Consider the following 113,339-nt stretch of genomic DNA (forward strand, 5'->3'; position numbering starts at 1 on the left):
CCCCCCCCCACCCCCCAAACTGCTTGCTCTCTTGTGACAAAGAAAAGAAAAACAGTTTGGAAAAAACAATGGCTATATAGTGAAGAGGTCTGACAATATGCAGCATTGCCATCTAAGGCTTTCCCCTTTGCCCCTCCACTTCTGACCCCAGCCATAGAGGAAGGTATATTTTCACTGTCTCTTCTCTTGCATTTGGGTATCGATTTTCTAATTACTCAAGACTTCACCACAGCTTCCTTTTAAAGATCTTTTCATTTACAATAAGACCTCTTTATAAGCTTTTTGACCCCCAAGTAGAGTGAAGACAGATTAAATACAATTTTATCTTAAATTTTAAAGTTTACTCATTGCTCTATTAAAATGTTAGCGTAATATACTTACAGTATTAAAAGGAATATTATAACTAATTTGATCTAGACAGTTTAGAGGTTTAAATATAAAATTATAGGAAAGTTATGCTTTAGTATTTTACCAAAAGTTACAATTAAAAAAATCTTATTGAATTGGAGAGTGTTGGAACTGAAAGAGACCTATCCTTATCAAAAGATAAGGCCTTTGAGTAAGAGAATTTACACAAAGCAGTCTTGCTGTTTGAATGTGTGATCTCTCAGGTCAGTGATTTCAGCTTTTAGGTTACTAAAAGGAGTAAAGGGCCCACCTGGGTTTTGAACTTTTGCAAACTAAGGGAAGGTACTGGTTGCTTAGTAGTGGTAATGATAGTCATCTCAATTTTGAAAAAAACTCTTTCAATATATTTTTGAAAAACTTTAATAACATAGCATGTAAAGCATTTTGTAAACCTTAAAGGGCTACATAAATGTTATTTATAATAAATAGCTATCAGAGGAAATGGGTTCAGAACCTGCCTCCGATACCCACCTGTGAGATCTTGGACAAGTCACATAATTTCTAGAGGTTCCTGTTTCTTGTATATAAAATGTGGGGGGTTGGACTAGTTGATTTTTGAGGTCTGTCTCTCCCAGCTTCAGATTTATTTGTCATCCTATATGATCCAGTGGTCTCAGAAGCTGATGCCTCTAGGTCACAGAGCTGAAAAGAAGCTAACCTGGTCTCTTTGTACTCCAGAAAGACATCCCTCTGGTGAGGTGTTAGTACTTCCCAGTAATTCATGAAATTCTCTGCCCTGTCTCCCACCCCCACCTGACTCATTGTATTGTACACATGGCTTTTATATGTTCTGTTGTGTTTCAGGAGGATGATAGAGAGTCACTGGTCACCATTATACCCAATGCCAGCCTCAGAAGATAAAGCTGCATTTAGGACAGTGGCCACACAGGCAGAATCTTCTGTTTAGATATAATGTCAGGGTTTTGTTTTGTTTTTGAAGGTTTAGGCCTTAAAGAATGATTACATGCAACATCCACATAAATACACGAGGTCTGGCTCTAGGATGGTAAACCAGGAAGCACCTGTTCTAAAATTCATCCTGATTTAACGCCAGTGTCCTTGTCTTTCTTTTATAGAACAGTCCGGGTATGGCTGAAGAGAGACAATGGACAGTATTGGCCAAGCATCTACCATACGATGCCTTGTAAGTATTTTTAATTCCCTTGTTCCTACGAATAAGTCACAGCCATTTTCCTCTGCATTTCTCTTGGACAGGGAGGAGTGGGTAATGGGAGTAGTTATCATATAACAGTACAATACTGGATAGTTTGAGGCTCTGAAATGCTCAGTATGTAAAACACCCAAATCATCATTTTGAGTTTGACTACCCATTCAGAGCTTCTGAATGAAGTAAATGGAAGAATGGCTGTGAAGTGCACAGTCTCTGATTACAGCAGGCCTCCCCACCTTATCTCCTTGTTTAACTTCATATAAATTGCTTCCCTCTACTATTCAGAAACTTGTCCCTCCATTACACTTATGACAGAAAATCTTCCTTAAATTATTGTTACACCAATCAACCAAAGCCAAGACACGTAACATTTAGCATTTGTTTCTATAAAAGATTTTGTCAGGACTGAAAAGTGACAATTTTAGAGCCTGTCTCATTCCCTGAAAATAGAAATTTACCTAGGAAATATTTTCTTGCTGTGGAAAATTGCTCTGTCTTCCATATACCTCTTAGAGTAGCACCTAGGTTGGCACAGTGGATAAGGCACTGGACCTGGAGTCAAGAAAATCTGAATTCAAATGTGGCCCAGGACATTTGTTAACTTTGTGACCTCTGGGCAAGTGACTTGACCTCTGTTTGCCTCGATTTCCTAATCTGTAAAATGGGGAGAATAACAGCATCTATCTCCCAGGGTTGTCATAAGGACCAAATGAGATGTTAATTGTAAAGTACACGGGAAAGGAGAAAGTGGTTTTCATACAACTCAATAACCAAAGTGAGTGAATGATTCCTTACACGATAGGTACACTTGTTCTTCATTATATATGTAGCCCTTAAGTATTTGCAAAGGGTATCTCTCTGATCCTCACAACATCCCTCTGAAATGGGGGTCTGGGATTTCCTTTTACAGATGGGAGAACTGAGTCTTAGAGATGTTAAAAGAACCCAGATTCACACAGATGAGAAATGGTAGCATCATGTTCCGCTTTCTGATTCCTAGTCACCTTTCCACCATATTACCACATTACAACTGCTTTCTCTATGTACACATGCATACTCGTGTGTGTGTGTGTGTGTGTGTGTGTGAGTGTGTGTGTGTTTACGTGCATGTGTAGGGAACTTATTTGGGAAGACAGCATTGGTGTAAAGGAAAAATCCCTGAACCAAAAAGTGTAAAAAAAAAACCATGTGATCAAGACCTTTTTGATTTCGGCAAGCTTTAATATTTTCTGTCTCTGTCTCTGTCTCTGTCACACACACACACACACACACACACACACACACACACACACACACACCCTCTCCTCCATGTCTAAGATGATCATTTTAACCCCTTTATTGTTCAGTATTTGGCATTGAAAATCCAGATCTTTGTACTTCACTCAGAAATTGGACCATTCTAGGCAGGGTTAGCATGGCTTAAATTGAGAGAGTGGGAGACATCTTACTATCATAGAAAGGAAACAGATTATGTTTCCTGCCAGCTAGTCATCCAGAAACCATCCTCTGACTGTCAGAAATGGGGAGAAGTTGGTTATTTTATGACTCTGCTATAATGTACTCTGCAACCCCTCAACATAAAAAATATTTTAAGCATAATCATTAAATAATATTTATTGACCTTTTGGGGTGCTTCCTCCCTGTCATCATAGGGTATAAATAGTATAAAAAGGTAACGGACATGGACATATACATACACATATGTGAAGAGTAAGTTTGTAGTGAGGTGATATTCTTAAATACAAAAGAAATCAAGAAAGCTATTTTCCATACATATTTACAAACTAGCTTATTTTGTATATTTTTTTGTCCTTAAAATTTCTTCTTTTTAATTTTGTGTTTATCATGACTCAGGTAGGAGAAAAGGTTGTTGTATAGGATTTGAAAAATTGAAAGAGAGTTGGGAAGAGGAATGAGAGGCAGAGAAGGAAAAGGCAGTGATGCATGAGTTTCTGGGATTTGGGAACACAGTTGCAGAGGAAGGGATTCATAAATCAGAGTGAGCTAAGGTGATAGGGAGAGGGATAGAGAAGGGGGAAAAAAAGAGAGAGGGAGGGATGGGAGAGGGAGAAAGAAGGGGGGAGAGGGAAAGAGGGAGTGAGGGATGGGAGACAGAGAAAGAGTGGGAGAATAGACAAACGGTGGTTAGAAGGCAGTCTTTCCTTGAAGTCCTCATTCTGCATCTCTGGGTTGTCATCTCTTGGGTCTTAATCACGTTCCCGCCATCTTCCTTGTGGTCTTAAGCTGACAATGATTCCAGTGTTAAAGAATCTTGGTGTCAGGAAAAATACTAGATTTCTAGTCTTCCTGACTGTGATGTCTTTCCCCAACTCTGATTTTAAGGAAAGTTTAGTGTTATTCCAACTATCTGTAAAGGCAGAGTGGCAAAATGAATGGAGAATTGGCTTCAGAGTCTGGCAGACCTGAATTCAAGTCCTGCTTCTGGTGTATACTGGTGGTGTGACCCCAGGGCAAGTCACTTAACTTCTCATAAACAAAGGCAATACATTAGAGAATAATTGCAGATCCCTTACTAGGAGGTCCATAGATCTGTGATTGTGAACTCTTTGAGGACAAAGATTAGCTTTTGCTTCTTTTTGTATTTCCAGAGCTTAGTACATAGTAAGTGCTTAATGTTCATTGTCTTACTGTTTATTAACTGACTGAAAGGAAACAAGCATTTATTAAGCACTGACTATGTGCCAGTGCATTGCAAATATTTCCCCATTTGATCCTCACAACAACACTGCAGAGTTGGTGGTATTATTATCATCCCGATTTTACATTTGAGGAAACTGAGGCAGACAGAGGTTAAGTGACTTGCCCAGGGTCACAGACCTAGCAAATATCTGAGGGTGGATTTGAATTCAAGTCTTTCTGGCACCATACCCCTGAACCCACTGCCCCACGTAGCTAGCTCTTCCCTAGGATTCTGCCCATTCCAAGAAAAGAACAAAATGAGAGATGATTTAGTGTCCTGTTTAATTCATTCTCAATCTGGAGAGTGTGTATAGAGCTGAGAACTTCCCAAAGGTACATAGCCAGCCTTCATTTGGGTTGCTAATATAATCATTAGTTTCAGTCCTTCTAACCAAATCTTTCCACAACCTCGTTTGCATCAGGCCACTGAGCCAAAAATATATGGAAAGAATAGTTTACAAGGGGGACTGATACTGTGTTTGCAGTTTAGGCAAACAAGGTGATCCATCCCAAACACCTGTGGAGAAATGTGTTATTCCATCTGGCAGGGAGGACCCAGAAAGCCTCCCCTAATACTTTGGCAGTGAGGAAAAGCCCTCACTGACCTCAAACACCTGCTACCAGGATCAGGCTCAAGCTTGGAATTTCACCCTTCCTTTTCTTTGTCAAACTCTATGTATAGCAGTCAGTAAGAGGCTTAAGAAGCATCACGTAAATCAATGGGGTTGGAATAGTTAGAGAACCATAGGGCCTGTTTAGTTCTTGGTCTTTCTTGTGGAACTTGATTGTGGAATTTGAGGTTTTATCCCATGTGCTTAATGTATATGCTACAAAGCAGTAGACCTGACAAGGCAAGACAAAGAAATTGTCCAAAACAGGCACAAATGAGGCCTCTGGTTCTATTTTAAACACACTCACACATACACTGTTTTTTTCCCCCTTTCCTAATTGCTTTTCAAAGAAGAAGGGGAAGGTAGAGGTGAGGCTTAATCGTGGGACATCACTGATATAATGTCATTTATTAAGAAATCCACTTTCTGTTAAGATTAGAAGATTTGGCCGATAGAGCCCTTGGTTCTGGGAATTCAGAAACTGAAAATTGTTGATTTTCACTTTGGCTACTGACTTGGTGGACAAGTAATTTAACTTCTTTGCCTTGGCTCCTAAAGTGTAAAATGGCTGTTTTACCTGGTCTGAATTTTGTGAAAATATTATAGGAATACCACTTCATCAAACTTTAGGGCTCAGTACCCTTAATGTATTACTTAAGTAGTGTGAAGCACTTAATTTCTAAATGATGTTATTGCTGACATTGGCACAGAGAAATAATTGGTTGCATTTGTTTCATATGGGGCTTGGGGCAGTTACCCTTTCAGAGTGGGCATATCACCCTATAACCCACTACTATAACTGAGCATGTTGAAAATTAGATCAATTCCTTGTGGCAGCATGCTAATAACAGCACCTGCCTCCCAAGGTTATTGTGAGGATAAATACTATTTATAAAGGTCTTAGCATAGTGCCTGGCACATAGTAGGGGCTATTATGTAAATGCTAGCTGTTGCTGTTAATAATAATTATTATCAATAATAATAATGGTAAAAGCTGTTTCTTACTAACTCTAAGGTTCTTAGCTGAACCAAATGGTCAGTCATCGCCCATAGAACAGCATGCCCTGCATAGCACTGTTTCTCGATACTCTCTGTGGCATCAGGGACAATCTGGTACATTACTGTGTGGCACAACTCCAGCTTTTGCCCTTGTCTCAACAATGTAGTGTATTTTCAGGGGACTGGCACTTGGGTCCTTGGCCAACATCACCATGATTCTTGGTCTGTATTGCTTTTCTCAGCCACCATCTCTTTTTGCTGGTTGTCTGCAGACGACTGAGGTAAGGAAGGTTAGTTCAGTAAAGCGATATTCATGTACACTGATGGTAAGCTGTCTGGTGGAAATCCCAGACTTTCAGCTATCAAGCTCTTTGCTTGTAATCTAGCTCTTGGTTTGTTAGATAGAGCTTTTACTCCTTTATGTCTCACCATGATTTTGCTGTTAATGAAGCCTTCAGAACAGAGCATCTGCTTCCACATTAGTCTGCCTGGATGGTTGTGGGTGCTGAATTTTTAGTTATTTAGTGCTGCTACCCATCTCTGGCAACTGTGCACTAACTAGGCGCTGGTCAGAAAATGTCAGCTGATTGTTGTCAATAAAAACTTGAAACTTTACCCCATATAAGGTCTTTGAACTTCTCAGTAGCCACCCACTTCAAAGGCAAGAAGTGCTTGTATATGTAGGGGTTGCCAGTCTTGCTGTCATTCAAACCTCTTGATCAGTGCCTCTGGTTTCTGGTGACTGTCACTCTCTTGGTTGAAGACTGTTCCTATGTCTTTTTTTTTTTTTTTGGCTTTTTGGAGGGGGAAAGGCAGGGCGATTAGGGTTAAGTGACTTGTCCAAGGTCACATGACTAGTAAGTGTTAATTGTCTGAGGCCAAATTTGAATTCAGGTCCTCCTGACTCCAGGGTCAGTGCTCTATTCACTGCGCCACCTAGCCGCGCCCCCCCCCCCCCCCATATTTTCTAAAATGGCATCCATAAACCTGACAGAAGGCTTTCTTATGTTTGTATTGGCCAACAGCAAGTGTGAGGCAATCGACCAAGTCTGTAAATGTTTGTTCTCATCTGTCTGTCTCTCTGTTGGTCTATCTCCTTGAGGCTTGGTGGGGTCTAAGACAACTTTGAATTTATTGCCCTATTGTTTTTGTGTCTCTTTTGTCACATGCACTCAATCAAGTAAGGTCATTTAGTTACCTAGCAGCATAGTTTCTCATAGATTTTTGATAATAACCAACAAATCCTACAAAAAAGTTATATTATAGGGCTGAAAGCTATGTATATAAATGCGTATTGCTTTGTCGTGACCACTCTGTCTCCCACAGTGTGATGAAACTGCCTATCAAAAGGAGCAGCCTTCTTAGAGTGAGTGCTCCCACTCTAATGTGAGAACGTGGCTTTTAAATAATTTACAAGGAAGTCATGGGTGTTTGGAGTTTTTTGCATTGCTTTTAAGAGCATCTTTACATAACTGTGAGGTGTCGCTCCCCAAACTGAAGAATGGAGACCTGCACGTCATTTGGGATTATTCATTTTGTTAAAATTTTATTTGAATCTTATTTTAAGTGGGTCCTTGGCTATTAGCAGTGTAAGACATTATTACTCCATAGAGTTTCTCCTTTATTTAATACAGGTGTTGTTTATTGTGCTATCCTGTGTAAGAACTGGCTAGTCTTCCTTCTATTATCCATGATGGACAGTTTTTGAATTTAGCAGTGTCATAACTGATCATAATTGCAGCTGCAAATGAGTGAAAGGACACATACAAGGAAGTAAGAGAAAGGATGGAGAATTCCTGAATAAATGCCTTTCCCAAAATAACTGTGAAATTGCTGCCAAATCAGACGAATTTGCTTCTTAATACACTATTCACTTATATATTCTTTTTTTCATCATCTAAGCATACTGTGAAACTCCTTAGTTAGATGTTTGTCTATTGTGATTTACATTTAAAATAATTTACAACTCCCTGCTGACAGAGAGTCTGAATTGAAACAAAAGAAGATTCTGAATTTCAGAAAACTGCATGATATATTGAATGTAGATGAAAGATTTTTTATTACTTCCTGGCAATTGAAATGCTAAACGTAGGCATGTTTAATAAAGTAAATAGGGGGCTCTGTGCTTCCAGCCTGTGCTCCTGTGACAAGCCATTGTGAGTGAAATAAATGTCTGGGAGTTAAGTGCTTGCTCCAGGGAGGTTATTACCCTTTACAGGATACAATCAGGGACCTGGGATCACAGCACCCTACCACTTAACTTCACCAGGATGAACCTTTTAAACCTAAGGTATTTTTGGCCTCTGAAATACTGATGTTTATTTAAGTTTTTAAATTCCAACCAAAACATTTCACAAGGAAGATCAGTTCTTCCTGCCAAATATGGCTTTTAGTGTTGTAAAGCCACTGAATGTGATTGAAACCAACTGTTCCTCAGCATATCAGACTTCTGTTTATCTATGTGTGCAGTTCAAAGGGTCAGCAAAAGACAAAATAAATTAGTCCTAAAATGAAAGAAATTTCCATGTAAGTAATATAAATTAGGATTTTCCCCCCTCAACTCTCAAGTCAAATCAAGGTGTTTTGAAAACATACTGTCAGGTATTTTTAGTTGAGTGTGGGAAGTTTTACTAGGTCAGAGGAGAGTCCCTTGAAGCAACTATTGGGAAAACAGTTGTTTGAAAAGTGCCTTTAAAATAGAACCCAAGTACAAGCAGCTAGTCCCCCTCTGATCTGTTTAATTATTGACTTTCTGTTGGATCTGTTCTGCCTTCCAGTTCATCATTGTCCCTGCCTTACATCCCCTCAGATTTTTCCCTTCTAAATTACATGTTCATTAGGGTAATTACATTGCAGTGAGTTCTCCTTATTTCAACCTTCATTAAACTTTAGGGCTCAATACCAGTACTCAGTTGCAAAGACTCCATTGGAGTTGTGGGATCACTTAATTTTATGCAATGTGTTAAATTTTCAAAAATGAAACTTTGACAACCCAACGGCACCCAGAGTCCCACTGCTGTGGAGGCCTGTGCTGTTCCCCATTCCCCATAGCCTTGTTCAAATTCCTATTCCTTCTTTTATACTTTTCATTATCTTGCTCCCCTGAACCTCTGCCAAATTCAATTCTGCTACTCTCATCACTCTGAGAAAGGCAGTGAGATAACAAATCTGTATTCAGCTAACACAGAAAATAAATTCCTGTTCTGTTAACCCCTATCTCCTCAAGGGTTTGGGAAGTTTTAAAATATGTTGGCCAAAGAGCCCAGGTGAAGTTAGAGAGAAGTGTAAACCCCAAGGTTTTAAGGTAAGCATCACCCTGCAGTCACTGGGCTGATAGGCTCAGCACCGTGCACACTGTACAGGTGAACACACTATCCCAGTACAGTTAACAGTATGGGGGATAGTTCTCTAGATTTTCTTGTCACATTCTTTTCATTGAAGATGGAGTACATAGTTAGAATTGGATATTTGGGAAGCCAGCAGAAATCCAGCTGAGGGCAATCACATTCCAATTTCATATATCCCATCCAGGTACTGTGTCCATACTCTGTTGGAAGCCAGTTTTATGATGGCAAGAGTCGTGATTACTTTCCTCTTCTACATTTTAGACTTTCAGTGTGGATAATTACTTAATATATTAGAAACTGTCACCTCCACCAGCCTCTTCGGCAGAGTTCTTAATTACTCATGAAATGCGGTGTTTTAAACTTTTTGTTGTTGCAGTTACAGGTAGTTCTAGTGAGCTTACCTAGCTCAATCTCCAGTGAGATTTTCTAGTTAAAAGATCTGCCTTGGGGTGGCTAGGTGGTGCAGTGAATACAGAGCAGGCCCGGATTCTGGAGGACCTGAGTTCAAATCCAACCTCAGATACTTAACACTTATTAGCCATGTGACCTTGGGCAAGTCACTTAACCCCAACTGCCCTGCCTTCCCCCCTCCAGAAAGTTAAAAAAAAAAAAAAAGGATCCGCCTTGCTACCTTATCTTCATCATCCCTGCCGCTTCATCCCACCTTCCTTCCCAGAATACTTTTGCCCCCTCGACATTTGATGTGCCTAGATTTTGACTTCCTGGTGCAGGTCTCTTGTGGCTGCCCATGCTCTCGATTATTTCCCAGAGATAACTATTGTTACTCATTTCCGAGGTATCAGTGCCAGGAGTAGCTCTGTCAGTCATAGAAATCTGTAAATTTCTAGACAGTAAATAACGTTAACAAATACTGGTAGCTCCGCCTCATCTGTTTAATTTTTTTTCCTTCAGTGACTGCAGGTGTTTTAGGTAGTGAAAACAAAAAGCCTACTGTTCCCTCGCTATTCACCTTCTAATCACTCAGTCATTCAACTAGCGTTTATGAAGCACCTACAGTTTACTAGGCAGGCACTGTGCTCAGTGCTAGGGGTACCAAGAAAGGCTAAAGACAGTTCTTGCCCACAGTCCAATGAGGGAGACAACGTGCAAACGACTATGTACAAATAAGATGTCTATAGAAGATAAACTGGAAATACTCAACAGAGGGAAGGCACTAGCATGAACGGTTCTTATAGAAGGATTTCAATCAGGATTTGAAGGAAGCCAGGAAACAAGAGGTAAAGGGGGAGTATATTCCGAGCATGGGGGATAGCCAGAGAAAATGTAGTGTCTTGTTCATAGAACATCAAGGAAGCCAATATCACTGAAAGAGTGAGTGGAGAGAGGAGTAAGGTATAAGAAGACTGCAAAGGTAGGAAGGAGCCGGATCATCGAGAGCTTTAAAAGTCCAACAGAGGATTTTATCCTAGAAGTATGATAGGGAGCCACTGGGCTTTACACGATAGAGGGGTGACAGAATCAGCCCTGTGCCTTTAGGAAGGTCACTTTGGTGACTGAGTGGAGATGGACTTGAGGGAGAGATGTGAGCCAGAGAGACCAAAAGCAGCAGGCTGTTGTACTAGTCCAGCTGTGGGGTGATGAGGCCCACAGGAGGAGAGGAGGCCTTGGCCAGAGATTGGATATGGGGGTGGGGCAGGGGGAGGGAGGAGGCCAGTTGCTGAGCCTGAGTGACTGGGAGGATAGCAAATGAACCTGATTGCCATGTTGCCAGTATCAGATTATAACCCACCTGATGTGTTTCTGACAGTGCTAAAACAAGTGTTGGGGCCACTAAAAGTGACCTAGTGTGGAGGGCAGAGGGATTGGGAGCCAAAGGATCCTTGCTCTGCCCTTTTACTTATGTGATATTTGAGTGAATCACTCTCCGAGCCTATTTCTTCACCTGTAAAATAAGAGGGTTAGACAGGATGACCTTCAAGATTTCCTTCAACTCTAAATCTGATTCTCTGACTTGTCTGCTAGGAATGTTTGCCCCAATGGCTCGCCCAAAGCATCTGAAATTCCTATCATTTGGGTCAATCCTGTGAATCATGGCATCCTCCCTTTAAAGGTTTCTGTTCAAATGTAAACATACTACCTAGGAAGAGTAACCCTTCAAGTCATTTGCTCTCACCTATGACATTTTTAGTTAGCTTCTACTTTAGAAAATCAGGGAGCTGGTTTTTGAATTGCTGAGAGATTGAAATAGTGCAATTTTGATGGAGTAAGGAGAAGTGACTCAAAGTAAGGAATATTCAGGTTCAAATCATGCCGCCAGTGAATATTTACTGTTGTCCTGGGCAAATCACTTGACCTCTCAGTTCTCTAGGCAGCTGTAGAGACGTGCCAGGCTGCACTGATAAAGGGAATTGCCTTGTCTGAGTGTTCCATCTACCAGTGAAATCATAGGTCCACTTCCTGTGTCTCTCCTTAAGAAGGCAGAGTAATATGGACTTAGCAGATAGAATACTGGCCTTGGAGTTGGCAAGATGTGGATTCAAATAATGCTTCTTCCTCTCCGTGTGAAGAGTTCCAAGTTATTTGATTTCTTTAGTCTTTGGGCCCCACTCTCAAGTTTACCTACTGGGTTAGAGCTGGCTGTCAAATGAGGCTTCTGTTTTTCAGGCACTGCTACCTAAGTTTGATGGGGTGGGGTTGGTTGCTTAACAAGATCAGATGTGGTTGGGGGTCCACATTTGAGGCCCCTAGTCAGCCAGAGAGCAGCATAAGGTCACCTGGCAAAGGGAAGAGAATAATAGGGTTTACAATGTGCTGGGCGCTATGTTAATACTTTTACAAATATTATCTCATTTGATCCTCACAACAACCTTGGGAGGTAAGTGCTGCTATTATCACCATTTTATAGTGAAGGAGACAGAGGTTAAATGAATTGTTCAAGGCCATACTACTAGTTAGCATCTGAGGCCGGATTTGAACTGAGGTCTTCCTGACTCCAGTGTGCCACCTTGCTACCTCAGTAGTAGAAGGAGCAGAAGACATAAGGCAGTACCAAAGATAAATGTTGTCATCTTAGCAATTTTCTTAGGGTAAATGAGGAAAGTCAGACTTTCCTGGGCCTGACTGGTACTAGAGTAGGTTTTCTGTAGTCAATGTGCCCATGTCAAAGGCCCTGGGTCCTAAAGCAACCCTAAGTCCTCACCTTCCTAAAGTATGGAACAGACATAAACCATAATTTAAAATGATTCTCCCAGAATGAGCCAGCCTTCAAATCCAAAGGTCCACCTTGGAATGATTTCCCTTGAGCACCATGGAGTAGCTGCTAAAAAGCTCTGAGACTTCTTTTGTCTGGACTCCCAATTCTCAGGTGATTGGGGATCTCCTAGAGCTATTTTAGAACTGTGGACCGGGAGACCCCTTCCTCAGTGTTGTTGTAGAGACTTGTACCCAAGGACAGGAGGCACTCAGTGGTCATCATTGTTCTTTGGACACCTGTGTGCTAAGAGTTGGAGAGCAAGAAGGTAGGAAGAAGAATTGTACCTCCCTGAGGGCCAACCACATTTCTATCTCCAGGACTCTTTCTTCACATTGACTGTTACCATTTCCTAGAAAAGTTTAACCAGTACAAAACCACTGCCAACAGGAGGCTGAAACAGCTTGAAACCACCTCAGCCAGGAAGTGCTTTATGTTCAACATCTCTTGCCAAGCAGAGATGTTCAGAGATTGGAACCTCATAGGGCTGGGCCAGAGTGTGGCTAGATGCTGTTCAGCATGGGGGAAGATTTCCTTGCACTGGCCTTGTAGCTGTGAGGAGAGACTTAGAAGAGCAAACTCTATCTTCTAGAGTGTTAATGGGGCTTGGAGAGTTTGTGATACACGTGGTGGAATTGCAAAATTACAATTGTGAATTTATGTTGAAATTATGTCAATGAGAATGTGTTGAAATTGCTTCAGCATAATTTATAAGACAAAGATTCTTTTGTCTAGACTCCCCCTCCTCTAAGGTGATTCAGGGATCTCCCAGAGCTATTTTAGGGTGCAGACCTGTGGACCAAGAGACCCCTTCTTCAGTGTTGTTATAGAGACTTGTACCCAGGGACAGGAGGCGCTCGGTGGCTGGCATTGTCCTTTGGACATCATTGAAATGTTATTCCAACTTTGCAGCTTATTGCCTCTGGTCATCCAGTTAAAATTAACTGCTTCATAAGAAGATGCTTGACTGTGCTAGTGGCATCAGCTAGTTCACATTTTATACAAATAATTAGTTTTTTAAAATGTATTTAGTTTCAAGGGCGGCCAGGTAGCACAGCAAGTAAGAGCACTGTCTCCAGTGTCAGGATGACCTGGGGATCAAATCCTGGGCTCAGACACTTAGCACCCACCCAGAAACACCTGGCCATGTAACATTGAGCAAGTTACTTAACCCCAATTGCTTAGGGGTGGCCAGGTGTCTCAGCGAGTAACAGCACCAGCTCCAGTGTCGGGATGACCTGAGGATCAAATCCGGGCTCAGATACTCAGCACCACACTCAGAAATAACTGGCCATGTAACCTTGAGCAAGTTACTTAACATCGATTGCTTAAAAAAAAATGTATTTAGTTTCTGTATTTCTGTAGGCTTTAACATATTCAATAACCAGATGATAAAAAACTGAAAAAAAAAGAGAAATGATTAAAAGATCTTATTTCTTGAGTGACTATGCCTTTGAAAAGAATTACTATGTTGTTGTAGTACTATGTGCTTATGAAGTCACTCTTTCAGAACTGGGAAGTACTTTGTAGATTGAAAATGAAAACCTTAGGGGCTCAGGGGAGAGGCTCCCGGCTCTGGAGCCAGGAGACCTTAGTTCAGACCAAGAGCCTTAGACTCTTACCAGCTATATGACTCTGGGCAAGTCACTTAACTCCAGTTGCTTCCAAAAAAAAAAAAAGAAAAAGAAAACCTGCTTTGATTTGTTGAAAATGCAGTAAGGCTAAGGATCAGGTTTGGATTTCAGTCTGGACTTCCTCAAAATTTTACTCTCAGAGTTTATGTAAATCATTGGTGAAACGGAGTAAAAGTATTATTTGATATTGCTGCTGCTGCTACCTTATCTCCTGGGGTGTTGAGGAATTTTCTCTAAATTACATGGTTCTTAGAAGATGTTTGGAATATTAGAATTGCAGTACCCTGAGATGCAGATCTAAGTACGTAGGTAGGTAGTTACATTACATACACATGTGTGTGTTTGTATCAGGAATGGTTTAGTTATATAGCAAACAGTAGCTAAGTTACCCACATTTTATCAGCAAGAATAATTAGATTCAGACTTAACCAGGTGGCAAATCTCTCATGGACCCAGGTATACACCCTTTTTGCTAATCCTCAGTTCAGAGTAGTTTGTCTGAAGATTCTCTAAGCTATGCAGGATCACTTTTTCCCCCTAAGGCATCAGGCCTTGACTCTCTGTTCCAATGTTTTTCTGAAACTTTTTATTCAGCAAGCTACCCTGAATTCTGCTTTCAGCTCTTCAACTCCAAGCTGTAAAAATCTGGATTTTTTTGCTGTTAACATGACAGTATAGGAACATCTCTCTGTCTCTCCTTTTTTGTTTTGTTTTCTTCCATTTCAGATATGATAGATTGTATTTGTGTCAGCCTGGGTCCTGGTAGAAGGGAGTGTAATGAGGGTTAAAAAGATGGTTATAATTCTGTTGAGCAGAATTTAACAAGAGGAGGAAGAGGGCAGGGTTTATTTACTGTGTTGATAGAAAGCAGAGAGAAAGAGCCATGTTCTAGTTTCCCAGATCCCTTGGAACTTCCCCAGGTTGAGAACCATTGGCTTTAAGGGTTCACTGAAAGGCTAAAGGAATGGAACTAGGAATATCTGATGGTGCTGATTTTATTTTGTTGTGACTGGGGACTTGAATGAATTATACTTCAGGAAAATGTCGATTTTTTTTCTTTTCTTTTTTTTTTTTAAATCCCCTTGTAGGGTTAGTTAGTTAGTTAGGCACCCAAGAATCCATAAAAAATCATAGATTTGTTAACATCATCAACATGTTCATTTTTTTCAGCTCCATGTTCATGCATGTCTTTTAATCCGGAAACAAGAAGACTGTCGATAGGTCTAGACAATGGTACAATCTCAGTAAGTACATATAAATAAGATTTCTAGTTGCACTACTTCCCTTCCTGTGAAGTATATATTATATATATATTTATTGTGATGGGAATTATTTATTAGGGTTTTTTTTCCTTCAAATTAACAGATTAATTTTCCTACTTACGAAAGTGGAAATTGCAGTGTAGCAAATTGTAGTTCAGAAGGGTATTATGTGTGTAGGCTGAGTTGTAATCAGTCTTTCTTTAAATGCTGGCTAGGTTTCAACTTGACTTACTCACCATGTACATGCTAGTTAGGATTAGGGGCATTATTAGGCAAATGAGTGAACTGCATGAATCTGTATATTAGTTAGAGCAAGCTGTGAGCCTAGCAGCTTTGATCAGATTGTTAATCATGGTGTCATAAGCTTCTCCCCACCAGCAATTGCATGTAAGGCAAATTTCTCCCTTAGATCTGCATGTCTGATCTTGACTTTGATACTCTGGGTTCTCCCCCTTTCCCTCCTTCTTTCTGCTCCTCTTTGCCTCTCAACTCCCTAAGGCATGTGAATAGACAACTGTTTGCATAGAAATCACAGAAACTTGGTCTGTCAGCTCAGTCCAGGAGGAATATTTGGCTTGTTGTTTATAGGTTTTGTGGAAACTTTTAAAAATTGCTTATCTTATGCATCTGTGAAAGTGTGCCACGTAGCTAAACTCCAGCCTAGCTATGTTAAAGATATGTAGTTAATATAAATACGTAATAAAAATATTTGATTCGGTAGTCAGAACAACACAAAATTGCAAGACACTTTAGAAAATTGGGAATACTCCCTTGATTTTGTTGATGCACTAGGATATATCTTAATAATCAACAGATATTTGAAGTTATATAGGATGGGTTCTTTGGGTGTTATAAAGACCATCAGGCTGTCTTCAAGAAGCTTATATAACTAAGACATTTTCAAAGCTCAACTATTGATGACACAAATCCTTGTCTGTTTCAAGTCTCTACAGGACAATTTTTTCCCCCAAAGACAGGGACAGTAATTGGATTCTTGAACAGAAAAGCTTACTAAAAAGGAAACATAAAAAAGGAGTGAATTCAACATGAGGCTGTGTATGTAGTCTTTAAAACATTTTCATAGTGATTACTGTCAAAGAAAGGACTGTGTATATGAACATATAGATGGATTCTTTCTACCATCCAGGCCAATATAGAAGGATGTGGATTGTGATGAAATACACCTTGAAAGCAAGGAAAGTCAGCAGAATTGTTAGTGGGGAGACATTCTTAGCCATTAGGTAAAAATGAAGAAAACATACTAGAGTACTTTTTTAAAAAAGTGGTGCTTAATGTGTTGCTGTAAGCAGATTGCTCTTACTATACATAACAAGACCTCAATCAATTGGTTTTGATCTTTTAATCAGTCTTTAAGACAAGTAGGTCACTCAACAACTGGAAGCCCTCAGCCTGACTAATCAATCAACAGTATTTATTAAGCTCCTACTGTATGCCAGGTCCATTGCTAAGTACTTAGAGATACTGAGACAAAAATAAAACTATTCCTACCCTCAACCTGCTTACCTTCTATCATGGGAGAAAACTTGCACCTATATAAGTATGTACAAAACAAATAATGAGAGAGGGGAGATGAAAAGCTGTGTATTGTGAACAGTCAGAAAGGCTGGTTTGGCTAGACCAGGGGTGGGGAACCTGCAGTCTTGAGGCCACATGTGGCCCTCTAGGTCCTTAAGTACAGCCCTTTGACCAATTCCAGACTTCACTGAACATATCCCCTTAATAAAAGGATTTGTTCTGTACAACTTGGACTTAGTCAAAATGCACCCAAGGATCTAGAAGGGCCACATGTGACCTTGAGACCACAGGTTCCCCATCCCCAGGCTAGACCCAAAAGTAATGAAGAAGAGTAGTATGTAAAAAGACTCAAGAGATAGATTGCATCCTTCCTTGTAGTCTGTCAGCATTTTCTGTAATGCAGTGGAAATAGGAGTAAGGTTCCAGGTCTGCTCCCATTCACTTCAAGGAAATGGAGACTAGCCCTTCTGAAGAAGGTCTGGGACACCTTTGGCTTCTTTAGCAAAATTTCACCTAAAAATATCTTATTTGTGTTGTTGAAGAATTTATATCGCCACACCTTTTCTCAACTATGCAAATATAATATGAATTAAAAAACACGAGGGGACTGGCCCATTGTCTTAAGTTTCATATTTTGTTCAGTAATTTCATATTTACTGTTCAATCATTATTAGGCATCTACAGTGTCAGGTTCTAAGGGGCATATATAGTACTTACAAGAAAACGTCTACTCTCTGGGAGTTTAACTTTCTAAGAGATCTGCACATATTAGGGAGATGTAGAAGAGGAGAGCTTCTTTTTAAAGGGAATTTAAATTTAAGTTTAAACTCTGTTCCATAAATATGGTACATAGGTATTAGAGGTAAATAATCACGCTCCTTATTTCATTTAAAACAACGAAATTAGAACAATTCTTCCCTCTAAACAAAGGAAGGGCTTACATGACGTCAATTTCAATTCACTATTTTTTTTTTTTACTCTTTGAACAGCTGTGTGTGTTTGAATAGATCTAGAGAACCTCAGTAGTTAGTGTTTCTAATTTGCCCATATCTGCGACACTTTTTAAGTTTTCAGGCTCTGTTAAGGGTAAGCTTAAAATCATTCTGGGGCTTATTATAAACTTCCAGGATTGTCCATTTTTGTGACCTGCATTCTTGGCCTTTTCACTGCTAATGAGAACCTCTGCCAGATCCTCAAAGTAGAAAAAAGACAGGAATTAAAAGCCAACACTATTATTTATCATCTCTGGTGAAGGGTTTGATAAGAGGAGTTGAGCCATTTTAAATAAGGATTACTGTATATGTGTATTTAATTCATTTGTGTTAATATTCTTGTCTGCAAATTACTAGAAAGTTATTTGTTATAAGAGTATGTTTAGATCTGCGAAAATTTACTAATAGATCTTTGTCCTTCCTCAAAAACCTTTTCCAGAATTGGGTAACTTTTCTAAGGGAGGCAAGTTTTTCCAGCAACTTCTCCTGTGTTTAGCTGATTTCACATTTAGCAATCTTTTCAGAATCTTTTGCTACTGAAAGCTAATGATTCCAATAGTTCATTTTCAGGTCAGAGTAGTTTCTGTTTGTAGTATGTATTTTAGACAACCTAATGATTAACATATTATTGAGTGACCACTCTGTGCAGGGTACTATCCAGGGTTTCTTGGGGCATTTAAAAAAGAAGGTTGCTGCTTCTCTAGGTTAACTATTTATTTAGTCTATGCAACTGTAACTTTTCACATGTTTTTGCTTTGTATCCCAGTTAGGCTTCAAGTTATATCATAGTCATTAAACTGTTTTCATGGTATTCACTGTCAGAGAAATTGGTTTTCACTCTCTGTGAGTTTTATGTACTAATTGAGGAGACAAGGCAGGAACATATATAAAGTTAGAGAGTAGTAAACACTGACATCAAATGCGTGAGATGTCACGTAACAGCACACAATTAAATGTCTAATGAGTAGTGGTAATAATAATGACAGCCCATATTTATCCAAGACTTTTTGATTTTCCAAGCACCTTCCTTGCATATAATAATCTGGTGAGCTAGGTAAATTAGTGGATATTTATCTGCACTGTATGGATGAGGTTTCTTCATTCTTTGTTAGTGCCATGTCCTCTCCTGGAACCTCCATTTTGTGAAGGAGGAACAGGCCAGCTTGCCTTCATTGCTTTTGAGGTCCTTGGCTGATTTTCCAGACTTCAGAATCATCCTCCCTTCCATGTACTTTCGTCCACCCCCATACCCTCTCTATCGCTTAGTTTCCCCCTTTTGTGTTATCTTCACCCATTAAAATGTGAGCTCCTTGAGGACAGACATCTTTTAAAACTGCATTTATATCCTCAGTGCTTAGCATAGTGTTTGTCACGTAGTAATATAATAAATTTTAATAAATGCTTGTTTCCCTCCTTCCTAATGGACTTTTAGACTTTTATCCTGGGAGCAATGAGGAGCTACTAAAAATTTAAAGAAGGGAAGTGACATTAAACCAGTGCTTTATGGTGATTAATTGGCAGCTAATGAGTAAAATGAACTGGAAAGAGGAGGGACAAAAAGAAAGGAGAATAATTTGAAGCTGTTGTAATCTGACTGTAGCCTGACAAGGGCCAGAATTTGTGATGGGAAGGGGAATATAGAACTAGATATAGATTAGATATACTTGCAAGAAATACTAGAATGAAAGATTCTTCCAAACTTGGTGGGATAGGCAGCAATAAAGAAATAATAAAAAATAGATTTTTAGTCTGAATGATTAGGAGATTAATTAATTATTATTAATTAATGATTAGTAAATTTATTAATTTACCATTAATAAAAAAACCAGCCTCTTTGAGGGTAGAAAATTATGGATTTTGTTTTAGATGTATTGAGTATAAAGGAACAACAAGACAGCCAAGTAGAAATTTCCAACGTGTGTGTGTGTGTTTGAATGTATGAGTGCACGTGCAGTAATAGTGAAGTCATAGCAGTAGATGATGTCCCTAGAAGAGACTGTGTAGAGAGTAAAGCCAGAGGACCAAGAATTGATCCTTTGAGGAAAGGCCACTTTTATAGGCAATAGGAAAAAGAAATGATTAAAAAATTAGTGGCAGAGATAGAGGAGTAAGAAGAGAATCAGAATAGTATAGAGTCATGGAAACCAAGAGAAACAAATGGAAAGAGTTGGGAATGGGTATTTTTATCTGAAGTTGCAGAGAGATTAGGGAGAATGAGAGCTGAGAAAGAGCCACTTGATTTGTTGAGTAGAAAGCCATTCAAAGGCTGAAGAGCAGCATCTTAGCAATACTGTAGAGGGGATGCCTCCTTCAGTTTTTGCATCAGACCACATGACTTATTTTTTTTTTAAAGCAATTGGGGTTAAGTAACTTGCTCAAGGTTACACGGCCAGTTATTATTTCTGGGTGTGGTGCTGAGTATCTGAGCCTGGATTTGATCCAGGTCATCCCGACACTGGAGCCGGTGCTCTTACTCGCTGAGCCACCTGGCCGCCCCTAAGCAATCGGGGTTAAGTAACTTGCTCAAGGTTACACGGCCAGGTGTTTCTTTCTGGGTGGGTGCTAAGTAGACCACATGACTTATAAGGTCCCTTTTAGTTCTTATATTTCAGCATCTCTAGAGCACAATGCTTCAGTGGAGCCATGGGAGCAGGAACTAGGTGTTGCAGATAATTTCGTATATGGACTCTAATCCAGAACTAAGACTTAAGTACCACAAGTGTCCATGATTTTATCAATGTGGGGGACATTCTCCAGTCACCACCATTCTACACCTTTGTTGGCATTGTTCAAGAGCTGCTATAGCGAGAAGCATTAGTGCTGTGGTGGCCAACCTTCTGGTGGTGGGTGAATCTCTCCAAACAGAGCTTGGCTGGTCCTTAAGGAGGAGATATACAGTCTGTTGCTAGGTATGTATCGGAAGCCTTTCCAGCTTGGTAGGACCTACTACATTCCAACATCAGCTTATATTCTAAAGGTATATCCTTTAATAAAACAGGCTTACCATTGTCCCATGATGAAACATTGACATAAGACTTTAGTGGAACAATGAGAAACACTGACATAAAGAGAGCTAATGTGTAAATTCTGTTTTTGAAAGGATACAGGTATTAATTGGATTAAAATTACTTAAGTGCATTCTCCAATATTGTTGTGTCACAGGGAAATGGGAGCAGTCAGAACACATACAACATTTATTGATTAAGTTCATCATCTTATATGGGCATGGTCCACGGTGCCCCAAAACAGTTACAATAGTAACGTCAAAGATCATAGATCACCATGACAGATATAATCATAATGAAAAAGTTTGAAATATCATGAGAATTACCAAAACATGACATAGAGACATGATGAGAGTACATACTGTGGGGAAAAATGACATCAATAGACTTGCTCAATACAGAGTTGCCCCAAACCAAAATTTAAAAAACCCACAATATATTCAAAGAATAATAAAACAAGGTATGCCTGTAGTAGATTTGGACTCTGAGCACCTCATTTCAAATCCTGGATCTGCTATTAACTTAGCTGTGTGACCTGGCCCAAATGCTTAATTTCTAGGCCTGTAGGTCCTACCTGTTGAATGAAGATATCAGGGAAGATGTCATTCTTAATCTAATGATTCTATGAACCAATTTTATCTAATAAAATTGATATTAAAACAAATATGGGAAGTAGTTCTATGTGTAGATTTTAGCAATTATCATTAAACTTTATAAGCTTTTCTTTAGTACATTTCATTTGGTATGGGGGAAATTTGGGTGTGATGTTAAAATCACACAATTGAAAATACCCAATACCCTGATAATGAGAAACACAACCTAGCTTTTCCATCATAGGCAATTTCATCTTCTGTTTTGATATCAGCTATATTTCCTAGTGTGTAACCATCCCTTATAACTCAAGAGGAAAAAAAACAATTCAATAAAACTAACTTACATCAAAAGACCTTTGCCATTATATTCAGTGTTCCACGCTCATAGGCCCCCTCTTCTCTACAAAGAAGGGAGATAGCTTTTCCTCTCTTCTTTGAGGTGAAGCTTGGTCATCATAATTTGACAGCCTCCAAGTGTGATTATTGTGGTCATGTCCGTTGTTTTCCTGATTCTATTTACTTCAGTTCATGTCTTCATCAGTTTATGTCTTCCCATTATTGTCATATTCATTAGATTTAGTCATCCTTTCTTACAGCACAGTAATATTCCATTATATTTATATTACCACAACTTGTTTGGCCATTCTCCAGTGCACGAGCATCTCTTCTAGGCCCTTGTTGGCTGTAAGTATTCTTTTGTGTGTGGGCGCATTGCTTTTTACCACTCTCCTCCTGGAGGTATGTGCCTAGTCTGGTTATCTCCAGTTCAAAGACAATGGACATTTTAATCACTTACTTCTGCATGTCTCCAAATTCTAACAGACAGTTTTTTAGATCCTAATTATTGCCTGTTTTGGAATAGAGAGCAGGGCATCAGGATAGAGTCAGAGATTCAGAACTTTACTGAACAGGGGAGAGTATATTTCAATCAAATCAATCGGTAAACATTTATTTAGATTCTTTGTGCCAGGCACTGTGCTAAGCAAGCTCCAAGGATCCAAGTACAAAAAAGGAAGATAATCCCTGACCTCAGGAAGCTTACAAGTCCAGTGGGAGAAGACGCACAAAAGGAACCCCCCAAAATGGGAGGAGGGACAGTCAGTTTGATATGGCTGTGCAGTTGTGTCTGGCTCTTTGTAATCCCATTTGGGGTTTTCTTAGCAAAAGATACTAGGGTGGTTTGCCATTTTCTTCTCCAGCTCGTTTTACAGACGAGGAAGTGATTTGCCCAGGGTCACATGGCAAGTAGGTGTCTGAGGCCAGACTCGAACTCAGGAGGATGAGTCTCCATGACTCTAGGTTTGGTATTCTATTTATTGCAACACCTAACTGCCCCTAGAAAAGTCATAGAAGTCCCAAAGTAGTGAAGCCAGGTGAGAAATGAGGTGTCTTGGCTGAGACTCCTTCTTAAGTGGAGGTTTGGAGTTCTTGGCCCTGCTCTCCATTCAGAGAGGCAGAGGGTAGTGAGGAAGTTGCTGCTGGGATCTTAGAGGCTGACAATCTTGTAGGTTATTCTAATAATGAGTTTCCTGGGGCTTGATGAAAAGTCAAAGAAGTCTCACAGTATTTTTTTTTGCAGCAATCAAAATTTATCTCTCTGAAATTTCCATCCATTGTTCCTAGTTTAGCCTTCTGTGTCCAAGCAAAGAAAGTCTAATCCCTCTTCCAAATGTCAGCCATTCAAATTCTTGAAAACAACAAATATATCTTATCTAAATCCTCAGTTCCTCCTACTGATCCTCTAATAGCATACATTCAAGTCCTTTCCTTCATTCTTTTTTTTTTACATATTTCTACATTTGTCATGTTGTGAAAGAAGAATCAGAACAAAAGGGAAAAACCATGAGAAAGGAAAAAAAGAAAATACTATGCTCCAATCTGCATTCAGACCCCATAGTTCTTTCTCATCATGAGTCTTTTCGAATTGTCTCAGATAATTGCATTGCTGAGAAGAGCTAAGTCTAACAAAGTTGATCATCACAAAATGTTGCTGTTCCTCTGTACAATGTTCTCCTGGTTCTGCTTACTTCAGTAAGCATCAGTTCATGCAAGTCTTCCCAGGTTTTTCTGAAATCCACCTGCTTACCATTTCTTATGAAACAATAATATTCCATTACATTCATATACCACAGCTTGTTCCCCATTTGATGGACATCCTCTCAGTTTCCAATTCTTGGTCATCACAAAAAGAGCTGCTATAAATTTTTTTTTTTTTAAAGCAATCAGGGTTAAGTAACTTGCTCAAGGTTACACGGCCAGTTATTTCTGGGTGTGGTGCTGAGTGTCTGAGCCCGGGATTCGATCTCTAGATCATCCCAACACTGGAGTTGGTGCTCTTACTCACTGAGCCACCTGGCCGCCCCTACTATAAATATTTTTATACATGTGGGTCCTTTTACCTTTTTCATGATCTATTTGGGATGTAGATCTAGTCGTGGTATTGCTAAATCAAAGCGTATGCACAGTTTTATAACCCTTTGGGCATAGTTCCAAATTATTCTCTAGAATGTTTGGATCGGTTCACAACTCCACCAACCCCACCAACAATGCATTTATTGTTCCAGTTTTCCCACATCTTCTCCAGCGTTTATCACTTTCTTGTTTGGTCATGTTAGCCAATCTGATAGGTGTGATATGGAACCTCAGAGTTGTTTTAATCTGCCTTTCTCTAATCAGTAGTGATTTAGGGCTTTTTTTTCCCCATATAAATAGATAGCTTTAAATTCTTCTTCTGAAAACTGTTCATATGCTTTGGCCATTTATCAGTTGGGGAATGGGAAGTCCCACAGTTTTGCCACCAGGCCCTTCAGTGGCCTTGAATTAAAATCCCACCAGTTGCACTGAGGACTCCTTCAAGGATTCTGCCTCCTACTTGGTTGCATTTTAGTCACCTCTGACAAGCTCATCATTTCAATAAACATTTGTCCAGTGCCTACTATAATCATGGTATTATGCTAGGAGCTGGGGATAAAAATAGAAAAAAAGTTTCTGCCTTCAAGAAGCTTATACCCTATTAAGGGGTTATAGACTAGTTCACAGGTACTATGGTAGACTTGGACTGTGCCAGGTGCAGGAGAGCGGTGGGAGAGGTTTGAGCAGGAGAGAATCACTTGTAGCCAGGGGGAATCAAGGAAAGCTTCATTGAGCCCCTGATTTGGACTTTGAAAAGAACTAGTTTTCATCAGGGGATTTGGAGGGAGTCCTTTGGTAGGAAAGGGGGGTGGGGCACAGATAGCATGTGCAAATGAATAGACAAGATAGGGAAATATATATTTTTTGTGCACATTTCAATTAAAACTAAATTTCATTAGCTTTTTGGAGCTGTGTTGTATAGTGAGTGGAGTAAGTACTGGATTTGGAATCAGGTGAATGAATCATTTTGATTCCAGTAAGTAGTCAGAGCTTTACTAGAACATAGAAACACAAGGAAAGTGGTGCCATCTAAGTCTGTAAAGAGAGGATGGAGTCAAATTGTGGGGACCCTGGAGAGCCAGGATAAGAAATTGTATTTTATTCATAAACAGTAGGAAGCCATGGAAGAGTTTTTGAAAATAGAAGGGAGGGGAGCGGCCAGGTAGCACAGTGAGTATAAGCACTGGCCCCAGAGTCGGGATGACCTGGGATCGAATCTGGGCTCAAATACTTAGCACCGCACCCAGAAATAACTGGCCGTGTAACCTTGAGCAAGTTACTTAACCCCAATTGCTTAAAAAAAAAAAAGAAAATAGAAGGGAGGGGCACAGAACATGATTAGAGCTTTTAGAAAGATATTTTGGTAATAGTGTGACAGATTTTAGGGGATGAATCTGGGAAAAGGAGACCAGTTAAGAGGATATTGCTGTAGTCTAGAGGAGAAGTAGGAAAAAAAAGATCAGACCTAGGTATTTGGAGTGGAAAAGGCAGGATGAGAGATTTTTAAAAAGTAGAATAGATAGGACAGGGCTACTGATTAGATAGCTATGGATGGGGGAGTATGGTGAATATGAGGGGAAATTCAAAGTTGACTGTGGTTTCTAGTTTCAGTTACTGGGGGATGGTGATGCCATGATTTCAGTTGAGATGAAGAGTTCACTCTGGGATGTGTTGAATTTGAAATGATTACATAGTATTTAAGTGGAGGTACACAGCAAGTAGCCATGAGCTAAACGCAAAGACCTATATGGGTTCAGAGGTGGAAGACTCACTTTTGGATGGGGATCGAGGAAGTCTTCATGGAGAAATTGTTGCTTCAACCGTACCTTGAAGGATGTCAAGTATTCCAGTAGACAGAGATATAGAGAGGGAAGCAGACAATCTGAGTAACAATGCAAAAAGAGGAAAACATAAGGGAAAAAAAGAGAATTTGTTCAGTGAATGACAGGTATTGACTGATTTGGAAGAGACTGTACAGGTCACGTGGTCCATTCTCTACGTGAAGCTTAAACAAAACCCTCAAAAAATTGCCATCCAGTATTGAGGAAATCACTCAGGCAACACATTCATTTCATTTTTTAATTCCAAATGGTTAGGAAGTTATTAATTTAATCCTGGAGGCTCCCTTGATTGATTTTGATTGATTGATTGATTGATATTGAGTCAAGATCTATATCATCATAATTTCCATATATTAGTCCTAGTTCTGTCCTTTCAGGTTAAAGTATATCTAATCTTTCTTTCACACAGAAAACCTTGAGACATTTGAAGACTGGGATCACATTTCCCCCTTAGGCTTAACACTAATTATTTCTACTGATTTTCATATGACGTGGCTTTAAAGCCATTCACCTTCCTTGTCACCTTCCTTTGAACACATTTCAGTTTGTCTTTCCTAAAACATGGGACTCAAAACTGAACACAATAGTCCAAGTGTGATCCGACCAGTGCAGTGAACAAGTACATCTTTATTGTGAACACTATATTCCTATTAATACCCAATTTAATTAACTCTTTTGGCAGTGGTAGAGGGGAAGAAGTAGACTACAGAGTTAGTTTTCAGTTCCATCTCTGCTACATAATAACCACATCTCCTTGGCCAAGTTGATTTACTACCCTGAGCCTCAGTTTCTTTATCAGTAAAATAGGGGAAAACATTAATATTAAAATAATTAATAATATAATAACCTCAGGGTTATTATGAAGGTGAAATAAGATATGTAAAGCACCTCATAGCTCATAAAGCACCATATAAATTACAGGAATTATTGTTCTTTATTGCTTTAAAAAGCATTTAAACACTATTTAAAAACAATAAATAAGAGCAATAAAAATACCTCTAATTTATATGGACAGATGTTAAAATAATGACAGGCGACTGACAGGCGACTGAGGTGATAGTCAGAAAGATCTAAGTTCCAGCCCCATCTCTGACACTTATTAGCTGTGTGATTGTGGATAGGTCACTTAAACTCTCTGAAGCTAAGATAACTTTCTAAGCCTTATCTGTAAAGTTATAGTTTTATATATATATATATATATATATATATATATGTATGTATGTATGTATAGTTATATATATATATATATATATAGTTATCTGCAAAGTTATATATATAGGTGCTGAGTTCCATCAGTGGAGGGAGCCCTGAACCAGTGAAATCACAGCTTCTTGAAAGCCGTATGTTTGTGTGTGTGTGTGTGTGTGTGTGTGTGTGTGTGTGTGTGAGTGTGTGTGTGTGAGAGAGAAGAGAGAGAAAGAGAGAGAGAGAGAGAGAAAGGACAAAAGAAAATGGAGGAATACATGATGGGTGAAGGAAACAAGAGTGCATTACCTGTAATAATTTATTTTTATTTGAGGAGTGGTATAAAAGACATAATTGTGTGTGTATACATATGCCTTATTTAAAAAAGGAGTTATGTGGTGAGAATGAATGACAAGGAGAAGTTCTACAGTGGTATCCTTGAGATATTTTTTAGAAAAAATGTATCATGAAATAGAAAATTATCAATGTATATGCACATTTCCACATATAAACAAGACCAGAAAATGGAGATTAGGCATGAAACCATGAATCTATTACATGTAGGTTGCTCCTTACAATGTATATTAAATTTAATGTGATATTACCAATGTTGCCTTACTTATCTTTGTCCCTCTGTGAAACCTGGTTCGGGTCTTCTATAAAGTACAGTCAAACAAAACAAATTTATATTGTAATGGTTATGTCCGGAAACGTAGCTACTTATACACTCTTCTCTCCACCAAGATTTGGAAACACTACTTCACCCTCTGGCCTCTGAAGTTGTGATGAGTCATTGCCTTCCTCAGAGCTCTATAGTCTTTCAAGATAGTTTTTGCTTACAATGTTGTGGTCAGTATTTAAATTATCCTCATGGTATCAGTTCCTACAAGCCTTCCTAATTTCCTCTGGTTCTGTGCCTTTCACCATTTCCTATGAATTCTTGTGTTTTACACAAGGATATTTTGAAATATTTTGTGAAATTCCTTCCTGGAACCCAAGCACCCTGTGTCTATAGCATTTTCCTAATTCGGTGGTGTCTGACTCTTTATGACCTCATTTGGGGTTTTCTCGGCAAAGATACTGAAGTGTTTTTTTTTCTTTCTCATGTTTTTTTTTTCTCCCTCCTACCCTTTTCCATTCATTGGAGGGGAAAATAAATAGAAACACAGAACTCCTGTATCGTATAAGCAAAGTTGAGCAAAACAAATTCCTATGTTGGTCATGTCTAAAAATATATTTCTTATGCTGCCTGTTAGTCCATCTTCTGTTCTTCAAAGACCAAGCCTTAAAGCCAATTGACTCTGGAGCTCATAGATTGGACCACAATAGGTCCCTGCCCCACCTAGCACAGAGTGAATGTAAGTTGTAAATGGTAACTGTTTCTCTTTTGGCCAAGAACCCTCAGGGTCTTTCCCCGCCCCCCCTCCCCAGCTTGATTTTTTTTTTTTTAAGTTAAAGGGTCCATCTCTTGACTCACTTCTTAAAGAGGCCTATTCCCTGAATGGGCTTTACCTCACCTTAAAGTAAGAACCTGAAAAGGCCTTAGCTTAAAAGGGCCAGGGCCTCCCATTGCATCCTGGGCCATCTCTCGTCATCCAGATGAATATCTGGCCACCGGACCCAGATAGCTCTGGAGGAGGAGGTGAGGCTGATAACCTTGCCCAGCATCCCTCACTCAAATCAAAGTCAGCTGCAAGCCATGTCGTCATCTCCTCTTTGAGCGGGGGACAAACACAACAACAGTAACCTGTCATTAGGTGTGGTCAGTCTTTTCTTGATCAGTCTTCTGGAATTCTAGTTGGTCCTTGGAGTTCTTGAGCCTTTCAGACTTTAGAACATTGGTTGATATTAAAATAGAAATTGTTCTTCCAGTTTTGCTCATTTGACTCTGTATCAGTCTTTGCACAGCTCTTTGAAATCATCTTTTTTCCTCCTTTCTTACAGCACAATAGTATTCCATTACATTCACCCCCTTCGGTTTGGTCAGCCATTCCCCCTTAGCTCCCAGGATTTTTTGCTTGTAAATATTTTTGTACTTAATGGGACTTTCTCCCCTTTTGTTGATCCCTCCTGTATAGGCCTAGCAGCGGTATAGCTAGGTCAGAGGGCACGTGCTATTAGTAACTTTTTGTGCATAACTCCAAATCACTTTCCATTCACAGCTCCAGTGCCAGACTGGCATCATTGCACCTGCTTTTCTCCAGTCCCAGCAACATCAACTGTTCTTATTCCTTATCCAGATAAAATGTGAGGCCTCCCTGGGAAGCAGGCATCCATTTGCTAATGTCCTTTGATTCATGCCGGTCATATGGTAGGAAGATGTTTTTAATCAGGAGTGTGGCAACCTAGGTTTTCATCCAGACTCTGCCATTAACTAGAAGTATAACTTTGTTCAGTCATTTTACTTCTATAGGTATTGCTTTCCTCATCTTTAAAATGAAAAGGTTAGTCTCCAAGGTTTCTTTCAGCTCTAAAATTCTAAGAAATCTAATGCTTAAGCATCTCCCACCATCTCCTTCCATGACTAAGACCAGAGGTTGGCAGCCATGACAATGAATTTGAATCTTACGGCAGCAGCTGAGTATAATTTCCTCTTTTCAGTAGGCAGTTTCATTGTTCAGATTGTTTTTCTCAAAAGTTTTTTTAACACTGTATCTGCTTAAAAAATAAGTGCTAGCAACTTGTCATTGTGTGCTGATCTCTCACATTATTTGTTTTGGACTATACCTGAATTTTTACTGTTTAGAAATGTAATTTAAAACATTCTGCCTCTTTCATTGACTAAAAGGGATATGGAACAACATCATGGGGTGAATAGGCTGGGGGGGGAGCGATGGTGGAAGGAGGGGAAGAGACAGGGAAGGAAGGAGGAAAAATCTGCTTGGCACAGTTTCTATGGAAATTGGGTAGGCAGACAGATATATAGATAGATAATGCTTATTTACACACATCTTTTCTCCCTGCTAGAATGTAAATTCCAAGAAAGCACTGACTATTTTGTCTTTGTATTCTCAATGCCTGGCACATGATAGACATTTAATAAATGCTTATTGATTGATTAATATAGTTAACAAGGACCGAAGTAGAATAGTAGCAATAAGAGTAGACAGGATGAGACAGAGGAGGAGCATGAATCTAGGGTACTTAGCCCTCCTGATTGCATGTTTTGAAGGGGCATGAACTTCAGCTTTAGACTTGGTGCAGGATTTTCCCAATTTGTTAAAGCAGCATTTCTCAAATTGGAATCGCAAACCCTGATTCCATGATGAGGTCTAGAAATTTCCAATAAGAAAAAACATCGTAAGGCTGGGTAAATACAGTGTGCAAATCCATGTTGTGCAAATCTATATTGTCTCTGTTAATGGTACATAGTGTCTTTATTCATCTGGCATGGGGTAGCATTGGAGATTGACAGGTCGGACTCAGCCCCTTAAAAAGGTGGGTTTCTTATTCTTCTAAAAATCCATTATTGAGTCTATCTAGTAATTTTATGGTAGTATTAATCAGCTGATCATTAGTCAAAATAATTAGTATCTATATTGTGCTGGTGGGATTATGTAAAGTGCATGCATGTGTGTATGTGTGTGTATTGTTATTGTTATTATAGTTTTTTATACCAATATCCAAAATTGATAATTGGATAAAATCTGGAAACATAAAGAGAAAAGGAATGAAAAACATGAAAACTAAGACACTGAAAGAAACATGCAGGAGTCTAGTTAAAATGCCTAGTACCTAAGAAATACAAATAAAATGATTGGATTTCCTTCTAGTAGTCCTCATGTAGCCAGTATATTATGTTACCAAATTGAAAATATGTATATTTCCGTGGTTCTGGCAAAATTATAAAGACCCCTAGGAATGAAACAATGAATTTCTGGAGAAGATTCTCTAATTTTAAAAGAGAAAATATAATCAAGTGGAACAATACCCTCCTCTACAAACTTATGATAAGTAAAGAGGAAAATAAAAATCCTTTGTGAAACAACTATAAGTTGTGCAACATTGTAGGACCTATCATACTCAGTGTGGTTCTCAGTCTCAGTAACAAGCAACACCATAATTCTCACAAAGTGTTTGATAATACTGTTAGATTGGAAATAAAATTGACCTCAACAATCAACTTCTGAGATTTTAAAAATAGCCTTGTTGATTTTGATATCAGTAATAGATTTATTTAAAAAAAAAACTCATTTGAAAAGACTTTATTGAAAAACAAAGTAAAATGTTTTGCTGCTACAAAAAGTTTGAGAAGCTCTGCCTTCAAGAATTTCCAGGAGAAATGTCTTACCTTCAGACTATAATTCCAAACAAATGGCAGCAGCATGTGAACCCAGATGCCTTATTTCATCTTTACCCTTTTCCTTTCTTTCCTCTTGGGACAGATGTGACTATATTAATAAACCTGCAGACAACCACTTGCACATATGCTGGAAGTCATAATAACTATTGATATTGATGATGATGTTATTTCTTTTACAATCTATGTGTAGTGTTTGTTGTGTTGCTTTGGGGGAAGGAAAGCAGGTAAAGTTTTTTTTAGAGTCAATAAATAATATGTTTAGATCTGTAAAATCTGACAGTTCTGTAACGATTAGCCCGAGCATCCTGCCACTGGTGTGTTCTCACTACAGGAGTTCTCATCATTTGTTTGATTATTCAGAATAGCATTCGAGAGAATTACTATCCAAATGGTTAGATTTGTGTCAATATTTTTCCTATGGGGTAGCTCCTCTAGAATGCTGGTTTGGAGGTAGGATGCCAACATGGATTTATGGAATCATAATTCTTTCCTGAGGTGATAGCCATGATCAGGTTTTATGAATTTAGTCAAACTTATCCAGGAAGGGATTTAAACTGTATAAATAATGAGGCTCCAGGAATCGCTGATTTGTGTCATGCCCACATTTTGCCCAGCATTCTCCAAGAAATATGTCCTTCATCTCTGTACAAAGTGTTATTTCTTTATACAGAAAGGTTAATTGCTGTCTTTTATTACTCTCAACTAATTAATTGGTATTTTGTAATAAGTGCTTCTCTGCACTGGGGCCTATGAATAAAATTGGTTAGAAATTTCACTGGGAATTTCTTTTGCAGTTTGGAATTACGGATTTGGGTCTTTTAGAATTTGTACCCCAAGTGTCCCTTCACTTTGCTAACCAAAAAAACATCAGAGTTGTCAGGCTACAAATATCAGAGGTACTAGATATGCCCTCCCACTTAGTATGTGGAATGAATGGATTCTAAGCTGAAGATGTCTTTATTGTCACCAGCAAGACAACCAGTCAGTGAGGAATTCTTTGGTCATGGTACCTCATCAATTCTAGAAAAACTTTAAAAGTGTCCCCTAGACCTAAACAATTTCCTCATACTCCATAGTGAGATGGTGCAAAGGGAGGCAAAGGGTGCTAAGAATCACGTGATTTTTTTAGGTCTTCTGTAGCATTAACTGTTTGTACTCTGAGTATAATTGAAAAGCTCCTGACAAATGAAAGCAGGAGTACACAAGGAAGTTGTGTACGAGTGAATGGAAGGAAGACTCACGGATAGGAGAGACAAACATGATTCAGTGGGATGACCTTCGTCAGTCCTGCTTCCACAGGTGGCAAGAAATGTCATCTTGCACGAGCTGTGCACAAGCCCTTCGGAGACGTCTCTGAGGGGAGTCACAGCTTGTACACCAGCGGTTCATGCCGAAGGTGGAGACAGAAAAAATCCACGAAGAGCTTGATAAGATTCTGTGAACCTAGCTCATATAGACTTTGATATGCGGTGACTTCAGTATGAAGATGGCCAAGAATAATGGCAGAATGGGAAAAGAAATGGGAAGAGGTGGGAGAGAATAGGGTTTTTGTTGTTCAATCATTTTTCAGGAGTGACCAGCTCTCCGTGACCCCATTTCTTGGCAAAGATGGTTTGCTGTTTCCTTCTTTAGCTCATTTTAGAGATGAGGAAACCAAGGCAAATAGGATTAAGTGACTTGCTCAGGGATCACCCAGTCAGTAAGCATCTAAGGCCAGATTTTGAACTCAGGAAGATGAGTCTTTCTGACTCCAAGCCCAGCCCTCTGTGCACTATGGCAACCCCTAGCTTCCTGTGGTTAGAGTATAAGAAATGAAAGCCAACAAAGACTTTATATAGACAACTTTGAAGTCTTAGACCTATCTATTGTGATTACTTTTTGAAAAAGAATCAGAGTCCTGGACATTCAGAATACTAAATAATATTACAAGAGTGAAATCTACTTTCTCTTGACGACGGGAGGATTTGATGGTTACTTCTGTGGGAGTTGTGTTAGGACACTCATCTATATGCAGGCAGAGCAGCAGTCAAACTCAACAACAAATAGAAAAAAGGCCAATGAGGAGCCAGTGCAAGCAATCACAAATGGAACCCGATGTTCAGATGAGTTACTGATATAAAAGGTGGGGAGGCAATGGAAAATGGCATTGACTGTGTTTGCCACTATTTCCTGTAGAAGTTTAATTGTTGTAAACCATCCCCACAGTGCAGAAACCAAAGGAGTCCAAAAACTTGCTTAGCTAGCAAAAGCTGGATTTCTTTGCTGGGCGGTGAAACGTGACAGTCAAGGACAACACAAGTTTAGAAAATAAGCATGTTTGCTGCAGAATGTTAGGAAGTTGACAAGCATTCTCCCCTCATGAAACAGTAGAAATGCATTGGAGGCAAAGACAAACAAACAGATCAACCCAATTCATGTCATCCCACAGGCTTTATACCTGTGTGCTTGGAAGGAACCCCCCAAAAGGTGAAAAAGCAAACAGATTTGTCAGGCATTTCTGTTGTGATCTATTTCTGTCATCACTAACCATGGAACTGTTTACATTTGGGCTTTTAAATGCTTCAAACCCTTATTGCTATTCATACATAGCACAGGCAGCAGTGGCCCCTTCAAAAGACAGTCGGAAAGAATGGTTGGACTAAACTAAATACACTTAGAAGAAATGCTTTCCGGAAGCAGCTGTAATTTTAAAAAGCCACAAGGAATTATTTTAGAAACTATCTCAGGAAGGAGAAGATGTCAAAAGATTGGAAACAAACAATAATTGGCATTTTCACTGGCTGTGCCCTGAGTCATAATAGCATCTACCTCCCAGGGTTGTTGTGAGGATAAAGTAAGGTGATATTTATAAAAAGTTTTGCGAAACTTAAAGTGCTGTGTATAAATGCCAGTCATTATTATTATACATTTCTTCCAACAGTGCAAATTGAAACCCAAGTATGGCACCACTCTAGTGCAGGCCCTTATTACCTCAAGCTTGGAGTATTAAAGTGACTTCTGGTTGGTCTGCTTGTTTCAGGTCTCTCTCCATTTCAATCCATCCTCTATTCATCCCGTAAAATGATTTCCCTAAAGTATAGGCACATACATATCATCCTCCACCCCCCATTCAGTAAACTCCAGGCACTTCCTGTTGCCTCCACGATCAAATTCAGCCTCAGGCACTTAACACTTACTAGCTTTGTGACCTTGGGCAAGTCACTTAACCCCAACTGCCCTACCTTCCCCCTCCATAAAAAAGGGGGGGGGGTTGCTTTTGGTTTTGTTTTTAAGCCCTTGTGTGACAGATGCTGAATTACATAGCAATTGCCTAATATATAGTAACCCTACAGGGCAGCCTGCCTGAAAGGGCCCTGCCAAAGTCTGAAATATGATTGTTGTCCATTCACAACTACAAGGTTCTTGGAGGCCAGGCACAATAAACAGACTCCTAACCAAATGACCTGACTTTTTTCTCTGATTTTTGAAATCATTAAAGAAAAATTCTCAAAGCATCAAATGCCCCCTAATAAGTTTCATTGTTCTCTTTATTCTGCATAACTCAGGGCAACTCATTGGCTTTAGTATGTAGTGCTTACAGTATCAATTTGCTTTCAGAGTTTCTCTACATTTCAGTAACAATGATTATCTGAATTTAGGCAAAGCCCAAATGGAGTCAGGAAGACCAAAGTTCAAATTAGGCCTCAGGCACTCAGTACCTATGGGACTGTGGACAAGTCACTTAACTGTGTCTGACTCAGTTTCCTCATCTATAAAATGAGTTGGAAATGCCAAACCACTCCAGTATCCTTGCCAAGAAAACTCCAAAAGGGGTCATAAAGAGTTGGTAAGGGGAAGGGGCAGAGTCAAGATGGCGGAGTAGAAACAGGACCTCCACATGGATCTGGCATCCACCTCTCCCAATTCATGTAAAAGGGGACTCTGAACAAACTTCGGAGCTACAGAACCCACAAAATGACACAGAGAAGCTAACCTCCTGCTGAGGACAGCCCAGCAGGCCATCAGGAATTGGCCAGCACAGCACTCTGGGAGCCGAGCCCAGCCCCATGCCGAGGTTTTAGCCCCAGGGTGGGCCTGACCAACCACCAGCTGGAGGGACTCCAGATTACCAGCAGCTGTGGCTGTTTCAGGAATTATCAACACACAGATGCTAAGGACAAAGTGAGAGGTCAGTGCAGTGTGGACTTTGGGATCTAGTAGCTGGGAAAGTGGTCGGCCTCTTCCCCTGGGGCGAGAAGCCGCTGAGGAGCCGAGGCCATGAAGCTGCCCCCACATGGCAACTTCAGTTCCTGGCTTGCAGAGTGTAGGGGGACCAAGTGACCAGTATGAGGGGTAATCGCTCTTGCTTTAACCTGTTTGGATCTGGATTGCGGTCTAGGGTGGAGGTCATGGGGTGTGTGACCAGCTTGCCAGAGCGTGTGGAGGCTTTAGAGAAGGCACCCAACTAATATCTCCGGCATTAAACCCCAGCATTTGACACGAAGCTCCTCTGTATGGTGACAGAGTCCTACTGTGGCAAAAAGCCCAGGGGTCAAGTGACTGAGTGGCGACATGATCAGGCAAAGGAAGCAAAGCAAATAGAAGAATCCAACAGTAGACTCCTATTTTGGGGACAAAAAGGATCAAAGCACGGAACAGGAGGAAGACCGTGAAGTCAGAACTCCTGCAGCAAAAGCTTCCGAGAAAAATACGAGCTGGTTACAGGCCATAGAGGACCTTAAGAAGCAGATAAGAGAAGTGGAGGAAAAATTGGGAAGAGAAATGAGAACAATGCAAGAAAATTATGAAATGAGAGTCAACAACCTGACTGAGGAAAATAACACCTTAAAAAATAGACTAACTCAAATGGCAAAAGAGGCTCAAAAAGGCAATGAGGAGGAGAATGCCTTAAAAAGCCAAATTTACCAGATAGAAAAAGAATCTCAAAAGCTCACTGAGGAGAATCATTCTTTCAGAATTAGATTGGAGCAGATGGAAGCTAGTGACTGTATGTATGAGAAATGAAGATGCTGTTAAACAGATCCAAACAAATGAAAGAATAGAAGACAATGTGAAATATCTCATTGGGAAAACCACTGACCTGGAAAATAGATCCAGGAGAGATCATTTAAAAATTATTGGACTCCCTGAAAGCCATGATCAAAGAAAGGACCTAGAAATCATCCTCCAGGAAATTCTCAAGGAAAACTGCCCTGATGTTTTAAAACCAGAGGGCAAAATAGAGGTTGAAAGAATCACCAGAAAAAGATCCCCAAAAGAAAACTCCTAGGAATATTATAGCCAGGTTCCGAAATTCCAAGATCAAGGAGAAAATATTACAAGCAGCCAGGAAGAAACAATTTGAATATTGTGAAAACACAATCAGGATAACTCAGAATTTGGCAACTTCTATACTGAGGGATTGAAGGGCTTGCAATATGATATTCTGGAGGGCAAAGGAGCTGGGTTTAAAACCAAGAGTCACCTACCCAGCAAAACTTAGTATCATGTTTCAGGGGAAAATATGGTCATTCAGTGGAATAGAGGACTTTCAAGCATTCTTGATGAAAAAACCAGAGTTGAATAGAAAATTTGACATTCAGACACAAAAAGCAAGAGAAGCTTGAGAAGGTAAACAGGGAAAAGAAATCATAAGGAACTTACGAAAGTTGAACTATTTACATTCTTACATTGAAAAACGATAATTGTAACTGATGAAACTTTTCTCAGTATGAAAATAGTTGAAGGGAATAGAAATATATATATCTATATCTATATATGTCTATATAGGAGGGTATATGGGCATATGAATACATATGTGAATGCGTGTATATATGTTTACAGGTATACATAGAGGGCACAGGACCAATTTAATAGGAAGGGATGTTACTTAAAAGGTGAAATTAAGAGGTGAGAGAGGAATATAACGAGAGGAGATGGGGAGAGACAGAATGGGATAAACTATCTCATATAGAAGAGGCAAGGGAAAATGGTTACAATAGAGCGGAAGAACAGGAAGGCAAACAGGCAAAACCTTATTCTCATTGAATTTGGCTCAGGGAAGGAATGACATACACACTAAATAGGGTATCTCACCCTACAAGAGAGTAGGGGGGAAGGGGATGAGATGGGAGGATGATGGCAGGGAGGGCAGGCTGGGGGGAGGGAAATTGGAAGCACCCACTTTTGAGAAGGGACAGGATCAAAGTAGAGAATGGAACTAGTGGGAGGTGGGATATGAGGAAAGGAAATAAGTGTTTTACAATATATCTACTATGGTAATGTTTTACATAGCTACACATGTACAACCTATACTGAATTGCTTATCTTTCCAGTAAGAGTGGGTGAGAAGGGAAGAAGGGAATGAATCTGGAATTCAAAGTTTTAAAATCAAATGTTTAAAAATATATAAATATAATCATTAATACTCTTTTACATGTAATTGGGAAATAAGATATACAGGCATTGGGGCATAGAGATCCATCATGCCCTACTAGAAAAGTCGAAGGGGATGTGGGAGAAAATATGGGAGAGAACAGATTGGAGGAGGGGATATCCTGTAGGACTGCTATTTTGGGGTGGTGAGTAGGGGAAAAACAGGGAAAAAAATTGTAACTCAAAATCTGGCAGAAATGAATGATATAAACCAGAAGTTAATAAAGCATTTGGAAAAAAAAAAAGAGTTGGTGAGATTCTATGGTGTATATGTCATAAACGCAGGAACCCATAAGCCTATGCTCTCTTGCAGCTAATATATCTGAAATTAAATTCTAACTTTGATTCTTTACACATCTCATCAACTGAATCATCTATGGACTTTAAATCCACTATATAGGTCTTCAGCCAAGGAGAGAGAAAGCTAAGGGTTCTATTTAAGAATTTCGATTTATTTTTTAGTACAGAAAAAACATGCATTTGCCCTCCAACCAGTGAATCCCAAGATTCAAGCTACCCTAAAGTACGGAAAGTAGTGTTTTGATAAACTCTTGAAATTTTGTTATTCATTACTGACCCACATAGAAGCTTTGAACTTGGCCCAAATTTTCTTCCACTTGTCACGTTCATAATTGTGGATGAAGAGTATTCAGATATCCTTTGGGTAGTGATATTTTTATCACCTCTCAGGTAGTGGTTCTTAAGCTAATATCCCTAAACTTATTTTTAATAGCAAACCTTTATTAAATACTTACAATATATATACACCAGACATTCGATTAACCACTGGGAATACAGAGAAAGGCAAAATATGATCCCTGACCCCATAGGAAGGGACAGAATGCAAATCACTGTGTGTTTAGTTATGTAGCTACATACAGGATGGCTAGGGAAGAGTCAACAAAGGTCAGGCACCACAGTTAAGAGGGACTGGGAAAGGCTTCCTTCCTATGGAAGGCTGAATTTCAGCCAAAGCCAGGAGGGAGAATGTTCCAGGCACGGAGCTATGGGGAGGATAGCCACTGAAAATGTTTGGAAAGAGGCTAGTTGTCTCTGTGTCCAAGAATACTTGGGGAGATGTAAAGTGTGAGAAGACTGTAAAGATAGGGGAAACAGGTTATAAAGAGTTTTGAATGCCAAATACGATTTTATATTTAATCCTGGAGAGGATAGGGATCCTGAATGAAGGACGGATTGGAGTGAGGAGAGGCAAGCAGACCCACCAGAAGGCTATTGTAACAGTCCAGACGTGAGGTGCACCAGGGGAATGGCAGCTATCGATGTTACAAAGATAGATCACAGTAACAGATTGGATATATTGGGGGTTGGGAGATCGTGATTAGCAGAGGGTGACACCTAGTCTGAGCGTCTGGGCACTAGGAGGATGATGATGGCCTTAACTATAGTAGGGAAATCTGGGAAGGTATTAATAGTATATCTTATATATGTTAATATAATATTTGACATATTTAGTGTAATTTTAAATATATAACATATAGAGTCAAACATATATTGAATATTGTTTAATTATATATTTGTGTTTTATATGATTTAAATGCCTGAATATTTCAATTAACCCTTTCTCAAAAGGGTTTTTTTACCTTGGCATTACCTTGGCAAGCAAAATTCTAAAGCACTAAGATGTCAGTGTGGAGTATTAATTCTTTGAAGTACAATTCAAATATGGTTTTCTTAGATTAAACTCTCTTTGCTCCTTAAGATAAACTTTTTAATTTTGTTGTTGTTGTTTTGCAGGAATTTATTTTATCAGAAGATTACAACAAGATGACCCCTGTGAAAAACTACCAAGGTAGGAAGTAGGGCTGCTATGTCCTTTCCTCTAGATTTCCAAAGAAAACACTGCTTGATGCTTTTAATGGGCAGCTTCATCAGTAATGTCAAAAGGGTTGACATACATAACTATAGCTAAGGTTGCTGTTTCTTTTTTGAATTAGATTCTTTTTGGGAGAAAGTAGATGGGAGGGTTTTTTTTTTCCTTCCTCTCACTCTTTGTGGACATTTTAAATAGCAGAACTATTTTACTGATCTCAGTCCACCTCCAGGTTTCATAAGTGAGGTCTGAAGGTCCTGCTAATGTGCCAAAAAGATAAAATGATATAGAAGCTGCTACTTTTGGGGAAAATTCACTACTCTCATAAAAGTCCTAAAATTTGGTAAAACTCCAGTATATGACGAGTTGGCAGAGAAAAAAGATGGTTAGATTTTTTTTGCTCAAAGTACGGATTATTAAGGAAATACCAGAGAATTTCAAACCTTACCATAATCTTCAGGAAAGACAAGAAAGCTAATTACAACTCTTGACATTTCCTTGTCCTTTAGCATCGACAGGATCCCATTTGAAGTCCTTCTGGAAAGGCTACCATATAATGTAATTAACTAAATACTCCCATCATAGTGGGGTTTTAGGTTACAATATGAAAGAACGCACAGGATATTTTACCTTGTAGTCTATTGAGGCAGCATAGTACAGTAGAAAAAGCTGGAGCCCTAAATTTCAGGATCTGAGTTAGAATCTCAAATCTGCCATTTACTTCCTATATGACCTTAGGCAAGTCACATAACCTCTGGTTATGAAGGGATTGGATTAGATCACCTTTGAGGTCCCATCCTGCTCTTGATTTTTAATCTTATTAAAATATCTGCTACCATCAGGAAGCCTGAGATCTGATCACAAACAGCTGTGTATGATTGTTCAGAGAAGTTGATAAATTTTCTTCTGGTCAGAATTGATGGTATTCTGTCTAGCTGAATTTCTACCAGCAGTGGAACAAAAAATTTTATAATACTATCATTCCATTTTATGTAGCCATGTTCATTTGGGGCGGGGTGGGAGGGGGGAATTATTGCCAGCTGCCCCTGATATCTTGCTACTCTTTCTCCTTCAAGGAGTCCTATCCACCTTGGCTCCTCTTTTCCTCACTTAGTACCTTTACTGTCATGACTGGGGGATCGAGAAGTAAGGCCAGAGGAAAGGTGGCAGCTGATCACACTTCACCACTCTGCTGCCTTCCTTCACTAATGACCACAGAGTTGGGTAGCCCCTGAGCAAGGGCTTACTCTAATTTGAACCAGGATAGTGGTTAAACAAGAATGCTGGGTTAGAATAGGGTGCTAATGAGCCTGAATTTAGAGGTTTAACTTCCATTGACACCAATTCATTTCTGTTTCTGGTCCAGGAATTGCATCCTACCCTAATTGTTATCTTTGGTCAGAGACATTCAGGCTGGAGATATATAAATTGGGGAAGGAGAGGGTGTATATTTGTAAACATGGATATATATCTGTCAGTCTAGATAGACGTGACATCACTGGGAAGAGCTGCTGCTCTTACATCTGTCTTGTCTGTCTGTCCATCTGTCATACAAGAACAACATCATTAGCAGTGGTGCCTTAGGCAGCCACCCAGGCTCTGCTTCTGCAACCCTCTGTTCACAACTTTAGGACTGGAATGATCATTTTCTTAAGTCGTAGCATGTTCCAATCTCCTTTGATCAAGAGATAAACGGTTTACCTTGAAAGAAACTCATCTTAAACATTGTACATAGCAACAGCGACATTGTACAATGATCAACTATGATAGACAGCTTTTCTCAATAGTGCAAGGATCTAAGACAACTCCAAAAGATCATGATAGAAAATACCATCCACATCCAGAGAAAGAACTATGGAGTCTGAATGCAGAGCAAAGCAGACTATTTTCTCTTTTTTTTGTTGTTTTTTTCTTTCTTGTGGTTTTCTCCTTTTGTTCAGATTCTTCTTTCACAACATGACTAATGTGGAAATATGTTTGGCATGATTGTACACATGTGACCTATATCAGATTGCTTGCTATCTTGGCGGGGAGGAGGGAGACATTTAGAACTCAAAATATTACAAAAATAAATGTTGAAAACTATTTACATGTAATTGGAAAAAATTTTAAAAGGCAGTATTTGACAAATGGGATGAGGGAAAAAAACTCATCTGTACCCACAACTAGCTCAGTGCCTGCACACAGTAGGTGCTTAAATGTTGAATGATTATTATCATCTGAAAAACTCTCAGTAGTTTATCTTTTTCTGAACAGATTTTTCACTTGCTTGAGCATATGAGTGCACATGCCACAAGCATGTATATGCATGCTCATGTACACACACACACACACACACACACACACCTTTGAAATTTTTTACCAGCAGAATTTTTCTCTTTTTCTTTTCAAACCTCCCCAAGATAGATGACACAGGTTGGGCAGTTTTAGCTGTGGAGGTTAGCATTGAAAGCCCTGGTCATCCTGCTGCATCTTAGCTGGGGCTGGTCATGATAACATCATGCTTTTAATATCCCAGTAGCTTCAAGATTATGTAGGTAGTTTTAAATGTACAGTTTAGATAAGCTCTTATGAAAAGCTACTTGTTGTAGTGGGTAAGGAAGACCTGTGTCAAGATCTGAGTGTAACTCCCTCCTGACATCCTGGTTGCATGACTTTGGGCAAGTCATTAACCCTCTCAGTGCCCCAGAGCAAATTTGTGGCAGAGGAGTTGCTAGTCTGCACCATCTGGAGGATGGGGAAGTCTCTTTACTAGAGGCTCAACATACAGAGGAACTCAGTGATCTGGACCAATATAAAAAAACAGACTATTCTAAGACAGCCAATCTCAAGGCCATTGATACTGTATGTGTGCCTTGGCATTAAGGATACTTGCTTCTTCCTTGTGTGACACTTGAGAATAGGAAGTTTCTTCTTTCAAAGGTGTTTGTGAGGTCTGACAAAAAGCCCAACTTCCAGAGCTTTGCTATCAGTACGTTAGCTAAGCTTTTTAGTTATCATCAATCAGTAAACATTTATTAAGCACCTACTATGTGCCAGGCACTGTGTTAAGCTAAGAAGAAGCCTGGCATGTCACCTTCATTATTATTATTAGGCTAAACAAGCCAGCCATACTGTCAGTGTTTGTCCAGACATTTTGTTGGGCAGTGATAGTCAATCAGCTAAGACCTGAAGTTGCCCTTTTCTCTTACTGAACATATAGAATACTTCCTGGTGGTGTTTGACTCTAATGCCCTGGTGATTGATCAGTTTCTGTTGGGTGGGGACAGAGGGAGTGGTACATTCCTATTAAAATGTTTAACTCTCTTTTCCCTGGTCTTCTTCTTAGGATGACAATAGGTCTGTTGTCTTTTATTTTTCAGCTCACCAGAGCAGAGTAACGATGGTCCTGTTTGTTCTGGAGATGGAGTGGGTACTGAGTACAGGGCAGGACAAACACTTCACCTGGCACTGCTCAGAGAGCGGGCAGCGCCTGGGAGGTTACCGCACCACCTCTGGACCCTCTGGCCTGCAGTATCCTTGGTTGCATCTCCAGCTTTTATCTTATGTTCTTTTCCTTTTTTGAATGAGTAAGATATCTAGGATTCAAAAGGTTTTCTTGCTGAGTTGCCCTGTGGGAATAGGAAATATTCTAGACTTTTCTAGCACTCAAGTCATCATGGGCATGGGGGTGGATAGGGAGCAAAGTGAAATAATAGTTTGTGCCATGACACAGCCTGAGATGCATAGCAAATGAGAGATGAAATGGAGGCTGAGCCCTCCCTACACTATATCCCTGTTATGCTCTGTCAGGTCCGGAGTCTAACTGACTGAAAGCAAAGTCAAGAAATCCACTCCAGGTATATGGAAAAGGGAAATGCAAAGAACTCCAAATTGCAGCCTTTGATTTTTTTCTCTTATAGTGGTAATTATCAGCAGATACAAACTAAGGCTTCTGAATAGCATCCTTTATGGTTAGTAAGAGGTAAGACAACTCAGAGCCAGTTACCAGTTAGACATACGGTGATGTCCCAAGTTTCATCTCCAGCTGTGGGACTAGACCACACCACACTCCCTTGAGCTTCCTAACAGTGATGCAACGGTCCCTGACCTTCATTATTCCTAACAATCTACTGATTCCCCAGAAAGGTGTAAGGGTGCTGGACATGCAGCACTTAGCCTGGCAGAGAGGGGGCACTTGATAAATGCCAGTTGATTGATTGTTGGCCTGGCCTGCCTTTCTGTAGCAAATATAACCTTTGCACGATCAGGTAAAGACAGTAATAAGTTGACCACAGAATCTTGACTTTAGAAAGGACTTTGAGGTCCTCCTTATCCTTCAGTAGATCTACATTGCAGTTTATTTGACCAAACAACAGATCCTTGCCTCAGTTACCCATCTTTACACCCTTTCAGTCTGCCCTTTATAGTGCTTCCAGACTAATCCATAGGTCTGGGCATTTCATTCTGCTCAGAAACTTTCAGTGATTCCCTGTCAAATAAAACTCAGACTTCTTAGCCTAACTTTGAAGGCCCTCCACAATCTTATTACCATCTCCCTGCCTTTTCTTATCTCATGAATACTTGGAGTGGAGGGTATTTCCACTGGACATGCCTCTTACTTTTCCACCACTAGGTTTTTCTTCATGTTTTTTCCTGTGCCTAGGATGATAAACTGTTTACCTTGAAAGAAACTTTATCCAGCTCCCAGCCCAGTGATTGGCACTTAGGAGATACTTAAGTGTTGATTATCATGAGACTTTTATTCTGATCATAAAAACTCTCAGTGGTTTGTCTCTCCTCCTTCACCCTTTGAATTCCCACCTATTCTTTAAAGTCCAGCTCTAGGAACAATTTTGCCATCAGTCTTTCTCTGATTTTTCCTCCTGCCTCAGCCATGTCTTTATCCCCTCAGACCTCATTCAGCATTCTGTTTCTTTGTTTGCTTTCCTTATAGACTTGTTATATATATGTTGTCATCTGTATATTTGTTGGATTTCCCCACCGGACTCCAGTAAAGCTAGGATAATGTCCTATCTAGACTTTGTGTCTCTCCCCGTTGCCTAGCACAGTGCTTTGTAACATAAAAGGCACTTACTAAATTCAGTTCATTTTTAACAAGTAGTTGATGTATACAGAGCACCATACTGGGCAGTGGGGGAGACCCAAAGTTCAAGCCAGAGATAGTCCCTGTGGTCACGGAGCTAAGGCTAGGCACACACACAGTAACTATACTGCAGTATTCTTCGTAGATGTAAGTACCATAGAGGTGAGCAGGAAAAAGATCATTTGCAAAGTCAGAAAGAAAAACAGTGGTGGCTGTCTCTGGGCTTTCAGATTCTCCCATCCATATACGGGACTGAGACTTGAAAAATGTCTGAAGTCATATGTTCCGTGCACCCCAGCAGTCAGCCCATCCGCTTGGCAGTCCCTGCGGAAGGGTGCCAGGAGCCAGAGCCTTCGCTCTTGTCTAGAAAAGCCAAGCTGCTTTAGAAGCTGTCGATTTCGCTCTCATTTTCTACTCCTCATCACAGCCATACTTTTGGAGAGATTTACCAAAAAGGAAGGGGGGGAACCCCTGAAAGAAATTGTGTCAAATTAGCATGAAATCGGATGGCAGCTTAATAATTATCTTCATAAAATTTTAAAATGTACTCTGCACTTAAGCTCTGATAATTGTGCTTATTCAGGCTGTCAGTATTCAGTGCTATCTGATATATTATTACTGTGACATTGAGCTGATAAAAAAGATTTTGCAGGCTGGTACCTTTTGTCCCCCTGCCCAAGCAATAACAAAATTCACTTTTCAAGGCTACAGAACTGAGGGAAACAAACTTCCTAAGCAGTGGCCTTCACTCACAGAGAGAGCTTTGTTAATAACTTGTAAAGCCTAAATGAAAAAGTATCCCACTGCAAAGGGAGAAAGAGGAACAAAAGGTTGATCAAAAATGGGGTGGGAGGACCTGAATCTGCCAGATATGTCTTAGGTCAGCCTGCCATGTTGAACAGCTATTTTGTGTGCATTATAACTAATAGCGTTCCCATTTTCTCCCATTTAAGTGCAGGGGAGGCTAGAAGCCAGGGAGATAACTAGCTTGTTTGGGGGAGAGACAGACCTCCTGTTAAAAGGCGCCACCAAGCATGGCCTCTGACAGAAGTCAGTCAGTTCAGGGGCTTGAGCTTCAGCCCAAGATTTCTTCAAGCAACTGCCCTTACACATGCCTTTGAGGAAGTAGCAGCTGGGCTCACTTTTCAGTTCGGTTTAATAAGAACCTATTAAGTGCCTCATGTAGGCAGGAGGCTATGCTAGGCCCTGGGTAGAATTTGAAATTTAAATAAAACTTCACTGCTGCCTTTGTGGAGCTCACAGACAGTAAGGGGAGAAAACCTATAAAATAAGTGGAGTTGAGACAGCTGGGTCTAGCAGTGGCGAGAGCGTGGAAATCAGTCAGGAAGACCTGAGTTCAGATCCAGCCTCAGTTTCCTCACCTGTAAAATGGTAATAGCAGTAGTATGTTATGAGGATAAAATTGAGACATTTGTAAGGCATTTAGCACATAGCAGGGTACTATGTACATTATTTTCCCCACCTCGGTTCCAAAGAATATTATGGTGCTTCCTGTTTTCTGATCATCGATGAGACATTATATGTGTGCTTTGTCTCTCCCCTCTGCAGTTAATATTCCTGAAACAAAGGACTATGTCCCTTCCCAACACAAAAATCTTGAAAGGATTCCTCTTCCTTTTAGATAAGAGATCTTAAGGTCTTGTCATTTAAAGCTGCCACCCTCTGGTCACCACTGACCTTTCTAGACTTGTGAAGCCTTTCCTGGCTTCTCCCCACTCTCTCTAGCCCAGCTGTTAGTTCTCTCTCCTTCCTCAAGTTACCTTGTAATTACTTAACTGTTCACATGTTCTGTCTCCCAAATAGAATGGAAGCTGCTTGAGGATGGGAGCTGTTTGGTTTTTGCCTGTCTCCCTAATATCTGGTGCTTAATATATGTGTACATTTAAGTTGAGTGGTGTGTGTCAAGCCCAGAAGGAAGAAGATAGACATCTGGACGAAATGATGGCAGATCCTCTTTAGCTGATTGTCCGTGTTCAGTTTTGGTCACCAGCACCTTTCTCCAGAGAGGACAGCACCCTCTTATTCCACCATTTGTCACCACCACGACCGTGGCTACAACATTGATTCAACATAATTTACAGTCATGCCGCTCCCCTTTGCATGTGCAAAGGACCCTTGGGTTTCAGCTTCCTTGTTAGTTAATGCTGGCTGAGCTAAATCCAGCCCCGTAGTGGTGGTGATGCTAACGGAAATGACCACGAACCACGCACACAGTCCTGAAAAGAGTGCCTGACCTCAGCTAACTCCGCCTTGCTGGCTCAGAATTTGGAGCTCCAGTGGCAGCCCAGCAACTGGAAACATATATTTAGCCAACACTAAAACACTGGCGACTTGACAGTTTGTGCTTTAGCCAGAGAAATCTCCGCCAGTAACCAGCTGACTTTCCTTGTTCCATATTGTTTTTTTCTAGATAATGACTAGATGTCTCAGACACATTGCAAATAGGCAGCCCAGATAGTGTTTAGAAAGAGATTTCAATACCTGTCCCATGAAAACACATACCATCAATCAATCTCTGCCTTCCCAATTCTGTGCTTAATATTTTGTCTTTTTATTAATTCATGCATCCATTCATGCATTCATTCACTCATTTATTTAATTATATTTGATTGGGAGAAAGAGAAGATAAGTCACTAAATTTTCTGAATAGCATGGTTAAGAGATTTATTTTCCATAGTTATGGAGAAGTCAACTTGTATAGATAGGTGAAACCCACAGATTATCTCCAAACTTCATTTTAACCCCCGTTTTTAACTTTTCTTTTTGCCAGAAGTCTTGCTAAAGTTCAAGAAGAAACAACTGATTTCTGTTTTACTTTCTTTTCACTTCTTTCTCCATCCTCTTGTAAGAGGAACACAGTGCCTGGTACATATAGTATGGGCTTAACAAATGCTTATTGATGGATAAGTAGTAAAATTGAGCCTTGAATAACCTAGAGTTGATCGTAATACTGGGACCTCTTTTGCTAAGGATGTTGTGTATAAGTTGTTCTTCGTCATACAGTTTGGCACAACAGGATGAAGGCCTCATCCAGGGTAGACCACAGGTAGGTATTCAGTTTAATAGGCACTTATTAAGTGCCTACTATGTGCCAAGCACTGTGCTTTGTTGGTACTATGAATGTTCTTGGTATTCATTCATTTCAGGTGTATCCAATTCTTTATGACCCCATGTGGGGTTTTCTTGGCAAAGATGCTGGAGTGGTTTGCCATTTCCTCCTCTAGCTCGTTTTACAGATGAAGAAACTGAGACAAACAGGGTGAAATGACTTGCCCAGGGTCACACAGCCAATAAGTACCTGCGGTTGATTTTGAACTCCAGAAGATAAGTCTTCCTGACTGTAGACCTGGCACTATATCCACTGTGCCACCTTGCTATTTTTGGCACTATGGAACAAAGACAGAAAGGAAAGAGTCCCTGCCTGTTTTTTTAAACTTTTTTTAAAATTTTGAGTTTCACTTTCTCTGTCCCTCCTTTCTTTCCTCCTTGAGAAGGCAGTACATTTGAAATAGATTATACATGTGTAATCATACCATAAATATTTCCATATTAGTCATTGTGAAAGAACACCCCCCCTCCTCCAAAAAGAAAAACCAAGAAGAAAAATAAAGTTTAAAAAAAAATATGGTTCAAACTGCACTCAGATGCCACCAGTTCTTTCCCAGGAGGTGGATAGCATGATTGTATTGCTGAGAATAGCTAAGTTGATCATCATATTGCTATAATGTATACAGTGTTCTCCATCCTGTTCACTTTGCTTTGTATTGGTTCATATCACACTGTCAAGGTTTTTCTGAAGTCCTGCTGCTCATCACTTTTTATAGCATGATAGTATTTCATCGCAATCATATACCACAACTTGTTCAGCCATTCCCTAATTGATGGACATCACCTCAATTTCCAGTTCTTTGCCAAGAGCTGCTATAGAAATTTTTGTACATATAGGTCCTTTTCCTTTTTGCTTTTTTAAAAAAAATCTCTTTAGGATACAGACCTAGTACTGGTATTGCTGGGTCAAAGGGTAAGCACAGTTTTATAGCCCTTTGGGCACAGTTCCAAATCACTCTCCAGAATGGTTGGATCAGTTCACAACTCTACCAACAGTGCATTAGTGTTTCAATTTTCCCATATCCCCTCCAATATCTATCATTTTCCTTTTCTGCCATATTAGCCAGGTGTGGGGTGGTACTTCAGAGTTATTTTAATTTACATTTCTCTAAACAATAGTGATTGAGAGCATTTTTTCATATGACTATTGATAGCTTCGATTACTTCATCTGAAAACTGCCTGTTCATATCCTTTGACTATCAGTTGGGGAGTGACTCATATTTATATACATTTGACTCATATATCTGAGAAATGAGGTCTTTATCAGAGAAACTTGGTGTCAATTTTTTTTCACAATTCTTCCCATTTATCCCATTCTCTCTCCTTTCACCCTGTCCATTCTCAAAAGTGTTTTGCTTCTGACTGCCGCCTTCCCTGAGCCACGCTCCTCCCTTATATCAGCCTCCTTTCTCGTATTTTCTTCCCCACTTATTTCTCTATATGGCATTATAGGTGTCTCTACCCAGCTGAATGTGTATCCTATTCCCTCTTTGAGCCAGTTCTGATGAGAGTAAGATTCTAGTGCTCCCCCATTTTCCCTTCCAATATAAAAGCTCTTTCACACCTCTGTTATGTGAGATAATTTACTTTATTCTACTGCTCTCTTCCCCTTTCTCCCCGTGCATCCCTCTTTCTCACCTCTTTTGTTTTCGTTTTTGGTTATTATCCCATCATATTCCACTCACACTTGTGCCCTCCATCTATGTCTACTTCTTCTAACTGCCCTAATAATGAGAAATTTCTTACTTACAAGTATAAAATGTAACAGTTTAAACTTTTTGAATGCCTTCTGATTTCTCTTTCCTGTTCCCTTTTTATGCATTGAGTCTTGTATTGGAAAGTCATATTTTCTATGCAGTTCTGGTCTTTTCATCAGAAATGCTTGAAAGTTCTCTCTTTCGTTGAATGCCCATTTTTTTTTTCTTGAAGAATTATACTCAGTTTTTCTAGGTAGGTGATTCTTGGTTATAATCCTAGCTCCTTTGCCTTCTGGAATATCATTCCAAGCCTTCTGATCCTTTAATGTAAAAGCTGCTGGATCTTGTGTTATCCTGACTGTGGCACCACAATATTTGAATTGTTTCTTTCTGGCTGCTTGCAGTATTTTCTCTTTGACCTAGGAACTCTGGAATTTGTTTATAATATTCCTGGGAGTTTTTTTTCCCCTAAATTAGGAGGCAATTGGGGTTAAGTGACTTGCCCAGGGTCACAGAGCTATTAAGTGTCTGAGGCTGGATTTGAACTCAGGTCATCCTGACTTCAGGGCCAGTGCTCTATTCACCGTGTAACCTAGTTGCCCCTCCCTTTCCCCCCCACTTTTTTAGCCATGTATTTTTGTGGGTTTTATCCCCTGTAAAATGTTCTGTTTTTTCCCATAACTTACATGATTTACACTGAGAGTAGTAGGGAGAAGGGAGGGAGAGGCCAAAGGGAATGGATGGAACTGGGGAGGCTAGGATGGTGCCCCTCCCCCCCGTGTCCACCAGTGAAGCAGGGCGGGGATGCCTAGCCCATACTGTACTCTCAGCATACCAGCTCCACTTACGAGAGGAAGGAGAAAGGCCCCACCTTGGGGACCCTCCCCCATAGTCCTTCCCACCAAAGTCTCCTAGATCCTAGAGCCCTTTCTAGGAGTTGGGAGAAGGGGGTAGGAGGATCGGTCTTCTAGTATTCTGAAGTCTCTCTTCAAAAATATGAAGTCTCCTTGGCCATGCCCAAAATCTCCCCAGGTCCTTGGGTCTCCCCTCAGACTGAGCTCTTTCCCTCTCCATGGGAGCCTTAGATGCCCTTCCTCCCGAGCCTGGGAGCAAAGGGAAGAAGGGGGGGTGTGGTGGGCTCAGCTGATAGTGAGGCCAAAACCACACTGGAATTTTTTCTTTTGATGATTGAGGAAGGCACCCAGGTCCAGCATCAGGGGCAGTAAGATGCAGCTTCTTATTGCACCCATGATCCAGTTATTATCCATGGAGACTTTGAAGAGGAGGTTGGCCTTGGGACGGTCCATTTGGTAGTCCCAAAGGAGACGCTATATTCAGGTACTGACTTTGAACTCCACCCCAACTTGAAACTGGTCACTGGCTTTGTGGTAATATGTGTCATGGGACCCTGGCTGACCCATGGTCAAGATTGCCAGCCAATTAGGTACTGTGTATTCCCTGCCAAAGGCATGATGGTGCCTTTCCTGGCCTTTGGTGATAAACCAGCTCACTGCCCAAAGCCAGGCATGGAGTGATACTCTGAAGGTAGTGAGCCATTAGGATCCCTAAGCTTACCAATACATTGGGATTCTTCAGGATCACAACTGTGAAATTGGATCCCTGCATTTTTATTTTGGGAGGTGATCAGTGCATTCTTTGTATTTCTGTTTTAACCTCTGGTTCTAAAATACTGGGCAATTTTCCTTGATAATTTCTTGAAAGATGAGGCTTATGCTCTTTTGTTTTTTGATCATGGCTTTCAGGTAGTCCAGTAATTCTTAAATGATCTCTCCTTGATCTGTTTTTCCAGGTCAGTTGTTTTTTGTTGTTGTTGTTGTTTTGCTTTTTGGAGGGCTATTGGGGTTAGGTGACTTGCCCAAGGTCACACGACTATTTTTGTGTGTGTGTTAAGTGGCAGAGGCCAAATCCGAACCCAGGTCCTCCTGACTCCAGGGCCAGTGCTCTATTCACTGCACCACCTAGCTGCCCCCAGGTCAGATGTTTTTTCACTGAAATAGTTCACATTTTCTTTTATTTTTTTCATTCTTTTGATATTGTTTTATTGTTTCTTGATATCACATGGAGCCATTGGCTTCCCCTTGCCCAATTCTGATTTTTAAGAAATTATTTTCTTTTATACTGCCTTTTCCATTCAGTGATTTTTGTGGGCCATTCTGCTTTTTAAGGTGTTCTTCTCTTCAGTAGATTTTTGTGCCTCTTCCATTTGGACTATTCGGTTTTTTTAAGGTGTTATTTTCTTCATTATTTTTTGTGCCTGCTTTACCAAGTTGTTGAATCTTTTTTTTTCCATTATTTTCTTGCATCATTCTCATTACTTTTCCCAATTTTTCCTCTACTGCTCTTAGTTATAAATCTCAGTTGATTTTAAAAATCCTTTTTGAGCTTGTCCAGGAATTCTTTTTGGACCTGGCCTGAGACCAATTCATGTTTTTCTTTGAGGCTTTGGATGTAACAATTTTGACTTTGTTGTCTTTTCCTGAATTTGATTTGATCTTCCCTGTCACCACAGTAACTTTTTGTGGTCAGCTTCTTTTTTTGTTGCTTGTTTATTTTCCAGCCTATTTCTTGACTTTTAACATTATGTTAAAGATGGGCTCTGCTTCCACTGTCCCAGGTCTCAGGTCGTTTGTGCAGCTGTTTTCAGAGCTAGGTCTGGGGGGGGGGTCTAAGGAGAGGTCTGTTTCCTACTTTCCTGGCCTGTATTCTGGTCTGTGAGGTACCACAAGCACTCTTTTTCACCCTGGAACTGTGACCAGGGTCCAAACTACCCAGAGGCCACAAGCTTTGGTGTGCCTAGTGTGCCTCCTAGTCCTGGGACTTGGACTTCAACCCATATCAAAGTATGGGCAGTGCAATGGAGTCCTGTACCCAGTGCCAGCAAAGGGTCCCTCTAATCTCCTTCTGAACAGTTGTCCAGTCCCCTTATGGCTGAGAGCTCATGTGGCATTCAGGTGCCCTCAAGGCCTGCTGCTGGCTTCTCTAGTTCAAGAGCCTGGAGACTGTTTGGGCAGACTGTGCACCACTCTCACCCTTTCCTGCTGACTTTCTAGGTTGCCTTGGACTGGAAAATTGTTTCACTCAGTTCTGCCACTCTACAATTCATTTTGAGGTATTTTTAAGTTGTTTGGAGGAATTTGGGAGAGCCAGATGAGTCTCTGCTTTTGCTCTACCCATTCCAGTCCTTGCTTAAAGAAGTTTACATTCTATTAGGGATAAACAAGATGGTCTCAGATAAAGAAATAAACACAAAGTCCCACACTGAGCTCTATATTTTGCCTCTCTGTTATGTTTGTTCTCTCTATGTACTATCTTTTTTTTCTTCTTTACCTTTGAAAATCATATTAAAGCACAGTTGTCAGCTCACTTAGGCAGATTTCCAGGTTATCCAAACCATTCTGCTGTGCAAAGGGATTGATGTCTCTGCCTTACTATGGTCAAGTTATAGTCCAAGTATTTGTCTGGCTCACTAACAAATGATTCCAGAAAGGTCTCGGCCTGTAATTAGACAGATGTTGGACAAATTTCCAGTACATCAGCTCACAAAACAGGATGTGGAATGTCTCCCCCACTGTATCTGTCCTCCCTAGCCCATTGCTATATAGGGGAAAGGTCCTAAGGGCATCTCCAGGGATCCAGATTGTAGCTGATCCCAGTCAATCTAGCTATATGAGGTTGTGTTAATTTAGCCTTCTTCCAAAGGAATTTTGTAAGTCATTTTTTTAAGTGAATTTTATTATCAACCTTCCTATCAGAAAGGTTATTGGGAGTCCATTCTTTCATTTATGTTCTCGTTACAGTTAATCAAGATAAACTATAAGGTAGTTTTTACCAATTTAAGTATTGTTCTATTTCCAGCTGATCACTTGTTAGAAGTATGTAACCACTTCAGTGCTCTCTCTTGGTTTTTAAGAATTAAAAGAATTTGTTTTCTTTCCTTCATTTTCATCCATTTATCTATTCTTGATAAACATCCCTTAATGATCTATATCAGATTTGATGTTGATACCCGACACGTGTTTATGGGTGACCATTCAGGACAAGTTACAATTCTCAAACTGGAACAAGAACACTGCAGCCTTGTCACAACAATCAAAGGACATACAGGTAGGCATAAGAGTAGAGTCATTAAAATATGGCCGCAGGGCATGGGAATAAGCTACCATTTCAAACCACTGACATTATAGAGCACAAGCTACTGAGGAAAACAGAGAGGGTACAAATACTGGAATAGAGAGACTGTAGTCTCTGATTGTATTTATGTGCTGGGCGCTTATACATTCTGATTTCAGACAGCTTCAGTAGGATAAATGTCAGCGATTTCCTATAGCAGTCACAACATAAGAGGTGTCAATCTGTTTGGAAAATGATAGCTATTTAGGTTTTTTTTCATACCGTACTAAGGAGAGCTTATTTTGGCAGACATTAGTAAGACGTTGTTTGAGACTGTGGCAGTGGCCCAAACCTGTGGAGAGAGGGTGGGAGGACGTAGCTGTTTACACTGTCCCTTACTCTCGTTCCACATGGAATGGACATCCAGTTTGGTTGACTTGTGTGATGGATGCAAATGAAACACAGTTTCATTATCCTTAAACTACTTTTTAAAACAATTAAGTTCTTATTTAGTTTAGCTTTTCTATTAAGAGTCTTTGGGCTTGAAAGTATGACTCGTCTCTATACCTACATCGTACCCACCCAATATGTAGTCTAGGTATCATAATATTTCTGTGCTCAGCCCATGATTGAGCTATTAGAGAAATGATTATTCCTAGTTTTTGTAATGATTTCATAGTTGTTATATGCATACCTCAGAATACGTGATCATTAGGTGTTTTTGTGGTTCTTAAGACTCATTTGGCCAGAGCTTTTTCAACTGCATTTTGGAAATGGACCTGTGTATCTAACTTTGTTGACCTGTTAGATTGATTGGTCTACCCACTCATTAATGGCTATAGGGCAGGGATAGGTCTCTAGAGAAAGCAGATCTGGATGTGGACTTTGAATGAGACTGAGGGGAAGTAAGAGGTGATAGGATCTAGAACTGCTAGGAACCCCAAAAGTCATCTGATCCTAGTCCCTCTTTTTTCATAATGAGGAAAAATGATGTCCAAAGAGGCTAAGAGATTTACCTAAGGTCACAGTTATGAGAAGCAGGATTTGTGCTCAAGGTTCTCAGACCTCCAGAGAAGGTCCTCTTCCCACTATTCCATGTTGCCTTTCTATGTGAAATGAGGGGAATGATCCTGTTGATTGGGTAGTACCACTTTAGACATGTGAATAGATAATGTATGCAGGAAAAGCAACCGAGAAGGATAGATACCTCGATGAGGGTCGCCAGGGCCATCGATGTCTGTTGGGAGACATATTATCATGATTCTTTTCACATAGTTTGGACGATATTAAGAATAGTCTAAATGACAAGAATGAGTGATGACATTCTGCAGATTTCTTTTACAACAGTGTTGTATAGTAAAAACAAAAGATTTCAATGAATTAACTTTTATTTTTTTAAGCACCATACTATAGTGAAAAGAGACCTGATTTAGGTCTTGGAGGGTTTCCTCAGCCTTGTTTTCCTCATCTAGAAAGTATGAGTTAGACTAGATGATCTGAAGGCATCCTCTAGCCCTAACATTTTTCTCTTCTTTGATGGCAGAATTCATTACAGTCCCTAAGAGCCATGACTGCAAGGAAATTCTCCTCTGCCTGATAATACCTCTTCCATTCCCTACCCCCAACCACATTGCAAATAAAGGGCATGAATAAGCTCTCTTCAGCTTCCTCCTCTGGTGGAGCCATCCCAGTTTCTGTAACCTTTCCTCCTAACGGACATAAAGCAAACACAGGAGGGAAAAGTTGGGTTTCTCTGACTTGGAGTATTCGAAGATGGGGAGTTGGGGCTTATTTTCTGTTTTTAGATGTTTGTTATAGTCCTGTGAAAATGTCTTTAGATCCAAGTTGAGTGTAAAGTTTTTTAAGAACAAAAAAAATGGTGGTCAAGACAATAGCCTACTCTTCTAGTTGCTCAGGGTCAGATGTCAGCCTGCTGCCTTGATCATTTAATCAGTCTATTACAATATCTGGCTCACAACTAGTACTCTCTGTTCTGTGCCACTGACAACAGGAGCAAGCGGGCCTCTACAATCCTTCTGTTAACCATGCATGACCTCCTATTGTATAGATTGTAGGCCTGTACTACTGTAATTGGATTTATACACTTTTTTTCTCAGAGTTGATGGCACTCTCATCTGTTTTTTCTAACATCTCAATGGGGTAGGCAGGGAAGGAGGCAGAACCAACCACAGAGAGGTCACTAACCAATGTATAGCAGATCTTAGGTTCACATTATTATTACTGTTCCTATTATTATTTTTCATTTCCAATACTAGTTTGGTTCCAGTGAAACTCATGGCTTTTAATCTGGAACACAGGAAGCCAACAGGGCCTACTCTGGCCCACCACTCCCTTGGCAATCCCAGACTGACCCTCATGTTTCTGATGCAAAATGTAAAATTGAGTCAATTCTGGATTTCCCAACCACTCTGGGTTAATATTCCTGTTGGTAGAACAGAGGGTCACATTTGGTTAGGGATCTGTAAGGCCCCCTCTTCCAGTCACATCAAAGAATGATCCACATCCATGGAAGGATCCCTGAAGATGTACCCCATTGGTTCAAGTTTAAACTCAAAGAGGGCTCAGCACTGAACCCAAACCAGTTTTGAGAAGATAGAATGAAGTAGCTACTTGAGTCGCTACATTAGTTCTGGTTGAAGCTTAGGGTACTTCAGGTGCTGTGATCCTTGGATAGGTCCTTTTATCAATAAGCAAAACTTGGATTAGTGGTGAAGTGGCCTAAGTATTCCCTGAATCTTTATACCTAAAGACCAACGTGTAGCATTTCAACTCCTCAGACATGGAACTAACTGGTTTTATGTTCTTATGCTCCCTCTGCTGGCTCCATTTTTTTTTTATAGGCACAGGAACATTTTTTAGGGCTCTGCAGACTTCTTTGAGATGTTTGCACGAACCACAGATCTTCTACCAGAGCCTTCACTTTGTCCTACAAGTGAAAAGAAAAGTCAGACCGTGACACGCCTTGCTAATTAATATCTTTTTAACTTCTAAGATTACCAAATAAATATTTCCATTCCCTGGAGGCTTTTCAGGGAAGCAAAGTTAAGTGGCTATTTTTAGTTTTGTGAAAACAGGCCAGCTGTTGCCAGTGACTCAGTTTACACAAAAGTGCACCTCTGGTTAGAAGACCAGATTGTCTCCAGGAGCATCCCAGAGTCTCCTCAAGTTTTACAATGCATTCACACTCTTAACCTTGAGTGCAAAATAGATCCTGCAGGATCAGATGCTCTACTGGAAGTAACACAGAGGTTGTGAGGTGTGAGACTCCCTCTGGTTCTCCACTCATATGCTGCTCTTCTAAAACTTACTGACTTTCCCAAGTAGAACACCGTAGCTTTTTAGTACATGTACAGTCTCAATGTCCTAGAGATAGTGTGGTGTAATAGATAGAATGCCAGCCTTGGAGACAGAAGGCCTGGGTTCAAATCCTGTCTCAGCTATTCACTGGCTCTTAGGTTCACATTATTATAGGTTCACATCATATAGATTTAAAGTTGGAAGGACCTTAGAAGTCATCTAGTCCATTCATGAAAAGAGCTAAGTGGCCCAGTAGGTAGAGCATTGGAGCTGGAGTCAAGAAGACCTGAGTTCAAATCCACCCTCAGATATTTACTAGTTTTGTGGTCCTGGGCACAATGGCCTCAGTTTCCTCGTCTGTAAAATGGGAATAATAATAGCAGCTGGGTTATTGTAAAGACAAAATGAGATAATATTTAAAACTGTTTTATGAATCTCAAAGTGCCAAATAAATAATAGGTATTATTATTAGTCAATAAGAATTTATTAAATACCTGCTATATGTCATATACTGTGGTGGTTCTTAGCCTCAAGAAATTCACAATTTACTGTGGGAAACAATGTACAAGCAAGCCATATGCAGGGTAAACAGGAAATAATTAATGGAAGGCAGACACTAGAATTAAGGGGGAGTAGGAAAGGCTTCTTGTAGAAGGTGGGATTTTAGCTGGAACTTGAAGGATACTATGGAAGCCCAGAGGCAGAGAGAAAGAGGGAGAGCATTCCATGCAGGAGAGACAGCGTATGAAAATGCCCAGAATGGAGAAATGGATTGTCTTGTTCAAGGGAGAGGAAGGAGGCCAGTGTCACTGGATCAAAGAGAACATGCCAGGGAGTATGGTAGAAGAAGACTTGGAAAGATAGTGGAGGTGATGTTGTCACCAAGCAGGATTTTTAATTTAGACCTGGAGGTGATAGGGAGCCACTGGAGTTTATCGAGTAAGGAGGAGGAGGATGACATGGTTGAACTTGTGCTTTAGGAAAATAATTTTGGTGAATTTGAATGGAGTGGTTGAATTGGAGTGAGGAGAGATTGGAGGCAGGTAGACCCACCCAGAAGCCTGTCCAGGTTGGTAGAAATGTCAGAGAAGAAGAGAGATGATGCAGAGGTGAAAATGACACACTTTGGCAATAGTTTAAATATGGAGGGATGAGAGAGAGTGAGGAGTCAAGAATGACACTTAGATTGTGAACCTTGAGGACTTGAGTTTGGTGGTACCTCAACAGTAAAAGGGAAGGAAGGGGAGAGGTCCAAGGGAGGGGGAAGATAATGAGCTCTGTTTTGGACATGTTGAATTTAAGGTCTACTGGAAATCCAGTTTGAGATATCTAATAGACAGTTGAAGATTTAAGATAGGAAGAGAGCTTAGGACTGGATAAGTAGATTTGAGAATCATCAGTATAGAGGTGATAACTGAATCCATGGGAGTCAATGAAATCAACAACACAGGAAGCAAAAATCTCTTTTCATATAATTCTAATATCAGGATAATTCATATAATTCTATATCCTGTGTTCTGTGAATTTTCCCCCCATAATTTGTATTTCAGTATTATTGATTTCCTTTTATTTTATACATTTAAAAATATTATAAGGAAGTGTTTGTAGGCTTTGTTAGAGGATGGGTGCTTGGCAAGGTGTGAATATAGGTAGCCATTCTTGTTGTGAAAAAAGTACTTTAAATGCTATTCAAATGAAAGTTATTGTTCTTCTGATTGTAGACTATGCCAGGTATTTCCATACCTGGTTTTACTGTACTCACATGATATTAAGGAGTATTGCAAAATTTTCAAAAATTAACAAAAATATATCATAGAGAACATGGGGAAGGGAAAGAGTCAAAGGTGAGAAATGTTGCAAAAAAAAATTAAATGAGGGGATATTATAATTCTAAAAAGATGTAGTCATTGGGAGGAATGGTGGGTTACTTTTTCAAAGTTATTACCACATGATCATGAAAGTTATGTTACCAGGGGCAGCTAGGTGGTGCAGTGAATAGAGCACCGTCCCTGGAGTCAGGAGGACCTGAGTTCAAATTTGGCCTCAGACACTTAACACTTACTAGCCATGTGACCTTGGGCAACTCACTTAACCCCAATTGCCCTGCCTCCCCCCTCCAAAAAAAAAAAAGAGAGAAAATAAAGTTATATTACCAAAAAGAAAAAACCTTCCCATTGTGCATGTTTTATAATAAAGTAAGCAAGCTGATCATTTATTTGTTGAGAGTAGTAGGAAGAGAGGAGTCCCACTTACAGAAATAAAATTTTGCATTTGAGACTGGAGAGGATGAGCAGATATTGTAGCTTATTGTTTTTATGATAAATATGTTGACATATGGTGACAAAAATATTATTGATAAAATTGTGGGGGGCAGATCTGAAGGGGGGACATGAGATGCATAGTGATTTTTCTTAATGTGGTCTTTTAGGAAAGATTTTGAATAAAATTTGAAGTTGAAGAGAAATTTATATGCAGAAGAGTTTCAGAGAGCAGGAGATTTGGAGAAAAGACTGGTGCTAACTTGTATTAAATCGTGTCAAGGAAATAGGATACTGCTGAAGGAGGTGAGGAAGAGATTGAGACAGGAGAATAGGCTTAATAAATTGTCTGGGTGAATTGGAGAAAATGATGCAGAAACAATGAAAAGCAGAGAATGATGATCTATTCAAAAGCTATTCATTATAATCAGGTCACTTGGAATATACATATATGTACATAGATTTTTTTCCCTCTCTAAAAAAATTCTCCTGAGAAAGCATTATAGAAGAGAAACTTAAAAAAAAATCTGCTAATCATTGGAAAACCATGAAAGTGGAAATCATCAATTACAGACAAGGAAGAAGTAGTGAGTGTGTGTGTGATATTCATACGTGCACACACACACACAACTTTTGTTCCCATCTCTTTAAAAAATTCTTGAGGCAATAGAGCACTGCCTCTAGAGTCAGGAGGACCTGAGTTCAAATCCAGCCTCAGACACTTAACACAAAACTAGCCATGTGACCTTGGGCAAGTCACTTAACCCTAATTGCCCTGCCCTCCCCCCTCCAAAAAAAAAGCAAAAAAAAAATTCTTGAGGCAAACACAAGGCACATTTTTTTTCTCCCTAGTAGTTTCTGTTGAATGTAGTAGCTTGGGGTGGCCAGGTCACACAGCGAGTAAGAGCACCGGCTCCAGTGTCGGGATGACCTGTGGATCGAATCCGGGCTCAGATACTTAGCACCCACCCAGAAACACCTGGCCGTGTAACCTTGAGCAAGTTACTTAACCCCAATTGCTTAGGGGAAGCCAGGTGGCTCAGCAAGTAAGAGCACTAGCTTCTGTGTCGGGATGACCTGGGATTCAAATCCGGGCTCAGATACTTAGCACCACACCCAGAAATAACTGGCCGTGTAATCGTGAGCAAGTTACTTAACCCTGATTGCTTTAAAAAAAAAATGTAGTAGCTCATAAAGTAAGATGTCTTCTAGGTAGTGTGTTACAACAGCTGTCAGGAATGCTCTTTCGTGTAATAGCTAACACTTAGATAGCGCCTTGGTGGCTAGGTGGTATAGTGACTAGAGTGCCAGACCTGAAGTCAGGAAGACTCGTCTTCCTGAGTTCAAATGTGGCCTCAGACACTGGCTGTGTGACCCTGGGCAAATCATTTAACCCTGTTTGCCTCAGTTTCTTCATCTGTAAAATGAGCTGGAGAAGGAAATGGTAAACCATTCTACTCTTTTTGCCAAGAAAACACAACTGAAAAATGCCTGAATAACAAATATAGTGCCTGCTTTGGCCAGGCATTGTGCTTTGTGCCAGGCACTTTATGCTGATCTTCACAACAAACCTGAGAGGTAGGGGTATTATTATCCATACTTTACAGATGAGGAAATTTAGGCAAATAGAGATTAAATGACTTGTCCAGGGCCACACAGCTGGTAAGTATCTGAGAATGGATTTGAATTCAGATCTTTCGGACTCCAGGCCCAGTGCCCTCTCCATTGCACCACCTGGCTGTCTCAGTATGTTCCTTGGCTCCTCAGTGTCTTATATTTGTCTAGTATTACAAAAGCTACTGGTCTTTGCAATGTGCATGCAGCCTTTCTTCCTTCCTTGGTGGGGCAGTAAAAGAATGGATTTGGTTTCATTACTCCATAGTCAGTCCTACCAGGTGCGCACAGAGCCTGGAAGGTTTCCTCTTTTAGGACTCCCATCTGCTATATTCTATGTAACCTCATTTTCTTACTGTATGTGTGCATGTAACTGTGTCTTTCTTCTTGTAGGTGGGGTGACAGCTTTATGCTGGGACCCAGTCCATCGAGTGCTGTTCTCTGGCAGTTCTGATCACTCTGTCATCATGTGGGACATTGGTGGAAGAAAAGGAACAGCCATTGAGCTCCAAGGACACAAGTAAGTCAGGGAGAACCTGTTGCCCCCGCTGCCGCTGCGTTCTTTTATAGAAGAAATGTGAGCCGAGCCTTTCAGTTGGAGGCTACAGGAAAGGGCCTTGCCCAGTCACTGATCAGACCTTAGCATATGAAACCCTCTGTGTTAAAGGAGCTTAGCTGGAGCTCAGGAAATGTGCTTCTTGCCTTCAGTCCAAGCCTGTAGGCCAAATCTCCAAGCTTTTATTAAGTACTTACTGTGTTCCAGTTAGAGGGATACAGAGACAGGCAAGGCAGTCCCTGCCCTCAAGGAGTGTCCTTTCTAATGGCAAAGCCACCATGCTAACAACCAGCACAGATAGGACGTCTTTTTGTAGCTGTACAGGCTAAACTGGATATCGTCTTCGAGGGAAGGCATCAACATGAAGGGGGCAGGGAAAGGCTTCTTGCAGCAGGTGAGTTGGACTGAAGCATTGCCTCCTTACTGGGCTAAAGAGGATGTTGGAAGAAATAAAATAGGTTTAGAAATAACCCCCCAGAAAAGCATCTGACTTCAGAGCCACTGGTCCTTCTGGTATAACATATTGCCTCCCAAATAAAGCATAATTCATCTTACTATTTGTAGAGCTTTCTGACTGTCAAAAAGTTGAATTAGAAAATTCTTCGATAAGTTATGAAGGATACAATATCATAGTATGAATGGCCCTGAATGTAATGCTTTCTGATTAGGCTATTAAATTGGCTATTGTGCATTTTAGTTAGAATAAAACAGTATTTGGATGCTTGGTTTGGAGGGAATTATGATAACTAGTAGTAAGACAACTCAATTTTGATTTTTCACTTTAAGAATGATTAAAGTTTGCACACTGTCAGCTTATTGAGAACTATCCAGTAGCTTTTCCCAAGAGCATAGATAACCGACGTTTTTACTTGTCTTGTTTTAATTCAAGGATAATTTTCAGAAATCCAAAATTGATTTAGCTGTCTTAGTTGCTATACAGAAATTTCATCATAGTCTAAAGTTGATTTAGGTACTAGTGAAGACATAATTTGACTCAAAATACTTTTAAGTTCAAGTAAAACCACATGCAAAAATATACTTCTCCATGATATAATTTGTGATCATAGTATATTCATGCTTTCATTCCTTTGCTACAAATGGGGAAATATACTTATCACACTGTGGGAGGAGAAGCAAAGTAAGGGTCCCTCTGTATCTGGCTATTTTTGTCCAATATATTAGTTGTTTTGTCAGAGCATCTGATGGGTGTCGCAGAAATGCTTCACTAGACATTTACCAAAATGTGCCAAATTCAGCAACTCTAATGTATGTATCAACTTCCATTCTTACAAAATACTCCTAATTTCTTAATCAGTTTCAGGTTAACAATCTCAAATAGTTTGTAGCTATCCTTCATAATATCTTAGTTTCTTTAATTATATTAGATGGTACCTTGATTTAGAACAAAGTCAAATAATTGTAGATTAGCCATATGTATAACTAGCAAGTTTTTTTTTTTCCCTTTTCATACTATTCATGAAAAAGCCTTAAACAAAGATGATGTTGTTAAACTCAGAACTGGTCATTCTCTCCTTTGTACCAAGAAGCCATGTTTGAAGATGATGTGAAAAAAGAGCCCTCTCATCCAGTCTCAGTTTTAGTGGCAGAAGAGTAAGGAAAAATACCAGTGACCACAAAGCATAGGATTATAAATTTCTCTTTCACTATTAATCTTCGAATTATTAAACCACTCAGCTTTGGGGAATATAAATTGTCATAGAGGATAAACTTGAGAATTGTTAATGACATAATACTGAATCTAGTCTGAATCTGGATTCAAGAGTTCTGACTGTGACATTGTCATCATCTCTACCTATGCCAAATTGAGGGTATTTCTCTGTATGCTTGTCTGTCTTTCTGTTTGAAGTAGTTAGGTGTTTCTTCTCATGGAGAGCTGGGCCTGGAGTCAGGAAGACCTGATTTCAAATCAGACATTTCCCAGCTCCATGACCCAGAATGCTTAACCTCTGTCTGCCTGTTTTCTCAGCTGTAAAATGAGGATAATAATAACACCCACTTCCCAGGGTTGTTGTGAAGATCAGCACAGTGCCCAGCGTAGAGTACGTGCTTAATAAATGTTAGTCCCATCCATCCATCCATCCATCCATCCATCCATCCATCCATCCATCCATCCGTCCATCCGTCCGTCTGTCTATCTATCTTCTGTTGCTAGTGGTACGTAACCAAAGTTTGAGAGACACAGCCTGTCATTGACATTCACTACTGATGTCCACTAAACATAGAAGGATTCAGTCCCATACACCAGGACTGTGGAATGTGTTTGGGGCCCAGGGGTTCAAGTTTAGTCTTGCCTTGGTCAACAGCAGAGATTCTTAACCTCTAGTTCATTAACTTTTAAAAAAATAACCATTTCAATATAATTTGTTTCCTTTCAGTCCTATGTATTTTATTTCATAAATTTAAAAACATAACTCCAAAAAGGGGTCTATAGGCTTTACCAGATGGCCAGAGGAATCCAGAACACACAAAAAAGCTTGAGAACTAGTCTTGAGGATCTCAGAGTTAAGGAGGCCAGTTCTTAGTTTCCCTGTACATTTAAGTGGGCCTTGGAAGTCTAGAGAACTTCCTAAGATTGGGTCTTTTATAGACCTGGCTGGATCCCTGAAGGCTTTAGAACCTGCTCTGAGTCAGGAATTAGATTCACTATTCACTGGATCCTTAATGGGCTGCCTTTACATAATACCTGGGGACTAAGAGGAATTATTGTTCTCCCAGATCCTAGACTTTCTTAGGTCTACTTTTGTAAAGGAAAATTAACTCTTTTGCCCTTCTCCCAAAGGGATCTCCTCACCTTTTGCCTACGTGCCTGATGGTAAAGGAAATTAGAAGTTCCTACTTGGTATAGTCCTAGGAGCTGGCTGATCTTAGTTAGTGGTTGTATGAAATGGTCTTCTTTGTGCTCTTAAAATGCCTAAAAAGTAAAAGCTTTTGCTCCCCTGGGGGGTCCCTCCATTTGTAAGATAATAGAGATTGTGTTGGGGGTATTTAGGAGCACAGTGAATAGAGTGCCCACTCCTGACCTGGAGTCAGGAAGACTTCTCTTCCTGAGTTCCAATCTAGCCTCGAGACACTATCTGTGTGATCCTGGGCAAGTCACTTAATCCTGTTTGCCTCAGTTTCCTCATCTGTAAAATGAGTTGGAGAAAGGAAATGGCAAACCATGGCAGTATCTTGGCCAAGAAAACCCCAAGTGGGGTCATGGAGAGTTGGGCACCACTGAAAAACAACTGAACAAAAGCCACTGTGTTGACACTTTCTAGAATGGGAGCCTGTTGTGATTATCACTTGGTACTGGAGAAGAGGAAGAAATATTTTAATTCCTTATAATCTTTCATCTGTAGAACTGGGGAAGTTGGCAGAGCCTGCTTTAGCCTGCAGGTTGTTTTACTACTAAGTGAAGAAGTCCTGATAATGCAGCTTGATTACAATGCCTGGGGATTCAGGCAGCTGCTGGAGGGCTTGACCTCTGAACTCTGCCTTTGATTATTAACAGTCATGAGCTCATCATGTACCCAAGTGAATTATAAATTTGTCATATGGTTGCTTCATTTTGCTGCCAGTTAGGAAGGTCAAAGAGATTCCTTTCATGGTTTAGTTTGGTTTTATTCTACCTCCTGTATATATGAAGATGCTTTTAACAAATGAACTGTGGTCCTTGTAACTAAATCACCAATCTGCTTAGCTTGGTGTTGTTTCCCTTTGACTTTTACACACACGAGTAGGGACATCACAGGTCCTGAAGTCACGGATCAATCACGCTGGAGCCAGGTAAGATAGGTAAGGCAGCTGGGAACATCCTCATCTGGTAGTTAGTGCAACGACCAGAAACTCAGTCAATAGCCCACCCTGACAAGGGCTAAGTTCATTTGCTGCCCCCAAAATGACGTTATTAGTTATTTGAGAGTAGCTTCAGATGTCACAAACAAGAGCTGGAGCTGGGACGAATGAGTCTGTGCTTACTGGTTACAATCGGTTGATTTTCCTGAAATCTCTGCTTTTTTGATATCCTAGCCATCTGTCCAGGCCCAACTTAAGGCTAGCATCCTGATTTCCATTGCTAGAAGTGATTTCTCCTTCCTGCGGCCACTCCCCCCCCCATTATGATCCTGTAGAATTTTTATACTTTTATATGTTTATCCTATTCCAATTTTTATTACACTTCCTCATGTATTACCAACAAGATTGTCAATCAACGAATGTTTACGGAGCGCATACTCCATGTCAGGCATTGCATTAATGAGCACAAGGGGTACAAAGAAAGGCAAAAACCACAGTTCCTGATTTCAAGGGACTCACATTTTGGGGGAAACAAAAATGTGAATTGAATGTAATCTCACAGGGAGAGAACTAGCAGGGAGTGAGGGTGGGGGCCAGGAAATACCTTTCATGGAAGGTGGGATTTGATATGAGTCTTAAAGGAAACCTGGGAAGCTAAGGAGTGAGTACTTTAAGGAGAACTACCCTGTACTGTTTATTTTTGCTCCTCTCTCAGGCCTGGCATGACACATTATATAACTCTGCGTGTGTGTGTGTGTGTGTGTGTGTGTGCGCGTGCACGTGCGTGCATGCGTGAGTGTGTGTGTGACGTTAAAGGTGCTTAATAAATGGTACTTAATAGTAGATGCTTAATAAATGTATATTGAATGAATGAGAGTTTCTATCTGAAGGCCTCAGTTTGCCATCCATCCTTGGCTATTAATAATATTCCATACTCCATTTCTTTCACAGTGACAAAGTCCAGGCTCTCTCCTATGCTCCACATACTCGACAACTCATCTCTTGTGGAGGAGATGGTGGCATTGTGGTCTGGAACATGGATGTCCAGAGGCAAGAGGTAGGTCCCCAGGACTGAATCCTTCAACAGCAGGGAGATTGAGCCTCAAGAGCCAAAGTTATACTGAGGCAACCCTGCAGTTTTTCATGATTAAACCATGAAGTATAATGTCATGATGGATGTCAGAATTAAGTCAGCAGGTAGGGGGAAATCCCATCATTCATTACCCTTTAGGGATAGAGGAGCCAGGGTGTGAAATTAATTAATGCTGCAGTGGAGCAAAGAGATTTCAAAAGAACTCTGATTTTCCTGACTAAGAGGTTTCATCACTTAAGGGCTTGTTCTCCCACTAGCAATAAAAGTGTTCATAGGGAAAACTAAATGTCTATTTTAAGGTGATTAGTTCTTTTGTGCAGTGTTAAGGCATGCTACCAAAATAGAATGCTCAAGTTCTTTCTGTTATTGAAGAGAATTATGATGTTATTTAGAGAAATGATTAGTGTTTGTGAAATATTATTTGACTCTTTTGAACAGGAAAAATCACTAAGATGGTTTTCAAATTCACTGATTCTCATACTTCCACTTAAGTGGTTGCTAAACTCATTCCCAAATAGGCATATTTGGGGGATCTGGATAGGTCATTTTTAAATAGAAAGCAACAACATTCTTCTCAAATAACAGTTTTTTGAAGGGAAATACCTTTTGGTTTTACAGTTATTTTTCCACCAAATTTACTATAATACAAACTTTGTAATTACAATTTTCCCATTTCTCTAGGATCGTTTTAAGAATTAGGCATTAACATATATAATCTTGGCTTTGTAATTTGTTTCCTTACTGTATGCACAAGGGACATAGGAGGAGAGTTACACTTAGAAAGACAACAAAGGCGGCCCCATGACTTCATGCCTCCCTGGTCCATTCCTGTGTTGTAAGAGTAGCTGTTATTATTGGCAGTGTAATACCTTTTAAGTGTCATTACTTAAATGCTTAAGAAGATTAAAGCTTTATTTGTTCAATCCATTAATCCACAGGAGTTCTATTAGTAACTAATTAAAATCAGCATTACTTTTATGTAGTGGGGAAATTGCAAAATTTTTATTCTTGAAAAATACCTCTGAGCATGACAGAAAATGAGAATAGTCCATTTAGGAGGAGTCATAGAAAGACAAGCGGGTACACATGCTTTGTTAGTGGAGCCATGAATTGGTACAACTATTCTAGAAAGCATTTTGGAAATGTGTAAAGTGACTATAGTGTCCATGATGTTTGATCCAGAGGTTCCACAGATAGGCATATACCCTTCAAAGAGATCACTGACAAAAAGGAAGGCTCCATATACCCCAAAATAATTATAGTAGCATTTTTCATGGTGGCAAAGAAGAAGAAACAAAGATATGGGAAAAGTCAAAACAAATTGTGGGACAGTTATGTAATGAAATATTATTATGCTATAAGAAACAACAAATGTGATGAACATAGAGAATAGAAAGACTTACATGAACAGATGCAAAGTGGAGCCAGGAAAACAGTATACACAACGACTAAAAATGTTAGAGGGAACTGAATGTTGTGAAACTAAAGAACAAGCTTCACTCCAAAGAAGAAATATCTGAAAATATCTTTTCCCCCTCCTCTTTTGTAGAGATGGGAGGTCCAGAGGTGTGGGACAGTGCATACAACAAAGGATTTTTTAGGTGTGTTTGATAGGTTATGCTAAATTTTCTCTCTCTTTTTAAAAATGTTTACTGTTTTTTAAAAAATGGTTCTTTGGAGCAAGGGATGTGTAAAAATACTGTAAGATATCATTAAATATCTGTCTCTCCCTCCCCCCTAAAAAAGAAAAACATCTTGACACTGTTAACAGTGAAGTGACACATAGCATTGTAGTATAGACAAGGGACCCCAAGTTCAAATCCTCGCTCCTCCAATGAAGAAGCCTGTTGGACTTCTGCAATCTATTTAAACTCTTTGCGCTTCAATTCCCTCATCTGTAAAATGGGGGGGGGGGCGGGATGTGGACTCAGTAACCTCTCAGGTGCCTTCCAGTTTTATCCTTGTGAGCCTATGGTCCTCAGCAAGGATATTTATAGTATGTTCCACTATCCAGGAGAAGATTTGCACTATTAACAGCTTTAATTACCGGCTTGGTCATCTTTCACAATGTGACCTACTTTCATTTAGAAATGGTCAAACTTGGCTATGTAAATGTCTCTGTTTGCTACTTTTCAATGCCTGCTTTATTATTAAAAAAAAAACTGTTATTTCTCCATTTGTATCACAGAATTATAGGCTGCCTTTGATAACATAGTGGCTCCAACCTTGGTATAAAATACTAGGTTTCCAATAGCTAATTAAATTCATGGAGCAGGGGAACCCCTTTTATATCATGGACCCCTTGGGAATTCTGGAAAAAACTAATGGACCTTCTCAGAATAAGGTTGTTGTTTTTTTAAATTCATAACTAAAAGAGATGCTAAATTTCAGTTAGAAGGTAGAGAAAATAAAGATGCAATTTTCCCAGTAATAACAACTAGCACTTACATAGCATTTTATGGCTTACAAAATGCTTTACAACATTACCTCATCTGGTCCTCACAACATCCTTAGGAAGAAGGTGCTATTATAATCTCTTTTTTTATAGAGGAGGAAACAGAGAGACAGGTTGAATTGCCCAAGATCACACAGTTAGTAAGTGTCCAAAGCAGGATTTGAACTCAAGTCTTCATGACTCTAGGTCCAGTGCTCACCATCCAGGAAGCACTATGGAGGGAATTTTCTCAAGTGCCCAGTGGTCTAGATGGAGCAGTTCAGTGAAACATTTGCTTCTAAAAGGTCATCTCAGCACCATTGTGTTAGAAAGCATAACCCAGTGCCATGTACTGAGCAACTAACTTTGAGTTGGGTAAACTAGAGGCAGCAATGGAAGGAAGCAATATCAGACCTAGTATGAAAATCCAAGAAAGGTCCATACCTCTTCTCCCAAAAACTCTCAGCCCCCTTCTGAAAGACCTGTAACTCTGCACCAGCATAGTAGAGCTAGAAGGAATTCTCTGACTGTATCTTTTTTAAAATCTCTGATTTCTCCTTCTGTCTCCTAAGGAAGTTAGTCCTTGGGCATCCAGGAAATACCATAGCAGAGGGTAATCTTTGCAGCTGCTGGATGGACTATATGGCCACCAAATTCCCTTCTCTAACAGTTGGGTAAATTAATAATTTCTAAAAAATGTTAGGCACCACTATTGTTTGGAAATCACAGCCCTGTACCTAGAATATTCTCAGTCATGATTTACTGCTTTCTAGACATTCTGTGTATATCATTTGAGAATACATCTAAATTTCACATGGGGGGGGGGAACGGGAATCTGTTAATAAATTAATTAGTGGAAGCAGAAAACCACTATGCTACCTAACTGTTCATGGACATTTTGAAATCTATCTACAAGACCCCAGATTAAGAACTCCTGACATAAAGGATGTTAGAAATTCTAGGGGAGTCTTACTGGGGGACATGAGACTTCAAATAGAATTTGAAAGATTAGTAAGGATCTAAAAGACTAGAATCAAATCTTTTCATGAGCAAAGACCTGAAGGCAAGAATGAGCTTCATCTAATCCTTAATAGTAAATATCGCATGATTTCTTTGTATATACCAAATGAGGATTTTAAAAAAAATAGACATTTCTGGCATTTCTGGATTTGAATCTTGATTTTTCTTAAAAATTAAAAAAAAAATTAGAAAAAAATCACAGCATAGAAAAGTCAACTTTTGGTGGGGCAGAAATGTTATTTTAAATTAAAATTCGTATAAGTGTTATTTCAACAAATATGGTTCAGTCTGTCTTTAGTACTGACATCAGACATGTGGACAAGAAACCAAATCAGATATTGGCCCTTTTCTTGTTTCCAGACAGACAGCTGGATCTGACCACAGTGCCTTAATATACCAACATTTTAAGTTCCCTATGATTCTTTTAAATATGAATCTCAATCCCTCTGCTAAATGATGAGCTCTGTTGGGCTAAACATATCCAGAAAGTGAATAATAGCCAGTTTCCCTAACAATTCCTGTGTACAGATTAAAGTGGAGTGACTACAGTTAAAACAAGCAAACTTTATAGAAACATCATAAAGATTTAAGCATAACATCATAGATTTCTGAGAACAAAACCCAACTGTATTAACCAAGTTTGAAGCAATTAGAGACGAGATCACTTTTTTCAAGTTTTGTTGAAGCCTTTTGTTTTTTATGCCATAATTATTTCCAGGTAGATTCCCTTCCCACACAAAACTCTCCCTTGTAACACAGAAAAACAGTTAAGCAAAAAATCAGCAAACTTGACTATCCCAAAGAGGAGATAATTTTGAACAAATGCTCACGTATCACTTCTCTAGTCCAGAATTTAGTTTCTTCAACAGTAAAATGAAGGGTTGGACTATCTCATCTCTTCCACAGCTATATCCTCTGATCCTCAAAGAGGTAGAATCTCAAACAGTAACAGGTCCTACCTGCTAATAGCTAAAGTGGTTTGCAGTGTGCCCATGGAGCTGGTGTGGGAGAGAATCTGCAGGTTGTCTGCTCAGGCATTCATTTACACCTTGATGACGATATCAGCATCTTTTAATATGAAATAAGATGATATGTATCTAATTAAACGAGTGGGTCAGAACAATATAAGAAGGCCAGTGAGGTTAATGTTTTTTTGTTGCTATTAAAAATTGTTAGGAATAGACTAATAAATTAAGCAAAAAAGTGATTACAATTTTTAATCTGCAACTTTATAAACACATCTGATTTAGGTTCCCTTGATGTAGATGTTATCTTTACTTTGCCAGAGGCAGCATGGCATAGTGCATAGAGAGTCAGTCTGCAAAGCCAGTTGGACCTGGCTTCAGATCTCCCACATCTGACCCATTCTGGCTGCATAACATTGGGCAAAGCTCTTCATCTCTCAGTAATGTAGGTCAGGGGGGTCAAAATCAAACAGAAATGGATCCCAGACACTTGCGGCTTAGAAAACCACAAATTAACATCTGTTTTGATTTTTTATTTATACTGTTAAACATTTCTCAGTTACATATTAATCTTGTTCAGGGCCGCAGCTCTCTACAGTTTTAAGTTTCTCAAAGAAGACTGCCTTGGCAGAAGGCATTTTCCTCATCTGGGAGTACCTGACAGACACCCTTGAAACCTTAGGTCCAGGCCCTATCACTGTCCTATTTACTTTTCCTGTGATCGTTTTGGTTCCCCAGTCTCACCTCCTCCTAAAAGAGTGTAAGCTAGAAGACAGAGCTGATTGAGTCTGTCTTGTTTATACTCATGTAGCATCTATGCTTGAATGTTCATCAGTTGCATCGTCATGGCCTTTTCTGTTTGTGTTTTTTGTTGACAAGACTCCTGAATGGTTGGACAGTGATTCCTGTCAAAAGTGTGACCAGCCTTTCTTCTGGAACTTCAAGCAGATGTGGGACAGCAAAAAAATTGGCTTGAGACAGGTTAGTTCATTGGGTACTTCACAGAGAGAGAATAACTATCTTACCAGGTTATTTTGGAAAATTTGGGGGGAAAAGGAAGTCACCTTGTGACTAAAAGTAATACCACTCAAGTACACTTTCCCTATTATAGTTTATTTTTACATGATCAGTTTTAGGAAAATGTAGTCACTTATCCACTTAGTCTCCCTGTCTTCACATAGAGCACTTCAGCTGCTCCTATCTTTGGCAGTTTCTGCTTTGAATGGTACCTGTCCAATGTCCATGACTTAGTCTTCCTTTTACATAGTAAGATCCTGGAGGGCATAGGTCACATTTATATTCTCCTTAATGCTTTGCATATTGCAAGGACTTAACTTTTAGATGAACTCCAGAGATGTCTACTGAAAGAATCTCTAAATAGAGGAGTATAGAAAGCAATAACTTTTATACCACACTAAGTGACAAATTCATGCAAAGAATCCTCTTTTCCTCTTTCCATGTTCTCTTAATTTCAGTCCTCAAGTTTGCTCACAGCACAGTCTTCTCCATCATTGTCTTGGTTTTTTTTTTTTCCCCATAGGAGACAAATGTTAGATTACTCATAAAATTGAAGTAGTCTTCATCTCACATTCTTCATCAAGCCAGTCCTGGTCATTCCTAACAGTGGAATGCCATTAGAAGATGCAGCAGTAAGCTGGCTCCTTCTTCTGTAATTCCCAGAATGTTGTGATGGGGAGGCTTTGAGACAGCTACATGGTCCTCATTCATAAGAGGTGATATTTACATTTCTGAGTAAACTGATGACAGCAGATGGAAGCCAGCACAACTCCCTTCCCATGTTTCTGTCACCATCATGGGCCATTTCAGGGATGAATCATTTCATTTTTGAGCCTTACTGTCCATATGTGAATCTGGCAGGTGGTGGGTAGGGCCCTGGCTCAAGGTGTGCTGGTGATGGCCACATTGAATGTCTCTATCTCTTGTTCCTTTTTCCAGCACCACTGTAGGAAGTGTGGGAAGGCCGTCTGTGGCAAATGCAGCTCCAAGCGTTCCTCCATCCCACTGATGGGCTTTGAATTTGAAGTGAGAGTCTGTGACAACTGTCATGAGTCCATCACGGATGAAGAGTAAGTCTCGATGGCATGTTGTATGAGTCAAGTAAAAAGAGCCAAATATGGTAGCTGCAGTTAATTGAAGACCCAAAGTAGTGTCTGTCTGTCTGAACAGCAGCCAGCTTAGAAGTTGTACCAGTCTCTGGTAAAATACCGTGTTTCCCCGATAATAAGACACTGTCTTATTAACTTTTTTGGACAGAAAAACACCAGAGGGCTTATTTTCAGGGGAGGGCTTATTTTAATGAACATTGACAGCAATTTTAATAAACAGGTAAATGTGAACAAAAAAATGTACCTTTATTCAATAAGCAAATCACTGGGGAAGAACAGGATGACGCGCTCACTGCTGCAGCTCTGATTGGATGCAGGTCGGAGCGTGGTGTGCGTTTCACCCTTTGGGGGGGATGGTGCATACAGAGGGTACCGTAATGTAGCGTGTAGCGCAGGGGATCACCTTCACTACAGTAGCAATCTCAATAGGGCTTATTTTCGGGGGAGGGCTTATTTTAGAGGAATCTTACACAGTAAGGGGAGGGCTTATTTTCGGGATAGGTCTTATTATCGGGGAAACACGGTACATCCTAGAGATGTTCCCTCACCCTGCTCTACAACCAAGCAATTTGTGGTAGTTGCTTAATGAGCTTCAGCCTTTTGCCATTCCCACTCCAAGTAGTAGGAACTGTAGGATGTTTGCATTTCTGTAGCTTAAATGTCTTCTCTGAGTGAATCCTTATGGACAGCTTGCCATGACCAAAAGAAGGCTGAGATGCCTGCCATGTCATGTCTTACGCCCTGTTGCAATTTGTCCAGAAGGAAAAGGGATGTGAATCTTTTTCTTGACCAACATGTCATCTTCACTGGAGTCATAAGATTGGAAATAAATTAAATTTTCCAAGAGGATGCTACTTATCCTCTACCTCAATAGACAAATAACCTATTTGCCTAGTTATTCACATTACTTGCCCCCATAATTCTTCCCATTAGCCATACTATACAAACCAGGGTTATTGCATTCTAGGGACTTTGGGAGACCAGGCCTAACATTTGAGCTACCCTCTATTTAAGGTTGCCTAATTAAAAAAATAAAAAGTGTGGTCATCACTCTGGAAATCATTCTGCCTTTTTGTGAATCCCATGGAGTGCTTTGTTTTTTCTTATGCATATTTTTAAAAGAAATGACCTCAATTAGTACATCACTCTCTAGGCCTTCCCTCCCTCCTCTAACCCCAGCATCTTGGAGAGTCAAAAATAATTTGAAGCCATAGATGTACTGTAAATTGAATGATATTTCATGTGTACTCAAGCAGTTCATTATCTAAAAAAAATCTGTGGTGAATGCTTTAAATAGCCAGATTTAACCAGCAGTTCTGCTCCTGGATATTAATGCTCCAGAATATGGGTTTTCCTGTTATATTTTAACAAAGCTAAAAGTTCTAGTTGCTTGTGAAATAGTTGGAAGATTTATATAGTAAAAACATAAAGGGCAGTAGTAGTAATACTATGAATAGATACTAGACATTATAGGTAGATATTGATATTAATGCTATTGTAGATACTAGGTATCTAGGATACTTCCCTTATCCAGGCCTGAATAGGTTGGTACCCCAGTCACCAGCCTCTCCTACTTTCTTGGTTCCAGTGACCACAGGTTGGGAATCATACTGACAGGAAGGACTTAGGTTGTTTAGTTGGAAGGATCCATAGCTGTCATATTGTCCTTATACCTCAGCAGGTGTCCTCTTCAACAAATAGTCAGTCATCCTCTGCTAGACAGCCTCCACTTAGGGGAAATCAACCACCTGCTAAGTTAGGTAGTTCTAATTATTAAAAATGTTTTCTTTGTATCAAGCCTAAATCGGCCTTTCCACAATTTCTACCTGATGTTCTACTGTCTGTGCCTTGGAACAAATCTGATCTCTCTTCTATCATTCACACTCCCCCTTAACCTTTTCCAAACTAAATATCCCCAGTTCTTTCAAGCAGTTCTTGTGTAGCGTGATTTCAAATCATATCACCATTTTAATTGCCCTTCTGAACAATCTTCAGCTTTTCACTGTTCTCCTGCTAATGACACTGAGTCCCAGCCCTGACTTTTATTAATTATGTGACTATTAGTAAGAGGACGAAGTTCTTTGAACGTGTTTTCTAATCTTTAGGATAAGAATGATGTAGGTACTAGCAATCCTATAAGGTTACGCTGAAGAAAGCACTTTGTAAATTGTAAAATGCAACTTAAAAATATTAATAATAAATCCACATCAATAGACTGTCACCCTTTCCTACAGAAGTTTCCCAGTATAAAAAGGCCCAGATACAGCTTCTTCCAGCACACACTTTTTTTCTTTTCCAAGCAGAGAAACATGACAGCCAAGGACTGAAAAAACATACATGAGGTGAACCAATTTGGAAAACACTGAGACTTTTTTTTAATATAACTCAAAGGAAGATTTTTTTAATATAACTTCAAAGGAAGATGCTAAATGATTAGAAAATACCCAGAATAGTATAATTGCCCCTCCATCCCACCCACAGCCAAAGACTATCCGTTAGAAATTAACTACAGATGTCTGCTTTCTCATCTTTTAAAAAAAAATCTTGACAAGATATTCCTTTCACTTTTTTTTGGTGTTTTTTTTTCCTTTTACAAATTGTAATATAACATGACTAATATGCACATATATAACCTAAATGAAATTGCTTACTGTCTTAGGGAAGGGGAGGTAAGAGAGAAGAAGAAAATTTGGAACTAAAATTTTTATTAAAAAATTATTCATTATCTTTGCACGTATGGAAAAAATAAAATACTATTTTAAGAAAAGGGGGAAAAAAATCTTGATGAGAATGAGATACACATTTCAAAGGGTATCCTTGAAGAAAACATTTGAAGGGAAGAGGTAGGTTTTTACAAATAGTTTCACATAGAATTCCATCTCGCTTATTGACAGAAAAACAGCTACAAAAACCTGCTGTGTTTATTGTTGGTTAATTATTTTTTTCAAGTACTCATCTTAGTGAAATAAACATAGGCTTACTTTCCAACAAGGCGTTTCCCCTGAATGTATTAAAGTCATACAAGGGTTTGGGCTAGGTACAACCACAGAAAATAACTTTGGTCACTGATCCTGTCAACATCAGGTGAGGCAGGAGAGTAGGAAGATGTGTACTCACCAAAGGTTATGATAGAAGTTAACCTCCATGAGTGTGGGCATTGGTTCATCCTGTGTATTGGTACTTCTAGCACATATCAGTGCCAGATGTATTGTAGGAATTTATAAATGCTTTTCATGTAATAGAGGAGAAGTGAGATTTCTTATCATTCCTTAAATGAAGCTGTTGAAGTGCTCCTGCAATACTTTTTCATGACATCATGCTAATTGTGCCTAGCTCCATAATATCATTAGGCCTTTTAGGACTAGCTAGGTGGTACAATGGAGAAAACACTCGGCTTGGACTCAGGAAGAGTTGAGTTCAATGCTGGCCTCAGACACTAGCTGTATGAACTCGGACAAGTTGCTTAACCACCGTTGCTTCAGTTTCCTCATCTGTAAAATGGAGATAATAATAAAACCTACTTCCCAAGGTTGTCCAGAGGATCAAATAAGATAATAATTGTAAAGTGCTTAGCACAGGAGTGGCTAGATAGCACAGGGGTGACTAGGTAGTACAGTGAATGGAGCACTGGCCCTGGAGTCAGGAGGACCTGAGTTCAAATCCAGCCTCAGACACTCTACACTTACTAGCCATGTGACCTTGGGCAAGTCAGTTGACCCCAATTGCCCTCCAAAAAATAAAGTTCTTAGTACAGTATGAGACACATAGTAAGCATTATATGAATGCTAGTAGTTGTTATTTTTAATAAGATCCATGACAATCACAAAGACCTAAAAATCCACACCAAGTAGATAAAGAATTTCTTATTTAGACCATAATCTTTGGTCAGTCAGTCAGCATTTATTAAGAACCTACTGTGTGTTGGGCACCGTGGTAAGTTCTAGGGATACAAAAATGGGAAGAGGGAAGAAAGATAATCTTTGCCTCAAGGTTATAGTCTGGGGGGGGGAACAATATTTGATTGGAAGCTGGAAATGTTGGGAAGGGAAGAGATAGGCAGAACAAGAAGGTGCACACAGGAGCACAGTGAAATAAATCAAACGCGTTCTATGGTGCAGTCAGGGGAGAAATGAGACATGTCAGGGCTAAGAGTCCTCCTTAAATGAAGGTTTGGAGTTCACGCCCCTATTTCCAATCATAGAGGATAGTGATTAGGGTATTTAGGTGGAAAGCCTAGATAATTGGTCTGGCTTGGTTAGCCCATGCAGATGGAATGCACTGAGCTCAGCCTCGAATAGAAGGAAGAGGATGGGCTAATTGGGAAATTGTAGAACATTTGAAATACCTACCTACTTCGTCACACCAAAAAAATCCATCTTTTCAGCACTAATATTCTTCCCATGCTGCTATATGGCTTCAAATCACGAAACACTACAACCTCTAAAGAAATAAAATTGGTGGGTGACCAAGAAGGCAATGGAGGGACTTGTGAAAGACATATTACTGATGATTTCTTGATAAAAGATATTATCCAAAAAATAAATGATCAGAAAAATAGGTTGGTCAGGTAGCAAGTATATAGCGTCATGTAAAAATAAAACCGGTATTAAATACTTACCATGTGCCGTGACTGTCGTACAGATCTTGTGATGTCTCTAAAAGTTGCTGTCTGGAAGTAGGGCCATTTTAGTAAACTAACAGTGAGATCCAAGTTTATTCCTATCTATGCTTACATTATATGTGTGCATATAGTATATGTGTGTATGTATATATATGCATATATCTATACATAAACAAATGCATTCAGACATATTTTTTGCCAGCTAAATATAAATATATTTTTTACTTCCAGACGTGCACCCACAGCTACCTTCCATGACAGTAAACATAATATTGTTCATGTACATTTTGATGCAACTAGAGGATGGTTATTGACTTGTGGAACAGACAAAGTAATTAAGGTAAGAGATCATCTTAGGTCAGTTTATTTTTTTTTTTTGTTAAAATTTTTCCTCTTTTGTTTTGATATAATATCTCTGATTTATGAGACACCATGCAGGAGATCAACATTATTCACATGTACTTTGCAGAGTCAGTAGTGGTGAGTGTTAGGGATTTTAAGGCAGTCTTTGTCCTTCAGGAGTTTACATTTTGGTTGGAGGTATAGAATACACATGTAACAAAGTAAATAATTGTATGTATGTCCAAAGAGGATGGATGCTCCATCTGAAATGGGTGGGGAGCTGGCCATGGGAATCAGGAAAACCTGGGTCCTGCTTCTAATACTTCCTGGTTGTGTTACCCTGAGCAGATCACTTAACCTCTCAATGTTCTAGGCAGGAAGTGTCAAACTCCAACTCCCCAAAACTCCTGAGTGGTCCTGAACCATGTTTAAAATGTAATTGGGGGGTAGCTAGGTGGCACAGTGAATAGAGCACCAGCCCTGGAGTCAGGAGGACCTGAGTTCAACCCGGCCTCGGCACTTAACACTTACTAGCCATGTGACCTTGGGAAAGTCACTTAACCCCAACTGCCCTCCCTTCCCCCCTTCAAAAAAGCAAAAAAAAAAAAAGTAATTGGGAAACATTTCTCTATCTGTTAATCTGTGGTTTTCTCTGTCAATATGTGGCCAGTATCTATTTGACTTTGATACCACTGCTTTAAGTACTCTCTCAGAGAGTTTCTCTTTTTTTTTTCTATTTTTAAAAAATTATTTTTATGTCATATTTTTATTTATTTATTTTTTAGTTTTCAGCATTTGTTTCCACAAGATTTTGAGTTACAAATTTTCCCCATCTCTCCCCTACCCTCCACCCCAAGATAGTGAGTATACGGAATACCCCTTCCCCCAATCTGTTCCCAGAGAGTAAGTTTCAGAGAAGGTATCATCCTGTTTTTTGTTTTTTGCCTTTTGGAGGGGGGGATGCAGGGCAATTGGGGTTAAGTGACTTGCCCAAGGTCACATGGCTAGTAAGTGTTAAGTATCTGAGGTCAGATTTGAACTCAGGTCCTCCTGATTCCAGGGCCAGTGCTCTATTCACTGTGCCACCTAGCCACACTGGCATCGGCCTGTTTTGGTAGAAAAGAATCTCCTAAAGAGGAGTTCCTCAGCCAGTGAAATCACAGGTCCAGTCTCTTTCCTTAGTGGCATTCATCAAATATATAAAAAATAAGTGCCATGAATCTGTGCAGCATCACCCATTGAAGGCTGGACCTTCAATTGAGAAGACCGAGGTTTAAGTGCCACCCTATCACATATGGACTTGGCAAGTCATCTTATTTACTCTGGCAACTGTCCAAGAGTAAGTGGGAGAGTAGGTGTTAATTTGTGTTGGTGGGAGAAATTCCTCACCAGGGGCTCCCTGGGTGAATGAAATCATAGACATAGACCAAAATAAGTACCATAATGTTTTAATGGAAGGTAAAATCACTGAGTTGGTGTGCTTGTGATTAAGATCATTGACAAAATCTCTCCTAAAGTAACATCATCTCTTTATATGGCAAAATAGAATAACTTAGCACTCAATGGTCAGTTTTTCCACTCTTCTAATCATTCCACCCCTTCTAATCACCAATATCAAATATATTTTAATGAATTCTAAAATTGAGACATGAAGCAAATGAAGGGAAAACATTAAATGTGTTTTTTTTTTTAAAGATACCAAATTACTAAACTAGAAATGATTGGCAGGAAGTTCTGTTTAGTTATTCAAATAGAAAATGGGTAAATTTCATTCTCTGGGGAAAAGCAGGAATTCACCATCTCTTGACTGAAAGGGAAACAAATAAGGTCCCTCTTTACTGTGAAAACAATCATTCAATCAAAAAGCTAGTGTTTTTTCTAATTAAAAAGTGGTGGCTATGTCCCACTCCACCCAGAGAGACAGTAGCAATACAACAAAGCAATTTGAACTTGAAGTCTAGGGAGACCTGAGTTCAAACCCCACCTCCCATGCTTAATATTAGCTGTATGACAATGGAAAAACCATTAACATTTGTGATAGAGCACCCAGGCTGGGAGTCAGGAAGACTCATCTTCCTCAATTCAAATACATCCTCAGCCACTTAGTAGCTGTGTGGCTCTGGACAAGTCAATTCAGCCTAATTGCCCCAGTTTCCTCATCTGTAAAATGAGCTAGAGGAGAAAATAGTACCCCATCCCCCCACAATGTCTTTGCCCAGAAAACCCCAAATGGGGTCACAAAGAATCAGACATGAAATATGATCAAAGAACAATAAACAAAATTTCTCCTCTCTAAAATGAGAATAATAGTACCTGGTGCTGCTTGCCTCCAAAGGCTGTTGTGGGAGGCTAGCCTTTAAAGTGCTATGTAAATGTGAGTAGTTAGAATTATTGGTTATCATAATAGCAATGTAGGACTTCTCTGAGTATCCTGTTGTCCTAGGGGCTTCCTGGTGCCTGAAAACAGAGGCGTTTCCTGCTTTAAAGACCTAATGAGTACTTTCATTTTTTTCCTGAGAATCAGAAAATGACTGCTAGTGCCATGGATAACAGCATTGAAGAATCCTTGAAATGAGACTTAAGCTTCTACTTCTGGTCTTGTTCTCTTCCTGGGCCAAACTGGTTGTGGAAGAAAACAATTTTTTTTCCTTAGCCTTGTTTGATTAAGAATTATATTTTTGTAGTTTGACTTAGTTCCTAAACAAAAAGACTCAGAGGAAGCACTGGATTTAGAACTACATAAGAACATAGAGATTATTCTTCCTTTCATAGGTACAGGAACTGAACTTAGAAAAGTGAAATGACTTACCTAAGGACATACAGCCAGTACATTATAGTCAGGATTCAAACCCAGATACTCTTATTCCAAGTGCCCTGTTCTTTCCATTTCACCATGCTGTTTTGTTTTTTTTTTGCTGGTGGGGATTAAATTCTTAGAAACTTTTATTATTCAGGTATGAATACAACTTATTGATACATTAACATAAAATACAGTATTGTAAAATGCTTAGCATAGTATCTGGCACATAGTAAGTGCTATATAAATGTTAGCTATTATTACTGTTACATAAATATAGCACATAACATAGCTTAATGTGATACATTAACATTGACATGAAACATTGTAAATAACTCAATAAAATTGTAGATTTTTTGAGATCTCTTTTTCTTCTTTTTTAACAGTTGTGGGATATGACACCAGTGGTATCTTGATGATGTTTCCCAGAACCCCAAAAACAGCATTTCTGGAAGCAACGGTCATTCTAATCCAAATCATTGAGGAAGATATAAAGCTGAGTGTGGTGGGCAGTAAGGGAGAGACTCAAGATCTGAGTTGGTTTTAAGTCATCTGCTAGTGTGGGGCAAGAAGCCCCTAGCAAGGAGACTCTTATTTCAACTTATTCACACAATAGAAAAAGCTATTTTTTTAAGCAAATGGTTTGTACAATCCGGCCGTGCTGCAGTGTTTTTAGTTTGTCTGAAAAAAGAATCTGTGTGGAATGGCTGTTGAGTTTTGAATATTTCAGCTCTTCCTTGTTCTCCCTGCTTCATTTGTACTGGGGAAGTGAGGGAGGTGTCTTTTGAGGGGGCGGGGGTGGTCTTTGTGCTTCCTCCTGTTCCCCACCTCAGGATATATTCTGCCACATGCTCAGCGTCACTTTGACCTCCTGCTCATCACAAATCTGCTCTCCAGAAAGAATGTACTAAAGCTATTTATTGTTAATGTTTCTGGGTTCATCTCCAATTCAGTGGAGACATCTGTGAAGACTGACTGACTTCTCGAAGGAGCTAAGCAGAAGTGCCTGACTCCATCCTGTCTTTATCTAACAAATCAGCTTCTCCAGTTTCCTGGGCCACAGAAGGAAAATGGAGTTTTTCCTGCCTTCCCCCTGCTTCTCCTAAAAATAGTGGTTAAGCTGCCCCACAGCCACCTAAAAGATGTCCAAGCAGTGGATGATTACAGCTGAGGGCATCTCCCGTTAGCATTAGCATGTGTTAATCTGAACTCAGCTGTAACCACACAAGTGATTTTAAATGAAATTTTAGTGACCATCCTCTCTTAGGTTTCACCAAGCCACATGTTATAAAACCAATTGTCTCTTTGTTATGTGTTACTTCCGAACTTAAATGTGTTCATTTGTATGAAATTTTAATTAGATCTCTTCTTGTTTCTTCCCTACTCAAACTATGCATTAAGGAAAAAAAAAAGATCATGGAATTGATCTAGACGCCCTGCACACTTAAATGTTCTATCCCTTGAGACACTTGGTATTGTGGAATTCTGCATTTTCATGCTATTTTCCTTTTGGGCAAAACTTTTAACTTTTAAATGAAGTGTAAAATAATGCTTTTTAAAGTGAACCAAAATGGCCTGCTTATTATCGTGGGGGGTTTTAACTTCTTTCATTTTGAACCTAAAAGAAATGGAATGAAACCCAGCCAGGGAAAATTGCTAGCTCTTCTAGATGTGAAAAGGAGAACCAGTTCCTTCCCCCCCCCCCCCTATAGAGCTTAGAAAATCTGCTCATTTCTTATATAGAAAATGTACTTTTTTATTCTCTTTTATGGAGAACCTCATTTCCACTTCACTAAAATACTAAATTTGGGAACTTTTTTTAAAGGATAGATTGAGGGTAGGAGGGGTATGGAACATGTCACTTTTAATTTCCTTCTTTCTGGAAAGCAGAAAGTCTTATGGTACTACAGACTTATTTTTATCATTTATTTTTCCCTCTTCTTGGTTTTCTGGCATGGCTGATGGTTAGTGCCAGACTAGAAAACCAGGCCCTCATAGTGGCAAGCTCTGCTTCCTGGTTCTGTGACCTCTTCAATAACTTGGTGGTGGTTATGACTGCCCAAGAGGCCTTGGGGAAAATAACACTGTGCATTGCCTTATTAAATTGAACATTTATGCTTGTAAACAAGAAATTTTAACAAAGCACGGGGAGAGAAATATCCCCATATTACTGTAACTCACTCCCTGCCACCCAAAAAGTGTACATAGGACAAAATACCCTAAGGAACATAACCACTTACCACTTTTTTTTGCCTCCCCCAAATCCTCTCCCTGCTATCAATAGCTGCTATAATCACTATTTTGAATGTCTTCTGCATGTCTGTCCGTTTCATTTGGGAGCTTTTAAAAAGAACCAGATGACGTTCTGATTTTTAAAATATTCAAATGCCTATAGTCTATATATATATATATATATATATACACATATATATATGCCTGGATCTCATTATCCTGTTACTAATTTCTAAGTACTGAAAGGTGGAGTTGATCCACAGAGATAAATAGAAGGCCTCCCATTCCGTTTTGCCTTCTTCCTCATTGCATTCTGGCCAGTACAAAAAAGGGAAATCTAGTATTAAGGAACTGATGGGATGAGTGCCCATCAGGCCTGTGCACACGTTCTCCAAATGAGCCAAAGTCTCATTGGACAAATACTTGCACTCCTGTAGGATCACACATGATTCTTTTAGCTTTCTGGCATTTGACTTAAATGTGATTTCTCTGCATGGATGTCTATATTCAAAAGCCTTTACAAGTCTTTCCAATACCATATTCCTAACCAAGCCCAAAGATTTGTTCATAATTTAAAGCCAGTCAAGGTAATCTCAAGTTTCATCAGCGGTATGAGTTTTGCTTTAAAAAAAAAATACTGTGATGTTTCTAAGCTTTTACTAATTTGCTTTTTCCTTCTCTTGTCTGAATGTCCTTGAGGTCATTTAGATTCAGCAAATGTGGTTTACCCACATGAAGTGATTATCTTGGAAACTCTGTGAATGCATTAATTTTTAACTTGTGTTTCTATACCAGGGATGGGGAACCTGCAGCTTTGAGGCTACATGTGACCCTCTAGGTCCTCAAGTGCGGCCCTTTGACCGAATCCAAAGTTTGTAACCTCAAGACCACAGGTTCCCCACCTCTGTTCTATATTCTTTTCCCAGAGAAAATTCTCTGCTTGTGGGATGTCTCTCCACCAAGCATTTTCTGAAAGTGAAAGTTTCTTAGTCAGAATTAGAAGCTGGCACCAGCCTCTTGCATTTCTCAGTGGAGACTTTCTCTCTCTTAAGATTCCTTTTTCAATTACTGTCCATTTGGCTTACCTTTGTACTTGACATATGTACCACCATTGTTGCCCTTCTTGGGAGGCCAAGGTTGACTTGAACTGGATATTTTTTGAAAACAGGAAATTGTGATGATTTCACAGAATTGTTAGAGTGGCTATCTAGTGCAACTCATACCCAAGAAGGAGCCACCATTACATCTTAAAATTTTGTGATTCCCCTTTCCCCCACCTTTGATGCAATAAGTAATCATCCCTTTCTTTCATTTACTTGTTAGGAATTAGTATCACAAGAGGCAACAACTCTACCATAATAGAAAAAAAAGTTTCAGATAAAGTAAAATGTAAAGTCTTGTTTTGTTGCTCTGCTTGAGAAACCAGTGTTTCTGATTGACTTAAATTGCTACTCCCTTTTGCCTTAATATTAATAAATGAATCTTTGAATATCATAACTGGAAAGGACCTTAAGAGGTCATCTGCTAAGAAGCACCCCCAGAAACTGAGCTACACCTCAGTCATGCCGGATAGATCAGCAGCGATGACAGCATTCTTTGGCTGAGGGAGCCTGGGGAGGGTGGGGAAGGACGAGCATACAATAGGGCATCTCTGGAGGAACTGTTGATTTCTGGAAACTTTTGCTTTAGGGGACTGTGAACATCACCTGGTATAAGAATACAAGCCTGGTCTTTGGAGTGATTTGGAGGCCTCCAACCAGACCACTGGTGGGTAAGAAGTATCATACTACCGAGTCCTTTTCTATAAAACATATCTGATAAACTTTCTGTCACCCACTCTGGTCATGAGCCAACAGGTTGGTAAGTATGTAATAACAGGGTCTTTGTGGCAGGTCGGCATATTCCCTTTTCAGATGCTTCACCACTCAGTGCCAGAGTCAGGATTGAGAGTGGGAATTCAGGTGCCCACGAGCATATACAGTGTATCGTTTTTCTGAGGATAGACTGTGAAGGAACCATTTCAGTGGGCTCCTCTTGGCAGATATCTTCCCCACTCAACTAACACCCCCATTCTTTTGAAGCCTCATTTAAAACAAATTTTTTTTGCTACTTTTAAGTTTGCTGATTGAGCCCTAATTTTGCCTAAGAGAAAAGCAGCTACAAATTAAAGTAATTAGACATCAGTATTCAGCAAATGAGATTCCCCAGTTTGTGATCACATTACAGGATCTTAAGGAATAGGAAGGACTGAACCTGTGATTCCACTGGGAACTCCTAAATGAAGAAAATTCCTTTACCAGTGCAGGTTGGCACCTTTACTGCACAACTTAATAGACTTGAAAAGTTGTCTAGAGCATTTGAAAGGTAAAGTGATTTGCCCAAGGTCATACAGCTGCCAAGAGTCAGGGGCAGGACCTCAACCCTGGTCTCCCCAACTCTTGAGTCCAGCTGTCTATCCACTGTTACAGCTGCCTCTTAATTGTACATAAATGATCTTGTCACTAAGGTTTACATCTTAAAATACTGGAAATTAAGTCTTCTGACAGTTTACATTTTTCATGCAGCCCTAAGCAATTCTTCATTTTTTTCTCTTTTAAGATAGTTTAAACTGTACTCTGTGTGTGTATGTGTGTGCCCACATGTGCACACATGTATTCTTTTAAAGCGTTCAACACAAGGATTCAGCAACCTGAACAGGAGAGACAAGAATAAAGTTAATTCTTAAAATTGATTTTCCCCTTTAATTACAGTCTATGTGGTATGAAGTGCCAAAAAATAAAGGATATCCCAAAAGTCTTTAGTGCATTTTTAAGCTTTTAAAAGGTTAAAACTGCCCTAAGATTTTTGTATATTCCTGGAACACTAAACATTTTTACTATTAGAACACTGATCTTTAGGGGGTTAAGAACATAAGGAGACAAATAGTTCCCAGTACTCTGTGCTTTGAAAGAGGTTTAGCTGATCATTCATATTATTCTAGTTGAAAACCTCTCTTCTCCTCTCAAGATTTCCTTTACTTTGTAAATGCCTGAAATTGTTAGCTTGAAATGGTCCCTAGTTCCATCAACTTGTCATTTGATAAGTATTGGATATTCTCAGGGTACCTAGCCCAATGGTTGGTGCAGTGGGATGGTTGTAGAACACTACCTTCTAGCTGTATTTGTCCTTTTAGAATTTACATATTAAGTTCATGTTGGCCATTATGACCTGGCCACCACTCCCTCCTTCGTCCTGAGAGCAGCCTCAGGACACCACCAGATGTTTGTCTTCCAAGACCTTTGGGAGAATTAAGGCTTCAAGCTTGCTGGAGAGACAGTGGGAGGACATAGCTCTGTACCGTCCAATTCTGTGAAACTTCACTTGGCCTTAAGCTAACTTCTAACTACGTGCTGCGTCCACCACAGCCCAGTCTTTTGTATGAAAGCTGGCAGCTAAAGCACTCCATCCTTAGAACTTTTTCAGAGAGGGAATTGGGTGAATCCTGACTGTAACCATACATGTCAAGGAGAATTAGGGTACTTTTTTCCCTAAAGAGATAGAGATAAAACAGCTTGGTATGACCATTGGGATAATTGGACCTGCAGGGTTTCCAAAATGCCATTTTTTTGGCCTTTATTATCAATACAGCCCCCATTCCATTTCTGCCATTGGCTAGTTTTGCCTTCTATTTCCAATGCCTAAAGTATTTTCTGACTTTATAACATAAAATCATCTTCATTTTTAAACCTCATCTCAGCCAGCCTCTCAGATAAGAACTCAAAACTTAACAAACCATACAATTGTTTTTAACTTGCTACTGCTGCAATTGGCAATTAATAAAATTAGTAGAATTCCATATTTATCATTGAGTTTATCATGAGCCAGCCACTACCAGTACTAGGCGAGTAATTATCTGCAAGGCTTGATTAATCCAGATAAATGAGAGAAGATCACTCTCCCTTAGTTTCCTCTATCAAATTCCAAGAAAGCACAGTCTATATTTTTTATCTGTAGCTATATGGATATTTTATTAGGGAAAGGGGAAATATAAAGGGAATGGTGGCTAATCACTGTACAATTTCCTAAAGAAATGTTACAAATATTCCCTCTTGTAAATCTCCCACACCTTTCTGTATCTCTTCTCCCCGTGCGCCCCCTCCCCCCCCTTAGAAAAGCTCCTTAAGTTCAGGGATTCTCTATTGTGTTTCATCAATTGAATTCTGTTTCTTTGTCCCCAGCACTAAGGCCAGTGCCTTATATGTTGAAGACAACAAATGTTTGTTGAATGAGTCAGTAATCATAAAAGAATCAAACTCACTTAGGCAATAGACATTAAAATTACATGTTGATTTGATGATTAAATTAGAAACAAGGAGGCATGTATAACTTAGATCAAGCCTTGACACTTTGGACCTTTTTTTCTCTAATTAAGGGAGAGGGAGGACTATTGCTAATATAAAGGGGGAAAAAGGTTTGTTTATATTTGCGTTTATATCTTTTGTTAGCACTTTGCAGCCCTAGAATATACCAACATAATGTATGGACCAAAACACTTGTTTATTTTAACCATTACGTCTTCATTTGTGTTTTATGTTATTGCTATTACATGTTTAAGGATATGTTTTTTAATGTGTTGTCATTTTGCAAAAGAAAAATGTTATATTAAGAGTTTAAAACCTATTACATACTGTACAACTTGGAAAGTACTTGACCAAGTGAAAACTGGTTATAGGGCCTGCTTCTGACTTGCTGTAGCCAAGAACAAGGCTCCTGCCCTTCTGTATTACGCCCGTCAATCTCTATGGGGCAGATCTTTAATTGGTTGCATTTTATACATTTATTTGGGCTCCTCTTTTAAGATAAGGGAGTTCTCTGTGAATTTCAGAGTGAAAATGTAAGAAACATGAAAGTTGGAGTGGATCTCTTGAATGCTGATCTATTTTTAAATCCTCTACCCTTTGCTCTGGATATGAGAACAAAATACTGTTAAGTCCTCAGCAACCAGATCTTGCCACCTGCTTTGAGACAAGCCATCTTAACATTAACATTATCTTCAGGAAATCTGTGTTCCAATTACAAAGGGATTCCATAATGTAATAGAATAATAAAGATGAATGTTTCTTAAAGATCAAAGATAAATACATACTGAATATGATAAAGTGCTGCAGAACGGCATGGTTGTTTTCCTTCCACTCCCTTTTCCTCTGTCCTCCTAAAATGTATGTTTGTTCATTCCATGATGTAATGGATTTATTGAAAAGCTGCCTCCATGGTTCTAAAATAAACCTTTGTGAAACCTTCCTTTAACCTTAGCCTTGTATTTGTATTGTGTTTGAAGTCATAATATACGAGCATGGGCAATGCCATGAAATACTTTGGTGTTGTTCCTGATAACTTTGGACATTGGTGCTTTCAGAGGGACCGCCATGGCTGAGGTGTACAACTGAGGTAAAACTGAACTGGGGCAGCAGAGCCCTGTAAGCAGGAGCTTCCAGAGGCCATGGCAAGGTGTTCTTCCTCCACACCAACAGTCCAGAGGAATGAGATCATGGCAGATGTATTCCTTCTCTTTTCTTTATTTACCAGTTCTTAACTAGTAGACCATAGCAAAGAGAGTTGGCATCGAAAACCATGTTTGAATATGACTGTGAACTTAGGCCCTGGATATCAGTTTCCTCCTCTGAAACTAAGGGCCGTGAGCTAGTTCTCTAGGGTTCATTCCTTTGAACTTATATCTGAGAATCTGCTAAGCAAGCATACAACAGTTCTGATACTGATACAGGCATAGAATGCTTCTTCCCTCCCTCTAAACCCCCAACATTTATATATTCTGTGGGGAAGGTAATTAATGCCCTGAGGCATTGCCATCTACCGGGCCTGCACAACCTGGAGTCAAAGGTTTCAAATCTTGTCTCTGGTATTTAACACCTATGTGACCTTCCCACCCTTTCCAACTGTAGATTACTGTAGGTACAGTAACCAAGGCAATACTAGTACTCCTGGAAGAGGTACATCAATCAAGGCCCCATTGCTCCTCTCATTATCTTTGTGGCTTCCCAGGCCACAGCACCCATCTCTGGCTACCATTCCCCCACATGTGTCGTCTTCTCTTACTAAGGGAAACTCTAAGAGCAAGAACTGCCATTATTGTGCTTGTAGTATGTGCTTAATAAATGCTATTTATTAATTTAAGTAATGCTATTTATTAATAAGTGCTTAATAAATGCTATTTCATTCATAATAGTTCACATTATAGTGCTTTAAGACTTGCAAAGGGATTTACATGCATTGTCTCAGTTGGACCTTATGTAATGAGTATGCTTTGGCTCACTCTTACCGAGCCAGGAAGGTTACATTTGCCACTCAGGTATCCTCAGGGGTTAGTTAGGGCATCTACTCTATCATCAGCTTGAGTCCCCTGAGTCCCACCTTCCCCCTAGGTTCCCCTTGTTGTTAGGTGCCAGCGAATAGCATCCCAATTCCATTAAACAACATCAATTACCTTTTATAAAGATTTATTTTTGAAGCTCTACCAAGAACAAAATGCAAACATTTTCCTTCAACACTTCAGGGATACTACCTTATTCCACCTTGGTCACTGGAGAGAACTCTTAAGACTGTTCCTCCACAACATTGGCCCCACCAAGTTCCTGTCCTGATGTGACTTGAGTACTCAATCTCAGCTACCTTGGGTTGAGGCCTGAAAGGCTCTCTCCAAAGTCATGCCTTGCTCCCCAGGCACCAATGCTATGCTGGCTACCAGACTGGACACTGGGAACCCCAGATGCTCTCTCCTGAAAGTAGGCTCCAGTCCCTTCACCTAGAACTGAAAAGAAGCGAGAAAAGTGTGTCTCAGAAACATTAAGGACTTGCCCAGGGTCACCTAACCAGGTCTTCCTAAATTCAAGTCTGGCATTCTATCCACTATGGCCCTGCTACTATATTACACAGCCTCTCTTTCATGCTTTTGTTATTTATACTAGTAATTGTTCAATATAAAAACATAAATACCAATTACCAAATAGGATGACTAGAGAAGAAAATTTACTGTCAAGACTCTAAAAATCAAATGCCATATTTCCCACTGACTCTCCTTGACTTCCCTGAGTTTCAGATTTTTGTTTTTGTTTCTTTTATCTGCAAAACAGGAAGAAAAGTATTTGCTGGTTCCCTTCATCAGTTGAGTATTGCTGTGTAAAGATTTGTGGATTTGTAGTCTGTGCCTCTCAGATAAAATTCCATGAGAACTTTCTGGTGTATCGACATTGTGATTCCCTTAATTGAGAGGAAAGAGCCCTTCGGGGGTAGTCATGCTACCTCATCAGCAGGCAAGCCCACAACTAAGCCCTTTGTTCTTTGGTTTAGTCTGAGGTCAGATTGTCTGAGACAGTAGGTTATCACTGAAAGTAAGGGTCTATCTATACATTACTGAGCTTATATCCCAAGGAAGCCTTTGACAAGAAAAATATTCTGAAATGCTTTCGGAGCAGCACTTTTGGTAATAGCTAAGAGTCAGAAACAAAGCCAATACCCATCGATTGGAGAATGGTTAAACAAATTGTAGTGCATGAATGTAAGAGAATATTATTGTGCTTATAAAGTGATGTATGTGATGGATTCAAAGAAGTGCGGAAAGTTCTATATAAACTGATGCAGAATGAAGTAAGCAGAGGCAAGAAATCAAGATACACAGTAACTACAACAATGCAAATGGAAAGAAAAATGACACACTAAAAAATCAGAAGTAAATGTAACAAAATGTTAACAATCAAGGAGGAGGAATGAAGATATTTTCGAAGATACCCCCAAATCCACCCCTTCATGGAAGTGGGAGGTATTGTGTGTGTTTTTGTACTTTTTCAACCCACTGATCAGTTGTGCTTTTTTTCCCTCTCCAAAAAGAGCCACATGGAATGGTTCTGTGGGAGAGAGAGGGGAGGGATACATGGGATACTATGGTGATGTATAAAACAAAATATCAATAAAAATCATTTAAAAGAAAAATAAAAGTGTTTGACTTTTAAGTCCCAGAATGTGACTTTAAATTAAAACAACAACCTTTTAACCTTGTTATTCCTGTTTTAGGTCATTCCTGGGGAGATTCAGTATGATGATTACTTAAATATTTCTAAATTAAACAGAATGTGAAGATCAAAAGCCTGTGGTGTGCTTGGGGTTTTAGCCCAGCCAGGACACATTGCAGAGAAATAAATGGCTTGGAACACTTTGGCCTCCAAATTAATAGCTACTTCTGAGAGAAGAGGTTGTTTCTCAGGAGTGGAAAAGATCCCATCAGAACCCTTATCTACTTTTGTGCTTGACTTTAGTCTTGGTTTCAACCTCTTCCTGCATTGTGCTTTTATAAAAGGCTCTTTCCTGGTCTCCTGACAAGACTGTGTTGTTTAAATCAATCCCAGGATAACACACCATCCTTAGAAAATTACTGTCCTTGTGTCATGTTAAATGATGAATTCACTTTATTTAATGAAATGAGGGTTTTGTGATACCTCTGTATGAAGTATTGGTAGAATACTGGGTTGTTTACCCATAGGGTAGACAGAGTAGTTCAAGGAATATTATAATATTTTGATTAAGTGAGGATTCATGGCTATGACTGCAGATATTTTTAGGATATTATCCTAAATTCAGCAAACACTTCCTCCTGACATGAACCATATTAGGTTCCTCTAGGTTTGGACTAGAGTTTTTTGTTTGTTTGTTTGTTTTTGCTTTTTGAAAGGGAGAAGGCAGGGCAATTGGGATTAAGTGATTTACCCAAGGTCACATGATTTGTAAATGTTGAGTGTCTGAAGCCAGATTTGAACTCAGGTCCTCCTGACTCCAGAGTCAGTGCTCTATTCACTGTGCCACCTACTTGCCCCTAGCCTAGAGTTTTTTTTTTTAATGTAAAAAGCATTTGTATTTATATTTCATAAATTTATCACAAATTTGTCATTTTATTTTGATCACACCTGGAGTTTTCTACAGAATCTGCAAATATATCTCATGTTTCATTTCCCATTAAGATTTCTTACCTCCTTCCCCACCCTCACCTTATAGTTTAATATATCTTTACAGAAAGAAAATGTAATTAAAAAGAAAGTGGTAAAACTCCAAATGATTCTGAGGCAATAAGGGGACACAGTGGACATAGTCGTAGGAGGAGTCCAAAGGAGCTGAATTCAAATGTGGCCTCAGAACTGTACTAACTATGCCCCAGAGCAAATTACTTAACTTCTGCCTGCCTAAGTTTCCTCAACTGTAAAGTGACAATAATCATACATACCTTACGAAGTTATTGTGAGGAGCAAATGTGATGTTTGTAAAGTGCTTAGCACAATGTCTAGTACATAGTAGATGATTAATAGATGCTTGTTTCTTCTTCCCCCACTCAGCACTCAGGTAGGGGTCAGGCATAGCACTCTGTTCGCTATTTACCTTTCCCAAGGGAGAGCTTTTTGTTTGTTACCGCACACCCCAATGTCACGGTCTTGGAGGGATAGTTTATACTGTCTCATTCCCCATCTGGCTTGTTAAACACTTAGTTTATCAGAAGATTCATCAAGAGCCATCTTAATCTTCTACTAAGAATCTCTGCTCAGCAAACAGCAAAAGAGATTCTCCCACATAACCCAGAGACTACATTAACATAAATTGTTAGTGGTGTAAACTAGTGCGGCTGCCTTAAAAAGTTGGATTGCTGAGTCATCCACCCAGAGAAAGCCCAAGGAGTTAATTAAAAGCAACTGGTATAGACTTGGTAAACACATGTACCTCTACTGTTAAAAGGCAGAGGAGAGCCAGAGGGAGAACTTTCAGAAGACAAGGCAAGACTGAACAGGGCTTGTGTGCTTTGAAAAATGAGAAGGCATTAGACAAGGTCGATTTAACAAAGTCAGTTTAAATTGTAAAGTGATGCTATCATGGAATTTAAACATTGGACTGGGACCTTAAAGATCTAAAAGTAAGTTAAAATTTGAGTCAAAACAGTTATCACAGTCAAATTATAAAGTGACAGTACATCTTTTGTACTTAAATTTTTTTTATATTTGTTTTTTACTGTATTGGGGTATATATGTATATGTGTGTGTATACACACACACACATATATACTTAATGTGAATGATCTCTCACCCATGTATCTTGTCATTAATAGCATCTTTATATAAAATACAATATAAGTATTTTCAAAAAGACCACCGTGAAGACAATTGCTGTTTAAATACCATCACCAGTTGTTGCAGAATATGAATTGGTAGAGAAATTCTTTGAAGAACTTATTGAGACTCCAAATTTAATCAACACATTCAGATACTTGATGACTTCAATGAAAAAGTAAAAAGAGGAGAGAAAATGGAGAAAAATTTATAGGAAAACATGGTTCAGGAAAAAGGGGTGAAAGAGCATGAAGACTAATAAAGAGCACAGAAGCCTTAGATGTCTATATAATAAGCACCTTCTTCAAGAAAAGAATTAGCGTCAGACATGATGAGCACCAAATAACACCATAAGGAATGAAATAGATTATATTTTAACTAATAAGAAGAGGTTTGTTTGTGAGTTATCTTGAAATCAGCTGAATGTATCCAGTGAGATCATTAAAGATCTAAACTAACTAAAAAGTTAATCATAATGATCCAATTTTTAGAAATGAGAAAATTATATCACAATACCCTGAACTACTTAAACAAGTAATTGAACATCAAAAATGGGAAATGGACAGCAGAAATGACATTGACACCAACTATAGTCATTTTATTCATACTATTAACCAGTATAAACTAATTGCTGCAAAAAGGAGACCAAAAGGGCCAGAAAGAGCCTTAGTCAGCAAACACTTAATTTACTTGCTACACAGAGTGAGATGGCTGCTCAAGACAGCACCAGTTTAGAATATAAACTTGTCTGTAAAATCTTACAGAGAAGGATGATTGGTGATTGTGAGCAATATTATCTCATAAAGCAGTGAAGGGGGAAACTACTTTAAAAAAAAAAAAGCTTGGAAAGATATCTGAGTAAGCAAAGTCATCCCAAGTGCATTCAAGGATAAAAATGAAAGGAAGGCTTGAAATAAGAAAAAGGGAAAAGATTTGCAGAAATCATTATAAATAAATTATTTCTCTGTCAAGGATAGTGGAACCAATACACTCAAACTCTAAAATCCCAGTCTAAAATGTGTCAATAAAGGAGCCATAAATGATACAAAAAGCATAAACCGAGAAAGCAACCAGATTAGACCAAGTATATGTAGAGGAGATTCAGGATGGAGGTGATGCAATTGTGAGGGAATCAAGGGAATGATATATAAGGTATTTGAAAGAGGGAAAAACATCAAAGGTATGGAAAAAAATCTCAGACTTTGTCAATCAGTTACTCAATCAACATTTATTAAGCCCTTACTATGTGCCACTCACTGTGCTAAGCACTAAGATATGAAGAAGGTAAAAGCAGCCCATCACTTTAAGGAGTTCACATTAAAATGCAAGAGACAACATGCAAATAACTTTGTTATATATGTTATAACATGATATATACAGTGTAAATTCAAGGTAACCTTAGAATGAAACCACCAGCATTAATTTGGATTGCAAAGACTTCTTGCAGAAGGTAAAATTTTAGACAAGACTTGAAGGAAACCAAGGAACCCAGGAGTTAAGGAGAGGGCATTCCAGTCATTGGGGATAGACAATGAAAGTGCAGGGAATTAAGAGATGGAATTTCTTGTATGTAGAACTTTATGAGCACAGTGTCAGTGGACCACAGAATACTTGGACGATAATAAAGTTTAAGAAGACTAGAAAGGGGCCAGGTTATGAAGGGCTTCAAAAGCCAAAAAGAGGATTTTAGATTTTATCCTGAAAGTAATATATGGAGTTTATTGAATGGGGTGGGGGTGAGGAGTGACATGGTCAGAACTGAACTTTAGGAACACCACTTTGGCAGCTGAGTAATGGCTAGACTGTGTGGGAAAAGACTTTGGGCAGAGACCAACAAGAAGGCTATTATAGTAATCCAGGCAGGAGGTAATAAGGGCCAGCAGCAGGGTGGTGATAGTTTCAAAGGAGAGAAGCACACATATGAGAGATGATAAAAAGATAGAATATAAAGGACTTGGCAACACTGGATATGGGGGGAGGGGAGAGAGGGAGAGGGAGAAGGAGAGAGAGAGAGAGAGAGAGAGAGAGAGAGAGAGAGAGGTGGAGATACTGATTAATACTGAAAAAAGGGCAATAGGGGTGGCTGGCTAGGTGGCTCAGTGAGTAAAGTACCGGCCCAGGAGTCAGGAGGACCCGAGTTCGGTTCCGGCCTCAGACACTTAACACCCACACACACACAAAAAAACTAGCCGTGTAACCGTGGGCAAGTTACTTAACCCCAATTGCCCTCCAAAAGGCAAAAAAGAAAAAGAAAAAAGGGCAATAAAGAGATCAATAACTATCAACCTATATGCCTACTATCCCACCACAACAAAATCTTTTTTAAATTTAATATTTTTAGTTTACATCATTCATTTCCACAGTATTTTGAGTTATAAATTCTCTCCCCATTTTTCCCCTACCCACCACCCCAAAACAGCAATCCCACTGAACATTCCCTCCCCCAATCTGCTCCCTCCCACATCTTCCCCCATCCCCCCTCTGACCCTCCAGCAGGGCATGGCGGATCCCTATGCCCCAGTGCCTGTACATCTCGCTTCCCAGTTACATGTAAAATAATAATAATAATATATATATATATTTTAAACATTTGATTTTAAACCTTTGAATTCCAGATTTTTTCCTACCTCTCTCATCACCCACTCTTACTGGGCAGCAATTCAATATAGGTTGTACATGTGTAGCTATGCAAAACATTTCCATAGTGGATGTATTGTGAAAGACTGACTATATTTCCCTCCATCCCATCCCACCCCCCACTTGTTCTATTCTCTACTTTGATCCTGTCCCTTTTTCAAAAGTGGGTGTTTCCAACTTCCTTCCCCTTCAGCCTGCCCTCCCTTCCATCACCCCCCCTCTTATCCCCTTCCCCCCTACTCTCCTATAGGGTGAGATACCCTAACCACAGCAAAATCTTGAAGAGAGTGACCTGCACATGAATTGAGGGCATCCTCTACAAGGTTATTCGCAGAGTATAAATAGACTTTTGCAGTGATATTCTACAATGCACTGCATCTTTACTGCAATTAACTAAAAATATAAAGAACATAAAATCCATTGTATGTTCATTGCTTCTTTTTAAAAACATTTTTTTCATTGCTTCTTGATAATGAATAATATTCTAATTGGGGTTGTATTTTTTGTAAAGCAATTGGGGTTAAGTAACTTGCCCAAGGTTACACAGCCAGTTATTTTGTGTGGGTGTTAAGTATCTGAGGCCAGCACCAATCCCAGGTCCTCCCAATTCCAGGGCCAGCACTCTTACTCACTGTACCACCTAGCCGCCCCATAATATTCTAATAGTTACAAGAAAATGTCATTTTGTAAGCTCTTTCACAATAAAGCTTCTCCTATCCACACATAAAAATAGTTCAAGGTTCCTAAGACAGCAACACAAATAATCTTATTCAAAAATGCTCTAATACTCAATATTAAGCAAGGAATGAGATGGGAAGACATTTGCTGAATAATTTTTTTTTTTTTTTACCACAGTGATGGAGAAAAGATCCAACATAAATATCAGATCAAAGATGAAATTCTTTTTGAATGGTGAGGTCCTCCAGATGCTCCTGTTTGCAAATGACATAGCACTGAAGAAATCTGTAATCCATCAGAGTTTTGGTCTAGCTATCCACACAAGAAAACTCAAGTGGATGATGAATGTTTATTTCCCAGATTGTATCATGAATTTGGATAGATGCTATGCTAGACAACACAAGTAGATAACAAGGTAGATTCTGAGTTAAACAGTTGGAGGACAATGAGCTAGATTGTCTTCAGGAAATTGCAGTGTTCATTTTCTGAGCCCAAACTTCCCATGAAAACAGAGGCCTGGCTTTTTAATACCAACACTCTATTGGCTTTGCTAACATGGCAGCAAAACATGGAATACAAGACAGTAAAGAACTAAAAGTACCTATCACACAAAGGTTAATGAAGAGGTGTATTTGGGGCATGATGTAATCAATAAGTACCTCAGATGAACAGGAGTAAAAGATATACCCAAAGAAATGTAGGAGAGAAGCTAGGTAGATCAGGTGACAAGAATGAGGAATGACAAGTGGACAGCCAATGTGTTCCACTCTTGGAGGTAGCTAGGTGGCAGCTAGTGGAATGGAAAAGAATAAGTTCGAATCCCACATCAGACACTTTCAAGCTGTGTGACCCTGAGCAAGTCACTTAACCCCTGTCAGCCTCAGTTTTCTCAACTGTAAAGTGGGAATAACAGCACCTATACCACAGTGTTATGAGGAGCAAATGAGATACTATTAATTTTATGTTTATTTTTTAGCTTACAACATTCATTTCCACAAGATTATGAGTTACAAATTTTCTCCCTGTCTTTCCCCTACCCACCACCCCAAAACAGTGATTCCACTGAATACCCCCTCTCCCAATCTTCTCTCTCCTATATCCTGTATATCTTACTTCCCAGTTGCAAAATGAGAGATTATAAAGTGCTTGGCACATAGTAGGTATTATATAAATTTTAGTTATTATTATATAATTATGTTATATAGAGAGGATATTACATATCCTATCCTCTCACTAATATTATCCTCTTATTAAATGTAATACTACCAATCATACATAGAGGACATTATAAATCCTCTCACTACTTAGAAACATCAAAGAAGGTGTCTAACATTGGGTGGACCCCCCTGTGGCACACTTAACCATTTCCCCCCACACACACACACACACACGCCCATAGGAGAATCTCCAGTTCATTTAAAACCCTTCTCCTTCCCTGTCTTCCCCAGGCTTTTTAGTGCCTGGAATTAGAAAGAATTGTAACTATCTAAAAACTAATGTCTGTCCTGGACTATCTAGTCTAAGGTTTGGAAGCTGAGATCAAGTGAAGAAGACCCATGGACCTGTTCTCCAAGGGGGTGAAATGGGTAGGACCACTATGGGGAGGTCAGACAACATGACTCTGGTACGTTCTGATGTGCTACACAGAGAGAGGAGCAGATGTGGTTTTGGTCTTCTGGGAAAACAAACTGAAACCAACTGGTCAGACTGCCCTACAGCCATGAAGAGCTAGGGGCTTTATTTGTCTGAGAGCTTTGAGCTGACTATGGGATGCTATCACAAACAGTGACTGTCATGCACATCACAGCAACAGCTGGCTGGTCCAGGGTGGTGTGCTGTGAGCTCCCCGCTTACAAACAAGCCTGTTCCACAAAGGTACTTGGATGCCAGCTACTTTGGAACTCAGAAATATGTTTTACCAAGGAAGTGACTCCATGAACATTACTTTGATTCCTAGGCTGGTGCATAAAAACTAAAAGCTTGTTATTCAACCAGTAATAGAGTTGAATCTCGATTGAACCATGCATACTGGGGAAACTGCATGAGAAAAGACACTGTCCAAGATGGGCAGTCTATCAAAATGAGGCCATTGGTGTGTAACTCTTGGGCAAGCATTGTGGATAAATAATGAGGTAAGTCCAAAATGAATTAGTTGGAGAAAAACAGGACGAACTGTGTTTGGGATATTACCAGTGTTTTCAATAATCCCAAACTGCTTGTCTCTGTAATTCTCCCTCCAATGTTTCCAGTAATGCCATCTAGATGCAAACCAAGGCATACTATGACCTCAGAAGAACAAAAATTAGGAATAACTGAATATTTGAATATGAATAACATATTCCTGGTGATGGAGCACAAGCTATCATCAAGGATGTGCCTGCCTAGGAAAGAATGAGGGTCCCAACAAGAATAAGAGAATAGATAAACCACCACTACCAACAAATTCTAATCCTCTATGGAGGATTAATAGTAAAATATAGACAAGAATCATATAGCTGTGGAAGGACAGGAGCCTTTGACTTCACTGGATCCCAGGGAGAGTCTGGGGACAAGGTGGGGAGGTGGTGACTGGAGACACGGTTCCATGATGGTGGCAGCGCTTGGAGCAGAGGCAGTGGGAGCTTCTCTAGTACCAGCCCTCACAGAGCAACCACAGAGCCCACTGGGCAGAGATGACTCCCAGAAGATTGATAGGGGCAGAATCACAGAGTCTCAGAAATCATCTGGTCCAACCTCATACCTGAATAGGAATTACCTCCATAACAGCCATGATGAATGGTCATTAACCCTTTGCTGCTTGATATCCATTGAGGGGACATCAAATGCCTTCCAGGTCAGCCCATTTCACTTTTGGATGGGACGTTGGACTAGTAAGTTTTCCCTTGCCCGGCTCCTAGATCCGCTTCATTTCACCTTCCGCCTGTTGCCCCTAATTTGGTCCTCTGGGGCCAAGGAGAATGTACCAAAGAAGCCCTCTTTCCTCTGATGGTCCTTTAAGCCTACTCTTTCTTTATAAGTCATCTCATGACTACCCTAGCCACATCCTTTTCTGTTTCTTGCCCCTTCCCTTCTGACCTGCCCATTTCCTAGATTTCATTTCCTCCTGTCTGAAATCTTCCATGCCTGGGAATGTCTAGGCTAGAAACAGTCATGAAATCTCAATTATTGCTGCCTCTCTTGTAACCTTTCTGCCTGAAGCCTCAGAGGTGGGAAGCTAGTCAGTATATGGGAGTGAGATTCCACCCATTTCCTTGTCTACTCTGATGCATGGAGAGGTAGCAGATGCAGGAGTCTCTCCCACAGCAAGAGCGTGATGTGCCAGGTGTTGGGAGCATCCTCTTGTGACAGCCTAAAGACTATCCATGTGAGGCTCTCTGTGGACATCCTTGCTTGGATCCCTTTCCTTCTTGTGCCCATTGTACACTAGAGGTATAAATCCCAATCCCAGGACTGCTGCCCTAAGGGGTGCAGTTGCTACCCTGTGGTCTACTCCCAAACATGTAAGGAGAAAGGCATTTCCCTTAACGTGCTCAGAAACTAACACAGAATAATGGGATTTAAAACTGGAAAGGTCTGAAGAGGTTATCCAGTCCAGTGGAGGATGCCAAGAAAGATTAAGGGACTTGTCCATGATCATACAGTAAATAGTAGAGTCAGGTCTTGGACCCAAGTTTTCTGACGTGGAATTCAGTACTCATTACAATAAACAGACACCCAGATTCAAGTCTGGAGTATTTGAATAATATTCACCTCTTCAGTAGAAAGAGCGGTGGCTGTATAGCTATGTGTCTGCAGTAAGCTTACCAATATCATTCCCATTTGAAACTATAGGATTCCTCTCAAGTCAGCAAGACTCTCTTTCTCTCTCTCTCTCTCTCTCTCTCTCTCTCTTTCTCTCTCTCTCTGAGAGACAGACAGACAGAAGGGAGACAGACAGAGAGAGGTCAGAGACAGAGAGAGGGGAGAGACAGACAGAGAGATACAGAGAGACAGACAGACACACAGGGAGACAGAGACAGAAGGAGGAGAGCAACTTTAATTCTAAAAGTGTGTGAGGGGCATGGTGGGGACAACTTTAATTCTAAGAGTTGATATGTATGTGTGTGTATGTGTATGCACACAATTAACCTTATTTGAGCTGCAGAACCAAGTTCCCTCCAATGTGCTCTCAGACTTCCAGGTCATTGACATTCAGTATCTGAAACTGGTGCCTCCTGAGGAGACAGCCCGTTCTCTACAGTGATTTAAGTAGAAATTTACAAACAAGAATGGGGTCAAAGAAAGCATTCAAAGGTAATAACATCACCTAAGAGCCTCTTCTTTACAGATGTTGAAACCATGCTTCGCTCATCCTCTGTAAGATACGAGATACATTTGGTTGTTTTTAATTAAATTTCATTTATTTGAAATGAACAGCCCAGAAGGATACCAGCTCTGTTAGCTAAGTAGGTAATAGAGGACACCCTCCCCACTGAAGGGGAATTGGTTCTAGAGAAGCCCTTAAATAGACAATTTCATGCATTTTTGTTTCCAACTCCAAGTGCTTTAAGTAGCTGATCATTTCTTTTCATTCTTCTGATGACATCAGGGTGAAAGCCTCAATTTGGTGTTAATGGTCTTTAAAAACCCATTGCCCACCCCCTTACCTCACCCTCTTTTTGTTCAGTCTTTCAGTTGTTTCTGACTCTTTGAGACCCCATTTGGTTTTTTTTTTGGCAGAGATACTAGAGTGGTTTGCCATTTCCTTCTCCAGCTCATTTTACAGATGAGGAAACTGAGGCAGAGAGTTAAGTGATGTGTCCAGGGTCACACAGCTATTAAGTGTCTGAGGCCTGACTCTAGGCCCACCACTCTATCCACTTGTAATGTAATGCCAAAAGAAGGCAACTTCCCAGGTTCAAAATACCAGCATAGGTGCTCTCTATTTTATTCAGTAACAAACTCAGAACAGAGAAGATCAAAACATGACATCATTCAAAATACAGCATTTACTAAGTGTGATTAAATAATCTCCAAGGCCTACCCCACCCCAGGACTTTCCAATCATTCAATCAATTACAAAGTCTCTGTTCCAAATACTTCTCCACCCCTAGGCTATACCTTAATTAAGTCCACCACAAAGCCCCTCTTCTCAAATGGAGATTAGTTTCCAAACATAAGTAAAATACATTCACTTGCTCAACCATAGAACACAAAAAGGTCAAAAGTTCCCCACCCCTGGATCACAATTGAATCTACCCCAGAGTTACATCAAGTTTAAACACAGCACTTAATACCCAAATGGAGGTCTTTTCTTCATCTTGACACGAGGCAAGTTCTCAGCAATCTTAGTTCCTGGAGAGACAAGGCTTAGCAAGGCCATAAGATACATTGCCAGTCCCTTCATGAATTTATCCTCTGTCTGTAGAACAGTCCTAGAACCCCTGAACACATTAGCAAAGCCCTCTCCCAGGATTTCTGTAAACATACAACAAGAAAATCCTTCTTCAGGGCTTCTGTACCAACAGAAAGGCTCCCAGACCCCTGCAACAACAGCACTGTCCTTCACCAGTGGACAGTATTCATTCTGTCTGCCGGACAGTCTCCAGACCCCTGCAACAACAGTACTGTCCCTCACCAGTGGACAGTATTCACTCTCTGTCTGCAGGACAGTCTCAGGCCTTCTTAACCAAATGCCAGGTTCCAGGACTTCTTCAACAGGACAGTCTTTCACCAGTGGACAAATCTGGCAAAATAACATCAAAACAGACAGACAAAGTACCAGCAAAACAGCCATGTCTCCTCAGTCCTTGGCAGCTCAGGGGGCAGGTCTCAAAAGTCCAGGGCAATTCAAAGCGGCCACCAGCAATTCTCTTAGTCTCTCCACGAGGTGCAGCTACCAAAAAAGATCTTCCGCCTCTCTCTTGTGTCTCTCCAAATCTACGTCACCAGCTCCTCCCACTTCAGGACTTTCTTTTCACATCAACAAGCCCATCCCACAGGTGGGATTAACAAACTCTGGGTTTTAATACAATCAATTTGAAAACCAAGCCAATACAGGGGAATCTTTAATTGCCATTACTATCACACCACTGAGTCACCTTTTACTGCTAACCAAACAGAGCTGTCACCAGGAAAGCATTTTGAGATTCTTTTTCCATCTGGCAAATTTGGCTTTTTAAGACATTCTTCTCCTCATTGGCTTTTTGAGCCTCTTTTGTCATTTGAGTTAGTCTATTTTTTAAGGTGTTATTTTCTTCAGTCAGGTTGTTGACTCTCTTTTCATGATTTTCTTGCATCATTCTCATTTCTCTTCCCAGTTTTTCCTCTACTTCTCTTATTTGGGTTTCAAAAGCCTTCTTAAGCTCCTCCATGGCCTGTAATCAGTTCATATTTTACTTGGAAGCTTTTGGTGCAGGAGTTCTGACTTTGTTGTCTTCCTCCTGTTCCATGCTTTGACCCTTTTTGTCCCCAAAATAGGAGTCTAATATCAGATTGATCTGTTTGCTTTGCTTCCTTTGCTTGCTCATGTTACCACTCAATTACTTGACTTTTGAGCTCTTTGCCACAGTAGAACGCTGCTTCCAGAGAGGAGAGCTTTGTCCCAAATCACTGGGGTTTTCACAGCTGCCAAAGCTATTACTTGGCTGCCCTCTCAGAAGGCTCCACTGGCTCTGGCACCATGGTCACACACCCCAGGACCTCCACCCTAGACTGCAATCCAGATCCAAGAAGGTTAAAGCAAGAGCAATTACCCCCTCAGACTGGTTGCTTGGTCCCCCTAGAATCTGCAGGCCAGGAGCTCTGAAGCAGCCATGCGGCAGCTGTTACTGTGCCTCAGCCACTTTTCCCTCTGGGGGCAGAGTCTGGACCATACTCCTAAACCCCCTGTTCCCACAAAGTCCACACTGTCTTTGGCATTTATGGGTTGATAATTCTGGAAATCGCCAAAGCTGCTGGTGATCCACTCTCCAGAAGTCCCTCCAGCCAGGGCTGGTTGTGGCCACCCTAAGGCTAAAACCAAGGACTCCCAGACTCATGCTGGGCTCTGTTCCCAGCAGGCTGTTATGTACCCTTCCTGTCAGCCTTCCGGGCTCTCTTCAGTGGGAGATTTGTTTCTCTCTGTCACTTTGTGGGTTCTGTAGCCCTAAAATTTGTTTAGAATCATTTTTATAGGTATTTGAGGTGGTTATGGAGAGGGCATATGGAGTTTTCCTGCTTCTACACTTGACTTCCCCCCTCCCCCCAAGAAAAACATTTTGTAAACCTTAATGAACTACCAAAGTGATTTTCAAAGTCCTAAACTAATTCAAATGCTTACCTCATTCATGACCTGCATTGGATCTCTTAAGACCAACTTTCCAGAATTGTGGGGCAAATTGGACTCATTATGTTCCAAAATCTTTGACTTCAAATACTCTAGTTCTCCTCACCACCTAGCCTATTCCAAATTTTGTTATGTCTTTTAATATTATTATTAATAATAATAAAAGCTAGCATTTATATAGTGCTTCAATACTTGCAAAAGACTTTAAAATATCATCTCATTTTATTCTCATAACAACCATGGGATGTATTATTATTAGCCCCATTTTACAGATAAGGAAACTGAGACAGAAGTTCAATGACTTGCCAGTTGGTCACATAAGCTAGTAAGTGACTGAAGCAGAATTTGTACTCAGGTCTTCCTAACTCCAGATCTTGCTCTATTCACTAACTGGCAAATGTTTTTCATTTGTTCCTTGAGGAGCAGCTGGAAAAGACAGCAGGGGTCTAAATTGCAGGAAAAGTCACCTGCACATTTCTTTATAGCCAGGAAAGATCCCCTAAAAGACATTTAGGGAGTATTACTCTAAAAAGTAATAATGTTATACACCAGAGGTTTCAGACTCAAAGCAGTCATCTGGAGTTGGACCTAAACCAAATTAAGATATAATTTGGAAGTATTTAACAAAATAAGTAAAAATGCAATCCAATGTAGAAAATGTGGTTTTCTAAGTCAAGATTCTGCCTGCAGGGATCCCTTTCAATCTGAGTTTGTTACTACTCTTGTATACCACAGCACTGATTGGAATTACATCTTCTCAGCCCAGCTGGAGAAGTATTTTCCAGTCCTTATTCCCCATGTTACTTGTGAAAACAATCAGATAAAAGATCCCTTGAGTCTTTGCATCCTTTTTGCATGGTCCTGAAAGCCATGGTTATTGGAGCCATCTTACTTCCAAGGAGAGGCAGAAGAGAGAAAGCCTGACTTGAAGTTAGGAAAAACTGGGTATAAATCCTTTGTCTGATATTTACTAGCCAGGTGACCATGGGTTAACTTTCCTGAGCCTCAGTGTCTTCCTCAATAAAAGGAGTCTGACAATACCTGGAGAATCTCCTCCTCAGGGTTATTATAAGGGTCAAATGAGGCAATATATACAGAGTCGTTTGTAAACTTGGCAGTGCTAGATGAATGTCAGTCACTATTACTTTTAAGAAGAATTATAGGTTCTGTTTCTGCAATTTTTCTCATTTTCATCTCCATTTCTTTGTTCTGATTATCCCCCATTTATGGAGCATACTCTCCTCCTTACCCTTTTTTTCTTCAGTTATTTCAGTTGTGTCTAACTCTTCATGACCCTATTTGGGGTTTTCTTGGCAAGGATACTACAGTGGTTTGCCATTCCCTTCTCTAGCTTACTTTACAGATGAGGAAACTGAGGCAAGCATGGTTAGGTGACTTATTCAGGGTCACACAAATAGTAAATGTCTGAGGCCAGATTTGAACTCAGGAAGATGAGTCTTCCTAACTCCAAGCCCATTTATATGGTGAACATATACATGTAATGAATTACCTCTTATAATCCTTTGCTTTCTTCTAGGCTCATTTCAGGACCTACCTACTACCCTAAGTCTTTCCTGATCTTGACCAACTGTTAATGATCACGCCCTCTTCAAACCATCTTGTACCTATTAACTGTGTACATGTTCTATCTCCCCAGCAGGATGTATTCCCCTCAGGAGGACAGGAACTATTTTTTAAAACATTTTTGTCTTTATATCCCTGGCACCTGACATACTATTTTGAACATAGTAGATATTTAATAAATATTTGTCAATTTGAATTGAACTGAACAGAACTAAGAAATTGTAACCGAATTTCTTAGAAAGGAAATCATGTAGTACAGACATTTTCAAACTTTCTCAGTTCATGGTAACCTGAGACACTAGTCTCAGTAATTCTTTCATAGCATCTGTACACCAAAAGAAATATCTAACAGCTAACAATTCCAGCTAATACCTAACAACTCTATTAAGTAATTAGATCCAAACAACTTAATCAATATTTATATCCTGGCAACTCAGTAGTAATTTGAAAAAATAGTATACATAAATTGAAAGAAAAAAACTCACTTATAAATAGCCACAATTATTTACTGAGGATATAAGTCTGCCAGTTTGGAATTCCACAACTTCTCAAACCTCCAAGTCAGATTGGACAAGGCTACCCTGATTTCTTGTTCCATGTTGAGTTTCCTGCAATACTAATTTTTTATCACAGAAGTCACTGGAAACTCAACTTCCCAAAGATATGGCATTTAAATTACCATGACCCAACCAAACAAAAACACACATCAAGCATTTGAGAATATCGTCAAAAGGAATGTAGCTCATCTAATGTTGAAACTACCTTAAGCTAATAGTTCATGTGACTTTCAATAGATATTGAATATCATGGTTTCACTTAAAAATTTTAAGTATTCTGTGGTACCTCTGTGAGTTCACTGTGCAAAAGCCCATAGTTTAGGAACGACAAAGAGTTTTAGTTCCCTTGCTCTGCTACTTATTATCTATATGTAGCCCATAATCCAGGGTGCCCCAAAAGTCTTTAGCTATTAAAGGTTAAGATTGCACTAGGACTTTTGGGACAACATCCATAACTCTTGAGGGTTCTTATCTCAGCTCCTACTTGCACTTATGAATTGGGTCCCTAAGAGAGCTGGCTAGCTACATTTCTTCACCAGTGTTCTAGGGGTACCACTGAGGGGCTGGAGGGGAGGGGGTTTCTAATGCTATTAGCTCAAGGCCCCATTACAATATATTCTCCCTAGTATTGGTGTCTAGTTATATGTTCAGTTTTTAAGTACATCCAATTCTTTGTGACCCCATGGACCATAGCATGCCAGGACCTTCTATCCTCCTCTATTTCTCAGTCTAAGTTCAAGTTCATTGTTTTCATGATACTATCTTTGCATCTCATCCTCTGCCATCCCCTTTTCCTCTTACCTTCAATCTTTCCCAACAATAGAGTCTTTTCCAATAGGTCCTGTCTTTTCATTAAATGGCCAAAGTATTCAAGCTTCAGCTTCATTATTTAACCTTCTGGTAAATAGCCTGAATTAGTTTCTTTAGGTATTGACTGATATGATCTCCTTGCTCTCCAAGGGACTCTCAAACGTCTTCTCCAGCACCACAATTCAAAAGCATCATTTTTGTGGCCCTCAACTTTCCTTATGATCCAACTCTCACAGCCATACACTATTACTGGAAAAACCATAGTTTCGACTATATGGACCTCTGTTGGCAAAGTGATGTCTCTGCTTTTTAGGATGCCATCTAGATTTGCCATGGGTTTCCTTTCAAGGAGCAAGCATCTTGAAATTAAAATTAGTCTCTCATTTTTCATTCACAGTGAGTTGTACCCCAATGTCACATAGTCAATCACTATCTAGCTTTTTATTGGCTTTTACAAAGGGGATATTTGTTGAGAAGATATTACAAGAATAGTGATTCTTATAGTGTAAACAGTAGTACAAACACTCCCTACCACCTACACTGTAAATCGGGTACATATTCTTTCCTTTTCCCACCTCAGTCTCTGAGAACAGTGGGCTCAAATATAAAACAGTTACTGCAAAGCATTTACTCCACCAAGTTCAGTTCCAAACTTGGCCTAGCCATTGGACAAAATGATCCTTTACTGCAGGGGTGGGTGTCTTGGTTGATGTAGATCTCTTGCTACCCTGGGTCAAGCAGATTGTTTCTCACCAGGGTTGGCTAATGGTAAACAATGGCATTTACTCCCCTTCCTGGAAGTCTGGTCCTCTGTCCTCTCTAGTCTCACAATGTCATTCTTTCTCTAGTACTTATTGACCTCAGAGCAGGCAAGGACAGATGTGACAGGTGCAGATGACAGTTGGCCCTATATGATTTGAACTGACAAGGCGACCAGGTAAGGAAGGGCTTCCCCTACCCAGAGTCCTATAGAATTTTATCATTCTCATTCAAACACAGCCAAAACAAAGAGAGTGCTTAACTTGGCTGGCTAGTGTCTTTTAAAGTTCCAATTAAGCAGCCAATCAAAAGACAATAGGCAGGAAACAATCATAGAACAGCTGCCCATACTTCAAGATCTACATGTGGGTTTGTATGAGGTAGGGCATATGGTACATGCTCATAATGACTAGGCTGTTTTTGGCCCGCCTGCCATGACATATGTAATCTTGGCAAGTCAGTTCCCTTTGCTAGGTCTCAGTTAACTCATCTCCAAAATGAGAGTTTTGGACAGGATAACTAAGATCTTTTCCAGTTATAAACTTTAGATTCCTATGAAACATCTTTCATACTCTTTGTAAAATTAGCAATCACCCTGTGAGCTTGCACTCTCTCTGCCTTGTGATGCTCCTATAAGCATTTTTCAAACATTCATAGTCATCCTCAGTGTCATTTGAGTCCGAGGGAACTAGCCAGACCTTTCATTACTAGAAGTGGAATTGGAAATGGAAGCACAAAGGAATTTCATTTTGCAAAAAGGCAGCATTTTTTTAAATCTGTTTTTTAGAGGTGAGGGAAAGATCAAAGCAAGGCTAGAGGCATAGAAAAAGAGGAAGAAATCGAAATGGAACTTTTTTTACAGTTCCAAATTCTCTTCCTACCTCCAGCTCCTCCCCCACCCATTGAGAAAGTAATATGATACTTATTATACACATGAAGTCATGCAAAACATATTTCATATTAGCCATGTTGTTAAAAAAGCAAGAAAAATAGAGGAAGTGAAAAAATATGATTCGATCTGCACTCAGAGTTCATTAGTTCTCTCTCTGGAGGTGGATGGCAGTTTTCATAATGGGGCCTTTGGAATGGTCATGGATTATTGTATTGATCATAGTTATTAAGTTTTTCACAGTTGAGAATCATTACAATACTGCTATTATTGTGTACAATGATTTCCTGGTTCTGCTCATTTCACTTTGAATTAGTTTATATAAATCTTTTATATAAATATAAAACCGTGCCTTCATCATATGTTACAGCACTATGGTATCTGAGGTAGAACTATTTAACTCTGCTTTTGTTTACTTTCTCTCCAAAGATACCTCCAGTCCCTAAATGTTCACTTCAGGTCTCATCATCTGTAAAATTAGGGGAGGTAGACTAGATAATCTTTCATGTCCTCCCAGTTCTTAGGTCTCTGTGTGTGCCTAGTCTTCAGTCAAGGAAAGAGAATGGAAATGTAAGATAAATGATAAGATGGTAAGACAGCACTTGGCTGTCTTCATTGAGCCCAAGTGAACAAACTACATACATAACAAATGTGATTGCTCAATTGTCCTTGGTGATTTAAAAAAATATATAGAAAGACCAACCAAGATGTCAGAGTAGGAATGAGCAGTACAACCTAATTCTACTCACAACTACTCAAAGATCTAAGAAGGCCAAGTAGTTATAAAATCTAAGGAGAAACCATAGTGGGGCATCATTGTAGCCTGAGATAAAAAATTCAGCACATAGGTGAGTGGCCAGGTCAGAAACTGCAGAGCAGTGGTGGCCTTGGATTGTGTGGGCTTAACCTTGGGTTTAGGCCAGCAGCCTGAGGTCTCCCTGAGGGGATAATATCACAGATTTCTTTCCCACCCCCAGCAGCAAGTCAGGATTTCCTAGAGCAGATCATGGGCTCAGCCACAGGCTAAGAACAGAACTGAAGTAGGAGCTTGGAGGGTAGTGGGAGGTTTCCTAAGTGGGTCACATGCTTAGCCTGCCCAGAGAACAGAACCTTGAATCTTGGGCTCAGTCCAGGGCTAAGAACAGAACTAGGCCATGAGAATGGGTAACCTAGAGCATATCACGGGCTCAAGCCCAGCAGGCAGTACTAGCCTCCGAGAAGGATTAGTATCTTCCATATTAAAAGAGTGGAGGGTTTCGAATAAGATATTCTGGAAGACAAAGGAGCTTGGATTACAAGCAAGAATAACCTACCCAGAAAAATTGAGTATAATCCTTTGGGGGAAAAATAGATAATTCATTAAATAGAGAATTTTCATGTATTCCTGAAGAAAAGACCAAAGATGCATAGAAAATGTGACATTTAAGCATGACTCAAGAGAACAAAAATAAGAAGGGAAAAAGGTAAACATGAAAGAGAAATCATAAGACTTAAGAAGACTTAAATGTGTATATATCTGTATGGGAAGATGATGCATATAACTCCTAAGAACTTTATCATTATTAGAGCAATTAGGAAGAATCTACATAAACTGAGGGCATGAGTTGCAGAATGGATTAGAAACCTGAATTCAATAAGAAGAAACAGAAAAACACATACAGAGTCAAAATAAGGTGCTGGAGCAGAATTTATTTATTTATTTATTTATTTTTTAAAGCAATCGGGGTTAAGTAACTTGCTCAAGGTTACACGGCCAGGTGTTTCTGGGTGGGTGCTGAGTATCTGAGCCCGGATTTGATCCCCAGGTCATCCCGACACTGGGGCCGGTGCTCTTACTCGCTGAGCCACCTGGCCACCCCTGGAGCAGAATTTATTATGCTTGAACTGAGGTGAAAAAGGAAAGGGTAACAATCATGATCTCAGACAAGGGCAAAAGCAAAAATAAATCTAATTAAAAGAGATAATTTGGAAAACTATGTCTTGCTAAAAGATACTGTATACAATGAAGTAATATCAGTATTAAACATATATGCACCAAATGGCATAGCATCCAAATTCTTAAAGGAAAAGTTAAATGAGTTATATTATCTATACATAAATAGCAAAACTATACTAGTGAAGGACCTCAATTTTCCCCTCTCACAACCAGACAAATCTAACCATAAAAATAAATAAGAAAGAAGTTAAGGAGACAGAATTTAGAAGAGTTAGATAGGATAGAACTCTGGAGAAATTGAATGGGAAAAGAAAGGAGTATATCTTTTTCCTAGTGGTACATGGCACCTACACAAAAATTGACCATTTATTAGGGTATTAAAACCTCACAAACAAATGCAGAAATTTTAAATGCATCCTTTTCAGGTGATAATGTAACAAAAATTACAATCAATAAAAGGATCTAGAAGTATAGTTTAAAATTAATTAGAAACTAAATAATCTAGTCTTAAAGAATGCAGGGTCAAAGAACAGAACAGAGAAACAATCAATAATTTCAGTAAAGATAATGACAAAAATGAGATGACAAGCTAAATTTGTGGAATGTGACCAAAGCAGTACTTGGGGAAATTTTTATATCTCTAAATGATTCTGTCAAAAAAGAGAAAGAACAGATCAATGAATTTGGAATGGAATTTTTAAAAACTAGAAAAAGAATAAATTTTAAATCTCTAAACACTAAAATAGAAATCCTGAAAACCAAAGGAGAGATTAATAAAAATGAAAGTTAAAGCCCCATTGAACTAATAAATAAAACTAGTAGATGGTCTTATGAAAAAAAAAAATAAAACAAACCATTGGTTAATTTGATTAAAAAAAAATAAAATTATCTACTTTACCTCCCATGATCTTTTCTACCTTTTGTTTGGTCACAAATTCTTCCCTTATTCATAGATCTGACAGGTAAAATTTTCCACGCTCCCCAATCTGCTTATGATATCACCTTTCATGTTTAAATCATATACCCATTTTGACCTTATCTTGCTATATGATGTGGGATGTTGCTCTCTACCTAATTTCTGTCAAATTGCTTTACAATTTTCCATTTTTTGTCAGATAATGAGTTATTTCCCCCAAAGCTTGGATCTTTGAGTTTAGCAAACCTAGATTGCTATTGTCATTCCCTACTATGTATTATGTACCTGATCTATTTCACTTATCCACCACCCTATTTCTTCGTTAGTATCAGATTGCTTTGATGATCACTGCTTTGTAATATAGTTTGGAATCTGGTACAACAAGGTCACCTTCCTTCACACTTTTTTTTTATTCTTTTGATATTCTTTTGTTTTTCCAAATGAATTTTATTATTTTTTCTAGCTCCATAAAATAATTCTTTGAGAGTTTCATTGGTATGGCATTTAATAAGTAAATTAATTTAGGCAGAATTATTATTTTTATTATATTGCCTCAACCTACTTAAGAACAATTAATGCTTCTCCAGTTACTAAGATCTGTCTTTATTTATATGAAAAGCATATTGTAGTTGTGTTCATACAGTTCTGGGTTTGTCTTGTCAGGTAGATTCCCAAGTATTTCATATTGTCTGTAGTGATTTTAAATGGAATTTCTCTATCTCTTCCTGCTGGACTTTGTTGGTAACATATAGAAATGCTGAGGATTTATATCCTTCAACTTTGCTAAAGTTGTTAATTGTTTCAAATAGTCTTTTAGTTGATTCTCTATCATACCATCATACCATCTGTAGAGAATGATAGTTTTGTTTTCCTCATTGCCTAAATTCTTATCCCTTCTTAATTTTTTATTACATTAAATTAAAAAGTTTTTGCACAAACAAAACCAATATAGCCAATAATAGGAGAGATGACAGAGTCAGTATAAAAAAATCGTGACAGGCTAAAGTAGAAAGAAGAAAATCGAATTCCCAGAATCAAAGAGAGGATGAATGAAAAGAGGATGAAAAAAAGAGGATGAATACAGTATCAATGAAAATGAAATTAAAAGGGGCGGCCAGGTAGCACAGCGAGTAAGAGCACTGGCTTCAGTGTTGAGAAGACCTGGAGATCGAATCCTGGGCTCAGACACTTAGCACCCACCCAGAAACACCTGGCTGTGTAACCTTGAGCAAGTTACTTAACCCCAATTGCTTTAAAAAAAATGAAATTAAAGCAATTTTAAAAAATTACTTGTTTTAAGTATGGAATGGTGGATATGGGACTAAATTAAAGCTCATATGAGAAAGATCTGGGTTTTTTTTTGGTTTGTTTTAGCAGGTAACATACTCAACCTAAGTTCACAGAAAGACATGGTTTATAAAAAGTAATCACCCTACAGTAACAGAATACTCTGGAACTCTTTCCTTCCTCATTTCTGTCTCTTGGCTTCCCTGGCTCCCTACAAGTCCCAGCTAAAATCTCACTTTGAAGCCGTTTCCATTCCCAATCCCATTTAATCCTGGTGCCTTCTCTCTGTTGATTATGTCCAGTTTACCCTGCATATAGGTTTTTTTATAGTAGCTATTTGCATGTTGTATCTCCCTTTAGAATGTAAACTCCTTGAGGTCTGGGACTTCTATTTTTCTTTGTATCCCCAGCTCTTAGCACAATTTGAGGCACATAGTAGAGACTTAATAAATGTTTATTGACAGACTGACTAGAGAGGTAATAGTCCCATTGTATTTTGCTCTGATCAGACCCAACTGAAATGTTGTATCCTATTCTGAAAACCTCATTTTAGGAAGGTCATTTATAAATGAGCATATCCCAAAGAGGGTGATGAGGTTAGTTAAGGGAACTCAAAACTGCATCACATAAGGATTAGTTGAAGGATTCTGGGATGTTTAACTTGGAGAAGAGAAGATTGACAGAGGACTTGATAGCTTGTTTCATGCGTTTGGAAGGCCATGTTGTCAAAGACGGATTTAACTGGTTCTACAAAATAAATACTCAATTCCCCAGTCTGCCACTTACCATCTGTGTAACCCAGAGCAAGTGGCAGCTGTAAAGACGTAGATTTTGGCTTCATTTGAACAAACATGTTCTTATCATTAGAGACATCCAAAAATGGAGTGAGCTTCTTCAGGACTTAGTGAGTTTCCTGTCAGTGGTGGTCTTCAAGCAGAAACCGGCCAGTTACTTATTGGTGGGTATGGTTTTAACTGGTTGGTCTTTAATAGCTTCATCAACTCTGACCTTCTACAACTTGTCCAAGACCACACAAGAAGCCCACACAGAATAAAGATGGGAGGGCACTTTAACTGTTAGACCATGATAGGTCTCAGCCAACACAAGTGCCAAGCAATAAAATATGTGTGTGTGTGTGTGTGTGTGTGTGTGTGTGTGTGTGTGTGTGTGT

The 113,339-nt window shown here is 39.5% G+C and overlaps 1 protein-coding gene and 1 pseudogene across 2 annotated transcripts; one reads left to right on the forward strand and one right to left on the reverse strand.

The window, feature by feature from the left end:
- The first annotated feature begins 1,468 nt into the window (after positions 1 to 1,468).
- WDFY2 (WD repeat and FYVE domain containing 2) lies at positions 1,469 to 87,959 on the forward strand. 2 transcript variants are annotated; one of them, XM_069064576.1, is made up of 11 exons: positions 1,469 to 1,552; positions 15,252 to 15,325; positions 39,380 to 39,434; positions 42,818 to 42,968; positions 53,381 to 53,493; positions 61,083 to 61,209; positions 65,995 to 66,100; positions 71,435 to 71,536; positions 72,512 to 72,642; positions 77,534 to 77,642; positions 80,828 to 87,959. In XM_069064576.1, exons 1-11 carry the CDS (start codon positions 1,546 to 1,548, stop codon positions 80,855 to 80,857), a joined length of 1,005 nt encoding a protein of 334 aa, XP_068920677.1. In that variant the 5' UTR covers positions 1,469 to 1,545; the 3' UTR covers positions 80,858 to 87,959. The 2 variants fall into 2 exon arrangements, with proteins under 2 accessions (XP_068920677.1, XP_068920678.1); XM_069064577.1 differs by lacking the exon at positions 15,252 to 15,325 and having other exon boundaries at positions 1,477 to 1,552.
- LOC138143392 (mitochondrial import receptor subunit TOM40 homolog pseudogene) lies at positions 49,374 to 51,053 on the reverse strand (annotated as a pseudogene).
- Positions 87,960 to 113,339: the final 25,380 nt, after the last annotated feature.

The sequence above is a fragment of the Petaurus breviceps genome, unplaced genomic scaffold, assembly GCF_028583685.1.
Source record: "Petaurus breviceps papuanus isolate PSGF00001 unplaced genomic scaffold, PetGlider_PUasm1.0 90639, whole genome shotgun sequence".
NCBI lineage: Eukaryota > Metazoa > Chordata > Mammalia > Diprotodontia > Petauridae > Petaurus > Petaurus breviceps.

Excerpts from the sequence above, each read along its gene's own strand:
- WDFY2 (XM_069064576.1), top strand. Across the intron at positions 42,969-53,380 it reads TCTGGACCCTCTGGCCTGCA|ATTTGATGTTGATACCCGAC; the intron begins GTATCCTTGGTT and ends GATCTATATCAG. Across the intron at positions 77,643-80,827 it reads GAACAGACAAAGTAATTAAG|TTGTGGGATATGACACCAGT; the intron begins GTAAGAGATCAT and ends CTTTTTTAACAG.